The sequence below is a fragment of the Thermobia domestica genome, chromosome 4 (genome assembly GCF_964235325.1).
Source record: "Thermobia domestica chromosome 4, izTheDome1.hap1.1, whole genome shotgun sequence".
Classification (NCBI taxonomy): domain Eukaryota; kingdom Metazoa; phylum Arthropoda; class Insecta; order Zygentoma; family Lepismatidae; genus Thermobia; species Thermobia domestica.
The window spans coordinates 229,915,395-230,059,573 of NC_137457.1; the positions used below are offsets into that span (position 1 = coordinate 229,915,395).

General features: G+C 35.9%; 1 protein-coding gene across 2 annotated transcripts; it reads left to right on the forward strand.

Moving 5' to 3' along the window:
• Positions 1–16,807: 16,807 nt before the first annotated feature.
• Positions 16,808–96,484, forward strand: LOC145683890 (uncharacterized). Of its 2 annotated transcripts, XM_081755534.1 has the most exons (6): positions 16,808–17,023; positions 30,466–30,659; positions 38,902–39,382; positions 70,749–71,619; positions 92,202–92,453; positions 96,149–96,484. In XM_081755534.1, exons 2-4 carry the CDS (start codon positions 30,486–30,488, stop codon positions 71,480–71,482), a joined length of 1,389 nt encoding a protein of 462 aa, XP_081611660.1. In that variant the 5' UTR covers positions 16,808–17,023; positions 30,466–30,485; the 3' UTR covers positions 71,483–71,619; positions 92,202–92,453; positions 96,149–96,484. The 2 variants fall into 2 exon arrangements, with proteins under 2 accessions (XP_081611660.1, XP_081611661.1); XM_081755535.1 differs by lacking the exon at positions 92,202–92,453.
• Positions 96,485–144,179: the final 47,695 nt, after the last annotated feature.

The window sequence follows — 144,179 nt, forward strand, 5'->3', positions numbered from 1 at the left end:
CCAATTTAAGCATTCGCTATCATAGTACATGACCTCAATATGTATCATGATAAATTTGGGTGGTCCACCTTGTTCCCTTTCATGGGTAAAAAAATTGCCAAAATATAAACATAATCAATATGTTGTACCACGTGTTCGGTTTTTGGCCCAATTTATCCCGTTTGATGTGGTCTTATTACCGTATATGGTTATATGGTCATGTATATAGGTTCATTTCCTATCATAAGACATGGTACATTGATGCACCCTTTAAAATTTGGGAGGGGTATCTTGGCTCATCCACTCAGTTTTAGAAATTGTTTAATATAAGCATTTGGTATCTTCGTACAGGTCTTCAATATGTACCACTATAAATTTGGATGGTCCACATCGTTCCCTTTCATGGGTAAAGAACTACCAAAATCAAATTTCGGAGGTTATTGACCCTTTGATAAGTATTTAGCACGTTATATGGTTTATTACCTTTATATGTTCATGTTCCCTTTTAAATTTGGGAATTATCAGATAACATAACTCGATAACGTTTCCTAGGACCATTGTAGATGTTGGTGTTCCTCTTATGGCCAAACATTCAAAATTTAAAGGTTATTGACCTATTTTTTGATACGGCTTTATTATTGAATAACTACAGGATTTATTACTTTTTTCATAAGATACAGGTGTATTTGTGTACCAATCTTATATTTTGGGAGGGGTACATTTCTTATTGTCATATCAATAATTGGTAATTGTTCTTAAAATTGGATAGTATCTCATTCATTGGGTAAATGATTGTCAAATATGAGTATGATCACGTGATCAGTTATTGACCTATGATGGATTAGGAGTCCAGGACATTGGTACATTGAAACTTTGTAGGATAATTTGAGAATTGTCAAATGAAATTGCGTCATTGGTTTTGATTACTCCAGCCTATGGACCAAATATAAACGTAAGCAATACGATGTACCACGTGATTGAGCTTGATGAGGTAGTGTACAGGGATTCATTTCCTTTGTTGTGGTACTTCTTAAGTGTGAGTACACACTTAAACAGTTGGTTCTACTCAGGTAAACAAATGACGGACATTATTGATCTTATTGAACATGTAATGATATGATTAATTCTAAGACTTAGGTATATCGAGAGAAGTATTCTTTAAATTTGGGAATTGTGATAAACAGAACTTTAACATAAGGCACGAAATTTGAAACAATACTTTGAACTGTAGTCACAGCTCATAGTCTAAGATCATTTGTGGTGATTGATTTGACCTTGAGCTTTAGAAATCTGATAGCTAACCTTATTGAATCTTGACTCATAGTCTTAAGGAAATACATGCTACAACACTGGCAAAGTTATTGTTGATGCAATTTGATTGGTTGATCACTATCTGATTTGCTGATCACTATCTTTCGTGTAATCTGATAGTACACGTCAGAACATAATAATGCAACGTCATCAGTTTTGCATCATATATAAGTATCGTTCAAGTTAGTATTCATGATAACGTCATCATGGCTACTTGTCTGCAGTTTCTAAACACACGTGATGTGATGAAATCATTTACCAAGATTACTGATTTACAACAGAAAGTACCTTATAGAATCTTAGCTAGCCAAAAAAAATCCCTAAAAAGTTAGAATTAAGAATCGTAGTGAAGCTTCAAAATTATAAGAATATAATTTTACCAGCGAGATATTTACCCATGGAAGCATCAAAACAAGAAGAACAGCTGCGTTTCTTAAATTCTGGATCTGTATCTTTATGTTACAAAGGATTCTTGGGTCGAAGTCATCAATTTGAATTTAGTACACAGCCGATTTCGTCAGCAATTGTGATGAAATCATGAATTCAAACGTCAGCACATTCCTTTGACGTCAGACGTAGTTGTATGCAGAATGCGATCTATGAATTTGGTTGGTCAGCATGACGTCAGCAACTGTGATGAAATCATGAATTCAAACGTCAACACATTCCTTTCCAATGACGTCAGCAATAACTATGAAATGAGCAAATACAGTGTCAGCCCATGAAAAAATTTGAGCAAGTGTGTTTCAGGAAGAAAGATGTGTACTTCTAACGATAAATAATTCCTCTTCGCAAGCTATAGTAGTAATGGGGTGACTTGGCCTCACTTTTTGGCCCCTGGGTCCCTGCCTTAGGACCCATGGTCCCTGGCCGGGGTCAATGACCTAGGGGTACATAGGACTACCCCCTCTAAATTTTGGCAGGGGTACCATGGCCCACCCCCTAAATTTTGGCAGGGGTACATAGGACCACCCCCCTTAAATTTTGGAAATTGCCAAATCTAAAAATTTGGTATGGTAGGGGTAGGACCATAGTATGTACCTCTATCAGTATTGGGGGTCTATGTCGTTCCCTTTCATGGGTAAAAAATTGCCAAAAAGTCAAATTTCGGGGGTTTTTGACCTAATTTATCCCCTTGGATGAGGTGTTATTACCCTATATAGTTATATGGGCGTATACAGGGGTCCATTCCCTTTCATAAGACATGGGTATATTAATGCACCCCTTGAAAAATTTGGGAGGGGTACCTTGGCCCACCCCTTAAATTTTGGAAATTGCCAAATCTAAAAATTTGGTATGGTAGCCTAGGACCACAGTATGTACCTCTATCAGTATTGGGGTCAATGTCGTTCCCTTTCATGGGTAAAAAATTGCCAAAAATTCACATTTCGGAGGTTTTTGACCTAATTTATCCCCTTGGATGAGGTGTTATTACCCTATATAGTTATATGGGCGTATACAGGGGTCCATTACCTTTCATAAGACATGGGTATTTAATGCACCCCTTGAAAAATTTGGGAGGGGTACCTTGGCCCACCCCTTAAATTTTGGAAATTGCCCAATTTAAACATTTGGTATTATAGTATAGGACCCTAATATGTATTATGATAAATTTGGATGGTCCACCTCGTTCCCTTTTAGGGGTACCAAATTGCCAAAATATAAACGTAAGCAATACGTAGTACCACGTGTTTGGTTTTGACCTAATTTATCCCCTTGGATGAGGTGTTATTACCCTATATGATTATATGGGTGTATACAGGGGTCCATTACCTTTCATAAGACATGGGTATATTAATGCACCCCTTTAAAAATTTGGGAGGGGTACCTTGGCCCACCCCTTCATTTTTAGAAATTGTCCAATTTAAACATTTGGTATTATAGTATAGGACGCTAATATGGATCACTATAAATTTGGGTGGTCCACCTCGTTCCCTTTTAGGGGTACAAAATTGCCAAATTTTAGTACAACCACGTGTTTGGTTTTTAACCTAATTTATCTCCTTGGATGAGGTCCTATTACCTTATATGGTTATATGGTCATGTATAGGTGTTCATTCCCTATCATAAGACATAGGTACATTGGTGCACCCCTTTAAATTTTTAGGAGGGGGTACCCTGGCCCACCCCTTCAATTTCAGAAATTCTCCAATTTAAGCATTTGGTATTATAGTACAGGACCTCATTATGTATCATGATAAATTTGGATGGTCCATCTCCTTCCCTTTCATGGGTACGAAATTGCCAAATTTAGGTACAACCACGTGTTTGGTTTTTGATTTAATTTATTCCCTTGGATGAGGTCCTATTACCTTATATGGTTATATGGTCATGTATAGGGGTCCATTTCCTATCATAAGACATAGGTACATTTTGCCCCCCCCCCCCGGGAGGGGTACAATGGCCCACCCCTTTAATTTTGGAAATTGTTCAATTTAAACATTTGGTATTACAGTATAGGACCCTAATATGGATCACTATAAATTTGGATGGTCCACCTCGTTCCCTTTTTAGGGGTACAAAATTGCCAAAATATAAACGTAAGCAATACGTTGTACCACGTGTTTGGTTTTTGACCTAATTTATCTCCTTGGATGAGGTCCTATTACCTTATATGGTTATATTGTAATGTATAGGTGATCATTTCCTATCATAAGACATAGGTACATTGGTGCATCCCTTTCAATTTTAGGAGAGGTACGTACCTTGGCCCGCCCCTTAAATTTTGGAATTTTTTTGATTTAAGCATTCGGTATTATAGTACAGGACCTTAATATGTATTATGATAAATTTGGATGGTCCACATCGTCCACTTTCATGGGTACGAAATTGCCAAAATATAAACGTAAGCAATACGTTGTACCACGTGTTTGACATTTTGACCCAATTTATCTCTTGGATGAGGTCCTATTACCTTATATGTTTATATGGTTATGTATAGGGGTCTATTCCCTATCATAAGACATAGGTACATTTGTGCACCCCTTTAAAATTTGTTAGGGGTACCTTGGCCCATCCCTTAAATTTTAGAAATTGCTCATTTTATATATTTGGTATTATAGTACTGGACCCTAACATGTATTATGATAAATTTGGGTGGTTTACCTCGTTTCTCTTTCATGGGTACATGTTATATGGGTATGTACAGAGGTTTATTCCTTTATATGTTTATGTTCCCTTTTAAATTTGGGGAATTATCAAATAACAAAATTCGGTAAACCTTTTTCTAGGACCCATTGGTGTTCCTCTTATGGCCAAATATTCAAAATTTAAAGGTTATTGACCGGCTTTATTATTGAATAAGTACAGGATTTATTACTTTTTCATAACACACAGGTGTATTTGTGTACCAATCTTAAATTTTGGGAGGGGTACATTTCTTATTGTCATATCAATAATTGGTAATTGGATAGTATCTCATTCATTGGGTAAATCATTGTGAAATATGAGTATGATCACGTAATCAGTTATTGACCTATGATGGAATTAGGAGTCCAGGACATTGGAACATTGAAACTTTGTAGGATAATTTGATAATTGCGTTATTGGTTTTGGTTATTCCCGCCAAATAAGCAAGACGTTGTACCACGTGATTGTCCTTGATGAGGTAGTGTACAGGGATTCATTTCCTTTGTTGTGGTACTTCTTAAGTTTGAGTACACACACACACTTCTAGAAAACAGTTGGTTCTACTCAGGTAAACAATTGACGGACATTATTGACATTATTGAACATATAATGATATGATTAACTCTAAGACTTAGGTATATCAAGAGAAGTATTCTTTAAATTTGGGAATGGTGATAAACAGAATTTTAACATAAGGTGCGAAATTTGAAACAATACATTGAACTTTAGTCACAGCTCATAGTCTAAGATCATTGGTGGTGATTGATTTGAAATCTGATAGCTAACCTTATTGAATCTTATGACTCATAGACGAAAGGCAATACATGCTACAACACTGGCAAAGTTATTGTTAATGCAATTTGATTGGTTGATCACTATCTTTCGTGCAATCTGATTGGTTGATGATTTTCAAATCTTTGCTGTATTCAGTTTTAAGTTTTGTTTAACATTTAAAAATCTTGGTTTCGTTCAACATTTTGCACTCACTGATAAATATGATCAAAACCGTTTATTTGTTAATCGAATAGTTAAAAACCGGATAAAGATTGACGGTTAACCATGAAACGTAAAATTTTTTTAGTTTGAAATTTTTTTGCTTGAAATTTTTGGTTTGAAAATTTTTTCTTTTTTCAAATTTTTTTTTCAAAATTTTGTTTGAAATTTTTTCGTTTGAAATTTTTTGTTTGAAAATTTTTGTTCGAAAATTTTGTTTAAAATTTTTTGTTTAAAATTTTTCGTTTCCAAATTTTTTGTTTCAAAATTTTGTTTGAAATTTTTTTCGCTTCAAAATTTTGTTTGAATTTTTTTTTTGGGTTTGAAATTTTTTGTTTGAATTTTTTTCGTTTCAAAATTTTTTTTCAAAGATTTTTGTTTGAAATTTTTGTTTCAAAGTTTGAGTTGACATTTTTAAAAGTTTGTGCACTCATTAGTAAAGAACCGGAACTGTTTAGAACAAAAACCTTTGACAACATTGTGGTGCAATTGTACACGTCAGAACATGATAATGCAACGTCATCAGTTTTTCATCATATATAAGTATCGTTCGAGTTAGTATTCATGATAACATCATCATGGCTACTTGTCTGCAGTTTCTAAACACGCGTGATGTGATGAAATCATTTACCAAGATTACTGATTTACAACAGAATGTACCTTATAGAATCTTAGCTAGCCAAATGATCCCTACAAAGTTTGGATTAAGAATCGTAGTGAAGCTTGAAAATGATAAGAATATAATTTTACCAGCAAGATATTTACCCATGAAACCATCAAAACAAGAAGAAATTGCTGTGTTTCTTAAATACTGGATCTGTATCTTTATGTTACAAAGGATTCTTGGGTCGAAGTCATCAACTTGAATTTAGTACACAGCCAGATTCGTCAGCCATTGTGATGAAATCATGAATCAGCACATTTCATTCCAATGACGTCAGCCGTAGTTGTATGAATTTGGTTGGTCGGCATGACGTCAGCAACTGTGATGAAATCATGAATTCAAACGTCAGCACATTCCTTACCAATGACGTCAGCAATAACTATAAACCAGCAAATACAGTGTCATCCCACGAAATCATTTGAGCAAGTGCTTTTCAGGAGGAAAGATGTGTACTTCTAACGATAAAGAGTTCATCTTCGCAAGCTATTATCCAATAAATATATTTCAAACAAAACATGTGATGATTGGTATCAGTGCTAGAACATTTGAACCTGTGATTCGATTGGGCAAAGCAGAACAATTTGGTGTACAACTGACCTGTGAAGAATGGCAAATATTATGTTCACGAATCGACCAAATGAACGATTATTTTCATGATGAGCTAAATGTGACCATAGTCAAATCATTAGGCTCAAATCATGAAGTGGTGATGCGTACAGTCCTCGAAGAGAAGATGGTGCTGTTACGTAAAAAGAGTACATTTCATGTCCCTCGTAACATGGTGTATCTAACGGAAACAGAATGGAACAAATTTATCAACGTATTTCAGTGTGTGAAACATGCAGTGGAAGTGTGCAACAAAACTAGTATATTCCTGAAAAAGTACTATTTTGAAAAATGTGTTATGCATATTGTACAACATGTATCTAGATATTGTGATGGTTGTCAACATCGTTCGTGGGTGCATAACTATATTGATAAACAGTTTATTTGTGATCAAATGGACATTGAGTTTCCACCAATTGATATTGCAATAGACCTTAAAAGACTTCAACTGGAATTAAAATTATATGCTAAAGACAAACTAGTGCAAGAAGTTCAAAATACATTGTATCGACAATATCCAGAACCACTATCTGGTATGGATGTATGTGGAGTGTAATAAAATGATCCATTTCAATGAATTGTGTTTTTTCATTTCAAGTACAACCCCAGGTTCTGACGTGTACTATTGCACCACAATGTTGTCAAAGGTTTTTGTTCTAAACAGTTCCGGTTCTTTACTAATGAGTGCACAAACTTTTAAAAATGTCAACTCAAACTTTGAAACAAAAATTTCAAACAAAAATCTTTGAAACAAAATTTTGAAACGAAAAAAAATTCAAACAAAAAATTTCAAACCCAAAAAAAATTCAAACAAAATTTTGAAGCGAAAAAAATTTCAAACAAAATTTTGAAACAAAAAATTTGGAAACGAAAAATTTTAAACAAAAAATTTTAAACAAAATTTTCGAACAAAAATTTTCAAACAAAAATTTCAAACGAAAAAATCTCAAACAAAATTTTGAAACAAAAAAATTGGAAACGAAAAAATTTTCAAACCAAAAATTTCAAACCCAAAAAAATTTCAAACTAAAAAAATTTTACGTTTCACGGTTAACCGTCAAACTTTATCCGGTTTTTAATTATTCGATTAACAAATAAACGGTTTTGATCATATTTATCAGTGAGTGCAAAATGTTGAACGAAACCAAGATTTTTAAATGTTAAACAAAACTTAAAACTGAATACAGCAAAGATTTGAAAATCATCAACCAATCAGATTGCACGAAAGATAGTGATCAACCAATCAGATTGCAGGAAAGATAGTGATCAACCAATCAAATTGCATTAACAATAACTTTGCCAGTGTTGTAGCATGTATTGCCTTTCGTCTATGAGTCATAAGATTCAATAAGGTTAGCTATCAGATTTCAAATCAATCACCACCAATGATCTTAGACTATGAGCTGTGACTAAAGTTCAATGTATTGTTTCAAATTTCGCACCTTATGTTAAAATTCTGTTTATCACCATTCCCAAATTTAAAGAATACTTCTCTTGATATACCTAAGTCTTAGAGTTAATCATATCATTATATGTTCAATAATGTCAATAATGTCCGTCAATTGTTTACCTGAGTAGAACCAACTGTTTTCTAGAAGTGTGTGTGTGTACTCAAACTTAAGAAGTACCACAACAAAGGAAATGAATCCCTGTACACTACCTCATCAAGGACAATCACGTGGTACAACGTCTTGCTTACGTTTATATTTGGCGGGAATAACCAAAACCAATAACGCAATTCTCAAATTATCCTACAAAGTTTCAATGTTCCAATGTCCTGGACTCCTAATTCCATCATAGGTCAATAACTGATTACGTGATCATACTCATATTTCACAATGATTTACCCAATGAATGAGATACTATCCAATTACCAATTATTGATATGACAATAAGAAATGTACCCCTCCCAAAATTTAAGATTGGTACACAAATACACCTGTGTGTTATGAAAAAGTAATAAATCCTGTACTTATTCAATAATAAAGCCGGTCAATAACCTTTAAATTTTGAATATTTCGCCATAAGAGGAACACCAATGGGTCCTAGAAAAAGGTTTACCGAATTTTGTTATTTGATAATTCCCCAAATTTAAAAGGGAACATAAACATATAAAGGTAATAAACCTCTGTACATACCCATATAACATGTACCCATGAAAGAGAAACGAGGTAAACCACCCAAATTTATCATAATACATGTTAGGGTCCAGTACTATAATACCAAATATATAAAATGAGCAATTTCTAAAATTTAAGGGATGGGCCAAGGTACCCCTAACAAATTTTAAAGGGGTGCACAAATGTACCTATGTCTTATGATAGGGAATAGACCCCTATACATAACCATATAAACATATAAGGTAATAGGACCTCATCCAAGGAGATAAATTAGGTCAAAAACCAAACACGTGGTACAACGTATTGCTTACGTTTATGTTTTGGCAATTTTGTACCCCTAAAAAGGGAACGAGGTGGACCATCCAAACTTATAGTGATCCATATTAGGGTCCTATACTGTAATACCAAATGTTTAAATTGAACAATTTCCAAAATTAAAGGGGTGGGCCATTGTACCCCTCCCGGGGGGGGGGGGGGGCAAAATGTACCTATGTCTTATGATAGGAAATGGACCCCTATACATGACCATATAACCATATAAGGTAATAGGACCTCATCCAAGGGAATAAATTAAATCAAAAACCAAACACGTGGTTGTACCTAAATTTGGCAATTTCGTACCCATGAAAGGGAACGAGATGGACCATCCAAATTTATCATGATACATAATGAGGTCCTGTACTATAATACCAAATGCTTAAATTGGAGAATTTCTGAAATTGAAGGGGTGGGCCAGGGTACCCCCTCCTAAAAATTTAAAGGGGTGCACCAATGTACCTATGTCTTATGATAGGGAATGAACACCTATACATGACCATATAACCATATAAGGTAATAGGACCTCATCCAAGGAGATAAATTAGGTTAAAAACCAAACACGTGGTTGTACTAAAATTTGGCAATTTTGTACCCCTAAAAGGGAACGAGGTGGACCACCCAAATTTATAGTGATCCATATTAGCGTCCTATACTATAATACCAAATGTTTAAATTGGACAATTTCTAAAAATGAAGGGGTGGGCCAAGGTACCCCTCCCAAATTTTTAAAGGGGTGCATTAATATACCCATGTCTTATGAAAGGTAATGGACCCCTGTATACGCCCATATAATCATATAGGGTAATAACACCTCATCCAAGGGGATAAATTAGGTCAAAACCAAACACGTGGTACTACGTATTGCTTACGTTTATATTTTGGCAATTTGGTACCCCTAAAAGGGAACGAGGTGGACCATCCAAATTTATCATAATACATATTAGGGTCCTATACTATAATACCAAATGTTTAAATTGGGCAATTTCCAAAATTTAAGGGGTGGGCCAAGGTACCCCTCCCAAATTTTTCAAGGGGTGCATTAAATACCCATGTCTTATGAAAGGTAATGGACCCCTGTATACGCCCATATAACTATATAGGGTAATAACACCTCATCCAAGGGGATAAATTAGGTCAAAAACCTCCGAAATGTGAATTTTTGGCAATTTTTTACCCATGAAAGGGAACGACATTGACCCCAATACTGATAGAGGTACATACTGTGGTCCTAGGCTACCATACCAAATTTTTAGATTTGGCAATTTCCAAAATTTAAGGGGTGGGCCAAGGTACCCCTCCCAAATTTTTCAAGGGGTGCATTAATATACCCATGTCTTATGAAAGGGAATGGACCCCTGTATACGCCCATATAACTATATAGGGTAATAACACCTCATCCAAGGGGATAAATTAGGTCAAAAACCCCCGAAATTTGACTTTTTGGCAATTTTTTACCCATGAAAGGGAACGACATAGACCCCCAATACTGATAGAGGTACATACTATGGTCCTACCCCTACCATACCAAATTTTTAGATTTGGCAATTTCCAAAATTTAAGGGGGGTGGTCCTATGTACCCCTGCCAAAATTTAGGGGGTGGGCCATGGTACCCCTGCCAAAATTTAGAGGGGGTAGTCCTATGTACCCCTAGGTCATTGACCCCGGCCAGGGACCATGGGTCCTAAGGCAGGGACCCAGGGGCCAAAAAGTGAGGCCAAGTCACCCCATTACTACTGCTATTATCCAATAAATATATTTCAAACAAAACATGTGATGATTGGTATCAGTGCTAGAACATTTGAACCTGTGATTCGATTGGGCAAAGCAGAACAATTTGGTGTACAACTGACCTGTGAAGAATGGAAAATATTATGTTCACGAATCGACCAAATGAATGATTATTTTCATGATGAGCTAAATGTGACCATAGTCAAATCATTAGGCTCAAATCATGAAGTGGTGCTGCGTACAGTCCTCGAAGAAAAGATGGTGCTGTTACGTAAAAAGAGTACATTGCATGTCCCTCGTAACATGGTGTATCTAACGCAAACGGAATGGAACAAATTCATCAGCGTATTCCAGTGTGTGAAACATGCAGTGGAAGTGTGCAACAAAACAAGTATATTCCTGAAAAAGTACTATTTTGAAAAATGTGTCATGCATATTGTATAACATGTATCTAGATGTTGTGATGGTTGTCAACATCGTTCGTGGGTGCATACCTGTGTTGATAAACAGTTTATTTGTGATCAAATGGACATTTGAGTTTTCACCTATTGATATTGCAATAGACCTTAAAAGACTTCAATTGGAATTAAAACTATATGCTAAAGACAAACTAGTGCAAGAAGTTCAAAATACATTGTATCGACAATATCCAGATCCTATATCTGGTATGGATGTATGTGGAGTGTAATAAAATGATCCATTTCAGTGAATTGTGTTTTTTCATTTCAAGTACAACCCCTTGTTCTGACGTGTACTATTGCACCATGATAAACAATGATGCCAGATGTTTTTGTTCTAAACAGTTACGGTTCTTTACTAATGAGTGCAAAAACTTAAAAAAATTTCAAACAAAAAATTTACAAACAAAAAAATTTCAAACAAAAATTTCAAACAAAAAAATTTCAAACCAAAGTTTCAAACAAAAATTTCAAAAACTTTTTAAATGTTAAAAACAAAACTGAATGCATCAAAGATTTGAAACTCATCAACCAATCAGATTACACGAAAGATAGTGATCAGCCAATCAGATTGCACGAAAGATAGTGATCAACCAATCAAATTGCATCAACAATAACTTTGCCATGTTGTAGCATGTATTTCCTTAAGACTATGAGTCAAGATTCAATAAGGTTAGCTATCAGATTTCTAAAGCTCAAGGTCAAATCAATCACCACAAATGATCTTAGACTATGAGCTGTGACTACAGTTCAAAGTATTGTTTCAAATTTCGCGCCTTATGTTAAAGTTCTGTTTATCACAATTCCCAAATTTAAAGAATACTTCTCTCGATATACCTAAGTCTTAGAATTAATCATATCATTACATGTTCAATATGGTCAATAATGTCCGTCATTTGTTTACCTGAGTAGAACCAACTGTTTAAGTGTGTACTCACACTTAAGAAGTACCACAACAAAGGAAATGAATCCCTGTACACTACCTCATCAAGGTCAATCACGTGGTACATCGTATTGCTTACGTTTATATTTGGTCCATAGGCTGGAGTAATCAAAACCAATGACGCAATTTCATTTAAAATTTCTCAAATTATCCTACAAAGTTTCAATGTACCAATGTCCTGGACTCCTAATCCATCATAGGTCAATAACTGATCACGTGATCATACTCATATTTGACAATCATTTACCCAATGAATGAGATACTATCCAATTTTAAGAACAATTACCAATTATTGATATGACAATAAGAAATGTACCCCTCCCAAAATTTAAGATTGGTACACAAATACACCTGTATCTTATGAAAAATTAATAAATCCTGTAGTTATTCAATAATAAAGCCGTATCAAAAAATAGGTCAATAACCTTTAAATTTTGAATGTTTGGCCATAAGAGGAACACCAACATCTACAATGGTCCTAGGAAACGTTTACCGAGTTATGTTATCTGATAATTCCCAAATTTAAAAGGGAACATGAACATATAAAGGTAATAAACCATATAACGTGCTAAATACTTATCAAAGGGTCAATAACCTCCGAAATTTGATTTTGGTAGTTCTTTACCCATGAAAGGGAACGATGTGGACCATCCAAATTTATAGTGGTACATATTGAAGACCTGTACGAAGATACCAAATGCTTATATTAAACAATTTCTAAAACTGAGTGGATGAGCCAAGATACCCCTCCCAAATTTTAAAGGGTGCATCAATGTACCATGTCTTATGATAGGAAATGAACCTATATACATGACCATATAACCATATACGGTAATAAGACCACATCAAACGGGATAAATTGGGCCAAAAACCGAACACGTGGTACAACATATTGATTATGTTTATATTTTGGCAATTTTTTACCCATGAAAGGGTACAAGGTGGACCATCCAAATTTATCATGATACATATTGAGGTCAAGTACTATGATAGCGAATGCTTAAATTGGAAAATTTCCAAAATTTAAGGGATTGGCTATAGTACCCCTCCCAAAAATTTAAAGGGGTGAATCAATGTACCTATGTCTTATGATAGGAAGTAGACCCCTATACATGATCTTATAATCATATAAGGTAATAGGACCTCATCCAAGGGAATAAATTAGGTCAAAAACGAAAAACGTGGTTGTACTAAAATTTGGCAATTTCGTACCCATGAAAGGGAACGAGATGAACCACCAAAATTTATAGTAATACATGTTATGGTCCAGTACTATAATACCAAATAAATAAAATGAGTAATTTCTAAAATTTAAGGGGTGGGCCAAGGTACCCCTCCCAAATTTTTAAAGGGGTGCACAAATGTACCTGTCTTATGATAGGGAATAAACCCCTATACATAACCATATAACCATATAAGGTAATAAGACTACATCAAACGGGATAAATTGGGCCAAAATACAAATCACGTGGTACAACGTATTGCTTACGTTTATATTTTGGCAATTTTGTACCCCTAAAAGGGTACGAGGTGGACCACCCAAATTTATCATGATACATGTTAGGGTTCAGTACTATAATACCCAATGTTTAAATTGGTCGATTTCCAAAATTTAAGGGGTGGGCCAAGGTACCCCTCCCAAATTTTTCAAGGTGTGCACCAATATACCTATGTCTTATGAAAGGAAATAAACCCCTATACATAACCATATAACCATATAAGGTAATAGGACCTCATCCAAGGGGATAACTTAGGTCGAAACCAAACACGTGGTACAACGTATTGCTTACGTTTATATTTTGGCAATTGTGTACCCCTAGAAGGGAACAAGGTGGACCACCCAAATTTATCATGATACATATTAGGGTCCAGTACTATAATACCCAAGGTTTAAATTGGTCAATTTCCAAAATTTAGGTGGTGGGCCAAGGTACCCCTCCCAAATTTTTCAAGGGGTGCATCAATATACCCATATGTTATGAAAGCTAATGGACCCCTGTATACGCCCATATCCATATAGAGTAATAACAGCTTATCAAAGGGAATATATTAGGTCAAAAACCTCCGAAATTTCAATTTTTGGCAATTTCTTACCCATGAAAAGGAACGACATAGACCCCCAATACTGATAGAGATACATACTGTGGTCCTAGGCTACCATACCAAATTTTTAGATTTGGCAATTTCCAAAATTTAAGGGGGTGGTCCTATGTACCCCTGCCAAAATTTAGGGGGTGGGCCATGATACCCCTGCCAAAATTTAGAGGGGGTGGTCCTAAGTACCTCTAGGTCATTGACCTTGGCCAGGGACCATGGGTCCTGAGGCAGGGACCTAGGGGCCAAAAAGTGTCCTCAGGTGGGGCCAATACTACTCAAGTTACTGCGTACAGCAATGTGTCGCAAAAATGTATACAGTCAGTATAACTGTTATGACGATTATCCCAAATGTTGCGTTGTCTTGACGGAAACCTCTAAGTAATATGGATGTAATGCTGTAATACTTTTCGCAGTAATACGCAGAACGCTACGCAACGTTAAATACGGAACCAACAATTAGATCGTGAATCGCAGCCTTACTTCAGTCCCGTCTGAGACAGGCGTAGGTGCCATGCAGGAAAGGCGGAAATTTTGGCACCGGAAATTTTGGCACCAGTAGTTTTGATGCGGTAATTTTGGCATCGGTAATTTTGGCACCAAGAAACGAAGCATACGGTAATTTTGGCACAATTTATAATAGAAGTACAGAAAATGTGAGAAAATACTCTGAATGTAATATATATTTAAATTTACATGTTATTAACTAGAACTGTTCCAGCGCGACGGATCAAACCAGTGACGAACGTACAGTCAGTGACAACATTTCTTTCTCTTCTGTAAAATTTATTTTGCTTATAACTTTGGAATTGATGGACTGATTTGAGTAGTTTTCTGAAATTTACCGAAAACTATATCTGCTTTAAGTTGCTGAATATTGCACTCAAATCTGTCCGTCCATTCGAGAGATATTCGTGGAAGAAATTTTAACATAGGAAAAAAACTTTTGTTACTGACAGTACAGACACCAAATATTATTGGCAGTTTCATTATATATTCAAAGCAAGTTAAAATTCCTCGCTAATGGGTTTGTATTTTACTTTCAAGTGCAAACAGTAAAAGCTAATTGAAATCATGGAAATTGAAGTACAGAGAAAGAAAATTAGAAAATACTCTGGATATAATAGATGTTAATGTACCAATTTACGAGCCAAGAAGACGAAGCGGATCTATGAGCATTTGCAGAAAAGACTTCAAAATTTGTGCTTGGCCTACAATGCTGGAACAAAGAGCATGCAAGAATTTTTGCATGCTGTTTCATTTAATGTTGTGCACAACAAAAGTTAAAGATGTAGAGAAAAGGTGCAATGTTTTAGAATTTGGATTATTGTGAACCATATATGATTGCAAACCATGTGTTATTTAAATTCATTTATTGATTTGTTAATTTTTCTTGCGTAAGTATGTATTTAAGTTTTCTTGGTTAAGAGTTCAATAATTTCCATTTTGACTTGCTTTGAATACCTAATGAAGCTACCAATATTACCTTTTACTGGTGTTTGTACATTCGTCGCTGGTTTCATTATTCGTGCTGATACAGTTCTAGTCATTAATATGTGAACATAAATATCTATTATATCCAGAATATTTTCTATTTTTATTGTCTGTACTTCAATTTCCATGGTTCGAATCAGCTGTTACTGTTTGCACTTGAAAGTAAAATACAAACCCAGTGCAGTGAACATAGTGCAATCTTCAGCAACTCAAAGAAGATACAGTTTTCCATAAATTACAGAAAACTTCTCAAATCAGTCCATCAATTCCAAAGTTATAGGCAAATAAATTTTACAGGAGAAAGAAATTTTGTCGCTGACTGTACATTCGTCACTGGTTTGATTCGTCGCACTGGAGCAGTTCTAGTTAATAACATGCGAATTTAAATATCTATTACATTCAGAGTATTTTCTCACATTTTCTGTACTTCTATTATAAATTGTGCCAAAATTTCCGATTGCTTCGTTTCTTGGTGCCAAAATTACCGTGTCAAAACTACTGGTGCCAAAATTTCCGGTGCCAAAATTACCGCGCTCCTCCATGCAGATATCTGAGAGTAAAAGGTACAATTTGCGTTGTGCTGACATAAACGCTTATAAATGAGGACCCTGTTGGCACAAAATATGACAGAAAATATACGATTTAATCGCTTTAGCACCTTTGCTTCAGGATGTAAAATCAGAATATGATTTCGTTATTTTCTTCTATTGTCGGATCATTCATCATAAAGCTGTATAAAAGTTTACGGTAGAGCTTTTATTGTTTGTTCGTGTGTTTTTATGAAATTAGAATCACCCAAATGCCGATACCTAACGAATATACGTTTCTAGTCCGTAATTGTTTCAGGCAACTTAACTCAAAATATTCGTTTTGTTTTGCGAAAATAGGCATAAAAATTACAATTGATTTGTTGCAAATTTTGCGTTAAGTTGCGCTACGCAAAAAAGGAAAGGTTGGTATGGAATAAGACCCATGTTTTCTTTCACTAATTATATTCTCCTCAGTGCATTTCAAGTTAAAATAATACTGACAATTTTCATTAGGAAAAATTCCAACCCTAGTATAACAAATCGAAGCAGAAGCGGTTTATGTTACGGAATGTGTGATTGTGTATTGGAAAAGAATAGCTTTTCTTCTAGAGCTTTGTTGATACCAGTTAACTAGCACGAAATAAAGTTGATTGAGGTAAGAAAGTTATATGTGTGGAAATGTGTCCTTTTTTAAAAAGCACTACGGAAGAAAGGAAATCCTAAAACAATTTAAGTGTCTGTTTTGGTACAATTCAAAATTATGACAATTTAAATAGACATTTTCTTCAGATTAGCATTAGCCAAGTATAGTCACACTGTCCGTTTATTTCATTGTCAATAATTGTTTAGGAAAAAAATTAATTTTATTTTTTAATTATATAGGACCGAATCCAAGGTGATCTCTCCATTCTTTAAATAAAAGATTATGAAAGCAAAAACCATACAGCATAATGAATATATGCAGGTCAAGTTTAGACATACCACTCGAAATAATGATTGAGAAATAATTCGGCCAATGTTGAGTTTTAGGGGGACAGCTTTTTCTGGAGAAAAGGTTACAATTTCGCTCACTTCTGTTAATATTAGGTTAGGTTAGGGTTAACTACTTGTATCATTTATTTATACTTAGTGCCCTTCCGTGCCTTTCGGAGTTATAAGCTGCCGAAAACATGAAAAATTGAAGTTTAAAAGGTCATAGCTCCAAAACTATGGGACCTATCGTCAAGACATCACTTAGGAACTAATATGTGCACTATCCAAAAATATATGTTTCAGAATCCTAAGCTACTCACGTAGCAAGTGGACTATTCTTTTACGAATCGGAAAATTTTCCCTTTCAAAATTTTTCGGAAAATTTTAATCACTGTACAGGACAGACAATTTTTCGATTCATGGAAAATTGTTCCACTTGTTCCTACATAGTACTGAAAATTATCTAAACCATGACAATTTTCAGATTCTTTAAACGATCTTTCACTTTCTAACATTTCTATATATGAATTCAATCAATTTTATGAATACTGACGAATTGTTACTTGGTCATTGATATTTGTTAAGAACGGAAAAATTTCCGGGAAAATATAGAAGAAAATTCTCCACCTCACATCACGGCTAAACAACGATGTAGGAATAAGTGGAGTATATTTTTACGAATCGGAAAATTTTCCGTTTCAAAATTTCCCGGAAAATTTTGATCACTGTAGAGGACACAATTTTTCGATTCATGAAAAATTGTTCCACTTGTTCCTACATAATACTGAAAATTGTGTCAGCCATGAAAGTTTTCAGATTCTTTAAACGATCTTTAACTTTTTAACATTTCTATATATGAATTCAATCAATTTTATGAATACTGACGAATTGTTACTTAATCACTTATATTTGTTAAAAGCGGAAAAATTTCCGGAAAAATATAGAAAAAAAAATTTTCCATCTCACATCTCAACTAGACAACGATGTAGGAATAAATGGAATATATTTTTATGAATCGGAAAATTTTCCGGAAAATTTTTATCACTGTACAGGACAGACAACTTTTCGATTAATGAAAAATTGTTCCACTAGTTCCTACATCGTACTGAAGATTGTCTAAGCCATGAAAATTTTCAGATTCTTTAAACGATCTTTCACTTTTTAACATTTCTATATATGAATTCAATCAATTTTATGAATACTGACGAATTGTTACTTAATCACTGATATTTGTTAAGAACGGAAAATTTTCCGGAAAAATATAGAAGAAAATTTTCCACCTCACACATCGATTAAACAACGATGTAGGAATAAGTGGAGTATGTTTTTATGAATCGGAAGATTTTCCGGGAAAATTTTCCAGAAAATTTTCCGTTTCAAAATTTTCCGGAAAATTTTCATCACTGGACGAGGCCACTATAAACCCTGTTATCAGAATGTCTACTACAAACATCCACAGAACATCAGAGTTTCTTAGATATGAGAATGATGGTGATGGCCCAGGTGGATGAAGGAAAGGTGTTTTTTTTTTCTTTTCTTCTTTTTTTTTTTTAATACTTCATAAAGTTCTTCATTTTTCTGTAAAACATACTCGAGCCACCAATTTCTTGATAGACAGCGGTGTCATAGCCTGTTATGCCTTCTAATTGTAATTTATTTGGAGATTTTGAAATTTTCTTTTCCCAACCCTGCTGACCATTTGAAAAGTGTTTCACCAGTAATGTTGATGTAGTTTTGAACATGAATGCATGATATTGCTGTGTTTCTTTGATCGAAGCGACATTCCAGGAACATTTCAGATTCAGTATATTCAGGGTTTGCCCATCTGGACCCAGCCCGAAAAAAACCCACTGTTTTTTTTCGGGTTGGACCCATCTTTGTTTTTGAGCTTTTTGTTAGTATATTGTTGGCACAACTAAGATGATTCGATTGAAAGTGATTTTTAACAGATTTTGGACTTTCCTTCGGCGAATTAGATGTTTTCATGTTAAAGTAGCTATACAACAACATTCAACGTTAGACCTATATATGAAATGAAATCTTTGAGTTTTACGTCCCACGGTTATGCCGGTTAGGCTAAAGGAGACGGGGACCTATATATGGGATAATTATAGAACAAATTAATGTATGGATTGTGTTTATAGCCCATTTGAAGTAAAATATGCAATTTCATATTTTAGAAAATACTTTCCGTGAACAGTGTGCCGGGGGACGTTATCTCTTATACGTTTGACGAGTTTAAGGCCATAGGTCCTGTACCAACAGTAAATATCTAAATACATTAGTAAAACTATTAGTATTATTTCATACATTTGATGGTAACACAAGTATTCTTCAGTAAAATTTGGTTTTCCAACAGTAGTTTAGTTCAGACATTAGTTGCTACTCTTCAAATAAGCATTCTGTAGAATCAACACCAGCAATAGCGTAAAAATTCGTGTCAAAATTAAGAAGCTTAATGCTCGGAGTTCCGAAGAGTATGTAACGGTACTATTTTAAGTGCTGAATTTAAACTTCCGTACTAGTGGAAGTGTCGATGTACAGTAAAGAAAGCGGCATTTTCGGGGAAATTCCTGCAATTGAACGCACAAAGCATCGGAAGTGAATACTTCAATAGTAAAACTAGGGGAGGCCGGGATAATAAGAGACAAACGGGCTAATAAGAGACAAGAAAATATTCTTGCACTTGCATTGATTTCTTGAGGAACTAGAAAAAAAATGTGTGATTGTACTAAAAAAAAGTAAAACCTGCTGATATATTAACACATTTTTCCAGTTTCTTTTTCACAATAAATAAATAAATAAATAAATATATATATATATATATATATATATATATATATACAAAAATTTTGTTAAAGTCAGTGTCTCTTACTACCCCTAAGGGGTAATAAGAGACAGGGCTCTCAGTACACATACACATAGAATAGAAAATGAGTAGTGGTTTAAGAAAAAATCTTCAGACAATTCTGAAGAACTTACTTTTTTCAGATCTGAAATATGTACATATATTTCCGATATATCAAGATTTAAAAAATGAAATTCAATTTTTTTTTTCGGAAAATTTATTTGCCTGAGTATTAAATATCAAAAACCATTGAAACAAAGTATAGTTGCATTTTACGGAATGTAGATACATCATGGATGAAACTCACACTACCAAATAAAAAAGAATGCTGACAAGAAATTTTCTGGAGAATGTCGAAAATGAACTTAAAAAGTGCCTAAATTCTCAATGAAGAAAAATCACCGCATTTGAAAAATAGTTTTAGCTAACTTAAATGAATTGAAAAAGCTATTAATTGTAATCATACACGAAGAGAACATTGAAAAATGTTGTAAACCTATTGTTGTCCAAATTTTATGTAAAACGTAGCCTATGTAAAACTATTGGCGTGGGAGGCCCGGGTTCGATTCCCGGCGGGAGCTCATGTGGTTCGGATTCCACGTTAATCAGTAGGTCCACGTCTCATATAGCCTCGCTGCTGAACGGAACGTTAAACTCAAAATCAACTCAACCTATGTAAAACTACATTTTCCAAAAATATGCAAGATGAGTATTAAACCTTTTACGATGTACAGTCGAACGATAATATGAAAAATGTACAAAAGAGTTTGGAAATGTTATGCTAGCCTATGTAAAATCCAAATTAACATTTAAAAACCTCATAAATGTAATTTAAACTTTAGTCGTACATAATTATAGCAGGTAGGCCTTATCAATTATCTTATGCTGGACCACTTAAACAAACATAGGAAAAATGTATAGGCCAAAACGAACTGTTGGCATATAGGCATGAGTTTAACAAATATTAAGAATAGTCCTACATACTCCTAGGCCTACCCAAAGAACAGGAGTCATATTTAATCTTTCTGTTTTGGTTTCAAAAGTCCTTTTTCACTTTGCTAAACACACATTTTTGGAGCTATCCTCTGGAAATGTGGAATGGCCCATTTCCATCCAGTTTGATAGGTCCATAAAACACAAATTTGGATGTCACTGTTTGAATATCATCATAGGCAGGCCAATTGAAACCACTTAGTCCTTTTTTCAAAAATTTAACCTTGCACGGTCCTTCATCTGGGAAAGCAATAACCCTCCCAATATACCAGTCAAGATCGTAGTACACGGTGTAATACATTTCTAAGCAAGATTCTGCTCTGGTTGGATCAATTTCTCCTGGCAAACTTTCACCAGTTGATGATGAAATGAGTTAATCCAAAGCATATTCTCCACTGTCACTATCTATGCACAGACTCTGACTGAATTGCCAGAGTAGGAATTTTCCTATTTACTTCCTATATACAAAAAATATCAATTTATACTCGTCACATACTCTAAATAAACATAAAATTGTACTGAGGTAATAAGAGACAGCTGTCTCTTATTACCTGGTGGACAAACACCGTGCTCGTGGGTTTTCTCGGGGTTCTTCCGTTTCCTCCCACTTTCTTCATTCCACCATTTCAGTCATTTCTCATCATCACCGTCTCCTTTAGCCTAACCGGCATAACCGTGGGACGTAAAACTAAAGATTTCATTTTATTTCTCTTATTACCCCTTCAAAATTTCTAAAAGAATTTCTATAAGAGGCATGCCCTTAATTGACCTGAAATGCAATGTTTCAGCATTTTTCAAAATTTCACATTCAATCTTTATAAACTTAGTCTAAAAGTTACATAGCATTCAATTCCACATTTGTAACTCACTTTTCACAGTAAAATTTTATTTTGAAACAGTCACGAACTTCTATGGTAAGTTCAAAGTGAAGGTATTTTTCATAGCGTGACAACAATATAAAAACTCCTATTAATTCCTAAGTGCAAGTGGGGTAGAAAAGTAAAGGTATTGACGTTGCCATTACTTATTTTTTAAATAATTTTGATTTGATATGTAGGGTATTTTTTGGCCATGTCTCTTATTACCCCGGCCTCCCCTATTTATTTTAAGCTGGAAGATATTTAAGACATTTTGAAACATTTACTTTATAAAATATGAATTATCTCTTTGTTAAGTGTTTTAAATTCATTTTCAGGAAAAAACCGTCTTACTAGTGCTAGGGAAATTCCCGTAATTGAACGCATAAAGTATCGGAAGTAAACTTCAACAATAAAACCATTTATTTTACGCTGGAGAATATTTGCCATATAAGACATTTTGAAACATTTATTTTATAATACATGAATTATAACTTTGTTTAAATTAATATATTTGATATTCATATTTGGCGAACGTTACTAAGGCTCCTAAGATGACTCGATCTACATTTGTTCGTTTGTCTGTCTGTACCACACACACATTACAAGGAAAAACTTTCGGTCTTTTAAGTTTAAATTTTCAGAGTACAAGCACGAGACACATTAAATTAACTGTATTATTTTGGCGCCGATCCAACGTAAAATTTCATAATGGCGGCCATTTTTGAAGTAGCGGATACCCACGCTGCAGGGTGCAATTTTCGGACTGTTAAGTTGAAATTTTAAGGGTAGAAGCAAGGGACATTCTAAATTTGCTGTATAGATTTTCTCGGCGATCCAGTGTAAAATTTCGAAATGCCGGTCATTTTTTCAAAACAGTAGTGAACAGAAAATTTTTGCAAGTTGCGACAATATAAATCACATTTTAACACATTTACCCCAAAGACATTGAAATATTTCGAAAAAAACTCAACTAAAGCCGAAAAAACCCATATGGGCCCAGGTGGGTTGGGTTTTTCAAAAATACCCGGGTTTTTTCAAACCCTGTGTATATTCTTCTTAGGTTAAGTAGGCAAGGTTTACCATGATAAAGTTTTCTACTGCCCACTCAAAAAGTTGCCTTTGGGCTTGAATTTGAGGTCATAGGGTCTTTGCAAACTAGCACGAGCTGCCAGTCTCTTAACTGAACCGCGTACTCCATCACAATGCCCTTTTCCATGTGCTATAGCCGAAAAGTGCTATTCTCCTTTCACTTTAAAATCTGTGTTACGGAAACAGAAGTTCAAGAAGTTTTTCTTTGTATTGCGCGGCAGATCCGTCGGAAAAATAAAAAAATCTTGTTTGGAAGTATTTGAAATTTCGATGTCAGAAATGATATATATATATATATATATATATATATATATATATTTTTTTTTTTTTTTTTTTTTTTTTTGAAAGGAGTAAACAGCACTTAGGTATTGTGCTCTAGGCAGTCAGAAACAGCTATACATAATTAACATGTTCAGCTTTGTTTTCCTGTTTGAAATATATAACAAAAGGATGGAAGTCCTGTGCTTCATCTTGTAGCACTATATTATATTTTTCAGTAAAATCACAGATGACAGCAAATTTTGATTCTTTGAAATTCTTTTATGTAGTTAAGGAAGGCACAAAAGTTGCTTGGCAATGAACTCATGCCTATCCGCTAACGCTGCTTCAGTTCTGTTTGTTTAGGCGTGACGTCTCGAGGTTACTAAGGATTCGACATATTACTTGAAGTAGCATTGAACCTCCATTCGGTTTCCAGCTAGGAGAAATTTTGTTGGCTCATCGGGACCTCTTAATTACAAGGTGAAAATTAGATTCAACTAACACAGATGATTCGACATATATGAAAATGTCACTATGAAATTCACACTATTTGTGACATTTTTGCATTGATTTTTACACAAATTTTTAATATAAAAAGACAATTGGTTTATTAAACCATCTTGGTTCAAACCAGCCAATCCTGCCGTTGTACCAGTGCTACATGTATACTTTTTACAAACCACGTTTATTTACATTAACAGTTTTAATTGTGAAACTTGTATTAATATTATTTTAAAGTTTAAAAGTATCAGCAGTTTACCTTAGCTTTAAGCTAGTTTTTAAAGTATGAGGTAATAAATATTGCCAGCAGATTACAAGTCAGTATGATATGTTTTAGACCCAGTAATATACTTTTCATGTTAAATGTTTGTATTTATTTCCACAAGTTAAAAAAAAGAAAAAAATTTAATTGTATTCTTCAGCTGGGTACAGGATATCAATGAAAACTAGAGGGTCAATCCAAATGAAATCGACCAATGATGGTTGCTGACAAAATTTAATTTTTTAGTTAATTTTTTTACCTAAGATTGTACCACATTTATTGAGTTGAAAACGGGTATTCGTTTATTTTTTTAACCGCGCAGGTTTTGTCGTAGCGGCTATTTTTGTATAGGCGCCTGTGCACATTTTGAACTTTTTAGTGCATTCCGTTTAACGCTGTAACTTTTTAGGTTTTAAAGATAATGAGTTCAAACCAAAACTGTATCAAAGATAATGGAATGGACAATATTGTATGTTCTGTGCACATTGAGACGTGCTTCAGAATGTCGAGAAAAGAAGCTCTGAACATTGAGGTTGAAAACCTAGAAATTGCAATTTTGGAATGTGCATTTTGAAACGAAATAAATGAGACTCACCTTCAATTCTTTGTCTACATAGAGAGTAGGTAATAGACAACGCCCTAAACAAGTTTCAGATCAGAGAACTACATACTTGATTTTTTGGAAATTTTTAAACATTGCGAATTTTCGAAAATCGTGTATTTTCACCATCGGATCATTCCATATGAAATCACCAAATTTGAAGCTGAAATGTGGCTCATATGTTTTAAATTTTCCTCAAAATTTGTACATGTGTTATGATGCTCAAACATAACACACCTATAAAATTTTACAGCTCTACTTCAAAGGGGATTCCTGTAGGAGCCATTCGAAATTTGGGGGTTTTGTGCAAAAACACCTAAGTCCGCCCTCGACTTAAAGTACTGAAACCGCTAGATCTCTGGAGATATTGAAGCTATTTGAAAATGGTTTTCAGTAAAACAATCTTAGAATTTGTAGCATTTAAAACATTGCAGTAATGAACTTTCCAAGTGGGGTTAAGCATATGAATTTCACCATCAAAGAGAAAAAAAGAAGAAAAAGTAATGTCAAAATTTGGAAATTATTTCTGAAAAAGGCCCACCTAACTCCAACCTCAAATTTTCAAAATAAGTAACTCAGATGTTCCTCTTTAACATATAAAAAAATTAGGAGGGTGTTTTTCGGTATGTTCAAGAAAAACAAATTATGACACAATGTAAGTTGAGGGCGGATTTAGGCACTTTTTGCACAAAACTAACAAATTTCCAATGATTGTTTCCAGTTTTCCACGCTGAAAATGTTTATAATTGCCAAGACTGAAGTGATTTAATAAATGAATTGTGCCAGAAATTTGAAACTTCAAGTACCATTGCACAAAACCCCCAAAATTTGAATGGCTCCTACACGAGTCCCCTTTGAGCTAGAGCTGTAAAATTTTATAAGTGTGTTATGTTTGGGTACCACAATATTTGTGCAAAATTTGAAGAAAATCTAAAACATATGAGCCATCTTGATTTGTCGATTTCATATGGAATGGCCCCATCAAATATCTCAGGGAGGACAGAAGTAAAAAATCTCAAATTTGCACAAAATAGACGATAGTTGTGCAGTAACAAGTCGATAAATTGCATTACTGAGACTCGAGTAGTTTCTGAGTTATGAAGTTTTTCTTCACTGGGACTTAATATCATGAAGCGCCATTGGAGCGAATATAAGCTTTGTAGCAAAAGTAAAAAATAACACGACAGTAACGTTAAATGGGTAAAGTATGCATAATTTATATCTTGTACAAAAAAGTTGTATGTTATTTCTTTTCTGCCTACAGCGCTGCTGTTAAGGCATGAGTGAAGTAAATAGTTGACTAATTTGTGTACAGAGTTGGCACTGATAATTGAAAGTACGACCTGTAGGAGTTGTGAACTCTGGGTTTGAGTTTCCGGCGAACCTTAGTGATTGGCACCCACACTTTGTCATTTGTACATAGTTTAAAGGAGGTTCTTGGACCATGGAGATGGAAAAAATGATCAAAAAAATAGTTATTCTCCTGACTGAGTCTTCAATTCTCCCAATCCACCATTTCTGTCATAAATACAGGCTACGGTATCATTAGGTGCAAGTGACAACATGCTATGTTCTGGAAGTACTGAAGTACTGCAATCAGTAAATTCATCTGATTGTGAGTATTCATAACATCTGATTTGTGTTTTCGTCAGAGGTACAAATCTATGATATGATCTGGTATTAATAATTCTTTTACAAGTAGTAAATCTTCAATTTCTTGCTGTTTCACTCCACTTCTCATGGAACATAGATAAATTGTATGCCTGAGATACTATATCAACACAAAACCTGCACATCACAACTTATAACTCAGAAACTGCTCAAGTCTCAGTGATGCAATTTTACTCACTTGTTACTGCACAACTATCGTCTAATTTGAACAAATTTGGAATTTTCATTTCTGTCCTCTCTGAGATATTTGATGGTGAAAATACACGATTTTCGAAAATTCGCAAAGTTTAAAAATTTCCAAATAATCAAGTATACAGTTTTCAGATCTGAAACTTGTTTGGGAGGTTGTTTACTATCTAGTCTCTATGTAAACAAAGAATTGAAGGCGAGTCTTATTTACTTCGTTTCAAAATGTACATTCCAAAATGGCCGTTTCTAGGTTTCCAACCTCAATGTTCAGAGCTTCTTTTTCCGACGTTCTAAAGTACGTCTCAATGTGCACAGGACACAGAATATTGTCCATTCCATTATCTTTGATATGGTTTTGGTTTGAACTCATTATCTTTAAAACCTAAAAAGTTACAGCGTTTAACGGAATTCTCTGAAAAGTGCAAAATACACTCAGGCGCCTATACAAAAGAATGACCGCCACAAACAAACCTGCGCAGCTAAAAAATAAATTAATACTCTTTTTCAACTCCCTGAATTTGGTAAAATCTTAGGCAAAAAGTTAATAAAAAACTAAATTTTGTCAGCAGCCTTTGACCTGGAAATTGATCGATTTCATTTGGATTGCGCCTAGTGTTAGTTTTAATTTTTTTTTTTTTTTTTTTTTTTTTTTTTTTTTTTTTTGACAATGAACCCATTATCATCCCAAATTCATATTTTGCTAGATGCTTTACAACAATACTATATATTCATGGAATTAATTTCAAAATTTTAAAAAATGTGCCTTTTAAAAAATTTTGAAGTAAAATTTTGATTAAAAAAAAAAAAAAAAAAACTCTGTATTAGCCTATATGATGTTGTATACCACATAAAAGGACATGAGAAGTGCTGTAAAATGACACCTCAACCAGCTCTCTAACTCAATTAAAACAGTTGCAATTTCAATTTCAAAATACATTGAACATGCTATTTTGGGTATTTTTTCCAAACTTTTCATAGCCTATCTTCAATACCAGTTGATATATAAAGTTGAAATTTGGTATTTTTCTTATTCTATGTGAATAGTATCCCTGTGCAAAATTTCATGACAATCTGGGATGGTAAGGTAAATTTTGTTTTCAAATTGTGTTGATTTGAACTGGAACGGCTCATAGTACAATAATCTTTGTTGTTAATATAAACTTAATCGTGTATATTATTTGTTTAAAAACTTCAGAGCTATATTTCCTATAACCCCAACTTTTATAGAATTAGGGTGGCGAGCACCAACCGAGAGTAAGTGAAACTAAAGTAGTAAGTTACTAAGAGAGAAGGAAATCGGCGACTTCCAGTCGAGAGTACTGAACTAAAGGAGTAAATTACTACAGGAGTAAATTTTTCGTTTACTACTGTAGTAAATTTATTTACTCCAAAACTGGTGGAGAGCACCATCAAAGAGTACGCTACTACATTAGTAACTTGAGGAGTAAATAAGGCCAAAATTTACTCCTAAGCAGTAGTAGGAGTAAAGTTAGAGAGTAAGATGAATTCTTTGGTCTCTACGTGTTAAATATCGAATTCTATGGATTACCTGGACTACGAAGTATATATGTAGATGGAGAAAGAAGTAGACATCCCAAGAATTTGAGTTTTAGTGGAGAAAAGAGACCTATTTGCAATGTATAGTGACATTGATTTCAAAGAGCGTTTTGGGTTGCTTAAGGAATCTTTTGAGCGGCTGCTTGATATGTTGAAGCCGTTACTGCAGCATAATTCTGCCAGGAACAGTGCTTTGTCTCCTAGGCTGCAACTTCTTTGTAGATTGCGAGTCCTTCGCACTGGTACTTATCAAATCTTAGCAGGGGATCTTATTAACATACATCGTAATACTGCTGGAAGAGCGTTTTACAGTGTGATAGACAGTTCAATTACCTTAAAGCTACTGTGTGTGTGTCCACGCCACAGAACATATATATATATATATATATATATATATATATAGTGGCGGATCCAAGGTGGGAGCTATAAGAGCTATAGCCCCCCTTGACGCTCAGGTTTACACTGGATAAAATGGACTTCAATCCTGCTTTACACTGGATAAAACGGCAAACTATGGTTTAGCCCCTCCCTTGATAATATCCTGGATCCGCCACTACATATATATATATATAAAGGAAAAAAGTGATTTCTATCGATTGGTTGATTCCCGAATGGATTGTGTACCTATACCCATACTTTGTCCTTTTGGAGCACAAGCAGAACTATACAGAAATTGCAAGAATTTCTTTTCTATCAATACACAAATCATTTCTAATGCCAATATGAAGATTTTGAGCGTGGTAAGCCATTGGCTGAGTTCCACGCATGACGCACGCATTTGATACAATAGTAGAATTCCTCCAGAATTAGAAAACGAACAATATAATGGGTTGCTTGTTGGGGATAGTGGATATGCTCTCTCCAAACATTTTATGACTTCTATGTTTCGACCTCAGACAGGAGCCGTAGGGCGCTACAATAAAGCCCATGTTGTTACAAGATGTGTAATAGAACGTACATTCTGTGTTTGGAAGAACCGTTTCCAAATTCTCACTAAAACAATGAGATATAAACAAAACATGTGTGGAAATGTTATTGAGGATACTGCAGTTCTGCACAACTTTGGAACAGAAGTAGGTGTGTTCCATTTTAAGGTTATGGTCTTCCACGATTTCTCTTTATCTTTCAATTAACAACATTTTTGTATTATATTCCCCTCGTATTAAACACATTTTTAACGAACGAAGCTCGTCTGCTTTTTCCAACAACCTGCTGTTCTTCACTACAATCGCATGTAACGCCTTTTTTCATGGGCACTTCTTCTGATAAGCTTCAGCTTCCAATAGGAAACGAAATGCACGTGCCAGCAGTGGGCAGAAATGGCTTACTTCTTTAGTAAAAAGGCGTTACTACTTTAGTTACAACTAAAGAAGTAAATAGAAATTGAGCTCTCCAACAGTTACTAAAAGAGTATATTACTACGGAAGTAATTTACTAAAGTAGTCCAGACTAAAGAAGTAAGAGTTACTACAAGAGTAATTTACACTAGTTTGGTGCTCGCCACCCTTAGTGTTGATAAGTTTAACAGCTATAAGGCTTTGGTGCTACCGCAGTGCGTTAATATTAAAAGGTCGCTCGACATTCGCCACTAGATTGTGTCTTCCACGTAGTAAAGTAAAGGGTAATACGCATTAGAGGGAGTGTAAAATGTTGTATTTTCATTTTTTTACGTATTTGAGGGGTAAGGGGAAAAAACAAGGAATATCCATGTATGTGCTTTTTCGGGTACTTTGTCCTATCTGTTGGTGACTCTTGGTACTATTTGACTGTATATGCCATGCATGCGTAGATGTAGAAATGTTCATGTAAAAAGGGGCAAAAGATTTAACTAACCCTATTCTTTTTACACGGTTTTCAATATTTAAACTCCGTTTTCTCGAAAATGCAGTTTTGTGACATTCCTTTTTTTTTTCCGTACCGTTCATTTACTTTTATTTTTTACGTGCATATGTAGAAGCAGGTTATTTGAACAACGAAATACCGTGTTCTCATTATATTTTTGGAAGAATATGACTGAAAATGAAAGTAGGAACGATTATGTCATTGGTTGTTTACTCTGCGACCTGGAATTACTTCCTTGGTTTCTAATACGTTTCTTTCCTTTTTCTTTTTAATTTTGGTAATTTTCTTTCAAAAATGCAATCAGCCTATCACTGTGCCAGTATTCATAGAACGGATTTGTATGTTTGATTAATTTTAGATCCATGGAAGTTAACCCAAAATGTCATGTGCATAAACTATATTGTTACTATCTTATATTATTTTTTAATGTAACTATTATTTAATGTTGCAGGCTTTAATACATACTAAAAAATGGATCATTGTAGCGAATTTAGTTTCCATTGGACAGGACATCATTCTACGCTCACAGCTGGTTTTGGATCATTGCTGCGTAACGAAAACCTGGTAGATGTTACCTTGTCAGCTGAGGGCAAGTGTCTCAAGGCGCACAGAGTTGTTTTATCGGCTTGCAGCCCATACTTCCAGGTAAACATTTTCATGAAAAGCGTAGGTGACACTGTTATTCTTTTTGTATACTGAGAAGGTATTTAAATTAGCATGCTTAAACAAAAATACGCACTAATTATATGAATACCTAAAATTGCATTAAGACGGGAATCGAGTGGTAAACATGATGTAGGAGGTAAACAGTTCTCTGCAGTTTTGTTTGTACGATTGAAGTATATAACGTTATTTTAGCATCAGGACTATATTGGACATGAAATCACATATTAACATAGAATCTAAAAACAAGTGCTCGCGACAGTAATCAACCTGACTAGTCCTTACTGAAAGCAACAATGTTGTCTAGTAGTGGAGTATACTGAAAAGTTATTCATGTATACCGCAGCCTGGATAACATCTTAATTCTATAATAGAGTTTCTTGACCACGTTCCATATTTTGATATTTCTGAGCATCTGAACTGTATTCTTGTATACGAAAAAAATATATTCTCAATGCATTTACTAATTACACTCAAGAACTAAACTGACGCTTGGTTGGAACTATTTTAGACGCATTTCTGAGTAATTTACTATTAATTATAACTTAGTTGCATTTTGTCATAAATAGGTAGAATCGAATATTTTCTGATAGACAAAGTAATATGTAAATAATTTACCACGAACTGTAAAGCCTCATTCCTCTTAATCTCTCTTGTAATCGCTTGTTCGAACACAAACTACAGTCTCTTGATCTTTTACGTAAAACTCGTAATAATGCCGTCATAAAATTGGAGGCGCTTCTCATGTCTCATTTCACATAGCATTTTGTTTTTTGATGGAAATCAGATTTAAGGAGTTGTCTTGTATGTCTTCGTTTCGACCGACAGTAAATCTGTATTCTTTTCGAAGAAGAGTAGGAGAGCTCTGTCGTGGCAATCATGGATGTCTGTGATTATTAGTGTTACAGGGTGTCCACCCACCGGGAAAAACCGGGAAACCGGGAAATAGCCGGGAATTTCATGAACCGGGAATAAGCCATGAATTTCTCCAAAGAACCGGGAAACGCGACGATAATAGCCGAAGAAGGCCGAAAGTTAAAAACGCAAGGCGTAGCTCAATTGTTTTCTATCGATAAGTCACTGGGCGCTTCTGAATTCATGATTCGTTGGGTCGGTTCCAGCGTCATCCTGTCGATATCCACCGTTTGGGGCGTCCGAATTCAGCATCAATGGTGAATCGCAAGTAAACGTGGCAACGGTGAAACAGGCGCTCGCTTCAATCGTACGTTGTGGTTCGCTTATCGACCATGTTTTGTATTTTTTAAAAAAGAATAGAGTAGTGATGCGTCAAAGGGGGTTGTTTGAAACCTGAAAGAGCGCTGTGTTGTAGTCAGCAATCATGTGTGCGGTCTTTTATTTTAGCCTTGGTCTTTTAAGAAAAAAAAAATATGAATAATTATTTAACAATAATTCAACTTTAAGTAGTACGAATTGTTTCTTTGATATATTCTTTATTGTCATTTTTGTTTAAAATGAATAGCAATGTAAAGATGAATGCGAATAGTAAATGCCGGGAATGAGATTGTCTATTTGGCAGGTATGATTACTTTTTAATAATAGGTCTGGTTCTACAATCTCCTGACATCTTTAACCACCAGATAAGTTAGCAAGATGTTGCTGCAGTAGTTATTATTTTACGTAAAATAACACATTAGTACTGTGGTAAGTGGTATCATTCCATTATCTTATCTGACGATTAAGAGACTTCAGGAAATTGTAGGGCTTGCCCTAGGGGAATATTTATTGATATACAACTTTATTGAGTAATTTAAAACTTTCATCAAGATGTTGCGGCAGTTGTGGTTACTTATCATCCCGTTCTTATCTGATATTTAAGCGGCATCAGGAGGTTGTAGGACTGGTCCTCTTAAAACATTTATTAATGGCGTACAAGTTTATTGAGTATCTTTAAAGCTGGTTTTAAAAATACTTCAAATGTACGGATGTGAGCAAATATGTAAAACGAAAGCAGTTTTCAGGCGCGGAATGCCAAAATAAAGGAGGGCATTAATTTTCTGGATTAGGCAAAAGTTACTTCTGCATCACGAAGTGACTAAAAAAGACAAAATAGTCAGTAAGAAAGTCATTAGTCCATTTCTTTTTTAAATCACGTGTGGTAAAATCCGGTCCCGGCAATAATCCACTTTAATGTAAGCGAAATATTGAAGTTTCTTGCACAAATTCTTGCGGGCCAATCTATACAAACTGTGATAGTAAGTACAAACATAAATAACGAAACAAATCTAACCTAACCAGACCTGACCTAACCCAACCTAACCAAAACTGACCTTATCTAACCAAAATTAGGCGTTAAAAAAAAAACTTTTTAAAGTAAGAAATTCTGGCCCCTATCAGGCCGACAACTGCCGAGATATTATTATGCTTTCTTATTATTTTTTATTGCCTAATACAGTGAAAAAATCAGCTGGAGGACTTTCATTTGCGTTGTGAATGGATTAACTCATGTTGTGTTTAAGAAGTCGTCCAAAACTAATAGTCATCAAAGTACATCCACTGATCATTGTCATAAAAACTCGTCCAACACTAATAGTAAGCAAAGTTCATCCACTGATCATTGCCAAGCGTCAACTTCTGCTTCTTCGACTGAGAATGACACATCTTTTTCTTGTCAGTCGGACAGTATTCATTCTACTTCTGAACCGACTATTAAACGTTACCTATTAGCAGATTCAGTTACTAAAGCTGAGGTGCTTTGATGTTTACAAATTGTGATGAACCATATGTCTCTCCGAGAAGCTGAGCGTTGTGCATCAACATTTAAATTGATGTTTTCTGACAGTGATATTGCAGAAAAAATGCAATAGCATCGAACTAAAGTGGGGTACACAGTAGTGTTTGGATTAGCACCCTATTTCGAGCGAGAACTTCAGAGGCTATTAAAAGACTGTGATCTGTGTGATCTGTTTCGACGAATCATTGAATAAAGTTTCTCAGAGGCAACAAAATGGATTTACATGTACGATTTTGGGATTCAAATAAATCTCTTGTTACAACAAGATGTTTACATCTGTTTTTCTCGGATACTCAACAGCGTCAGATGTGTTAAAAGGTATCTTCGGATGTTTCAAAGAAACTCATTCAGGTGAAACTTATTCAGGATGGGCCAAGTGTCAATTTTAAACTATTGTCAGATTTGCAACTTGAACTGCAACATACGCCGGAAAGTCCAGTGTTGTTAAGCATTGGTAGTTGCGTCTTCATGTAGTTAATGGGGTGTTCAAAACCGACATGCAGAAGACAGATTGGGACTTAGGGGGCTTTTTACGTGCTTTGTCTTATTTATTCAAAGACTCGCCAGCACGAAGGTCGGACTACACTTATTACACTGAATCTGATATTTTCCCAAAGAAGTTTTGTGCTGTTAGATGGGTAGAAAACAGTGACTTGCATCTCGAGCCTTATTAATGTTGCCTCATTAATATATACAGGGTGTTTCAGATAAAACGTCCAGTGCTTATAAATCCGAAATAGCTGAGAATAAAAATGAAATGAAATGAAATCTTTGAGTTTTACGTCCCACAGTTATGCCGGTTAGGCTAAAGGAAACGGTGATGATGAGTAATGAATGAAACGATGGAATGAAGAAAGTGGGAGGAAACGGGAGAACCCCGAGAAAACCCACGCACACGGTGTATGTCCACCACAAAGTTCACTTGGCGGGGGCTGGGATCGAACCCGGGACCCCTAGCACCAGAGGTGAACGCTCTACCACTGAGCCACCGCGGCCCCCTGAGAATAAAAAGATGAAACAAAAACTGAGATAGGAAAATGTCATAGGCCGCATCGTATGGTGTTGTTATGGTGACCCCCAGGGCCCTCCTTCAAGGGGGCCCAGGGTCCAACTTCAAATTTTCAAATAGGAACATGTATTGAATCATACCTCATTCAATAGTACTTGAAAAACGAAACAACTTTTGTAGGAAACAATTTTCGATCTGGGCCACCGTTTTCAAAATGGCAACAAAAAGTGTCCTGTATCAGATAAAACGTCCAGTGCTTATAGGTCTAAATCAGAAACGGCTGAGAGTAGAGAGATGAAACAAAAACTGAGATAGAAACGATGATAAAGCATATCAAGTGGTGGTGTTGTGGTGACCCTCAGGAAACTCGGTGAAGGGGGCCCAGGTGTCAACTTCAAACTGATACAGAACTTTTTGCGGCCATTTTGAAAACGGTGCCTCAAATCGAAAATTGTTTCCTACAAAAGTTGTTTCGTATTTCAAGGACTATTGAATGAGGTATGATTCAATACATGTTCCCATTTGAAAATTTGAAGTTGGCCCCTGGGCCCCCTTGAAGGAGGGTCCTGGGGGTCACCACAACAACACCATGTGATGCGCCCTATGACATTTTCCTATCTCAGTTTTTGTTTCATCTTTTTATTCTCAGCCATTTCGGATTTATAAGCACTGGACGTTTTGTCTGATATAGGACCCACTTTTTGCGGCCATTTAAAAACGGTGGCCCAAATCGAAAATTGTTTCCTACAAAAGTTGTTTCGTTTTTCAAGTACTATTGAATGAGGTATGATTCAATACATGTTCCTATTTGAAAATTTGAAGTTGGACCCTGGGCCCCCTTGAAGGACGGCCCTGGGGGTCACCACAACAACACCATGTGATGCGGCCTATGACATTTTCCTATCTCAGTTTTTGTTTCATCTTTTTATTCTCAGTCGTTTTGGATTTATAAGCACTGGACGTTTTATCTGAAACACCCTGTGTATATATATTTTGCGTGTGTCAAGAAGGGCAAGACAACACCTAACTCGACAACGTTCTCATTTGTAGAGAAAAAATTCGCACGACAAAATGCTAGCACCAAATTTAGCATTTTTCTCAACTATTGCTTCAATGCTGGAACCATTTCTGACCGAATTTCAAACAGACCAACCCATGAGACCCTTTTTGCATGAAGAGCACACTTCTTTCGTACAAAGATTAATGGAAAAAATAGTGAAGGGTGATGTTCTTAATAAAGCAGGTGCATCTGTTCAAAAAATAGATATATATATATATATGAGATCCAAACAATCTTCTTCCTGCTAAAGATGTGGACATAGGCTTTGCAACTAGGGATGCCATGTGTGGAATCAAGGAAATAACGGATCTAGACAAGCTAACACTGCGACGAACGTGCAGAGAAGCTATCGCAGCGATGATTAGTAAAATAATGGATAGGTCACCATTGAAATACAAACTTACTCGAGCTATTTCGTGTCTCGATCCTGTGCTTATTGGTCACAACCTGACACTAGCGGAAAAGCGTTTGACATTATCTTTGGGGGAGATGGTAGCTAAACAATGGCTTACGGAAGCAAAGCAGATAAAATTATGGGACAATATTGGAAGGCATTTTCGTCACCTGAATCGATTCATCAGTGCAAACGTTTAAAAGAGAGGAGAAGCGTCTGGATACATTTTATGTTGAACTTCTTAGCGTATTCAGTGAGGACAGTGTACAAGAACTCAATGATTTTATACAATGTATTTTGATACTGTCACACGGAAATGCATCAGTAGAGAGAAGATTTTCTGTAAATTCTGAATGCATTTTTGAGAATCAAACAGGAGAGCCTTATTGTCATGAGACAAGTGTATGATGGTGTGAATGCGTTAGGTGGATTGGAGTCAATTAAAATCAACAAAGATATGATACATGCGGCCAGAAATGCACATGCTCGGTATACTGAACATTTGAAGAAAAAGGCGAAGGATTTGAGTGAAAAGAAAAAGATGGAAAGAGAGAGAAAACGTGTGACGCGAGAAAGACTGGAATTGGAAGCTAAAAAGGTAAAGGTAATTGCTGAGGCAAAAAAAGAAGCTGCTCTTCTGGAAAAAAAAATCAATGCACTTATCGGGAAGTAATGAAAACAGGTAAGAAAATATAATTTCTTTCGATAGTATAATTTTATGTTGTTCGGGTGGGAACTAAATAATAATTCTTCCACCTCTTTCGCAAAATATTCGTCTTTTAGTGCCCGTTATAACCGGGAATTTATCTAGTAGAGCCGGGAAAACCGGGAATTAACCGGGAATTTCAAAACGCTTTGAGAGTGGACATCCTGTGTTACTAATTTGTAAATTTCTGGAATAGCCCAAACTAAGTTTTTATCATTCATTATTTTCATTAGTTCGTGACAAGATCTGCTTTCAAAAATAGAATAGTGAGATAAATAGAAGATAATTAATGTGTTCTATAAAAAAATGCTTTGAGGCTATCAGGAAAGGTATTTTGGTATTCTTGAAAGTTAGTATTGTCGTATTGTTAATTTAGTAACATAATCCAGAATCTCATTGAAGAGAATTTTGTAAGTTGTTTCAATTAAATGATGTTCTGGCTGCATGCTCAGAAGAAACTCATTATTAAAATCATACCGACTAGATTTATGTAAGATATTTTTGACATAGTTCAGTTTAGAACAGTACGTTACTTATGCTCTTAGTTCACAAAATGTTAAAAAGGACATCAGTTTTATATACTAGCAAGAGGAGAAATATACTAGCAAGAACCTCTAGAAGAAAAATAGTTTGAAGTTTTCTGAGAAATTCAAGAAATCCTTCAGCCTATATCAAAATGTTAGATCCTATTCAGTGCTATGATCTTGACCAACGATATGTTCAAAGAAGACAAGAAGAGTGTTTCTTTTTCCTCAAACGGCATTTGACAAGCCTTGAACTAAAATTCCATCGTGTGGGTGCGATTTTGGAAAATTTTCTCTGAAGGAAAGGCCGCAAAAGTTAAGTACTTTCGGTAGATTTAGGAAAAATTCGGTAATCCAGAAAATCATTAGAAGAAGATTCGGCACTCTTTGATGCATGAAGCAGATTTCTGTAGTGACTTTAGCAGAACAAATAATGCTTCAGGAAAAGTTCCTGTGGCTGTTGCTGAAGATCATCTAGCAGTCGTGACACTCAAATTTCTGGACAGTAAGTTTTCCTTGTAACCTAAAATCGTTTATTATTGTCATGAGGTGTCTATACAATGTTTCAGTAGATCGAACTGAACTAAAGCCGCACGCACGATAGCGATTAAACTAGCAGGAAGGGCAAAGAAAATATTGATTCCCCGGAAAATGTATAGTTTCACGGTTTAATATCTCATTAAATAGGAAAACTCGTATCCCACTGAAACTATATTTGATAATTGTGAAAATTTTTGTTTGTAAATATATTTTTTAAATCTCAGCTATCCAAATGAGCTTTGTAAGATAATTTTCGAGTTGGGAGAAAAATGAGGTGGAATTTTCGGTTTGTAATTGGGAGGTTCGAACTTCAGATCCCGCGGGTGATTATCCCGGTCGTTCTTTTTTGACTACTTTCCTTCAAACTTGCCATACTAATACCAGAACGGTGCCTCTCAATACGTAGGCTGTACTCGTCTGCCTTCGATATTCCTTTCAAGTTTGGAGACCGCGGTGGCTCAGTGGTAGAGCCTTCATCTCTGGTGCTTGGAGTCCGGGGATCGATCCCAGCCCCTGCCAAGTGAATTTTGTGGTGGACAATGTGTGCGTGGGTTTTCTCCCGTTTCCTCCCATTTTCTTCATTCTATTATTTCATTCATTACTCATCACCATCTCCTTTAGCCTCACCGGCATAACCGTGGGACGTAAAACTCAAAGATTTCATTTCATTTTTCCTTGCAAGTTTCTATTATTAAAATTTCTAACTAACATAACAGTTCCGTCATGATTAAATATTGGCTTTTATACGAAAAACATGTCTTAACGTTTTGGGCGCATGCCTTTTATTACTCTATACTTCCCTTTTTTGACCAAGTAACCAACGCATGTGCTTTCTAGTGAGGTTAGTAGATAAAATCCCAAATAGTCTCGGAATTTCCTCTAAGCTGTACGTTCCGTCCGTCCCATATAAAGTTTCGATGTTGAAATGGGACTATAACCAGCAAGCCAATCAATTAATCATGTGTATTTGTCTCACAAACTTTTTGATTTATAGTAATATGTGAAGAAAAAAATATTACTCGCCAATTGTCTGTTAGGATTTTCCCAGTCTTTATGTAGAAAATGATTATTTGCAGACTAACACATTACTAGTGCGTCCATATCTGTGTAAAGTGAAGAAAAATTTGCTAATTGGTTATGTAAGATGTTGCTATATGTAAGTGTACTGTTGATGTTATAACTGGAATATAAAAAATAAACACATATCACTTCAATATTAACAAGAAACTTAATTTGCAGGAGTTACTTTGTGATCATTGGAACAAATATCCCATTATTATCCTGAAAGATGTACCTTTTAAAGATTTAGAGGTATTGGTGGACTACATGTATTTGGGCGAAGTAAGAGTACCGGAAAGTCAGTTGGTTTCTGTTTTGGAGACGGCATCAATGTTAAAGGTGCTTGGATTTACTGAAGATAGTATCACAGCTGAAGCAAAAAGTGTGGCCATCAGAAGCGAAAGAAGTTATACAAAAGCTATTGGTAGTAAGAAACAAAAGGCTAAAGCAAAATCCCCAGCTATGTCTGAGAGACTGTTGGTAAGTCCATCACAAAGAAATACAAATACAAATCACATTGAAGCTGTTATTAAAACAGAAGAAGATATCGATGAAAATTACAAGAAGTCAAAGTATGGCAAGAAAAATAGAAGTATTCTTACAGAAACTGATTTTGAAGAGTTAGGAACAGTAACATCAGATAGTTCTCAGGATTCACAAGGTAAGACGATTTGCTTATCGTTATTTCTTTTTCTAACTCTTGGTATTTGTCTTCGCGTTAATTTCACTTTTATGCAGAAAACACAAGTGATAATATGATATTGTATATTTTCTTTTTATTTTATTTACTAGCTGAACCTGCGCTCTCTACGCAGCGCGTCATTCACATATGAGCATGAATCTCCTTTTTGTTCCTCACATCTGTACATGTCCCTTTACAGACACAAGTGAAAGACATCTTGATAAAAATTGGCAAGACATACCATAAAGGGAAGATTTTTCTGTTACTTTTTCAATATCTCGCACCGTTTGCAAGATTTGAGCCTACTTCCGGTTGGAGTTTTTAATTCATGTATGATCAGTGTTTTCTTTCTTCTTGCATGCAGTATATAATAAGCAAATACATTACATATACAATTAATTATAATGTCAGTGATATATGATGTTCATTGGGCAAAACACTCCAAACAATGAAGATTCAACTTAGAGTGGAGAAATAGTTATCCTTCGTTTTTCATTATCATTTGGCCATGAAACAACGCCTGAGAGGTTTGCAAACCCCCTATACAATTATGTGGTGTCGGAAGGTATAATGCGTAGGATATGATGCTTTATTTTTTTCTAATTTCAACACCTCCAGTGTAGCCGTAAAAATGTAATAAAGAAATAATGGCCATGTTTTGTAGATATTCAATTAGAACTGGACAATCTACATAAAATTAGCAATCGATCAGTGAAAACATCATCTTTCTAGAGCCTGTAGTTTCCGAGATCTCGTTGTCGAAAGGATTGGCTACAAACATATAAACGCCCACAAACGTATAGTTTAAAAGAACTCCAAAGATGGCAGCACAATTCATTTGCATTGATTTTGAAAAAGGCTTATTAAAATACAAAGGCTTTGAACAATAATTAAAATAAATAAACTTTATATGAAAAAGGTCTACTCAAATAATTTATTTAAAGTACACATAGTTTAAAATATTTGTTTCTGTTAAACGTGAAATCACAAATAATCGTAAATCAAAGGTTTGAAATCATAGGTTATACGTTTGAGCTCAGGCACTTTTGTTGCTATTGTAGTATCTTAATAGATAGATAGCTAAAGTTATTTCTTAACTAGCCTTCGGCTAACTGGAAATTTCGCCCTCGACCCCCACATTTACTCGGCTTACGACCTCGCACTCTCATATTCCTAATGTATTTCTAACCTTAAGGGATTTCAGATGTAGATAGATCTTATTATAACAATTGCAGTCCCCATCCTTTCTTCTTCCAGCCTTTTTTATTCGATTCTAAAAGAAAAATCAAGAAACACTGAAATACTTCTTCAATTAGCATGTCTTTACTTTTAAGGGATTTCGAGATATGGTAATGTTATTTTGACAATTACAACCACACCCTTTTTCTTTTTTCCCTACCTTTTTTCTTCTCTTGTAGGAGAATATATATATATATATATAGGGTGTTAACGAACTATATCGACAAACTTTAAGAGGTGATTCCTCACATCGAAATAAAAGGAAAAGTTCATATGGACCTATTAGTCCAGGAAATCTAGAGCAATTTTACCCTCAACCTGGGCAAAATTGCAACACAAACTTTTTAAACAATTTTCGATTCAGGAATTACTACTGAATAACATATTCAAAATTCGACAAAATCGGACCACGGGAACACCCCCAAAAACGGTTTTCAAAATGGCGGACCATGGTTTTTCGAAAAAATCGTAGTCCTTTACGTTAGCAGCTCTAGTAGCCTCCTTAATTGACACAGAGACATGAATGATACCTCGTTGGAACGCTCATAGACCACAAATTCCAACGAAGTCACTTTTGTACCCATCATGCCCAACCTGTAGAAGAAGAAGAAAAAGAAAGTCGATTTTTGTTTTCTTAATTGATATTTCTTGGACCCTGGCAACACTGTACATCGTCATACGCTGGCAGAAAAATTCCCACGCCTAGACCAGACATTGGTAACAATAATATAAAAAAATGAAGGTCGTAAGTTCAACAGTAAGGGAGATAAAAAATTCGGAACCGCGGACCAAGGTTCCTATACTTTTACCTTTATTGGGCTCTGGCAACCCTGATAATCGTTGGGTACGGGGGGCACAAACGATACGTCGTTGGAAAGGGTGTTCCATAAGTTTTTCTACATGTTATAGTCTTGCATGAACCTAGACACTGAAGAACCATGGCTGATTCCCTTAGACGTTTGTGTATCATCTGCAGAAACCTAGATCCTGACGATAACCTCATCACATTTCAAGAAAAGGGAGCTGAAGGAGTGAACAATGCCAGTAAGGCTCGCGGTAGTAACATTCTAGCCGCTGCAGGTATGGTGGTTCATGTCTCTTGTCGCAAACATTACATTGATAAAAAAGATATTGCGATTGTCTTAAAAAGAAAAACGTCATCGCCGATTCAAAAACGAGTTACTCGCTCGTCGGATGGGTCCTTCAACAGCAACAGTGACTGCCTGTTTTACGGAACGCCTGTCTTATTTGATGACCGTCACGTGTAGAAATCAGAAAATGTGCGAGTGAAAACACAAACATTGCCACACAGCATTTTAAAGTGTTACAATGAACGAAACGATACCTGGTCACAAACTGTCCGAGGTCGAATTGAGTACTTCTCATCTGATCTTCATGCAGCAGATTGTGTCTATCACAGATCATGTAGTATCAACTTTCGAACAGGTAAAGCAATTCCTCAACAGTACTGCACCGATAATCAGTCAGCGTCAAAAAAATTCCGGGGTGGCCGACCTACAAATGATGAGAGAATCCGAGCATTTCAGCGCATCTGTAGTTATTTGGAAGAGCACGATGATGAGCAACTAACTGTGGGAGAACTTGTTACAAAAATGGGCACATTTCTTGAAGGGACTGATCACATTGCATATGACAGACGGCACATGAAGCGTCAACTAATGGAGTACTTCGGTGAAAAAATTAAAATTTCTAGTGACAGTGGAAAAAACGACTTCATTACACTTCGAGAAACTGCCAATCACATTCTACGGGCATATCGTGATTTACCACGAGAGTATGATGAAGAAAAGGAAAAATAGAATAATAGAAACCGTAGCTCGACTGATCAAAAGCGACATAAAATCCAAACTACAAACTGGAAGTGAAACATATCCTTCACCGCAGCGACTTGACCATTCAGGAATCCCTTCAGTACATTCCACCTAGCCTTAAACTATTCTGTGCCACACTTTTTGCCGGAAAGAACAATGAAACCAAAATAGCATCGATTGGCCAGTGTTTGATGCAAGCAGCCAGACCAAGAGCTATATTAACTCCTCTGCAGTTAGATGTTGCTTTGAGCTGCACCACCACTATCGATCGAAACACCTGATTGACACGCTGCATCACCTGGGATTTTGCTCTTCATACGCGGAAGTGCAGTGGTTTGAACGCTTGCTGCAAGTACAATTGGTACTCATGTGATCGAAATGTCAGCAGACCACACTCTCCTCTTTGCAGTAGATAATGTAGACCATAATCTCCAAACGCTGAGTGGTTTAGGCACATTCCATGGTATGGGAATGTTGGCGGCCATTACTCCATCCACTATTACCAGTCTAACCATTCTTCGGAAGCCCGTCTCTGATGCTGAGGTTAAGTCCCTTGAAAGTGTTCCCATTCATGCATACACTGAAGCCAAAGCTATTCTTGAAAAGGTCAACTGAACTGGTAACAGCACCATCACCGAACGAAAGCTCCCAGGATATTTTGTGGAAACTTTCCTGGCACTTTCCGTCACGCAGATCCATCTCTTCATCATCCAGGGAAATCCACTGTTCTCTGCTTACCGATTATTGACCTCCATCCATCTGATATGTTATGCATCTATTCCACTTTAGTGTACCTGAATAATCTTGCAAGAAAATATAAAGTCACACCAATCATCACCTTAGAGCAACCACTGTTTTGGAAAGCTTCACGTATCCTGCATGACAGAGCACATAACACCAGGATTAAGGACACGGTTCTCCTGTTGGGCTTATTTCATATTCTGATGAACCTTCTAGGAGCAATTGGTTCCCTGATGGATAGTTCAGGCTTACGTGAAATCTTGCATGAGGTGTATGGAGAAAATGCGGTTGTACATATGTTAAGTGGCAAGTCCGTAGCAAGAGCCTTCCGTGCGCGCATGATGGTTGACCTCGCATTAAGTGCATTGCTTATGGAGAATGTTTTTCTGGAGACCGATAACGGAACACACAGAATTATCAACGATGCTTACTATCTCTACCAAAGTCTGATGTCGGGTGAGATTACTGTAACTGGAGCTAGTTCTTCACCTCTTCTTCAAGAAGCCCGAGAAAAAAATAGAAGAACGAAAGTCAAACCTTATTAACACATCAAAAACAAGTCAGTATATCAGGGCATGTTGACTACAGCAAGGAAACTTGTGACAGTAGACCGAACAGGAAGCTGCGAGGATCACCTTGATGCTATAGCAGAGTGCATTCCCATATTCGCTGCAGCAGGACACTTCAATTATTTGAAGTCGACGTGCTTGTACCTGCAAACAATGTTAACGCTGCCATCGGTTAATCCAACAGTTCACGCAAGCTTTCAAAATAGGTTCGGAGTTACTAGAAGAAGCAACGATTATTGGGCTGGGTTGTCCTCTTATCTAGTCATAGAGCAGGTTCTGATGAGATCGCCAAAATCCACTGGGGGTCTAACCCATGGGAGTGGAATGTCGGAGATGCAACGATCTTTGTGGGCGCTCTCAATGCCAGCATGCTCCGAGTACAATCTGGCGATGCAAACTCTTACTCACACAGCATATGTCACTAGCGAACAACATAAAGAAACCAAAACGTCAAGAATGTCACGTGATATCAGTGACACACGTCGCATTCTTGCACGACTGCAGCCTATCTCACCATTTGACGGAGACAAATCGTTGAGAAACATTGCCACTGGCGCCACAGCGGATTCCTCGGTCAACATCCATAATTTATTTTCAGTTGGGGCAGAGCTTGCGAAGAAACTATCTGGCAAAGACCTGTTCACTGTGAAGTGGAAACGTGCTGATAAAGTCAAAAGTCTAGCATCCCCGAGTAGTGTTAATATCAGCAGCGATATCTCTGTCGATTCGAATCTTTTGTTTCAAAGACTGTTAGTTGTCGCTAATGTAGGCAGCACATCTTTAGAGGAGACCTTAGCGCATGTGCCTACCCGTAAGCTTTATTTGAGTCACCCAGCATGATGCGTAAGGCAGACAAAGCCCCACTGACCCATGCGATACTAGAGTTCAGCAAGCAGCAGACCGCACAGTTTGAGGAAACGGAGCCAGACAATATTCTGTATGTCTTAGACGGAGGATCTCTGTTACATAGACTACCATAGTGTAAAGGCAGTTCGTACGACAATATCGCTACATCATTTGCTGAGTACACGGTTCGTAAATATGGCACATCTACCATCGTGTTTGATGGGTATGGAATTTGCTCACCATTGTTCATTGCAACTGTGCTACCAGGTGTGCAAGAACGTATTGTACTTGCAGCAAGCATGGCCTTCCATGTGCTATTGCTTGTGGTGTGTGCCAAGAAACTGAATGTTTTAACTGTTTAAATGAATATGGTGAGGACAGTGTTAGCGTAGGCGATGACGATGTAGATGTGTAATTTGCCTCCCAAAGTCTTTTGTCTTCCTATTCTTTTGCTTTAGAATATTTTTGCTTTTTATATAGGTGTTATGTTTCTATAAAACGAATTGTCTTGTACACTGTATTATGGTATGGCCTTCTATTTGCTATTGCTTGTGGTGTGTGCCAAGAAACTGAATGTTTTAACTGTTTAAATGAATATGGTGAGGACAGTGTTAGCGTAGGCAATGACGATGTAGATGTGTAATTTGCCTCCCAAAGTCGTTTTATATATAGTCGTTTTATATCAAAGCGACCTTTGATTTAAAGAAAGAAACAATATTTTTTTCATACGTAGAACGATTATCAGGGTTGCCAGAGCCCAACAAAGGTAAAAGTGTAGATTTTCCCGATTTTTCAAGGTTTCTTCTTCTTCTTTTTCTACAGGTTGGGCACAAGGGGCACAAACGATACGTCTTTGGCAAGGTGGTTAAATAAGATTTCCAATGCGGTATGCTTCATGTCTCTGTGACAATTAGGGAGGATGCTAGATCTAAGAAACAGAAGTTAGACCACAGCAAAAAATATTCAGAGTGACCCTCCTTGGTCCGCGGTTCCGAATTTTTATCTCCCTTTCTTTTGAACCTACGTCCTTCATTTTTTTATATTATTGTTACCAATGTCTGGTCTAGGCGTGGGATTTTTTCTGCCGGCGTATGAGGACGTACAGTGTTGCCAGGGTCCAAGAAATATCAATTAAGAAAACAAAAATCGACTTTCTTTTTCTTTTTCTTCTACGGGTTTGGCATGATGGGTACAAAAGTGACTTCGTTGAAATTTGTGGTCTATGAGCGTTCCAACGAGATATCATTCATGTCTCTGTGTCAATTAAGAGGGCTCCTAGAGCCGCTAACGTAAAGGTCTACGATTTTTTCGAAAAACCATGGTCCGCCATTTTGAAAACCGTTTTTGGGGGTGTTGCCGTGGTCCGATTTTGTCGGATTTTGGATATTTTCATCAGGTGAGGTACCTAAACAAAATACAGGCGTAAAACTAAAGGTTGCAATCTTGCCCAGGTCAAACCGTATTTTGACTCAACTATATAGCGAAAATTGCATAGTTTCAGAGGCTGTACAAATCGCGAAAATGCCAAATTTCAAAAGGGCCTATTTCAAATTCGAGAGACTGTGGATGGTGGTTCTTATCAGCGTAATGGAAGCCAGGCATACACAATCGAAAAGTGCATATTTCATCAATTGACAATAGGTGTAAAGGTTATTCCCTACAGGGTGTAATTCTCAGATATGTTTTCAATAGAGTTTTCAGATATACCCTGATTTTAAGAAGGGTCCAAAGTAGGCAGGAGGTAAATTTTGACAAAAATGGACATCCAATGCTTCGAAGGAAAGGCGGAAGTGTTAGGAACCGACAGCTCCTGTTTCTTTTAGAGATGGCCTCATTTTCCGGAAAAACGGAAAATATTTTTTCCGGAAACTGGAAAATTGAAAACGGAAAATTTTCGGAAAAACGGAAGACGGAAAAATTTTCCGGAAAAGCGGAAGACGGAAAATTTTCCGGAAAAGCGGAAGACGAAAAATTTTCCGGAAAAACGGAAGATGAAACATTTTCTGGAAAATGAAAATGCTCACTTGGAATAGTGACATTGGTCGTCTTACATTAAGAAAAATAACGAAAAATGCTACGCGAAAACAAGTAAATGAGGCAATACTCTTCACCATCTAGTGCTATAGAAACGCAACTCAAACTTTACAGTGGATACGAGAGGAAAGGTCGAGTAAATCAGCGACGAAACATTCCTTCCTGCTAAATCTAGTTGTACACTTGCTTAATCATGTACTTTTTTGTTTACGTGAGGGCTTGCGGATCATTCGTTTGCACCAGGAAATTACGATCATGCGTGTGTTTCTGGGAATCCCCGATTATACGTGTACATGAGGGCAGAACCCTGGCAGTAAAGAGAGCTGGCAGTGTGTTATTAGTACAACTGGTATGTTTATATTCCAACCATTTCTTCATTGCTTATCATGACCACGGTGTTCTGTCAAGGTCACAGATCCTGGGGGGCCGGGGGCAGCCCCCTCAAAGTTCATGTGGACCCGCATTGTATTTATAAATATACAATATTTTGCACAATTTGAATTCAGTTTGTCTTAAAATCTTTATATATACCTTCTGCATCAATGGATCCTCAAAGTTATAGAGAAATCGGCGCCCTAGATTCTATAGAATCCATACGCAGTAGTCTTGTATTATTTCATGGACGGGAGTACACTACGTATTCCAACTGAGCTCAGGCGTTAGAACATCGGATTAACATTCAGAAGACCGATGTTCGATTCGAGCGCCCTACCGTCCCGACTGTTTTTGTTTTTTTCTGTAAGTTTATTACTCAGTTGCATCCAACCTGTGCCATAGACTTTTTAACCCTAAGATAAATTCAATTCTACTGATGTAATTCAATTTTATACTTTACCCTAGTGTTACCATCTTGCAACTACAAGCGTCACGAATTCCAAATACCGGTACTATTGACTATAAATACCATAGTATGTAGCACTACTTGAAACTAGCGCCAGCTATTCATATAATGATCTATTCCATATAATTCTCTTCGTAACTTTTTCCACTAATTTCTCTTAAACTGAAGGACGATTCCACCTATTCATCGATACATCAATTTAGTTCTCAATGCTGACTTATTATCTATGTTTCTGTATGCATTTCAAAGTTTTACTTATTATTAGAGCAACCCAAAAGCATAAAAAGCATAATAGCTATTTACACATATGATTGGTACCTTGAACATGGTTGTGGCTGTCTAAGGGTCCAGAAGAAACTAATTTTAAAAGCATAATAAAGCATAATTTTAGAAAATAAAGCATAAAGCATGATTTAAAAGATATAGCACTATTCTTTAAAAAAATTTCTAACTACAAGTTTAACATACTGTATTAAAAACCAATATTTACAATGCAAAATCATTGAGAACATAACAATGCAACAATGAAAAGCTTATTTTTATTTCTGTAAACTTTTTGGTCTAATCTTTTGACGTGGAGAAAAGAAAAAAGGACAAGAAGAAGAAAACTTCCGCCAACAATGAATAGTACACAAGAACTCCACACTATATTGTTATGTGTACCTCTTGAAGTTGAGCACTTTCTGTACTTTTTGGTGGCATCTTTTACTTTCCCTTTCTGTATATATGCACCTCTAAGGCGCACACAAGTGATTAAAAAAACTGACTCGAGTAAAACATCTCTTTACAGTCCGTTAGGTAGAAAGTTCATTAAATATGAAAGAAACTGTATATTCATGCTTTGTTACTAAATTGTGAACTCCTAATGCAATCAAAGTGTTATTATTATTATTATTATTATTATTATTATTATTATTATTATTATTATTATTATTATTATTATTTCAGAAACGTAGATGATAATCTAGGTGCTGCTACCTCTATATCTCAGGTTATCGCTTCACCTGGCGCACGCTCAAATGCATCTAAAGTAACAGTAAGATCAAAAAAAAAAAAAAAAAAAAAAAAAAAAAAGTTTTACAAATAAGGGAACATAGTAGTACGTAAGAAACAGAAAAGAATTCTGTCTTATCTCAGAGACCCTAAACCTTGTTCTTCCGCAAGAGCAGAGGTGCTTGATAGTAAAATAAGTAAATGGTACCAAAGGATCTTCTTCCTTTGCCTTTCGTTGAAGCAATTCGGTTTGTTGAATTTATGAATGAAATAGAACCAAGTTACCAGTCACCATCCAGGCAAACTGTGACTCGCCGTATTGAGACCTAGTTTCCTAAGAAGTGTGGCTGCGGAATCGATTGCTTTGAGAACAGATAGCTGGACTTCGCATGCTACGGAAAGTTATATTACAATCACAGCCCACTATATGCTTCCATCTAAGTTCAATAAGTTCAGTCCTTCAAATAATTGAAATAGAAGTGAGGCACACAAAGGTAAATCTAACTCAGCACTTAGCATATGTTGCAGAGTTGTGGAACATTTCAGATAAAATACATGCAATTGTCTATGACAATGCTAATAATATCACAAGTGCGGTACGAGAACTTCCGTATGCAAGCATATGTTGTTTTGCTCAGACCCTACAACTCTCTATAAATAAAGGTCTTGCAATAGAAAAAATCGAGAAAATGCTAAGTGTTGCTAGTCGGATTGTTTCCCACTTTAAACATAGTACGTTGGCAACGTCAGAACTGGAAAAACAGTAAAGGCTATTAGGATTGGCAGTACATTTCCTTATACAGCAAGTTAAAACTCGGTGGAACAGCATACATGGAATGCTTGAGAGATTGATAGAACAAAAAAGAGCTCTTAACAATGAATTATCAGATAGAAATGTAACAAAGGCGTCAGATTGCAAGAAGTTTAACCCTTTAAGGATTTCCACTTTCTGATGTAAATTTTAGACTTTCACTCAAACAGCTACTGCTTCCTTACTATTTATCGTAGGATCATGGTTCATACCTCGTTTTTCTAACGATAGAGCATACTTACCAACAGTACCACGTGTCCGTATCATAAAGCTTAACCGGAAAAATCAGGAGAAAACGGAATTTTTCTGATAAAATCACCCCTTCGTAACACTTGTGCCCATCGGGCTCGGCCCCTGTTTCACGTAGGGATCTAAAAACAACATTGATAAATACCCAAAGGTACACACAATCCTTATGCAAAGTTTCAATCTGATATCTTGAAAATTAAAGGCGTGAAAAAGTTTTGAAATTTGCCTTAAGAAAAAAGTCACGTCCCTTCGTACCACTTGGCGCCGCCAAGTTGACCATCCGGTTCCAAAACGCATCTGCGGTGTTCTTTGTTCCATTCTTGACTTGAAAAATATATATAAAAAAAACCGGCTTAAATACATGTTATAGAACCTAAATAAGCGGTCAAAGACGGTAGTACGCCATGGTAGATAAATATACCAGAAATCTTAAAAAGGTTAAACTTCCTACAGACTAGAGATGACCACATTTTCAGGGAAAACGGAAAACGGAATATAATTCTTCCGGAAACTGGAAAATTAGAAAGAAAAGACGGAAAATCTTCCGGGAAAATGGAAGACGAAAAATTTTCCGAAAAATCGGAAGACGGAAAATTTTCCGGAAAAACAAAAACTGAAAATTTTCCGGAAAATCGGAAACGGAAAATCAGAAGACGGAAAATTTTCCGGAAAATCGAAAGACGGAAAATTTTCCGGAAATGGCCATCCCTAGTTTCTTTATGTTCGCAATAACGTGTGATGATATGTATTTCGTCACGGTATATTTCACGTTTTCTTTACTGATAAGCGTTCAAGAAAACATTGCAGCATACGTTTACTGAGTACGAGAAACCGTTCTGCTGACGATCCTTAACACTTCCGACATCGTGCAAAAGGATTCCGTGTTCATTGCTATCAAGGCTTCTCGTTTGCCTATTTTGGACCAATCATAAAGTCAGAGCACATCTCAAAATTCGGCTGATGGCATGTCTGGGAATTTCATCCTGCAGGATATAATCCGTACACCCATTGAACATTAATGAAATATGCATTTTTGGATTGTGTATGCGTGACTTTACGCTAAGGACCACCATCCACGGCCTCTTGAAATTTGGCATTTTAACGATTTTGGACAGCCCTGGTTCTGAAACTATGCACTTTCCGCCATTGGACCATATGAACTTTTTCCCTTTTGATGGGAGGAATCACCTCTTAAAGTTTGTTGGTATAGTTCATTAACTATATATATATATATATATATATATATATATATAGGTGCGAATCTAACGAGAGGGCTATAGGGGTCATATCCCTCTCCCCTTTATGCTCACACATACACTGGATAAAATGTGCTTTAATCCTATTTTCTTTACACTGGATAAGGCGGCAAACTATGGTTTAGCCCCTCCCTTGATCATATCATGATATCCTGGATCCGCGCCTGTGTATATATACACATACATACATTACATACATACATACATACATACATACATACATACATACATACATACATACATACATACATACATACATACATACATACATACATACATACATACATACATACATACATACATACATACATACATACATACATACATACATACATACATACATACATACATACATACATACATACATACATACATACATACATACATACATACATACATACATACATACATACATACATACATACATACATACATACATACATACATACATACATACATACATACATACATACATACATACATACATACATACATACATACATACATACATACATACATACATACATACATACATACATACATACATACATACATACATACATACATACATACATACATACATACATACATACATACATACATACATACATACATACATACATACATACATACATACATACATACATACATACATACATACATACATACATACATACATACATACATACATACATACATACATACATACATACATACATACATACATACATACATACATACATACATACATACATACATACATACATACATACATACATACATACATACATACATACATACATACATACATACATACATACATACATACATACATACATACATACATACATACATACATACATACATACATACATACATACATACATACATACATACATACATACATACATACATACATACATACATACATACATACATACATACATACATACATACATACATACATACATACATACATACATACATACATACATACATACATACATACATACATACATACATACATACATACATACATACATACATACATACATACATACATACATACATACATACATACATACATACATACATACATACATACATACATACATACATACATACATACATACATACATACATACATACATACATACATACATACATACATACATACATACATACATACATACATACATACATACATACATACATACATACATACATACATACATACATACATACATACATACATACATACATACATACATACATACATACATACATACATACATACATACATACATACATACATACATACATACATACATACATACATACATACATACATACATACATACATACATACATACATACATACATACATACATACATACATACATACATACATACATACATACATACATACATACATACATACATACATACATACATACATACATACATACATACATACATACATACATACATACATACATACATACATACATACATACATACATACATACATACATACATACATACATACATACATACATACATACATACATACATACATACATACATACATACATACATACATACATACATACATACATACATACATACATACATACATACATACATACATACATACATACATACATACATACATACATACATACATACATACATACATACATACATACATACATACATACATACATACATACATACATACATACATACATACATACATACATACATACATACATACATACATACATACATACATACATACATACATACATACATACATACATACATACATACATACATACATACATACATACATACATACATACATACATACATACATACATACATACATACATACATACATACATACATACATACATACATACATACATACATACATACATACATACATACATACATACATACATACATACATACATACATACATACATACATACATACATACATACATACATACATACATACATACATACATACATACATACATACATACATACATACATACATACATACATACATACATACATACATACATACATACATACATACATACATACATACATACATACATACATACATACATACATACATACATACATACATACATACATACATACATACATACATACATACATACATACATACATACATACATACATACATACATACATACATACATACATACATACATACATCAATCAATCAATCAATCAATCAATCAATCAATCAATCAATCATAAGGTTCATATATATATATATATATATATGTATGTGTGTGTATATATATACAGCAAGTATCAAAAAATGAAAGACGTGTCTAATTATTTTAAATGAGAAGTCCATGTAACACGTTTCATGTCTCTAACATTCAGAGCTTCGAGATATGGACATTTAAAGATAATTGTTACTCCTCTCCCTTTCCGGAAAATCTTCTTTAGTGGAACAAATTCCATACCCTGTCCAAGTTTCTAGCTTAAGCAGTTTGGCGTGGGCGGTGATCCATCACTCAGTCAGGACTTCTTTTATATATAGAAATTAATTACACTCAAAACAATTAATCTTTGTTTTTCTTAATCGTTCAAACCACAGCCCTTTACATTTTCCATTTTTTGTTACTATAAATTTATTAAATCCAAGTTTGAAAATACAAAGTGTGAATATTATAGTTTAATGTTATGTTGTGAGTGTATATCTGAAATTGATGATATAATTCTTTAACCCTTTACAATCTTCATGTTGATTGAAATCAATATATCAGATATAGTGTAGATACATAGACTTGTTCAAACCCGATATTTTGCATTGTTTTAACTGGTGTATTTTTTGCCCAAGCGAATGTCACGAATGAATAAAAGAGAATGAAGCAAAGGTGTATTTAAACAATTCTCAAGCTTTATAATCTTACCTGGATATCCTGTGCAGTGTTTCTTCGTACCCATCAAATCTTCGATTACTCTTAGCAGTCTTCTTCTTCGATCTGTTCAGGCTTAAAAAAAGTTTATAAGTAGCTTAAACAGCAAGCCAAGATTAGATAAAGGGGATCTTCATCTCATAATACATGAGATATGCTCCTAATTGCAAATTAAAAGCAAATGTAGAGAAAGAAAAGTGTACTGAGAAGAATGAAGATTCTCTTTATTTCCTTTTACTTTGTTTTGTTCATTATATTATTATTATTTATCATGTCGCTTACTTCAGTTTTTGGTTCCTAAATAAGCCTTACAATTGCAAGCTCTGGCTCTCTCTCAGAGCCTAGTTCCCTAAGAATAGAAATAGGAGTAAAAGAAATGGAAACACTAAGAAAATAAAAAGGAAAGAAGTCACCGAGGAGGAACCGTGGATACACACCTTGTCCTTCCTGTATTGCTGCAGATTACTCGTCAAGTGACGGTGTAGGTCACTCTGAAATGATAAGATCAGACTGTGCTCTTTTGTTTGGCTGTGAAAGTTTTCACCTCACGTTGATTATTTGGCGTATTTATTATGCCAGTATTCCGATATATATATATATATCGGGTGTTGCAAAATAAGTATTACAACTCTTGGGAGGTAACTCCTGCCTCTGAGACAAGAAAAAAAATCTCTTAAAATTTCGGCTATCGGACATAGTTTCGGATCTACAAGGTGCCGAACGCGTGGGAAAATGACTTTCGGACGCCAATAGTTCGGAAACTATCCGATGTAAAAAGTCCGGGTAAAAAAATTCACTGAAAAAGTCGTACCTGCTGTATTGAATTTTGCATGTTCCACAATCCTACCATGCATGCGCAAGGTATTCCCCAAAGGAACATAGGGAGTCCCGGATAATCTGCCAAATGAAAATTGATCTAAATAGATATGAATGGATATGGTTTCTACCAGGTAACAATAATTCGTTTGTATTAAGTCGATATCTAGAACTAATACAAAATGGCGGACACCTTCATGCCCGTTGTGTGTGGTTGCATAATCGCCAGGTACGGATGCGGCCAACAGTGACGTTCTGAGTATTAAGTGTAGCGAATTTGTACTCAAATGCTCTAGAAAGACATCTGGAGCACAACACATGAAGCAGGGTGATTCGCATTTGTGAAAACACGTAACGAAAAATGCCCAGAAAAAATGCACACATACTAAGTAAACGTGAGTTCAAAGCGTCGGAAATGTAAGGAATAGCATCAAGAACATGAAAGTCATTGCCAATTCACCAATAATATTCCCTCAATCCGATGCAATATGATCTGCACTGTTGCATACCAATAAGGATGCAACAAATGAGGCCAAGTTAAAATTGTGCAAGGGGACTTACAAAGAAACTGGGTAAACTAAAGGAATGTCACTAGTGGGATCGCATGATCGATATTGAAATGTGGCCAATGTGTGTGTTGATATCAACATGTAGCTAATAGACAAATTTCAGCATATTCCTTTTCATTTTGTGTGCATGTGTTTTCTCTATTCATTTGAACGCTCAGTTTCTTATTACTAATACTGAACTGTAATTTTGACCCACAGAACTGTACTATTTTGTAACAATTAATTTCTTTCCATAGCAGGTTGCTTCTTACAGTCTTATAATATATGTTTTCAAGTGCACAATCAGTGTAAATGATTTCACCTGGCGCACACGTACTTCTTTACTTCCATTCTCCATATCCGTTCTAATCCTGAAAGACTTAATCAACACCTGTTGACAAAGGCGATGATTTAAAATGGAAGGGAATACATTAGGGTTTTGAAGTTCACATAAGTTGTTTGTTACATAAGTAGCAATTTCATCCAAAATATCACACTCATATTCAGCTGTCAACATAGTTAAATAGGGCTCTGAAAATAAGCAAAGAGTTTATTTTTTTCAATGATACCAACTTTAACCTCCCATAAATCATGTAAATAAAATGTAAACAACTCTACATTACTGGTGCATATAGTTCACTACCCTGTAAGGCACTGCACACGAACACAGGCAGTTGTTGTTTTATCTAGGAAATCTGTGACACGTTAAAAAATGAGCTTTATAAACGGTGATGTAAAAAAGTGCTGAATTCGACAGTTTATATATCCGAATATAAAATGCTCATGCCGCTTTCGACATATTACTGCATTAACCGATGCATATATTTATTGCAGAAAAAGTTTGACAAATGTAACATAATAAGTAACCGAGTTCTTGGCCATTGCAAACTTACAAAAAGCAGCGTGTTCAGCAAGTCACGATGCGGATTACCTCACTTCTAAGTCAATTTCTCAGGAACTGGTAACGACAGGAATATAAAACATTACAGGCTTTCTTATGAGTAATGTAGGTACTTGTGTGCCAAATTCCATCAAAATCCCAGGTGGTCACCTGGGGACTGTTGGACCATTTATAATGGAACAACCAGTGTTTGTATCCCTAAGATGTTTTTTGACGTTTTTAAATCCGTTTAGTCGCACCCACATGGCCCTGCTTTAAGTTCATTTTTTTTTTTTTTTTCATGGATCCCAGATTTTTCATTCAGATTCGTGTAATGCCTGATAAATTGTGTAATATTTTTCTCCCGAGTTTTAAGAGGTTTTAATGCTACTCATAATCCGTACTGTAAAAATACCTTATTCAATGCAGTCGTCAATTTGTCCTACCGCAACTGTCCTACCAAGGCATAAACTGCACGTGTATGGTGTTTTTGTGACACGTTGCTACCTTCATTTAAGGCATTTTGAAAGTCTTGATATTTTATTAAATGAACCAACTCACCTTATTTTTTTCTAATTTCTTTATGTACTTCTGCAAGTGCCTTATTGAAATTTGACTTTTCTTTCGTTTCCTTCTGTATTTCCTACCTTTCTTAATTTTTGTTCTTCACTTTTCAATTTGAATTTAAAAAGCTTCGCATTTTTTAATTGTTTAGGAAATCTAATGGAGAGAGCATGGCTTGGTGATGAGGGGAAATACATTTGACCAACCATACAAATTAAATAAAACAAAGATGTACAAGTTTGAATGCTTTAACTTTCTTTACTTTATTTGGAAAGGGGGGGGGGGGCTCACTTTTAATCATGCATAAGCAAATTAATCGATTGGAGTCATTAATTTTACATCTCAAATAAATAATGTGTAAGACACGGAAAAATTGAAAGATACTTCTTGAAGACCTGGAGAAGTTAGAGATCTAATCTAATCGGTATGTGTTAAAGTGAAAATGAAAATTAATCAAACCTATTCATCATGTATTATATTACGAAACTTCTGAAATTAGATTTTGGCTTAAGCATTGTTAACTGAATTACATAATGTAGTACAAACTATATGGAATGTCATGTAAACAAAATGAAACTTGTTGAGTAATTACAATGCTCTCGTAAATATAGTACCACTGATAAACCAAAATCTATCGCTTTACAATTCACACAGGAGCCAGTCAAATAATTTTTGGTAATGTGTTCCGGTACATAAAATCCTGTCATTCTCATTTCTAGCTTTCTAGACCGAAATTCGCTCTTTCAAGTAGCTCTTTAATGATAGTTTCGATCCACATCAACAATAGTGTCCCTATCGAGTCAAGCCCAGAACCACATACACCAAAGGCAAGTACGCTGACCATTCGGTTATGTGTTGGTATTATGCTGGGCTGTCACAATCTTGGAAACTCAGAAAACTTAATTTTTAATAAAGAGAAAACTAGAGGAAAAGAAGTTGAATAGAAAAATTTATGCAGATCAAAGAATTTCACAATCAAAAAGTAAGCTTCTATAATTTAGACGCAGATGGTGCAGCAATCAGCAATTAAAATAATATCAATTTACTGATAATCCTAGTCACAAAAACCTAGGTGGTCTTCAACAGTCAAATGCTCCAAAAATGTTCCTAGTTTTTATATGTCTGCGAACAGGAAAATTCGTTCTATCTCACAGTGTAGCATGCACGAGATATAAAAGTTGAATTGTCATCTGCATTACCACTATATGTTCATAAAGAAAAGAAGTATCGTAATGATAGTTTTGTGGTGTAGTAATTAAAGTTTAGTATCCCTATTGAAATGTACTTTTTTTTATATAATTCCGAATCGTGTCTACAATATATATAATTAAAGAAAAATACTTCCTCCGATTTATCGTCAATAAAGAACGCATATACCAAATGTAAGAAAATTATAGACTGTTACGCTTATAATAGTAATTTAGAATATGTAGAATGACACTCTACAGAGCAATTCTTAACCGAGAATGATTCAGGCGAGCGGATACTATTTGCGGAGAGGGCTTTAAAACAGTGTTCTGTTTAGTGGTTTTGTGTCAGCGACAAGGCAAACAGAATTATCGTTTTTGGTGATCTACAGATAGAATTGTCTTTGTAAGAAGATCGTCGCGACAAAACTAAAATTCCGCCCTAGGAATTTTACCTCTTGGGTCATCTGAAAAAGCAGTATATTATTGAAAGAAAATCATCTCTAGCAATGGGTTAAGCAATCATGTGACTGTAAACTTTTCAGTGTTATTACATATCCTTGCTAATGGACAGAAAGGCCTTGTATTATGCGTTGCACATGGTGGGCAACATTGAGCACATCGTGTAGGATGTATGTCACATACGAATTTCAGCAGCAATAACCTCACAACAAATACCGGTAAGTAAAAAATAACTGAATATTCGTACTCCTGAGTAAACCTTATTAAAAGGAATATGCTGCATCCGTTTCTCATGACTGTCATGATACATATTAGCTCAGTCTGCTCAGTCTGTTGTGACCCTACCGCTGTCTCACATATCATCGTCCTCCGTCATCCCATGCCCCCGCCAAGTGAACTTTGTGGTGGACAAACACCGTGTGGGTGGGTTTTCTCGGGGTTCCGTTTCCTCCCACTTTCTGCATTCCACCATTTCACTCATCTCTCATCATCACCGTCTCCTTTAGCCTAACCGACATAATCGTGCGACGTAAAACATAGATTTCATTTCATTTTTTGTTTATGTAATGGTTATCTTCACTGGCTTCTGCTTAGTAATTCGTTTTTCATTCCCACTTCATGATTCATTTCTTTCAACTACATATCTATCGAAATATACTATATCCTACTTCAACCTTCCAATACCCCAGGACAGTAGTAACATTTTCCACAATTCCTATAATTGCGATTCTTCTAACCTAATTTCCATCCTTAAGTGCAGCCACTGTCCAGCTTCCTATGTTTGCAAAACTCGTAACTCCTTTTTCGAGCTCTGTCAATGAGCACCGATACTCGTGTAACGCCCAAATTCGTCATAGTGTTCCAGAACGCACAACAGTACATTCGACCACGCGTGTTGCGTAAGTATCCTCAAATTCTTTTCCTCAGAACCTTCAATGACCATAATAAAGAAAAGGTAATATGTTTGTATTACTATTCTATTCATGGGTAGCCCTATAGTTGTAACTATCTGTAATTTCCTATCGTACTACACTTAGCCCGTTTCTCATAAACCTAGTTTCTATCTGTCATCTATTTATTTTTAATAGCGGTTTAGTAAATTTTTTTCTATATTACATCGCATTATTCCATATTTTATTCGTAAATTCTTCGTCGTTGTCAATTATATATATATATATATATATATATATATATATATATATATAGGGGTAGACAAAAAAATCTAAAAACACTTCATACAGGACACGTAAGTTTGGCCCTCCACTGTACAACACGTGTGGTGACGGTTGCCGATCCTTTTTTTGTTTTCAATGTGTCATCTGGACCTTCCTCTTCCGTCAGCAGTAACTAGTTCACCTGTGAGTGTCGTGTTGTGAAAGTGGTGCGGTAAAGTGGGCGACCTGACAGACTTCCAAAGAGGCATGATCGTTGGTGCCCGTCTGGTTGGAGCTTCAGTGGCAACAGTGGCAAATTTGTGGGGGTATCGAAAGGCACTGTGTCCAATGTCACGAGGGCATCACAATTCATGGGCAAACGACGTCTGCAAAGCACAACAGTGGTCGAAAGACAATCCTGTCAGATAGGGACCGGAGGCTATTAAACGGATTGTAGCAGCTAAAAAGAAGATCAATGAAATGAAAATTACGTCTGAACTCAATTCCGGCCTACAGAACCCGGTTTCATCGAAAACAGTGCGACGGGAAATTCATAAAATGAAAATTCATGGCAGGGCCGCTATTGCCAAACCCCTGGTCACAGCAGTAAATACGAAGAGGCGTATCCAGTGGTGCAAGGACCACAAGGCGTGGACTCATGAGCAGTAGAAACACGTAATGTGGTCCGATGAATCGACCTTCACTTTGTTTCCAACAACCGGTCGTGTTTACGTATGGAGAACACAGTAGCAGGCCTATGTTACAGACTGTCTGCTCTCAACTGTAAAGCATGGGGGTGGTTCTGTTACAGTATGGGCAGTGATATCGTGGTTTTCCGCAGATCCCGTCATAGCTCTGCATGGAATGATTAATGCTAAGCGTATGAGGCCATTTTGGGGGACCAGGTTCTACCCATGGCCCAAATATTGTTCCCGAATGGTGATGGCAATGATTTGGCACCCTGTCACGCTGCAAAAACGGTGAAATCATGGTTTGAGGAGTATGACCAGGAGCTATCACACCTCCCCTGGGTCCCACAATAACCAGATCTGAACATCATTGAGCCATTGTGGTCTGAGTTAGAAAGGCGTGTTCGGTGTCATTACCCTCCACCAGCATCCCTTAAAAAACTGAAGCATGTTTTGGAGGAACAATGGTACAAAATTCCACACACCACGATTCAGGAGCTGTATAGTCCAATGCACGTCGGATCCAAGCTGTTCTGGACGCAAAAGGAGGCCCCACACCATACTAGGTATGATTTCCACACTTTTGCAAACGTTTTAGATTTTTTGTCCAACCCCTTTGTATATATATTCACTTTTTGATATAATTATACTTGGGGTACATATATAATCTTTCACTCTCGCTCCAGTACTCTTTATTAATAATCTGGCTCATTACTTTTATATCTCTTTACCGGAAACACTCCCTATTTTAAATTTTGCAGCACTGTCATGTGATGGGTCAGAGAGTTTCAATTGTAGGGTGCTCACTTCTGATACGAGGAGTCCGTGGTGCGGTCCTAGGCTGTTGTTAAGTTTGGGGTTGACTATCACATGGTTTCCACGGTGGGTCGTATGTGGTCCGTTTGCTACATTTAAATCTAAATCCACATGCAATATACTCTTGGTTTGAAGAGAGATGTTAAAGTTCAAATCAAATCAGAATAGGTTCTTCCCACTAGCCTAGTGGATAGCGCGCAGGCCTTTGGTACAGGGATCACGGGTTCGATTCCCCGTGGGGGTAAGCCATGAAAAATTTGAACACATTCCGATGGTTCAGATTCCACCTTAAGCTGCAGGTCCATCTATCATACGGCCTAGGTAAACAAATATCAGTAAACAAACAATACATCAGAGTACCACATGGTGTGTCCTAAGACCAAGCTTGCCTGGATTCCTCACTGCTTTCTTTCAGTTCTCTCTCCTCCCTATATGATTTAAGTAATTGGCAAAACTGCTGATAATATAGTGGTGCCAATTTGCAGCTAATTTATTTTCCATGCCCTCTTCAGATTCCTTTGTTCCTCAACCACATGCTTAGTAAAACTTACTGCTTGGTCCATCTTTTGTATTTTTGTCTTTTCTTTCTTTCTCACTAACTTCTTTCGTGATCTGCGTCCATTTTGAATTAACTTTAATGTGCTGTTTTGTGTTTGTTTGTTATTCATTTATTTGTTTATTTATACATACCTGTATATACGTAGATTTTTTTTTTTTTTACTTTTATACAGTAGCAACATCACTGCATTACACGTTTGCACTTTCCATTTCCGTCTGTATTTTTCCTCTTTATCATTTTTATTTCATTGTTTTGTCTATATATCAAATAGTCTAAAAATTAATGAACCTTTTGCGCACGCTATAGCGTTAATGACCCAAATCTCAAGAATATATTAATCACAGTGGGTCGGGTCTAACGTCATCTGACAGCTGAAGCTAGTAGATGAGCAAAACGTGGTGCAATTTTAATCAAACGTAAGGTATTGTGACGTGAAGATAAATTAACTTTCCACAAAACTGCGCTTCACTTTATAAATCTTGTTTCGATAACTGGATAAATGCTGCTCAGATCCATGAAGAAATTTTTGCATAGTATGGGCAAGATAGTTATCAAGAGGAACAACCGAAAGATAGTTCAATAGCTTTTGTTCTGGACATTTCGATGTTCAAGATACTCTTCGAAGTAAGTGACCAACCAGAGCAAAAGTGATGATACTTTGACAAAAGTCGAGCAAGACCGGCATGTAAGCAAACATGACATTGCCAAGGGCCTAAACGTCTATCACCAAACAGTGTTACACCTCTTGGGAAAAACTGTCTACGAAAAGAAGCTTGACGTGTGGATGTCACATATAATCTGACTCAAAAACATTTACACGATCGAATTTCTATCTGCAAATCTCTATTAAAATGTAACAAACTCAAGCCGTTTCTGAATCACAAGTAATGAAAAGTGGATATTGTGCGGAAGAGATCGTGGTCGAAGCGAGGAGACACTCCACAGTCTGTGACAAGCTCACATTGACACCCAGAAAGATTATGTTGTGCGTTTGTTGGGATTGGAAGGGCATCGTGTATCAAGAGCTCCTGTTCCGAGCAGAACGATAGATTCGGATCTGTACTGTCGACAGTTAGTGCAAATGCATCTACCAATTTAAAAGAAATGGTGTCAACAGAAGGAGTGATTTATATACTACGCTTGCAACACCAGACCTCCTACATCTTTAATAATCCGTTAGATATTGAGAGAAATTGCCTGGGAGGTTTCAATATATCCACCGTATAGCGTTTATCTGATACCGTCAGACTAGCATTTGTTTCGCTTTCTGCGAAACTCCTTGAATGGGGTTAGGTTAGTTTCAAAATAGATTTTGAAAACCATAGAAGTTCTACAGCGACAGGATTATGATGTTGCCGGTAAAATAGCAGGTCATCAAACAAAATAGTGCATTTTTTTTCTCCACAATTAAATGTATTCTCAGTTTTGACTTCCAAAGGCTCAACACTTTTTAGACAGCCTGATAAATTGTAGAGTTTTTAGACTGGCAGTACTAAGAAAAGTGTTTCTTCTGACACTTGGTACATGAATTACATAATGCCATATGTTGGTAAATGTTAAGTGAAATTGGTGTCTGGGAGTCTCTGTGGCTCAGTAGTAGAAAGCTCACTTCTGATATGTGTGGGGTCCAAGTTTCGAACCCAGTTCGCATCAAGCGAGCTTCGTGATAGACAAACAGCATGTGTGTGGGATTTTCAGGATTCTTCTGTTTTCTTTGACTGTAATCATTGCACCGTTTCATTTAGCATCATTATTTTCTTCCTTAACCCTAGTGTGTAATCGTAGAACGTTAAATCAAAAAGAAATCTGTTTCTGTTTCAGAGCAATATTGAATGACTTACAGCTTTTAAATTATTACATTGTTTTGTACCCTCATTATGAATTTAAAAGCACTACAAGGAGTATATAGTAAATTTTGTGTAAAATTTGGTAAAAACCATCAGAAATCCTGAAAGTTGTCTATAGCAATGGTACCTTTTTTAGTGCTGTTTTTTGGCATCGTCAATTTCGTGATGATCGGGAAAATGTGGTGGATAATCCCAGAGAGGATAGTCTATAGTCAAACTTGTATAGTCACTGAGCATGATTACTATGAAATTTGGTATGTAATGAAGATACGGTACAAAAGATTGTGTTTCATAATCTGAAGGAAAGGAAGATTTGTGCACAATTTATGTTTCATACACTCACTGCCGAACAAAGGGAAAACGATTTGCATAGATTGGATAGAAATGGCTGTCAAGGGACGCAGACGTAATGAGAGGTAACGAATTGTTTTATGCGTGTGATCATCGACGAAACGACACTTTTCAGCATAAATCGCGTTAAAAAAAAAAGTATCGTGTGAAAACAATGTTCAGTGTCTCTTCGACTGGAGAGGCTGCTACAAAACTTATTTATTTATGAAGGTCAAACTGTGAGCGCATCTATTCGGAGTGTTTGCTAAAGAGAAGTGACGAGTGACACAAAACTTGTTGAATCCTATGCTATGCACCGTGACAACGCACCAAATCATAATGCATTGTCCCAACAGTTTTTTACACAGAAATAAGTCATTACTGCGCTTAGCTACTCACTCACTGGCCGACTACTCCAAATTGAAGTTCCACGTGAGGAAGCAACATGTAAGTTAGCCTATTTCCCTTTACTTCTGATACACCCGGTATATTATAGACAGGAAGACAGATTTGCTGTTCTAAAACTTACTATAGATGTTGAATAATATTCATGTCTGTGGGATTGACCGGGGTCAAAGAAGGTATTGAAATTCATCCTGGTATCTCTTAATCTACGGCTGGACACGTTAACTCACGTTCTATGTATTGTCACATTGAAAACTATTAACCTAAAACTGTTTGAGTCAATGCAGAAACGTAAAATCTGCTTCCATCAACACAAAATTAATTGGTTTTAATATGCTTTATCATATTGAGTAGGTAAACTTTCTAACATCTGCTTTCAAAAATGTAAAGGAAAGAATATAATAATTAAATTGCAATGGTGTATATTCTCCATGTGTTGTTTTGATATTACTTTGGTCTGTTTTTGGATATTACGCTCTCAAATAGAGTAGATGAGGTACAGTGAGACGAAACGAGACAAATAATTGATTTGTATTTACGTCTTACATTAGCAACAAAGGTATATAAGACCAGAATTACGTTCAAAGTAGGATCTGACCACTGTAATGTGTTCGATCCAGGATCTGATGAACCAAGAGTACGCACCTTGGACACTAGACTAACACGGGATGTACACGGTTCTTAACATGGAATTTGGGGTCAACCTATATATGTTCAGAAAGTACGCGTCATGTCATGGAGGATTCCGCTTGCAAAAAGTTCCGTCGGCCTATTAGTACGTCGAGAAAATTGGTTGATCTTGCCAATCTTAGGATGCCAAAGTCAAGCCTGTGTATCGTCCTTAGCAGCCTGTTACTAATCCAAAAGGATTCGGTATCCGCGCCACATCGAAACCTCCGAAGGTTTTAGGTGTCATTCTACGTGGAAACATATCTGGCGTGATAACCAAGACATATTTTAAAGACTGGCTGGAAGCTTTGGTGGCAGAGATTGAACTGGATGTGCTCCTCATGAAAGATAGTGAGTGCACGACTCATGTCGTATCCAGAGCTCTATGAAGTTTATGAGGGAATTGATATTGAAGTTTATGAGAGAAGGGATGGCAGTAAAATTTCAGCCCTTCCATTTTTTCCACAAGTATATCCGGGACCATGAATTGAGTGAGAGGCTCGACATTGACCAATCGTTTCTTCGCCGCGCACATGATTGGCTTGGTACGCAGTCAGTTCCAGTCACGAATCTTCAGAAACATGATCGCAAACGCATTCGGAAAGAGTGGTTATATTGACTTACCGGATGAATTCACTTTCCAGACAGTTGAAGACTTATTCTTCAGTTTTAGCAAAACCAGTGAGAATATGACGTGTCACAAATCACGTGACGAGCATTGTATGCAGGAAACATTCATTACGTGCATCTTGTGTCTTCAGGCCCACTGCCTGTATCACTTCCTTTGCAACAATGGTCAACATAGAGCAAACCCTGGAGCCTCATTACCATGACGTTGATTGAATGGCTTGTGACGCGTGAGTTAGGTGGCCCTCACACTATGCACCTAGGCCACGCCCTGACAAACACCATCCAGCCAGGCATTTTTTCTCTCATGATCCGAGCTTCTAGTGCCGAGAGGGCTTAATCCTCTTTAAGGGTAACCAACCAAGTCGGGACGGGTGGACTGGGTTAGGCCCGATGGAACTTTTGGAAGCGGATTCTTCCATCACATGATGCGTACTTTCTGAACATACATAGGTTGGCCCCAGATTCCATGTTCAGAACTGTGTACATCCCGTGTAAGAAGAAAACTAAAAAATAATAGTCCAGGAGAATTTGTAACTGTAACCTTGTGTTGATTAGCATTGTGGTTTTACATCCCCTTTTTATTAGTATGTTCAAGTTTCAATACCGAATTCAAGACTTTCTGCGTCAGCATGCCTCTTTAAAATGTAACGTTAATTCTGATACGGTATTCAGAAGATGGTAGAAAAAAAACTGTTAGAGCATCCAAGATCTAGGGAGGATGTTAAGGGAGAAACCCTACAAAATATATCTCGAGTTTACACTGTGCAGAATTACATTTTAAGTCAGTCTCTTTGTTTCTTTCTTTTTTCTTTTCTTTTTTCATTTTTTAATAATAAATAGGATACATCCTTCTGGAATTTATTTTCTGAGTTCGGCCTTCATAGCTTCAGGTAAAATGCTTAACTTACAACTCATGCGAAGACAGTATTTATTCATATGTTATAAAATATAATATGTAGGCTATCGAGAAATGCAGTTGCGTTTTATCCTATATAAGCTTCAGTAAACACGCTCATAGTTTCAAGATATGCCACTGTTCAATGATCCACATTAATACGCAACTGTGCTTCACATGTGAGGCCGGGGTTCGAAAAACGTTGAAAGATTTATAGATTAATAATAATAATAATAATAATAATAATAATAATAATAATAATAATAATAATAATAATAATAATAATAATAATAATGTTTCAAACGAGTAGTTATTGTTGCATACTAGTTGTTTTTATTTGTGAGTGTAAATATTTAATTTCCATTCCATACTCCCTACTCCTCTCAAAATACAGTTCCTTATCTAAGTCTTTAAAATGCAGACATGTGTCAGTGAAAATTAGACGTTTAATATAAGTTTTTTAAACGATCTATAGAAATTTGGAAGAGCTAAAGTGACTACCTTTGAGTTTATTGGTAGGATTGCTCTTCAAGCGGTTCACATTACAGTAATGAATGCTGATTCATATATTTAATGATGCAATCTGGTTTAAGGTCATCATTCTAAAAATACAATGAAATTACTCCTTCAGTTTCTAGGTTGAAGAATCTGTATATACAGTAAATTGTTTATTCATACTGGATGTCTGTCAGTTTCTTCAAATTCCCTCATACAGATGGTTTCCTAGGCGACATAAACCCCGAAATTGGAGTTAAAGTATATGGAACCAAATAAAAAATAGTAATAAGACTAATTTTTTCGGTTACGGTAACTTTTCCATGCGTCAAATTTATTTTGGTATCAGCTCTTCTAGGACCGGGTCCATTCTAATGCCATAAAACTTCCGTTTCCTACCAGGTGTATAAGCTTAAATCCACTGTTTTGTAGTCAGAAAAACACATGTTTTGTTCATAGAAAGCAAAAAGAAATTTATTCATAGTAATTGCCCTTGCTAGCTACACATTTTGCCCACCTATCGAGCAATTTGTGGATAGCACTCCAAAAGAGTCCTTCTCTTTCGAGGCAAACCATTCATCAAGCCATTTGCGGTCATCTGCATACGAATCGAAGTGCTGCTGTGCGAGAGCGTAGCCCGTCGACGCAAACAGCTGGTAGTCGGAAGGGGCTAGATCTGGTGAATAAGCAGGATGGGATAGCATCTTCCAGTGGTGCGGTGGGCATTGACAGTTTCACCATGTTTCAACAGCACAGTGTAGACGATACCCTGCTGATCCTACCAAACACGCAGCAGCGTCTTTGTCCGAAGCGATTTGGTCTCAAGGAAAATGTTGAGGGTTGGCCGGGATCAGTGCACGATTTCTTGAGTTAGAATTCCGAAATATATGTACTTTTCATCGCCCGTCACAATCCAATACAGAAACTTTTTTTGTCTGGCGAGCAAGATAGCTCGTGTGTTTTGGCGTTTCACCAGCTGCCAAGCTGTCAATTTGTGGCACCCATTTTCCGATCTTTTAAATCTCCCATGGCACGTAGATGCATGGAAATGGCTGCTTGAGTAACACCCAATTGCTTGGCAAGCGTTTCTTGCGATTGGATATCGTCCTCATTCAAAAGAGCCTGCAATTGATGGTCCTCAAACTTACGGGGCCGATTTTCACGCTTCTTGTCGCTCAGGTTGCTAAAATTGCCGTCTTTGAACCGACGAAACCTATCTCTGCACGTTGTTTCCGATACAACACTGTCACCATAGGTCTCCACAAGCATTCGGTGCGATTCGGCAGCCGATTTCTTCAAATGGAAGTAGAAAAGCAGAGCTTCCCGCAAATGCTCTTTGTCGGGCACAAAACTAGACATGCTTACCAATGGAACATTGTGTGTTGTTGTTTGCACTTGCTGACGATGTGCACTGATTCTTGTTGCCAGATGTCCCACTCATACAAACAACAGGTATGTCGTGCCCATGCTAGCTTCATACGCTCTCGAATGCCATCTATGAGCAAACAACGGATTTAAGCTTATACACTTGATATATTGTACTTTAGATTCCTGAACTAACAAATATAATCAAAATATGTATAATTCATTCCTTCTCTAGTCTCGTAGTACATCTCTCATATATTTTGCAAGTACAGTCGAACCTATTTTAATACTCGCTGAAAAGCTTTCAGTATTAAAAGGTATCTATGGAGAACAATTGTCGTCAAATCTTGACGTTTTAAATACATCCCGCTACATTTCCCAAACGCTCTTCCATGTTAGGCGTCGGGTAGAGGAAATCTGCCGAGATACTAACTAACTAACTCTATGGCCTATAGAACCCGAAGGTTCAATGCCGCATTCACAAAAGCTCTCCACTGACTTCTATCCTTAGCCAACTGGATCCAGCTTGTACTTTGTATTCCTATTTCTGCGAGATCCATCTTAATATTGTCTTCCCATCTGCGCCTAGGTCTTCCTAATGGTCGTTTTACGATTGGTCTTCCAGTTAAGACTTTGAGAGCGTTCCTATTTTCTTGCATCGTGGCTACATAACCCGGGAATGGGGAATTATGTAGTTCCTCGTTATGAGGTTTCTGCCATTCCCCATTCCCATTCCTCTTGGGTCCGAATATTCGTCTCAGGGTCTTGTTCTCATATACTTTCAGTCTATGTTCTACCGAGATACTATTAAGTTTATAGCTTCTTTCCGAACCCCTTTATCTACCAGCTCTCTAATCATGTTTTAAAAAATTTCACCTTTATCACATGAAACTGAAAGTGGATTTCTTTTATGATTTTGTTTTCACTTAGTAAATGAAATGAAATCTTATCTTTAACGTTCCATGATTTTGCACTTAAGGAAAGTGAAACCTATGATAAATGAAGGAACCTGATAAAAGTGTGGGAAGACACGGGAAAACTCATGAACTAATGTTGTCCACTACAAACTTGAATGGCCTGGTATCGAACCAAGAACCCTTCACATCAAGGGTAAGCGTACTGCTGCTGAGCCACCGTTTCCCCCTACCTTTAATAAAAGTTTACATTTATAACATTTTAAACAGTCAATCATTTTACTCATCGGCGTATTTTATGTTGTTTATAAACTCCAATTTTAGTTCCGATCCAGTGTGAACCAAAATAATCCTAAATCAAAGTCGTATCTTCCTGATCAACATATTTTAAATCTCGAAATCTTTTTAATATTTTCTCTCTTTACTTAATTGTCTTTTAAGTCGATTTATTTCAGCTGCAAATTCTCTTTCGAAGGAGTCAATCCATTCTTCTTCTTCTAGATTATTAATCTTCAATAAGTCCTTTGGTTCCAGCACGATTTTCAAATTTTCCGCTAAAGCGTAATTTTAAATCGCAGGCATGTTCGAAGACCTCCTACCTGCTAGATTTTCCGGTCTTTCATTCTTATTATTTTATTACTAAAATGAGTTACACAAACAACAGTTCGCTTGTGTTAGACGCCAAGTCATCCTTGGATATATATATATATATGTAAGTTTATATCTTACTCTTCGTTTTGGTATTTAGTCATACTGACAGTCATAAAGAATGTCATTACGAACAAAATTAGTGAACCCGTTGCTGGCCAATGTAAACAGATCTCACTTTGTATATATAACTTGACAAGTTTTACTAATTTATAATTTGAAAACTTGAGCTTGTTAAAATGTGACTGATGATGCACATAATATGTAATGCAGATTTGATAACACTAGTAATTTCAGTTGCCCTATGAAACATGTTCACATAGGAGATGGAAATGTAATGGTAAAGAATAAACGAGATAGCACATTCTTTACCGCACGGTGAAAAGTAATTTAGAAAACGTTTATCAGTTGTTATTACGAATTAAATATGAAAAAGAAAACAAAGAATCCCAACTAGCGTTTGTTACGATAATTTTTCGATCTAACTAGATAGTTCACGATATTATCTTCATTTTGCATATGATTATATATATATGTACCTAGGTATATATTCAACCTATTAAACTTTTAATATCAAGAGAACATCAAAATCTGCATTTTCGCAAACACGCTACACGATAACGTACTAATCGAACAAACTTCAAGTGTACATATTGTAAGTGCGTTGTCATTAGATTTTGGACACATCCTTAGTTAAAAAGTGAAAATTTTTGGACGTGGTTAACTTGAAGATTCCTTTCACAAATGTCTGTTATTGGTGAGGTATCCACAAATGTCTGAACGGTATCCAAGTTATATTAAGCTGATTTTGAACACTTCCTGGGAATCGTATGGTATTCTCTTCAGTGATTTTATTTTGTTTACAGTGTACTTTATATGTTAATTGCCTTGCTGCCATATTAGCTTTACACATATATGTAAAGAATTCACTAGGCTTTTCTTGGCTTGCTTTGCTTACATATTTTATTCGTTTCTGTTCTTTTGTGAATCGCACATTTAACTGTAGACTTCAGTATTACTAATTATGTGTAAACTAATTGTGAGATAAGAGTACTTTGTCTCCTTCCTCATTTATGTTTGCTTTGCTTAGCACGATCGTCAGCTGAACCCGCACCTGGACCAAGTTGGTTAGATTCTACTTCGTCTCCAAAGTACAAAGCTGGCAGTGTAGCATCAAATGCCTCGTCAAGCGACAAAAACGAAACGAAGAAAGTCATGCACAAAACCCCAGTAGTAGTACTTCAAAATATAGGCCAAGGAAAGAAAGCAGACAAGAGGAAGTCCGCGAAATTATCAACAGTGGGAATTGAAGGGAGTTCCAAAAGTGTGGATTTGAAAGAAAAAAGTCCCAAAAATGGATATGAGGAGGACAGAAAGAGATGCAAGAAGTCAAAATCAAAGCCCGTATTCGAAGGCTCAATGGATCTGGACACTATGGATATGCTCACTGATAGTGACAGTGAATTTTCATTCTTGAATTTTGAGAAGGAAATAGAGGAAAAGAAAGAAGAGATAGAACCGTTGGATTTCAGTGGAGAATTGAAAGTTGGCATGTGGGTGTTAGTGAGTTACTCTACAACAAAGAAGACACAAAAGCATTATGTAGGACAGATAATCAGAATTGGGGACAATGGAGAACCTACAGTAAAGTTTGTGCGGAATGCAGTGAGATTTGGTCAAACAAAACCTTATTTTGTGTGGTGTGAACCTGAAGATATTGCTGAAGTGGATGTAAATGCAATCGTTAAGTTGTTACCTGAACCGGACCTTGGGAGACGGGAAGAGCTCATATTTCCCGTATCCTTTGTTAATTACAGCATATAAAATAACACTTTAGTAATTATGTACATATGTAAATAGAAATACAAACTGTGTTCATAGATTTACAAGTGATGACTCAAAGAATGAATAAGGACTACTTTTTAAAACGGAAACGGAAACGCTGCCGTCTTGAATTGCAGGTATGTGAAGTCATTTCTCTCTCTCTCTCTCCTTCTCTCTTTTTTTCTTTCTTCTTAAAAGTATATCGATTTAACTTTAATTGATAACTCTAGAACTTCATTTCGAGTATTTCCAAAGATGATTCTAGTCCTACGGACTGCAATTTGTATTTAGAATTTTCGGGAAGATATTGAGTAGTTAAGTGAATTTGAGTTCACCTTGATCCCCTTTTTATTATTTGAAGCTTTTATTGCATCAATCAAAAACATATTACCTACCAGTAGGGGTAGAATCTTCAAAAGGAAAGTGAGTTGTTTGATATATTATTTTCTCCTTTCCGAAAGACCCTGTGTCGCTTATTTTTTCTCCTTACCTTTTTCTCCAGAAACGTTGAGCCATACCTAATAATTGGTACTAGTAATTAACACTCATGCATAAAATGCAATGCAAATATACATAGATCAGTTTTATTTAAAAATCTTACAATAAGCTTTGGTTAAAACCGTGTCTTTTTACTAACTTAGCAAAATTCATTGTAAATTCCTTGTAAAATTCAACACGTAGCTGGAAAATGTAGTTGTAGCACCAATAACAGTCTTAATCTGCTGTCCGTCATTACATTATTTGTAAATGAAATCGTCTTGCATGAAAGTAGGTGAATTGCTGGGTTGTGTATGCATGAATAACCTTGTAATAAAACATGTACATTACTTGATTGAAAATAGTTGCTTGCACTTTCTTCAAATGAATAGTGAATTGCTTCCATATACATGTTCAGTAAGTGCGTACTTCTTCATATACTGTCTCTTAAATTAAGAAATAATGATATTTGTCCAATGGAATCATAAAAGTCGCGAAAAGCTGGAGTTAACCCTTATCCGGGCAACCGGGGCCTCCCAGACCCAGTAGCTTCATATTTTTCTTCGAATTTCTTAATAACCATAAATATTTCGATGCCATAAAATTCTGAATTCTTATATCTTTAGTCGAAGTTAAAGTTATGAACATATCGAGTTGGTAAGGCTAATAGAGTTGGTCAGGCCCCAGTTGCAGTCTACGTTACAAAAATAGCTTGCCCGGATAAGGGTTAAATTAGTCCCATCCTTTCTAAAGGTAATGGCACGTTATGATAGATATTGCGCTTTTAGATCTCTACAGAGCTCCTTCGTGGCTAAGCGGGTAGCGTACGCGCCTTTGGCGTGGGAGACCCGGGTTCGATTCCCGGCGGGACCTCATGTGGTTCGGATTCCACGTTAATCAGTAGGTCCACGTCTCATATAGCCTCGCTGCTGAACGGGACGTTAAATTCAAAATCAACTCAATTAGATCTCTACGATCATGGCATAGCAAAAGCGCATAATATCTCCGTTCTTAGCAACTTGCAGATCAAGTGAGCCATTTTCAGATAGCTTTCAGCATCTTTCCTCCTCTACGTGAAAGAAAACTATACTCAAACTACCCGATTTGTTCGGGTCTTCAAATTTTGGCCGAAGTTTGAAGTTAACGATAAAAGAACAAATTTGGAGGTATGGACCTTTGCTGATTATTAAATTACAGTAGTTAATTATTTTGTTCGTGAATTTTCACATACATAGCATGCATTGTATAGATTATTTGATTTTCTGTTAGATTATTTTTTCTTTTTCATTGTGTTCTGTTTATGTATTGCAGATATTGAATATTCGTAATAGAGTTGCCACCTGTCCCAAATTAAGCGAAACATCCTGAATATTAAAGAAAATTTTCCCCGTCCCGAATTACGGTTCAGAGAGACTTATTATCTGGCGGGACGCCAAATTACTCAGAACCTAATAAAACATGCGAAAGAAATCTTTAGTGGCATTTGTAAATTGCGACCCATGATATGTACCTATGGCTATCTAGATCTGTATTGTTCTGTCGCTAAAGTATTTCTTGTTTGCGGCAGTAAAATTGTCGCAAATGATGTTATTCTTGACTGGTACGCTAAAGTTTTCTTTTCATGTGTTTAAATTTTGATTGCAGTTTTCATTCATGAATACATGTAGAACTGTTTCTTTCTTATTATTCTTAATAAGTTGTCCCATTTATAAATTTGAATATGAGAAACCAGCAGCAGTCTGTGTATGTTCGATAAGTGCATCCCGCTTTAGACTTACCGAAAGGTGGCATCCTAATTCGTAAGGGGTTTTAATTTGAACTAATTATTTTATTACTGTAACAAGCAGAATGCATGTTCTTAGAATCAAACAAAGTAAGGTTTATGAAAAATATTTTAAAAAGAGAGGTTTTTTTTTTTTTCTGGTTTCGAAATACATGTTGATGCAAGTTCGTTTCACTGAAGTTACTTAAACGTTCAAACAATCGCTTCTAAATACCTACACAACATTTTTAAAAAAATCACTTTTAAATGTCTTTTTCCACATTCAAAGCTTAACCAATTCGACTTCTTGGATTAGATATTTATATTCTGTACGTCAGAATGTACACTATACAGATTCCATGATTGTATGCTGACCTTTTCAAAAGAAATCAGTAATAACAATAATACATTACCTTTTTAACCAACTACGTACCCGTCCGACAGGAATTACTCAGGACTCTATCTTAGCTACAGTTTAGTATAGACAAGCACGTAGCCAGGGGGGGTCCGGGGGGGTCTGGATTCCCCCTTCGAAGCCAGAAATGAAAAAATTAAGGAACGATAAAACAAAAAGAAACGAGAAAAAGAAGAATCAGTGTTAAAAATTAAAAGCTACAGCAAGCTTTTAGTTATTCTTTCTTATGAGGAGATTTGTATTATTTGCAGTACATGGTGGCGAATGAGCGGGAGATCCTGAAAAAGTCAGGGAGTTTGAAATTTCTAGTAAAGTTACGGAATTCTTAGAATATCTGCTTAGTCAGGGGAATTTCAAGCTTTCGAAAGCATAGTGCCGTTCTGTAATAGTGTGGACATTTTTAATCATAATTTTTCGTCATCGCTTCTCTGCAGTATCGAACATGTTATTTCAGGAACAGTTTTCTACTGCTCCTTTAACCTGTCATTTGGAATAGACAGTAGTTGACGGAATAATAAAAACAAAAAGTTTTGTGGAAAGAAAGTTTTGTTAACATTTAATTCAACAGAGAAAGGAACGCAGATATTGTAAAATATTTTACAAAACGTTATTGGATATGTACTTTTTATAATAGTTGAGGTCATAATAAAAGGAAAACTATTATATTTGAATGAATAGAGGAAGAAACGTAAATCATTTACGGTAAATATTGTAAAATCTTTTTCAATACTTTTTTTTTTTATTCTTTTACTCGAGATTCCTTCATAGTTTGTTGTCATAAAATACTTACTAACATGTCCTCATTTTATTGCCCTAACGAACAGTGCATTCGTTAGGAGATATACAGATGGTGATCAGAAAAATGGAAACACCTGTAGTTGGCAACACGTCAGATGTATGGGTTGGCAGTGGTGTCGTGGCGCCCGCAGCGCCGGACCGCTGGTGGTGGTGTGTTAGGTCGGTCTCCATACTACGTCAGGCGCAGTGGAACAGCAGTGTCCAATGGCTGCAGCAGACGGAGGTAGTGTAAAATGGGAGACCTCTCAGATTTTCAAAGAGGGCAAATTGTTGGTGCGCGGTTATGTGGAGTGAGTGTGACGGCAGTGGCTACTGTGTTAGGTGTGTCGCGTGGGACAGTGTCGAAGGTGATGACGGCCTACACAACACACGGGAAAACCACATCGGGGAAGCGGAACAGTGGGCGGAAGAAAATCATGAGTGACAGGTCACGCCGGGTATTAAAGCGCATTGTTACGCAGAACCATCGTGCCACTGCGGAGCAAGTGACGGAGGAACTCAATCAGCACCTCCCCCACCCTATTTCGACAATCACAGTCCGCCGCGAATTACATGACATGAACTTACGGGGTCGTGTTGCACGGACCAAACCGCTCATCAGGGACGGTATGTGTGGAGAACGCCCAAAGAAGCTTATGATCTGCAGTGTCTCCGCCCAACTGTGAAACATGGCGGCGACTCGGTGATGCTGTGGGCCGCGATATCATGGTTTTCATTGGGCCCTGTGGTCACACTTAGCGGACGAATCACTGCCAACGATTACGTCGCAATTTTAGGAGACCACTTGCATCCTATGGTCCGGATGTTGTTCCCGGACAATGACGCTATCTTCCAGAATGATAATGCACCCATTTACACAGCTGGCGTTGTTGCAGCGTGGTTTGAGAAACATCGGGATGAAGTTGAACACCTCCCCTGGCCCGCCCAATCCCCAGATCTCAACATAACTGAACATCTGTGGTCCGTCTTGGAAACACGACTCCGGCGACGATTTCCACCTCCATCCTCTCTCACAGAACTGGCCGATGCCCTGCACGAGGAATAGTGTAAAATTCCACTTGGTACCATTCACGACCTCTATGCCTCCATCCCACGTCGCATCAAGGCTGTTCTGAAGGCGAAAGGTGGCCCGACACCATATTAATCTGGTAAGTTGCAATTTCGTTCAGGTGTTTCCATTTTTCTGATCACCATCTGTAAATTGTCAGTAAAGCCAGTAAAGTAGTTTAGATTGATTGAGATCCTGGGCCTTCAGTATTTCGTGTCTCGCTCTCAGCCCCCCTCCCCCCATTTCGAAATCATAGGTAAACGAACCAACATATGTTCCAGTAAAATAGTTTAGAATGATCGAGCCTCTGATGCGATGACCACAGTATTTCATCTCACGGAACCCCCCCCCCCTTCCCTTTCCGAAATTCTGACTACGTGCCTAAGTATAGAGAACTATCGTACAACATACCAACTTGATGGAGCAAAGAAACTTTTACCCTCGCTTTCGATCCTCGTAAATGTTGAATTTCAGAAAATTCGTCTTACTCGTAATCTGGATTCTGAGAAGAACTTTTGTACGAAATTTCAGTACCTACGCCAAATTGTTTTGCAAAGGATTTAAGGAGAGCATATTATCGTGTGCTACAAAATTCAAACTGAAATAACTTAGTATCTTAAAAAGTTTTATGCTTGGGGACGAAGCGTAGCTTATCAGAAATTTGTAACATCTTGTATTAAGACAACTTAAGTGTATTTAATGAGTTTCTTAGGATAAGTAATGAAATAATAGAAATCAATTTCTTTGGATATTTTCGACATCGCACCACAAGCTATCAGTACTCAAAATTACAAAAGTCTACTATATTGTAATGGCACAGAAAATTAACCATTATGACTATCCAACATCGCAAATAAATGTAGTACTCACTGGCTAATTCATCTTTGATGATCTTCTATCGTCGTCTTTTCATTATCAGATCTTAATTCAAACTCCCCAAGTTAACCCCCCGTATCAACCAGCACCATTCTCTTCAGGGATTCTGACGCTTCCTGGTTGTAGCGTAGAGCTTTACTCAGGTCTCCTTATGAAATACCGTACTCTTTTATTCCCTTTAGGAAAACTTCCTATAACTGTGGTTGATGGCTGCGTCATCTCTTTTTATTTCCTTAAACGAATAACTGGATTATCGTTTCCCTATTATACAGTAGCCAAGTTAAATTTCCAAAATACATGTTTGAATTTTGGATACTTTACAATGTGTACAAATTTTCGAGTTCCTATGCCTGAGGGAAGTCTGATAAACAATTAAAATACCTCTCCTCAGTAGGGGATGCATTTTCCAAAAACATCTTACACTTTGCGTAGGGTACAAGATGAAGATTTCTACACAATTTCACACTTTTACTTGTAATAATTTCAAGATAGATGAACGATAAAAAATATTTACTTGCCCGCGTTAACGGCGAAAAATGTTAACTTCTCCCTTTAGTGTCACAATTTCGCAAAACTCCGTATTGAATGAAAACAGTTGCATAAAATTTCAGTTTTTACCTAACTATTTAAGAGAACTGATGAACGGCGTAATATTTTTCAAACCCTTCTTTTACCCCTCAAATACCCTTTAACGGTCGCATGTTGAAGTTCTGTCTTATACTTGCCGTAGATACATGGAGAACATTCCTATAAAATTCCAAATTTCTGCGCATAGCAGCTTTGGAGATCTGGTCAGTGTCCAAAAAAAGAAAGAAAGAAAAAAAAAAGGTTAAGTCTTCCTTTCTTCCTATTAATGGTCGCATTTCTTAATCTCTCTCTTACCCTTAGCTTACGGCTCAAGAAGATTACTTATCCAAAATTTCAAGGTCTGGTTCTATTACTAACACTTCCAGAGATCCGGTGGACGAAAAAAAAAAAAAAAAAAAAAAGCCCTCTCCCCATCATATGGTCCACATTTTGTTTAACTCGTACTCTCAGGTTAGAATACATGCAGAAGATTTACAGAAACAGAAGCTTTAAAATTCAGATTATTTCGTTATTTTTAACAGATAAATTGTTAATTATGAAAGGCAAATTCAGTGCAGCACCTCGCTGTGAATTCGTAAGTTGTGTCTTCATCTTGCATTAGCCTCTGTATTTAACACGATATCTTCATTATAAGGATAAGTAAGAAAGAAGGGGAAAGATGGTCAGATTTTTAAGATTGATACCTTTAGTATGACATGCCAAAGTAAAGGAGAAATTTGTATTAGAGATTCTTACTAAGCTATCTTTCTCTTTTCGCACTTTGGTGGATTTTGGAGGCTATGAGGTACTGTTATATGAATCCGGAGCTTTTCTGCGTTTCACAATTGATTTTGTAAGTTTTTTCTAGGTCAGTAGTCTTTGGCGCGATAGACTTCTATATTGTTTGTGATTTTAATCTGCTAATTTACTGTCAATGCTTAATAACTTATCATTTAAACCGTGAATATTTGCTGATTTTAATGCTGAATAATTGTGGATCTCGGTGTAATAGTGGTCTAACCAACAATGTTTTGAAATTAAAAACACAGGCTTAAAGTTTTTCATTCACTGTAATTCTGAGAATTACTTTATACAGGTTATATTTGCAAGTAATACAGCGAAACTCCCAAAACGTATTCTGCACTATGGTTTTATACTGAAAGTAATTTTCCTGGCTGTAATAAATTGTCAGATACCCAAATTAACAACTTAACATTACTGGTAACAAATGACTTTTTAATCAACTTCAAAAAACAGAAATAGTATGTTTCTGACAGAAGAGGAAACCATTTACAAATCATTTAATAATTAATAAAATTTTAAACAGGTTATAGCTTGGTTATATGATAAAATCTTCAGTGTTAACTCTTGTATGTGGTCTCTCGAGCATTTCTCTATTGAGAGATGCTTTAATTTCGCTGCTGACATGCGCTTACTCACCATTAGTTCTCATAATGTACAATCTCATCTTCCGCTTCTGCAGTAACGGATATTCCTTCGTGTTTAAGACCATTTAGAAAGATGAATGCTGATGGAACAAACTTACGAAGACTTTCGAGATCTTTGAACTTTGTGCCTGAATTACCTTTTGCGTAAAATATTTTTCCCGACGTTGAACATGCATTAAAGGGAAGAACTGTGTAAATAAATTCGAACCTCTTATTAGTTTACTAATATCTACATTTTCAAATAACAAAGTCATTAAGTATCTATTGAAGCTTTCCTGGCGACGTATTGTGAACAGGTCTCCTCGGGCTAGCAGCCAGGTAAATACTGTTATATCTTGGGACGATGTCAGCCCTCGAAACGTCCTAAGATATAACAGTATTTACCTGGCTGCTAGCCCGAGAAGACCTGTTCTCAACAAAGTCATTGTGCGACCAAAAAATCCTTGAACCCTATCTCTGGTTACGGATAACGTAAGCGTTACAAAATCCATTTTCAAAAAATGGAGAAAAATCTAGGAAAGCATTTTGTTTCATTTCGAGATACTGTAAATCAAATCAATCTCATGTCAGGTTCGAAAATTGCCAGAACATATCTTCTTCAGGAGTACAATTAATCTCCCACTGCTAATATTATGCAAAGACAATATATTGCAGTTCTTCATATTTGATGTCAGAACCTGATAAACTAGTGTACACAGTTATATTAAAGAGCTCCTTCGTGGCTAAGCGATTACATTTTCGACACTGATGACAAATTATGACATTATCTCTGAGTAAAAGTCAAATATACTCTCGACGAAACCAAATTCAACTTTCAATAAAATTGTTTTTAAATTTTCTCAAAATTAGACCTATCAAATTAACTTCAACAAACCTAAATTCAGGTCCCATCAATTAAGTTCTGACAGATTTCATCTTTCAATAACGTTTATGCCAAATCCCGGCAAATTGCATTTTCCAGCTCTCAAGTAAGATTTTGAAAATTTCTCTGGACAAAACTGAATTCAAATTTCAACAAGATTATTTTTCAAGTTGACAAACTTAAACGATTTTTACCGTACCGTACTTTTACCGTACTTTTTTTTAAATCACTATTGACAAAATCAAATTGAATCTGACAGAATTAGGTTTTCAACTTCTGACAATTTAAAATTCGAATCTTGACAAATTTCATTTTAAACTTTCAATATAAACTGATTATTTTTATTTAACGTTCCACGCTTATGCCCTTTAGGCTGAAGGAGATGGATGATTGATAAAAGTGAAAGATTGCGAAATTAAAATTTTTTGTCTTTCCCCGTAGGGAATCGAACTCGAGACCACGTGTCACATGCGCTAATTAGTAAACCAGCGCGGAGATCTCAACAAACACTTAATTCAACTTTCTGACAAAATTGTTTTCAACTTTTGACAAATTTGGAGTCCTGACTAGAACTAAATTTCGTCATGAGAAAATTACGAAACAGTTCTCAAACAATTTTTAGAAATTCCTTTCGACAAAGCCGAACACTCGATAAAATTATTTCAATTTTAAGCAAACTCAAATGTAAGTTCCGACATTAATAATAATAATAATAATAATAATAATAATAATAATAATAATAATAATAATAATAATAATAATAATAATGAAGTGAACATTCTACCAAGAAATGTCTGCATGACTTTAAGCGTATTACAAACTTTAATATATGAAGGTTTCCTACACCTATTTAGACAATATCATTACAGAATTCAAATTTGATTACACGAAATTTAAACATTGATTAAGGAAAGTAACATAACTACTATACGTACATGGTGATATTGTTGACAGTTTCAATAATAAATAGTTTAAAAAGCGTTACATATTCGATTCAAATCTGATTTTGAATTAATATTAGAATAAATAAAAGTTAAAAAACAAGATTGTGTAGAACCAGTTAACTTCATAACTGAGAATAGCGAGTAACTCCATCTTCCACATCTTAGCATGAGAAATATCAGGGAGTTGACAAAATTTAGTTTACAAACTCTTCAGTCGAAAGTGTTCATAAATTCCGGTTCATTTCAAATAAAAAACTTCTTCCATTTTTGAAGAGGGAAATGAACTTAAAATGCTGACCGCATTACCTCGCTGTATTGCTAAACTAATGCGCTGAAATAAAAATTGTGCGCTTCAGACTGTAGTGCATATTTCAAGCAATTACCAAGCTGAAGTACCTTGGAAGACATGGATCCTCAGGGAGTAGTGCGTAAAAAGTAGATAAGTTTCGGTATTCCCAGGTAATTCTTAACTAGATAAAAGACGATATGCGCTGGTAAAGTCTTCAGACGCTGAGTTATTATTTTTAATCTATTTAAATGCTCATCAAAATTTTTCTCATATCCATCCTCAAGAAGAGGTGATCCCAAGAGAGGTAATTCATTTTTTAAGTACCGCCCGTATCCCAGCTAACAATTCTTGAAACTGGGATTCGACATCTTTGGATTCCCATATGTGAAAAAAAAGTTCACATTTAGACGGGTTTACTTCAAGACCAAGTTTTTTTTTGATTCTTCTATTAGAGTCTTTATGTCTTCGTAAACTGACTCTGGAGAACCACCTAAGCTACCGTCATCCAAGTAGAAGATATTTAGTTCAGACGATAAAGTACAAACTATTGGGTGGATGGCCAAACTAAAAAGCATTGGACCAGCTGGATCACCTTGTTGACAACCAACTTGTGATGGAATCGTTCGTTCACCAAAAAATAGGATTGACGGTTGAGCATAACTTTGCCAAAAGAATGAAAATAATTGAGGCAGTACTTCTTTAAGTAGCATAAAATCTCTTTCTACAGAACTGACAGCATTTTTAAAATCGATCTTGAGAAAGACGTTATTGGAATTCTTATGTGCTTGTATGTAACTGCGGGTGGCATGTATAATACCTTCGTTACCTTTTTTAGTCGCAAATCCAAGTTGGTGAGGTTGCAAATAAGAGGTGTATTGAGCATATACAGAGGAAACTGCTGCCTTAGATGCTAAACGTCTAAATGTACATCCAACAGCTATGGTCTGAATCCTCCATCCTTCTTTCAAAGCACACATAAATTTGCACCAAAAAAAATATTTACATATTTCAAGATTGACATTTCCGCTCAGTATGAGGTTTATTAACTTTGTGATCTGTTCCAGCAGATATGATGCCGCATCACCTGCTGATTTGGAAATTAGATCTTTCAAATGTTGAGGTGACAAACCATCAATCCCTGATGCAGAACCACTAGGGAAACTATAAATAGCTTTTGACACCATTCCATTATCTACTGCGATTTTAGGGTCAATGTCGTTTGAAGGATCGGGTAAATTAAGATCCGTGGAAGGAGCTGGGTGTTTGTTTTTGAGATCGAGAAATGTTTCCTCGTTTATTTGAACCAAAATATCATCGGAGCTTAACAACCTTAGGGCCCCTCTGGTATCAAAGTCGGCAATTTTTGCTTCTATTCTTTTTGCTAAGTTTGGAGTGCTTTTTTTTTTTTTTTTTTTTTTTTTCTAGACGACTGAATAATCTGTTGACACAGTTTTATCTAAATTGTGTTTAATAATCTGTGTAATGGATTTCACGCTGCAATCCTTAGGGGTTTTTAGATGAACAAACGAAAAAGTTAATAAATTTTTCCACGGGAGGAAATCACTTTTATTTACACATGCCTCTATTATAGATACTAATCTCTTTGCGAATGCATTTCGAGCCCCTCTTGGAATTCTCTTTATTAACCATATGGTTGACTTTAATTTTGCAAGTTCCTTAGCAAAATCTTGCGTAGTAGCTTCAGATTCTGTTATCACATGTTTTCTCGCCTTGTGCATATATATTCAAACCCTTTCTGGTGGGAAACATTTTCATTTTTATTGAGGGCAAGAAATTTCATCACTTCCCATTGCAATGGAGATAACTGTTAATGAATGTACTTGACTAATATTGTTTACCATTTATAAGGATTTTTGAAATATTTCCGTTGCACTGGATTTCATTGTTAGACGATTTCGGGATTATAACGTACAATAAGCCTATTTCTTTCATGTTGCTATATTAAGGTAATCACAAACCCAATTTTAAAAAATACACGCTGTACACCTGGAAGGAAGCCTGGGATAATGTAACCTTCAATGCTCTATGTGAAAATACGTATCATCTACCAACAAAACACTGTGATTTTATTGAATAATCATCATGCTCAAAATATTAAATTTCTTTACGAAAAAAGAAAACAATCATGCAAAGGCACTGTATTTAATTCCAATCCTGTTGATATTATTTTCAAAGGCCGGAGACCGTGCCAACCTTACGAGAGAAGAAAGACAGGGTTTCAGAAGAGCAAAAGCACAGTAATCCATTGGATTGGCATCGGTACTCTTCACTGGGATGTCCGTGATGGAAATAATACGCACGCCTGTCCTAGCTTCTATTCGTCTATAGAATGCCAGCGATTATTTGGCTCTGACTGGAGGCTTTGTTCTAATGATTCCATCCGATTGGTGTCCGCTACATATATTATGGGAACTTCATTGTTGGAACTTCATTGCTTCATTGTTGAATTTGTCTGTCAAAACAAATACGGATATCCGCGCTAATAATGCATAGCGTTGTTTGTTAAAGTTTATCTTCCCTTTTCAGTTATATGAGTTGCAAACCACATTTCAAAGTGAAATCGGAACCACCGTAACAAATAAAAATTTCAGTGCTCTCGCACTGAGAATCGAACCCAGAATCATGTCCAGCAAAGGCGGGCGTGTTAGCCAACAGACCAGCGAGGAAAACATGCAATATCGATTTTCACATTGTTGGAAACGCGACATATCTGTAATTTTTCCTCCTAAGAAAATCCAGCCACGACCATAAAACGCGTGGGGATAATTTTCGGTACACTAGTGAACGAAATTTCTCGAACCTTCTCATAATTGGTCACATATCCACATCTCGTCTACGATAACTACAAACTTGCACCGATATCCCTCCAGTTGATCCTTGTTGAGTTACCCGCAGTAGTTTTTATCTTTTCACAACGTTCATCTTTACCGCATGAACGTTCACTTTATGGACCATCTCAGATGTAATTTTGTGTGAATCACAGTAGTTGATTGGTTGAAACACATGGGACCGGGTAGTTATGGCATGGTGTATCGGTGGATTCTCTGACATTGTCAGAGTCTTCAATTCGGCGTAGCACCGGTAATGTCAGATTTACTGCAATGCGATTTGAATGTTGCTTAATTGATAATACACAGTCCGGGAACGGTCTGGCGGAATAGGCGGAATATCGTTAAACTTAGCATTCATAGGAAGCTTCCAATAGCAAATATATGTTCGTGGTACAGTTTAAGTATGCTGGAACAACTGAAGTGTAGTTCAGACAATGCTGCAATGTTGCCTTCCGAGAAACGATTCACTTTCTGTGCTATTAGGCTTTGCTCGTCATGACTACTTTGCTAGCAGACGCATCACACATGACTGTTCCGGTGGTGCACTTTCATGCTTCTGCGTTGCGCCGTATCGTGCTATTTGAACTTCGTCGATATGGAAGCCCATCAACGTCTTTATTCGCTGATTCGTGATAATATACATTCACATTAATTTATAAAGATAAAATAAAATAAAGATTGGCTTAGCTTTTTTTCTTTATTGCATTTTGGATTCAAATGTACAACAGTTTTAGTAATTACTGCCACCTCATCGATAGAAATCGGTTCACTCACATGTAACTTTTCCTACTTACCACCATGTTATCTTGCACTTTTGTGTTCTCACACCTTAATGAAGATGAGGGTAAAAAACTTAATAACGTAGATTCTTTGCTGTTGAAACTTTTTCTTAGGCAATTTGTGATTGCTGTAAGATAAAGATTGTTCTACGTTGTGTAACTGTTTTTTTAAATAAGTTATTGTTTCATTATTTTTATTTTTATTTTTTTAAACAGCGGTCAGATTTTCAAAAGAATCTCCATTATCTTGCTTTTAGGTGTCACCATTATTTAGTTGCGTATTTACAATAATACGGGGTGGGGTAAAATGGTGAGAAGTGAGAAGAGTTGCATGTGATTGACTCAGCTTCTGCCAATGAAGCTAAAAGTGATTGCTGAAATTGTTGTACCTTTAATTTCAATTTTATATAAGGTAAATCATTGCTTGCTCGTTGGTTTTCCATTCGATTCAGCTAATTTTCCTTATGTTTCTCCAGTTCTCAATCATAGCTGTATAGTTAGCGTCGACTCCTGGTGGAAGTTCATGTTATTCGGTTCCAACGTTAGGATAGTCTCTACTCATTAGTATGTGTTTCAGAATCGTCATAATACAACATGTACCTTTTAGTACAAGAGGAACTGGGGAAATATTACATTGAACTACTAAGGATTTTCCACGTCAGTTTTACATTTAATGATGTAAATATATTGGAATATATACAGGGTCTTCGAGAAAGAATGGGTTCCGTAGGGCTGTTCTGCAGGAGTGGCGGCACTTGTGTGATTGAATGATATACTATTTTGTTCGTCAACTCATTTTGTCGCCGTGCTATGAGCGACTTGCAAGGAGAGCAGGTAGCATCGCGGTGTGGTGGTTATGTAAAGGAGTAAAAGCGCAAGCCAAAACATGCACAGAGGTTTGAATGATGAGGTTGGAATGTTCAAGGAATCGGCGTATTCAGGGTTGCCACAGACCTGGAAAGTCTTGGAAACAAGGTCAAAAGGAATGAAAGTCATGGAAAATTGTATGAAGATGTATGTTTTAAATTATTTTGGTGTTTTAATACTTTTTCACAGACTAAGTGGGTATCTTAGTAATGGCAGTAGTACATAGTTTTTGTTTGTATGACAATAATAATAATAAGTCGTCTTGAAATTACAACATACGAAGAACCCAGTGATAACAAAATATGACTTACTGTTTTGCTGAAGGTTAATGTTGTAATGCATATAAGGGTTAGGAGCGTTCACGACGAAGAGATAAAACTCTGACGAAGAGATCGCTATGATATGAACGTTATTGCTATAATTAATATATTTTAAATTTAATTTTAGCTTTAACAGTTCTTAAAAAAAGATTTATCTTTTTAATTATTTTGGTATTTTTTCACAGAATATCTTCTTTTAGAATGCTTTACTTAATGTTTTATTTGTTGAATTTTTCAGTAACATCACAATGGGACAAAAAAAAAAAAAAAAAAAAAAAAAAAAAACTACATTCAGCAACTAGTGTCTGGAACCATCATTATATCCTGCATTTGTTGGATGGCTGAAGAAATCAGAGGACATACATCATGCCTATTGCAGCCTGTGCAAAAAGGACGTGTTCTTATCTAAAATGGGAATAGCAGCAATCACATCCCATGCAAGGGGATCGGGTCACCAAAAGATGCTTCTTCTCAAGTCATCACAGCCGATCATAGGAACTTTTTTCAAATCCAAGACTGACTGCAACAGTGGTGAAAACCGTGCTGAACAAAGTGCAGTTCAGGGTCCTTCGATATCTACCAGTGACACAAACCCGCACAACGTTCTATCAAGTGTTGAGCATGCTGATATAACTTCTGCGGAAATCCGATGGGCTTTGAAAGTAGTGGAAGGTAAATTGTCTCGTAACTCCTGTGAAAAGATTAGTAACGATTTCAGGTCCATGTTTCATGATAGTGCAATTGCCAGCAAATTTCAGCTGGGTAGAACAAAGTGTTCATATGTTATAAATCATGGCCTAGCTCCATACTTTAATACTGAACTGAAAGACAGATTGAAGTGCTGTAAGGCCTTTGTGATTCGTTTTGACGAAGCCTTGAATAATGTCCAAAAGACTCAGTTAGACCTGTGTATTAGGTCTTTCGACACTAACAGGAACCTTTTTATACACAGTACTTAAACAGCATATTTTTGAATGGAACCACAGCAAGTGACATTCTGGGAGCCTGTACCCATGGCATAGCAGATCTACCAAGAAGAAGTGTGTTGCAAGTATCCATGGACGGACCTAATGCGAACTTGAGTTTCTTGAAGAAACTGAAAGAGGACATGTTTGCAGAAGATCCACATGGAAAGCAGCTATTTGATATTGGCGTTTGTGGGTTACATGTCGTTCATGGGTGTATTGGTATTGGAATTCGAGGACTTGGTTGGGAGGTGAACTTATTTCTTACTATATTTTTAATAACTCACCAGCAAGACGTGGGGAATATACAGCAGTTACAGGTAGTTCAATGTTCCCTATGAAGTATTGCGCAACAAGATGGGTGGAAAATGAAAAATGCACTGAAAGGGCATTGCAAATTCTTGAGGATGTAAGAAAGTACATTTATAAAACAAAACCATTAAATTCTAAGCCATACAAAAGGGTTACTCAGCACATGCGAGACCCCTTTCTGAAATGTAAATCGAGTTTCTTTAATAACATCTCATGTGATTGCCAAGGCTTTTTGAGAAGATTCCAGACTTCGGATCCACTGTCTCCATATTTGTATGGAGAGTTTTTGCATCTGTTGAGGCTCCTCATGGCTCGAATTGTCAAATCAAGAGTAATGGAAGAAGCTACTACTGTCAAGCAGCTGATGCTTTGAGTGCAGGACATTTTTCATGAAAATGGTGGATAAGTTGAAAGAGAGATGCCCCCTTCAATATCCAGAAGGGAGACGAATGTCTTGTTTTGATCCAGCAATTATAATGAACGAGCCTGAGGTAGGGAAATCTAGAGCAAATGTTCTCCTTAAGAGACTCTTCAGTTTAAACAGAATAAATGGAAGTGTTGCAGAGAAGGCAGAGCATCAATATTTTCAACTATGTTTTGAGGCAAACGAGTCTTTGAAGAACATATTCGAAGAACATGCTAAAAAAACACAGCGATTAGATGATTTCTATGTACGTATTCTTCAGGATAAAAAGTATGCTGAACTGTGGCAAGTTGTAAAGTTAGTGTTGATTGTTTCGCATCGTAATGCATCTGTGGAGTCTAGATTTTTAATCAACAAAGACTTCATGGTTGAGAATCAGAGTGAGTTCAGCATCATAGCACAGAGAACTGTTTATGAGGCCATTCAGTTTCACGGTGGCAGAGAACATGTAACCATTACAAGTAAAATGTTGGGATCTATTCGAGCAGCGAGACAGAAGTATGAAGGTCTTTTGGAAGAGGCACGAAAGCAGAAGACAGAGGAGAAGAAAGAGAAAAATGACAAAATTAGGATTGCAAAGGAACTACAGAAACTGCAAGAAGGGAGAAAGGTCATTAGGATGAAAGCCCAGATAGAAGAGGAAGCAGTTGCAGAGAAAATCCGACGGTTGGAGAACGAAGGGTAAAAGTGAACCACTGTTATTCATAACAGATCATTTAGACTCCATAGTGAGCATTCAAGACAAGAATTTTTCTTGCTCTCACACAAAACTTATTGTATCCAGGAAAGTGAATTATTATTATTTTTAAAACGCATGTTAAACAGATACTTAACGAATCATTTAGGCTTCATAGTGAGCATTCAAGACAAGAATTTTTCTTGCTCTCACACAAAACTTACTGTATCCAGAAAAGTGAATCATTGTTATTCTCAAAACGAATGTTAAAACACATACTTAACGAATCATTTAGAGTGCATATTGATCGTTTTCTTTCTCTCACACAAAACATATTATATCCAAATGTTATATGCATGTAAATATATTTTGTAAAGTGTACTAAAGAAAGGAAATAAATAAGGTACCGGTATGCGTTGGGCGGCTATGGGGATGGTGGAGGCCGTAAAAAAAAAAAAAAAAAAAAAAAAAAAATGTATTTTAATTTTTCATCTAGCGGTCATGGAAAATAAGTACAAAACAGCTCGGAAGTCATGGAAAATGATTTTAAAAATTTTGTAGCAACCCTGGTATTGCTTATTCGTTATCATTAGTGAACTAAGTAGCAACTTAGCGTGATGCTACATGGCGTTTAGTATAGGGAAGTGTGTTCGTGAACTAGAACAATTAGAACAATGACAATCGTGTAGGAAAAATCGCGTGTGTGTTACGAATAGCGGAACACAAGTAATTACAGTCCAAAGACAGTTTAGACGCTGGTGTCAGAAACCACCACCACATGCAAACAACATACGAGTTGCTGCAAACAATTCGAGGAAACTAGTGTGGCGAAACAACATTCCACCGACAGACTGTAGGTCAAAGGAAACTATAAAAAGAATGAGACTGTAGTCCACAGAAGTAAATTGCACGCCACAGTACCCAGTTAATTCTTCTGCTCACGTCAATTTATTATGTGATACGCAAGAGGTTACTGTTGCGTAGGTACAAAAACTAGCTCTGGATGGAAGTGAAACTAGAAACAAACCGCTAAGACGTGCGTTTGCTGTAAACATGCTTCAGAAAATTGTTGCTGATGATCAGTTTTTATCTCATATTCTTTTCACTGATGAAGCTATCTTCTATATCAACTGGTGTGTTAATAGGTAGAACTGACGCATGTGAGGATCTGAACAACAATATGTCATACACGAACACATTAGAGACTCACCCAAGATCTGACTCACCATCTAGTGTGATCTGACGAAGAATAAAATCATTGGCCCTTTTTATTCATCGAGCAAACCATAGCCGTAAATTTGTACCTGGACATATTGGAATTGTTTGTTTTTCTTCCCACAAATCGAGACCTTGTAAACACTACCTTTAAAATTATTTTCCAGCACGATGGAGCATCCTCTCACTTTTGCTGATGATATTTCACGAGCCGTGGTTTTTCGTTTTGAAGATCAATGGATCGGTCACCAAGTACCCATTCCTTGCCCTCAAGAAGCCCCAATCTCACACCATTGATTTGTGTGTGGGGGGGGAGGGGGGAAGAGAGAGTTTAATCAAGACAGTATATACTGTGTTAAAATCGATATAATCTGAACCACCTGAAAGCAAGGATCAACGAGGCATTTGACAATGTTATGACAGACATGCTCGACAGAATCTGGTGTGAAAACCAAACGTGTGTCATGCTGCAAATGGTGCAAACATAGATATATATACTGGCATGCAAACGCATTAGTATATTTATTCTCATAGTAGGGAATTCAGGTAGCATTGCATTTATTTTTGCACTGAATAAATTATTCGAGTTGCCAAACAGAACGGTGTATTATTCAACTACCTAGATGTCATTACTTCTGTATAGCCGCATCATGAAATTCCACCATTCTTTCTCAAAGGTCCTGGAAAATGAGTACTGACCACTTCAAAATTGCATAAATACTAGGTAATATTCATTGAAAAGTTTCGTGTTGACAATAAGAACTCCTCTTGTGGACATACGAGAAGCGAGGATCCCCCTCTTTCTCTCTCTCTCTCTCCCTCTTCTCCATATACAAAAATTGCTTTATAACAATATTTTTTTACGTTCAGAGTAATTATTTTTTTTATGTTCATAGTAATTATTATGTTTGCTCAATTAAATTGATGTTATATTTTGTGCGTACTTCAGATTTCTTTTAATTGCATGGGATTTTGGATAAGTCCAGAATACATAACTCGTCAATGAATATAATGCAAATAATATCATAGGCGTGATCTCGCATATGGTTGAATGGTAAACATTTTGCCTTTGCTGAGAGGGACACAGGCCGTGTTGTTTACGGAACTCGAGTGATTGGGATTTACACTCTATACTATTCTCGATGTTGAAAAAGGACAAGTAAACATATATACAAGATCGTAAACATATTGCTAAACAAGTGAACGTTGAAGAATGCTAAGAATCCTCATTGCGTTAAGCAGGGCTGGCTGGTTTAAACCAGTAGGGTTTTTCAAAAACCAACTGGTTTAAACCAAAAAACGAAAAATGTTTGTACAAGTGTAAGTGTTCGTAAAATCTTGATGAACACATATTTGTGGGTTATCACGTTTCACTCCCGTATATTATTCGTATTATATTCAGACCCAAATTCCCCAATGGTTATTAAAGAGATTATACTACAAAAGCAACTTTTTTATTTTATGAATATTTCTTTCATGATTTGTTTATAGTTTATTATTATTATTATTATTATTATTATTATTATTATTATTATTATTATTATTATTATTATTATTATTATTATTGCAATCAAAGAAAAATTCTACATATTGTTTCGTTTTAATAATGTTTACTATTGATAAAATACATCGAAATGCCGTACTTTTTCTTGGAGGGGAGTCATACGAAACCCACGAAACGCATTTATTGAAATCAGAAGTATGTATAAATGGGTTAGAGCCAAAGTAGACTCAAATAATTCGTATCTTTATTAACTTTTCTTAGTGATATGCAAATGAAGTCGTTGTATTTCTTTAACTTGGACTAATAAAAGTCGTAGTGAACTAACTTGGACCAAATTAGTTCTTCTGTACTCTGCAGTATTTTGAAATTGTCTATATGTAATTCTGTATAATGGTTTCACTTGTGCAACTGTTTATCTTTTTGTCCTTCTGAAATTACTCTTTGACAATTATATTAACAATTGTGTAAAGATCAGTACAACATATTTTTATCAGGAGTCCTTCGTGAATGGTCAGCAGACATATCGCATTTGTGGCCAATTAGCCCCGGTTTCGAGTTTAAATGGAGGACACTTTCTCTCGAATGTAAGCCGAGAAGCGGTTTGGATTCCATTTTAAGCTTATGTGATTTTTTCCAGCATAACCCGGTTGTTGCATAACACCAAGGCGAAACAACTTATTTCTCTCCATATGTGATATAAATACATAGAGCAAATTATTTAAACCAAAAAAACCTGATTTAAACCAAAGAAACCCGGTTTAAACCAAAAAACCGGTTGTTTTTTTTGAATAAAAACCATGTTTTTGCAAACCCTGGTGTTAAGATCATGGGCCTTAAAATAGTAGATAACTTGTAGTTAACAGTCATTCGTATTCATTCTCTTTTTATCTCGCTGTGAAAAGAACTGTAATTCAAATAAGATATTTTTGATATATTTCTTAGAATTTTGCTCAAGTGATAAGCACTTCATAACTTTGCGAAGTTCCTAGAAGAAGTTTTCTGGAAAAAGTATTTTGTTATTTCCTACAGACACGCAAACACCAACATTTGAAACTATTTCATTAGTAATAAACCTAGTATATCTTAAATCTTGTGTTGTTCACGGTGAGAGGTGGAGCTGAAGTCACTAAAATTTGCATTGAGTTAAAAGGGTTAATATTATATTATATTTTTAGTGGTCTAGTGATTGATTTCAGACTTTTTTAAAAACATTTTTTGTGTGTACTAAATGTGATACGTAAAGTGCTATACTATATATATATATATATATATATATATATATATATATATATATATATATATATGCATTCTTCTTGCAGACAAGTGACAACCGTTATTGTGTCTGCGTTTGGACTTAAGAACTCTGATAGTATTTAATTACAGTAAGGGATGTTATGAAGCATGAAACAAAAGAAGAACTAAGAACTGTTTTATGCTCAATATGATAAGTTACTTAGCATATATGAAGTGTTTGCAACGACAAAGGCTACGATAGTAAACTACCTCTCCATGTATTACTAAATGATCTCATTTCACAGTTGAAGAAAGTTGAGAGTCCACGACTTTGAAAGGTATGTTCCTTTGTATTATGTTTGTAAAATTAGGTATGATTAAAGTACTTGTTATACGTAGTGTAAAGACTTTTCATCCGTAACATATGTTAACTATTCTGTTACTTCTCTCCGACTGAAAAATAGATGAAAGAATGTATTGCAATGTTAGCATGGTTGCAGTAGACAATACTATCAACAACAATTTGCACCTGGCTTAACGCAAAGTCGTGAACTATACTTGACATAGAAGGGAGCTTAAAGAATAATTCAGAGCTGTATAGAATCTTGTTTGTTGCTAATATTTTAAAATAACGTATTTACATTTGAAAGGAGACTTGGTCATAGATCGTATAATTTACAAAGCAAACATCAAATTCATGTTTCATTGCGCTGTATGATGTTCCATATTTCCCAAGCATGAAATTTGTCTGAATTATGCATCTTAAATTCTGTAATCTTTTTTCTTCCATTTTAATGCTTTACATATTATGCATACGGAAAGTAATTTGTCTCATTTTCTACCTTGATTATGTACATAATATGAAAAGAAGTTGGAATAGTGTGTATCTTCAATAGCATGCTAAAGTAGATTCCTAAGTCAGTGTAATAAATATATTACATATCTATATTGCCGATTTCTCTTAGTGGGGTCTTTCTCTTACGTATATATTAAGGATATTATCTTCATGGAATATACTTACACACTTACGCAATCCTCACAATCTATTTCTAGTTTATTTATGAGTATCTTGTGTCCATTAGCTCCATTAAAGTTCAACATCCTCTCCCTTTTTCTCTAAAGCTGAGGATAAGAATTTATTATTATTATCTTAACTTTTTACAATTATTATTATTTTCACTTTTTATAAGTATATACAAGGTGAGTCAAAATTTTTGGATACCCTTTTATTTTGAAACCTAAAAGGAAGATGTGAAAACTGTTAGTGGGAGATTATAATAGAGGGGGATGCAACTTATAGGGTACATAGCGACTAGGCCACCGTCTTAAATGCAAGTTCGAAATTTCAAATAGGATAGGAGCATATTGCATACCAAGTAACACCAGTGTGACCTCAAGAATCCAAAAGTTTAATGCTTTCTGTCAAGCCGTGTATAATTTGCACGTTATGAACATTAACATTTTGAAAAGACTCATTGTTACCGACAGAATCGCTTATTGTCTATATGATCTAAGATGCCTCTGAAAGAGTAATACAAGATAGAAATGGTCCTAATGCGGAGAACACAGTTCTAGAGACCTTGTAGATGACTACAACAGACGGTACCCAGACAGACATCCAGTTTTGTACAGCACCTTCGTGTACGTGATTGCCACATTGCAATAAACAGCACTGTGTATGAGGAGGCACGTACCGGGCGACCAAAAACTATCAGCAATGAAAAGACGGCCACAGTGGTTCTAACATCGGTTGTGAAGAGCCCCAAACAATGCTAGAGAAGAATAATGCACCCATGCAGAGTTAAAGTAAAATATATTTATTATATACAAATGTATCAGTTTATTAGTTGTTTATTCGCATAATGATCCGCTATAAGCTAATAAAGATGGTGAGTAAAAAAAAGTAATAATTGTGAGGTAATTGAAAGGTATAAAATAGAGAAAAGTAAAAAACATGTCAAGCACATAACACAAATATACATAAATGACTAATATTAAATTATGCTCCTATAATGCATTAACGGTGTTAACTACCTGCGCCACATTTGTTTTTGACCGATTAACTTGAATGAAGAATTATTTCCTATTATCTGTACAATGAACAGGAATTTCAGTGAAGTGAATTAAGTCTAGTTAAATATCCGTTACTTTTTCAAAATTAATTTACATTATATATATAAATTTAATACTACTTTATATTTACTGAAGGGAACACCGTAGTCTAGTGGTTAGAGCGTTGGTCTCATATTCGTGTGGTCCCGGGTTCGATTTCCGGCCGGTGCTTCCCAATTTTCGGCGTTCATCCAGCGTCGTAAGGCAAACTGGGGAGTCACGTGAAAACAAGACATGAGGCCACTAGGTCTATAAAGCTCCTGATGCACCTGTTAGGGACAGAGCGTTGCAGCGCCCTGATCATATACTCGCCGCTAGGCTGGACGTAGTTCAGCGGGTCGCTAGCAGATGGCGCTAGAGAGGCTTACTCGCAAATGGTCTGTTACGCCAAATGGTTTGATTTTTTTCATAATTATTGAATATATATACAGTATGGCGCTAAATTCGTTGTACAAAAGCAGAGGAGTGATTCCTGAGAGTAAAACAAACAAAAAAAAAGTTCCTATAAACATAGGGCGAAAACCCCATCGTTTACGTTATAGGCTGCCGAAATCATGAAAAAATTAATTTTAAAGGTTCATAGCTCCAAAACTAGGGCACCTACCTTGATCGGGTCAAGACTTCACTTAGGAACTAGTATGTGCTCTATCCAAAAATACATGTTTTAGAATCCTGAGGTGCTTTTACAACAATTTTTATAGAGGGGGTTTGACTACGGGCCTATGATATAAAGTACTCTCCAACTACCTCCATAAAAATTGTTGCGTGAGTACCTTAGGATTCTAAAACGTGTATTTTTGGATAGAGCACATACTAGTTCCTAAGTAAAGTCTTGACCGACTACAGTAAGTCCCATAATTTTTGGAGCTAGGACCTTTAGAATTCATTTTTTCATGTTTTCGGCAGCCAGGAATCACTCCTCTGCTTTTGTACTACGAATTTAGCGCCATACGAACTAAGGGACATATAAATACTTGAAGAAGAACCTCAAATCATTTAAATTCCGGCTCATTTCAAGAAAACACAAAAATAATATTCCCATATAAGCAGGGCGGTATTTAACATTTTTGCTGTCCCAGGACATTAAAAAATGCCGCCCCCTCATCGCAGGCGTCAGTCCTAAGGAGCCAGAGAGCTCGTATTCCCGAAAGTTTGTTTGAGTTCCCAGGATCTGAATATCTTACGACACACACACATGAACGCCCCTTTTCCTCAAAGGTGTACGAAATGGGCACCGCTGTTCCTCAATATCAATAAGTACTTGTGTAAAAAATTGGAGAGACTGAGGTAAGTAACCAAAGTTTAAGTGGAAAGGTAAAAAATTAAGTATACAGTTCCTTGGCTACAATTCTCCAAGAGATAACTATTAATCCTGGTTGACTTTCCGTAAGCTAATAACTAATGAACTACAATAATCAAATCCTCACTCAAGAATAACAATGCAAGTTTGTAACAATGATGATATATTAATAAATTTCTTGAACTTGCGGCTGGGTTGATGAGCGTTTAAACTAGGTAATTCGGGAAGTTAATAATGATAAAAGAATGTGGTGTCAGCAATGGAATAATAATAATAATAATAATAATAATAATAATAATAATAATAATAATAATAATGAATATAAATTCATAAGCAAAATGTTAAACATCTTTCTAGGCAGACAGATTCTTGTTATTCGGAAATTTACGTAGAAGTGTAAAAGTCCTGTATCATTTCACAAGTGCGTGTATAATAAGTTCCTAAAATTTCCATAATAGGAGTCTTCAAAAAATCGACAAATTTGCCGCCCCGACCTATGAGGCTCTGCATATAAATCAAAGGACTAAGAAACAAATGTAGATCAGATATTCAATGCCGTTAAAATTATTTTCTATAATTACTTATTCTGGTTCAAATAATAGTTATTTTAATTTTTTGTAGGTGATACAAAAGCGTCACATAATATACCTGAAATAAACTGAAGCAGAGGAGTTGTTAAATAGTGAGACCAAGACCTGCAATGAATAACGAAGGTGAACGTTCAAAGTAATAGAAAAAGTGTGGTGTTCAAAATGATTTCCATTGTACTCATATTGAAAGCTAAAGACACATACTGTACACATTCCAAGTTCGCTTGTCTTTTCTGTTTAACGTAGATATGTAATTTGTAAAGCTAATATTGACTTTGGTCGTTTACTGTATACTGTAATTGTATTGATTATTTTTATTTACTTCAAATCTCGTAATCTTTATTTGAAATATATCTATAAAACCTTATTCTCGTGTTTATTTCATGCAGACCATTTAATACGAAGTCCGTTCATACCTGAAAGTTCACACAGTCAGCAACAGAAGTTCTTTCTGTTAAATGAAAATAAATTTTACTTTTTTCTTTCTTTAATATTAAATTTTGGCAACAGTCTGTAAATACTTGAAAGTACTTTCGCTCAGGCAGTCTGTTAAGTACTGTTTGAAGTAATGAATTAATTTCGTTCTCAAGGGGGCGCGGTGGCTCAGTGGTAGAGCGTTCACCTCCGGTGCTTGGGGTCCCTGGTTCGATCCCAGCTCGCGCCATGTGGACTTTGTGGTGGACAAACACCGTGCTCGTGGATTTTCTCGGGGTTCTCCCGTTTCCTCCCACTTTCTTCATTTCACTATCACCGTCTCCTTCAGTCTAACCGGCATAACCGTGGGACGTAAAACTTAAAGATTTCAATTTCGTTCTCAATGGATTTTGGTTAAAAGATTCCTTAGAATTACTTAAAATAATAGCATCTGGTTCCCCCCCTTATATATATATATATAATACTTGCGGTTTATTTCAAAATTTGGGTAAACGGTTTTGTAGCATTAATTTGTAGGTGCTTCCAAAATTATTTATGACCATGACCATCGCTAGATTTGGGAGTTAGGACAGTAATGTTTAGTCAGCAAGGATATACATCTATTAAAACTTCAAAAATCTATGATGTTCAAACAGGAGTTAGTAATAACCTATGGTAAGTTTTAAGGCGTGACATGTTTACCTAAAATAAAATTCAGAAAACCAGCAAAATGTACAATTTGCGAACGCGTTTGAAAGTTTTGCCACTGCATGGTCATTTATTTATTTGCGAATGTACTTTAAAGAAAAAGTAACAGTTCTTATGTAAGATATTAGGTTAGTGCAAATGAGATGTCCGACCCAGGTGGTTCATTTCCAAAAGCCAAAAATGAAAACCGCAATACTCGTTAATGAAAGTCAGTCACCATCTGCAACCACTCAGCCAACTTTTGGATAACATGACAAAAGAAGTCTGGAGTCTACGATGACGAGAAGTGCTCAAGGTGTCAAAAAGCGATGGTCAGTAGAAGAGAGCTACGGATGGTGAGAAGGACTTTCACACTACAACTTCGGGGTAGCCTGCACCGTTCTTGCACTTTATGTGAGCGAATATTGTCGTCCAACATGAAGACACCCTACCTGTTGACCACTGCTGGATACTTACAGCTTCAGCATTTTATGGAGTTCAGCGTTCTAACGATCTGCATTGATAGTTTCATCTCGCCTAAGGAAGACATGATGGATCACTTTCGCCATAAACCACTACACCAGCAATACCTTTGTGGATGAAGGTGACACTTCCTGGATGTTGATCACGATCCGATCATTGTCCTAATTGTTTACGAATGTCATAACAGATCCATTTTTCATCTGAAAAGACAATCCGATGCAGGAAACTTCCCGGTTATCTTTTACAGAAACTGAACATCTCCAGACGGCTATCTTTTGACCGGTGTCAACTTACGTGGCACCTATGAGTCCTATTTTTATTTGAACTGTTTATTAATACTCAGTAAGATTATGTACAACAATAATAATTATTATTAAAAAGACAGTACATTTGTAATTTCAGTTCCTTATGAAGCTTTAAACCTTAGAACATTCTACAGCAAATTTAAAAGTTGCAGTAAACTACCTTTCACATTTACGTATTAAAATGTCATCCACGAAACGTATGACAGAACATCGGTTGCAAAGCTTTCAATGTGTATTTTTAACTAAATGATTTTGCTTTCAAGATACTGTGCACTGAACTACAATATTATTTAGTACGTCCAATATCACAGATTTCCGATATTAATAATTACAAGTAATAATATCCACTTTTTCATTTACTGGTATCAATAATAACTTACTATCATTGTTAGTACTATTGTCACTACTCCCCAAAACAAAATAAAAGAAAATATCTCAACTTTGGGTACCACGAAATAAAAGTTACTACATTGAAGGAAATTATTTGATTTTATTTTTAGTTTAGCGTCCCTTTCAGCAGCGAGGCTATATGAAACGTGGGCCTACAGCTTAACGTGGGTTCCGAACTACATAAGTTCCCGCCGGGAATTGAACCCCACGCCAAAGGCGCATACGCTAACCGCTTAGCCACGAGAAAGCTCTGAAGGATATTACAATATTTTGTACAGTACAGATTTTTAAACTGAGCAGCGAGAATTTGGTGAGCTACATCAAAAATCTTAAATTTACTAGTAAAATTGAAATGTCAGCTATATACATGCCAACGTAAGTTAACGTAAGTGTATATATATATATATATACAAGGTGTTAATGAACTATACCGACAAACTTTAAAAGACGATTCCTCACGTCAAAATAAGACATAAAGTTCATATGGACCTATGGCGAAAATTGCATAGTTTCAGAGCTAGGTCTGTACAAAATCTCGAAAAACCCGAATTTTAAGAGGCCCTATTTCGAATTCGAGAGACTGGATGGTGATTCTTATCAGCATAAAGAAAGTCACGCATACGCAATTCAAAAATGCATATTTCGTTAATGTTCAATGGGTGTACAGAGTATTCCATACAAGGTGAATTTTCCAGACATGCCATCAACCGAATTTTGAGATATGCAGGGCTTCCAGGTGTCCTATTTTCCTATTTTTTCCTATATTTTGGAAATTTGTGTATATATGTCCTATATTTTAATCTTGTCCTATATTTCCTATATTTTTCAGTAATTGAATTATTAAAAATACGAGCCAAGGGCAGTTCCAGTGATGATTTAAATTGCTACATATTAATTTAGCATTTTTTCTGAGAGACTAGTCACTAATCCTCACTACTATTTTTTATTTGATTTTTTCTATCCTCCCATTTCCACTTTTTTTCTTTGTTTCGTATATGCTTATTCTTCCCCAATGAAGCTTAGCTGAGGAACCTTGCCATGCTCCAGTTTCTTATAACGCAAGCTGTGTTAGCATTTTCTTTCAGCAGTGTGTATTTTGACTAAGCATTGAGGTGTGTTGGTATTCATCAACTTCAATGTCTTCCAGTATTGCTGTACATAATATGCAGGGTTCTCACGCGTTCTGGAAAACTTGGAAATAAAAGTGTGTCGTGGAAACGCTCTGGAAAACAGAAAATGGTGAAAATCCTGGTTGCTCTTGAATTCTCTCTCTGTGGCCAGCAATGACAGAATATTTCTTTAATTTTCTTCACAAGCAAAATCAAATTTCATTACAGTCAGAACGCTACAAGAGAATGTCAGAACTTGAGATTCTCCTGTTATATTTGCATACGTACATTTTCTTATTAGTGTAGGCACTTTGATAAATTCCGTATGATTATGCAAAAACAGGAACTACTTATCCACATTTTGCATGATGAATTAGATGAGCCACTTCAAAGAATAATGACAAGATTTCTAGTATTTGATCTGTACAATGAAAAAACTGGATCTGATCTTCTGAATGAAAAAGTGAAAGAAGAAAATATCTACTGCCAAATAACAAAATTGATGTCGGTGAAAGCGCATGGTTAGCATTGAAAGAAGTCGATAAAGTGCAACAACGGTTACATTAAATGCAAAAAATTTCTTCATAACAACAATGAATTACCTTCAACAAAGGCTGCCGCTAAACAACCGGATTTTGAAACATACCCAGATTTTGCATCCTGCTGTTAGACATACAAAGGAAGAACAAGATATGATATTGTCATCTTTGAAACGATTAGCGTCTTGCGTTCCTTAGATGTTGACCAGTCATTAAATTGACAAAGCTGTAGACGAGTAGCGAATTTACATGAGTGAACAGAGTATACACTATGACTTTTCTGTTGATTGCAGTGTTGACGTGTATTGGAACAAAGTAATGCTGTTGGAAAATAATACAAGGAAACCAAAGTAACCAGCAATTACTAAACTTGTGAAAGCAGTATTAACACTTTCACACGGGCAGTTGTCTGTTGAACGTAGTTTCTCGATCAATAAGAACATGATGCCATCGGAGAGAAGAATTGAATGAAGAAACCATCAGTTGGCTACGAATGATTAAAGCCGCAGTGGGTGAAAATGTAAATGTAGTAATATCAGTAAAGAAATGTTAATGTATTACAAAGAAGCACATAAGAAGTGTCGTGAAGATATGGAGAGAGAAAAAAAATACGGAATAGAAAGTGAGCATAAGATCACAGCAGAAGAGACAAAAGTGAATATCAAAGAAGGAATAGAGGAAAACATGTGTGTTAAAGTTCGTGAAGCTGAAAAATTAGTTTCAGAGGAAAACATTCGGCTTCAGAAAACAATAACGCATCGGTTCATGGATGGCGTGTCAGCTGCACAAGCCCTGATTGAGGCTGGAAATAAAAGATTTGAAAATGCCATAACAAAGGTGTCGCAAACTTAACATGTGTATAGTTTTTACAGTTCATTATTGCACCTTTAAAATGTAAAAGTAAAAATGTGTAAGTATAATAATGGTGGATCCAGAGAAAGGCATGGGCAACTCGGACCTCAAGAATTTTTCTTTTAATCAGTTAATCAAGTCATTTATTTCAATCAGTTTCTTTCTTCTTTTTTTCCAAACTAATACAGCAGGTCTACTAACAGTAAGTTTAAAACGTAAAAGGGTATATATACTTTTATTCTGTATTAATCTAAATCTTGTTACCAGTTGCCCATTTGGGTGAAAGGTGGCCTTTTCTTACAAGTCATTTATATAGTTTTTTTTTTTTCTGTGCTTCAGAGCACAATATTCGGTTATATAAACCAAACTGTCCTATTTTATAAATCAAACTGTCCTATATTTTTTCAATGTCCTGCTGGGAGGCCTGGATATGGTCTGACTATGACTGGTGTAAAGTAGGCAAACTATAAGCCTTGATAGCAGTGAACACTGAGTCCTTTAGCGCGATGTCGGAAGTGTTAAGTATCATCAGCAGCACGGTTTCTCGTACTCGGGAAAACGTATGGTGCGATGTTTTCTTTCACGCTTATAAGCGTACCGTGACGAAATACATATCATCGCACGCTATTGAAAAAAAAAAAAAAAAAAAAAAAAAAAACGGAGCTGCCGGTTCCTAACACTTCCGATTTCTCTCCGAAGCATTGGATGTCCATTGTTGTCAAGGTTTCCCTCCTGCCTACTTTGGACCCTTCTTGAAATCAGAATATATATGAAAACTCTATTGAAAGCATATCTTAGAATTATACCCTGTAGAGAATACTCTTTACACTACACCTATTGACAATTGATGAAATATGCACTTTTGGATTATGTATGCCTACATCCTTTACGCTGATAAGGACCACCATCCACAATCTCTCGAATTCGAAATAGGGCCTCTTGAAATTTGGCTTTTTTGCGATTTTGAACAGCCCTAGCTCTGAAACTATGCACTTTTCGCCATAGGTCCATATGAACTTTTTCTTTTAGTTTGATGTGAGTAATCACCTCTTACAGTTTGTCGGTATAGTTCATTAACAATATAATATGAGTCTAGGAAATATTACAGAAAATCCACTAACAGATATGATTAGGAATTTAACTTGTTCGTTAAGCTATTAAAACAGCGCACTAGGAAGGATTAAAAATTTTCATAAAACAATGCCACTTTCTTTCACTGTATATTTAGACAATTAATCATAAAACCCTGACCTTGTAAAATCCTCAGTTGACTATAACTGAAACTGGAACTTCAAAGCGGGAAAAACGAGAATAGTAACTGTTCTAATGAAGAACGTGGCCAACATTAGCTGTGAAACATGCGGTAACAGACCAATAAGTTATCGGCAAATAGTATTCAGATTTGTGACAGTTGGTTCCAATATTACCCAACTTTACGTAAAGCTGATAATTTAAATCTGCTAAAAATAGTTATATCATACGTTGCCTCCACTGAACAACACACAATATTTATTGGCTAATGTCTAGCAGAAGGGGTCCAGCAATTGTTTCTTTAAAAAAAAATGTTAGTTTCGATAATTTCTGCTCACATTTGGTTAGGTTAGGTGAGTTAGATAGGTCTAACCGCGCATCCACTCGTTTTGTCACTTGAGTTATTTGTTCAATCTGGGCATCATTCTGTTCTGTTACTTGCTGAATCATGTGTTCAACAATGTGGGAATCATTTTATTCTAATTTTTGTGTCATCGAATTAAATCGTTGTCCTAGGTGTCGAATCATATCAGTCATACTAAGACATTGAATCCGTTGAAGACGTGTTCTTTGATTCTTGCTCTATCACCAGAATTATTACCACTATCTTGAACATTCATTTTGATAGGTAAATACACCTTTTTATTTCGCAGTATCATATACTAGGTTTTGGATTACAAAGGTGAGACTGGTGTACTAAAACTTCCAACGAGTCTCGGAATTTCCCTAGCGTTTCGCACTATAAAATATGTAACATTTATATACTAACTTCAACTGTTCTGGGCAGTTCGTTACATATTTGCTCTAAGTTCGTCAAAATAGGATTATTGAACTGCTTAAAACGTAATTTACTCCATGAATGTTCAATGATAACTCTCAGAATAAAATAGATTTAAACTTATGTGTTTTTGAATACTTTTCAATATTTAGCTTATATTTTCACATTTCTTCTTTATAAATTGAATCTACATCCATCCATAATGGCGTCTTTACGTATTATATCTTCGTAGAAAAATCTGTCTGGCCTCAAAACTTAACAACGTAAATGTACAGGTCTGGCCATAGAAGAAAATATCTTCGGTATCGGGCCATTGTCCCTAACAGCATTTACGTATTTATACAAATTATCGTTACAACTGTATGTGTTAAAGTGCTTTAGAGTAGTAATTACAATACTTGGTCTCACTTTGGACTTTGACCCCTGTGACATCACAGGTCAATGCCCTTGGCCCTGGGTCAATGACTGAGGGGTACATAGGGCCACCCCCGTTAAATTTTGAAAATTGTCAAATTAAAAATTTGGTATGATAGCCTAGGACCAGGGTATGTACCTCTATAAGTATTGGTATCTATCTCGTTCCCTTTTATGGGTAAAAAAATGCCAAAAATTCAAATTTCGGAGGTTTTTGACCTAATTTATACCCTTTCATGAGGTCTTATTACCTTATATGGTTATATGGGCGTGGATTGGAGTCAATTCTCTTTCATTAGACATGGGTATATTGGTGCACCCTTTTAAACTTTTGGGATGGGTACCTTGGCCCATCCCTTACATTTTGGAAATTGCCAAATTAAAACATTTGGTATAATAGTATAGGACCCTAATATATGTCACTATAAATTTGGGTGGTCCATTTCGTTCCTTTTCATGGGTAAAAAATTAACAAAATATAAACGTACCACATGTTCGGGTTTTGATCTCATTTATTCCCTTTAATAAGGTCTTAATACCTTATATGGTTATATGAGCATACAGGGGTGCATATAGGGTCCATTCCTTATCATAAGACTTAAGGCATCCAAATGAGAAAGGGCTGTTAGGTGGCGAATTGCTGCGCAGGGTAGAAAGACATTACAAGCAATGGAGCTCTTCACATGCGCGGCGGTCGGCAAAAACAGCCGCCTCTCCCTGCTAGAAAGCGGCGCGGCAGATTACCGCGTATAGCCAAGCGAGACACTACAAGCAATGGAGCTTTTTACATATAGGCAGCGATCTGTTGCTTGGATATTGGGAGAGAGAGCAAGTGTTGCCAGGAGAGAGTTGAGTTGATTTTTAGTTTAGCGTTCCTTTCAACAGCGAGGGTATATGAGACGTGGACTACTGATTAACGTGGAATTCGAACCACATGAGCTCTCGCCGGGAATCGAACCCGGTCTCCCACGCCAAAGGCACGTACGCTAACTGCTTAGCCACGAGGGAGCTCTTGCCAGGAAAGAATGGAGAGTGGCGGCGATAATATGGATTTGTGTTTTACGTACATATATATATATATATATATATGTGTGTGTATGTGTGGAGTGTGTTTGTATATGTGGTTATATTCTAGCCTAGGACACGTGGAGTAATTTTAACCAAACTTGTTACATACAATTGTATGGGAAAGGATGTCATGTAGAAATAGACAAAAACTATCGATACCGAAGTGTCGAATCCGTAGGTCGTTAAGCTGGTTAAAAAGAGTCCAAATCAATATATATAGCTATATAATATTAGAAGATTGGGATAAATATCCTGGCAGCACTTGACAAATGAGCTTGTAATTATATAAATTTGTAGTGCCTCAAAACTGAAATTTACACTATCAAATATTTCACCAATATTACATATTTTACAGTCTTTTACCATATATTTATGTACTATTTTGCTATATACTTTTATTATATAAAAATTCGTAATCCGCACTTTAGTAATAATACCTTAATGTACTTTCGCAAAGCAAGAGAGAATTCATGATGTGATATTTGAAAAATATTCCGTACTTTATATCAGGGCCGGCTTTAAGCCGATTGGACCGATTGCTACCAATCGGGCCCCGCGCTAGTAACGTCTAATCTACTCTCCAGCAGTGTTGCCACACTTGGTACAATTGTACCAAATTCAGACCTTTTTGTCATTCATCGGCCCGTTGGTTTGGTACCACGCTGGCATTTTCAGCCCCTTTTGTAAAAAAGTTAGTACAATTCTTCCCAATTCAACACCATTTAACAAATACTCGTCACACTTTCAAAAGTGTCAGTAAGACTTTTCCTACATCTCACGTTACTCATCTGTCTGTTCGACTCTTAAAATATGCTGTTGAACATTCATTCTGTGACGGTGTACCGCATAACGACACGAACTTTGTGAGGAAAATTCGTTATTCAAACTATACCGAGGAAAAAATGACGCTAGTTAGGCGCATCAGCGCCGCGCATGAAGGAGACGAGAAAGAAGCAGTGTGGTAGAAATTTTAGCTTGAAATCTTAAGAAAAGAAGAAAAAGCACACACACACACGTTGAATCAAATGTTAAATAGTCTAAAGAACACCAGCGTTATACTGAGTAGAATAGAGCGTAGATCTCACCAACTCAGTCCGCAAATCTCACCAAAATGGGCCTAAAATCCGCCATTTTGTACCAAAATTCACCCACAGACTGCAAATCTCACCAAAATTGCTGCAAATTCCCCTCATTTTTCACAAGAATTAGTGTACAGACCGCAAATCTCACCAAAATGGATGCAAATTTGCTTCATTCTCACAAGAATTGATCAACAGTACGAATTTCTCACCAAAATGGATGCAAATTTCCTCTGATATGTTTTATCATATATTTTAATACAATTTATGTTGATTTATACAATTTATGCTGATTACTTACCGTTTTTTCCCCAAACCTTTAAGAAACTTGTTTCTTCCTTTCTTATTTCTCCCTCAAGTGGTGAAGAATAGCTGAAGGAACTTCAGAAGATGACCACAGAGGTCTTTTTTTGTTAATCTTGAACACAGTTGGTCTTGGTATTCAAGAAACTAATTCTAAAGAAAGAAGACACATATAATGAAAGAATGGGATGTCGTAAGGTGAGGTAACCATAAGGGGAAGGCGGAAAACAAAGGATAAAAAAGTAGCCTTGGTGCTAAATGTAACCAAAACGGGGAGAGGTAAAGACAATAGATAGAGAGTATTCGAAATTGAGAAGCTTTTTTGTAACTGTCACATAATTTCATCATTCTGTCATTAAAAGAAAGAAGATACTGTCACTTGAAAGTGACATATAGGTGTATGAGAATAGTCTAACAGCAGGAAGTCAGAAAGACATGTCAAATAACTTAGAAACAGCGGAAATGTCGATATTACATTATTGTTAAAAGACATTGAATGTTAGCTAAGAGTCAAAAGAGGGAGAGAACCCTTTGAGGTCAAGTAAAGAAAGGAACATAGACACCTGCTTGTATGTGTGTGTGTGTTCGAGGTTGTTGGAGGGGCGAAGTGTGCTCTCCTTTGGAGTAAAGGAAATTCTTTTAATTTGGGCTGAGACTTGTGCCTTATGAAGACTGAAAATATGTGGGAAAAAAAAGAAATAGAACTCATTATTCTGAAGGACAGAGATTTTAAGAAAACAGTTGGTTAAATGTTACATGTCACTTTGTAAAAGTTATTGCATTGCCACATACTGTTGGAGCAGACATAGGATTGCAGGGGGAAGTGTAATGTTGTTTTGTGAGCAAAGGACCACTTTTTTAATTGGCGTGCGACTTGTTACGCATTTTGTTAAGGACCTTGCCACATAGAGGGGGAGAAAGAGTGACCCTTCTTACCTGAGTTTCAAAGGGGAAAAAGACTGAATGAAATCTTTACGTAAGGCAGCTTTCCCTTTTTGCTTTTGGAAGAAGTCTTCAAACAAGATTTTTAAAAGTATTTTTTTGCATAAATGATTTTATCCTTTTAAAAACTAGATTATTAAATTAATTAATTATGAATATTAATGAGATGGTAATGAATATTAATGAGGTGGTAAAGAAAGGGTTAGAAAGAATGATTTTTTGTGCTTTTGTATATTTTAGAGGTATAATGGGATATATGTAATATAGAGTAGTACATATTGTACATAAATGTATCAGAAATTGGGGAGGAAATGGGCGCAACTCTAAGAAACGTATTTTATGTATTGATATGGTATTTTCAGTAACTGATATGGGATTTTAGCATAGAATATCATCTTTTGGATATTGTATGGGTCTAATGGTGTACGAAACTTAGACGAACGACAAATTACATGTATATATGAATATATGATTAGTTTGTAAGTGGGTACATGTATGTATGTATATTGGTTTTGATATTGGGACAGGAATATATGTATCATATTGTAGACATATTATCTTTCGTTTCCATGTAAGTGTTTTAAGCATGTGTTGTTGGGTTGCGTAGCTTTAAGGGCTATACTAGAATGGATGCAAACACCTGAAGTGTTTCTATTGTATTAATATTGGTTTGTATTGTAGGATTATATATTGGGACTTTTTATACATGTAGCCTTATTTTAACGTAATGTAGAGCTGTATATCTTGTTTTGGTGATATGCTGGGTGAATGAAAACGCCTGAAGTGTTTGTATTGTAGGCTTATATATTGTGACTCCTTATGTATATGTGTTTTAGATTACCTTGAATACGATGTTATGAAATATATATTGGGATTTTTTACGTACGTAGATGGTTGTTAGACATGTTCTAGTGGTATTTTAAGCACAAAGGATATTAATGTGGTTTAACCCATTTTCTTATAGGTATCTTTTAATCAGAGTATTCTAATGAAAATAATGGTACCTTTACTTACTTCTAAGATGCTTCTTCACCTTGTAGAAGACATTATAACGTCAACATGGGTTCCAACGTGGGATGATTTATTGTAGGAACATAAAATATGATAAATACGTATAAATAGCCTTATATGAAGCATGCGTATTCTTCCTTTATCTTATATAGAATACAGATACATCGTAATATATCAATATTTCTTTGGATATAGTCATTGCAATAAAACATATTATTGTAAATTGTAACGCTTTATTGTATTTATATAGTCTACAATATTCTAGTGACAATATTAGCATATTTATATACATATATAGATATATTTAAATAAGATATTTACTATACTTAGAATATTCTTAATAACTTATTCCCATATTTACATTATATATACGTAGAAGTACCAACAAATAGGTCTTGTGAAAACTTATGGACATATTTGATGATATTATGACCATGTTAGGACATCATGGCACCTTTAGACATTCTACTATTTACATATTTACTTCTATATATACAGAATACCAATCATTTAACACACTTAATACTTTGATAACCATATGGCAATGTTCTATAGTCAGTAATACTGTTATGATTTAATCGTCGTCTTTTATTTTGAACTTTTTGATGTGTTTTAGTTTCAGACTTGGATACGATGACAAACCCAGGCTTACGAACAATTCTTCCTGGATTGTGTAACTGTTTTTTCTCAGCTTTATCCCGAACTAGTTGATAAAAATGATCAAAGTTAATTTCTTGTTGTGTACGATGATTTAAAGTTATTCCTCTAATTTTAAATACATAATCTACTTTACCTGTTTGAACTTCTTTCATTCTATAGGCATAATTTTTTGGCCCTAAGCCTATAAATGCATCAATTTCCCAGCCATCAGGAACTTCATTAGTTAACTGACCCAAATAGGAACCCAAAGAAAGTGGAGGCTTTTCATTACGTCGTTGTACAAACATAATACTGTCTGTGTCACAATAGAATACACGATCAGGATCTATAGCTGTTAGTAACTCATAAAGTTTTAGACGCGCCCACGAGGTGATGAAGGCTGCAAGGACAACATTGGAAAATTTCCATGGTTTGTTTTTGTTCTCAATGTTTTTATATGATACAATGAGATGTTGCTCTCCAATAGGCAATACAGTTTGTACCTCATATTGTGGTGCCCATAGATAACTTAAACATTTTTCTGGAGTATCTACAATTACAGATTGAGATAAATCTGTTCGCTGTCCCCATTTGCCATATAAGGAATTGAGAAATATTTTGGAAACATATCTTAGACCAGGATTTGATTCAATGTTATTTTCCGTTAACTGAATGCATTCATGAACATAATAGTCTGCAATATATTTCTCTTGATCTTGTTTAGTTTTACACCAGTTAGGAAATCCTGAAGACTCCTGTTTCATTTTTAAGAAGGAATTGACATAATCTTTAAACAGATTATTTTCTGATCCGGATAATTTGAATTCCCAAATTTCGATAATTTGTAGAATTTTGTATCCGAGATCTAAAGCCACATGAAGTTCAGGAGTACAGTATGTACCAGTAAGGACACGCTCAGTATCATTATGCATGCAATTGTTGGCACTTTGTTCCATACACGTACGGCATAACCCAAACAAAAGGCGTTCATTACATGTATATGGTAAAATTGGAAAATATAAGTCTTTGGGAGGTAAGATACTACATTTGACTAATCCATGAATACTTTGCACTTGTGGAAAGTCAGGCCCCTTGTATATCATAGGTTTACCTATAGGCAATGGCTTACGTGCCATTACCCAGGGGTAAAGACTAGTAACATCATAATATGCCACAAACTCTTCGCTGGTACATTCGAACAAGGCATTAAAACATTCTGTACGTCCACCATGAAAACTATCTTTAGGTACCAGATGATCAACAAGATCATGACACTGTGTTTGAATAAACTGTTGTAATTTTTTATCATTTTTTACCATGTGGTCCCATTCACATTCCCACATTTCAATGACATTAAGATTTAATTTTTTAAGAAATGCTATTTTTGTGGTGGTGTTTTCATACCGATCTTGTAGTGATGTACCTTGCTTAGAGGCAGAATCTAGGGGCACGTGTCGTAGTGTAGGATAACAGTTTAAACACCCGTGACAGTAACATCCATGAAATTCGTAAACTGTATTTGTTTTACTTTGAAATCCATCAACCTTATACCTCCCAAATTGTTTTTCCAAGCCATTCCCAGAATGGAGAATTTCACTACCAGTAGTACGTTCTAAGTATCGTAGCCAATACATTGCCTTTAGACTTTGACGATCACGATGGTCAAACCCATAAGGTGGAATAATTGGAATAATTTCTTTGGGTAAATATAAGGTACGATACGTTAGTATTGCCAAACTAGCAATAGTTGGTGCAGCGATAAAACATTGGATACCATTTGTTTTGTCTTCAATTAAGTTTGAAAATTTAATGACAGCCTCTGCTAAAATTTTAACATCATTCCGACAATATTCAATCATTTCCTTTTGGAGATTATACTCCTCATTACTTGCAGCACGTTGTTCGTGCCATATGATAAGTTGGTTTCGATCTTCAGTGCTCCTTGAATCAGGATCAAAATATTTTAGCTCAGGAATTTTACCTATATAATTTTGGTTTTCTAACGTATTAAACAAGTACGGAAAATCTCCCTTTCGTAAATTTGCAGAAAGACCTAACGTTTTAGGTAATTTTGATAATTTAACTCCCATATACAAATATGTGTCACGGAAGTAAATCTTTTGTCCTAAACGCATTTCAATAATTTTTTGCCCTGACATTATTACTTTAAGTGTAAAATGATGGTTTATTATTAAAGCTTTAGCACAGAATTGCATATCATAATTACTGCCATTATGGGAAAGTACAATGATTTTTTAAACATAGGTCGAGTTATTAATACATTATTAACAAATCTGTCAATGTTGTTGAAATCAAATGAACGGAATCCATTTTTATCTCCGCATACAAAGCATGTATCATCAAGTTTCATGTCCTTACACTTGTAACAGGCATGAATACAATTTATGAAATTTACGTGATGTTCTTGTTCTCCCTGTTCATTTTTAGGAAGCAACATTGTTTCTACATCAAAGATAATGTATAAAAAGGTATCTACATGTTGCATTATAGCCGTTTGAACAAAACAAATATGGTTATCACTTACATATGTATAACATGTTTTACAGTAACGTTCACCACATTCATGTTCAGACTTGCGTGAACGCATGTCAATCATATCACCACATTGGACACAAATTTTCTTTGTTTCGCATAAACTTTTTCCGCAAACATTTATCGTTTTATGATTGTCAAAACATTCATCCTTAGAAAACAGTCTATGACAATCAATGCACTCGAGTTTAATATTATTATCATTATTACAAACATTGTGATACTTTTCACACATTGGACATTTGAAGTTACACTTATGATTTTCGGTATGATGATAACCTTCCAAACAATACTGACAATAATTTTTCTTGTTTAATAGCGTTGTAATACTAGTAATTAATTCAGTGTCCCTCAGTATACAAAATTAAAATTTTCTTTGATGCATGTATTCCAGGATAAATTATATTGTAGTTTCGAGTTAAACGATTTTTTTTCGTAAACAACAATTTGATAATGAGGTGCTAGCTTATTTTGAAACTTTTTTACATCATTAATAGTACATCCATCATGGATTTCAATGTCAACTTTAGCACTGACACATAAATCCTTTGCTTGTTTCATCAATCGTTCAGGATGATTTTTCAATTGATATACAAAGTTATAACGATGATCAGCCCTACCCATTCCAAGAATAATACTTTTAGGAAGACAATACACATCCTTTTGTACAGGAATAGTACATTGATGCATGTGTTACAAGATCAACAATATGAATTTTGAAATTTAATTTATCACCTAATAAATAATTTTCATTACTATTTAAAACATTTTCAATATTAAGAAATAAAATGTCGGAAGTTAAATTTGACTTTTGACGCCACGAAATGTATATTGGTTTATTAATCGTGGAAGCAGAACTTTCTATTGTTATACCAACATACATATCATCATCGGCATCATTTAACACATGATCCTTTACAAATTCAAATAATAACTGAATATATTTTTCAGGGTCATCTATTCCACCAGTTTGCATACGTTCAATTGTAACTTCCTTTCCTGTAAGTCCAAAATAAGTATATTGTTTGGTTGTACTATTAACAATACGAAAATATTCATTTGTTTTACCACTCCCATACATGGTAGGTTGTGATACAGTATTAGTATTAGGACTTGGAAAGTTTATAAAATTTTCCATGAACACGGTAAAGTCATCTGTAGTTAAACTATCAGCTTTTCCTTCAGACACAAGTTGCATAAACTTCTCACGAGCTAAATTCTTTATATTATCTTGACGAAAGAAGCCTACATGATATAAATCAATAATATCTTTTGCAGACTTACAGTTTTTCACAACATGAGGATCACAACCAAAATGCATAAACAACGCCTGCAATAGCTTGGAATAAGCTTCATTGCTTACTCTTGCACCCGTAGCATGACATTGTTATCACTTCCCATGTAAATAAAACTTCGTTTGGATTTTCATATCCACGTGCTTCTTGTGCTGACAACATGGTACAGATGACAGACTTCTTCAATTGTATTATTGACACACTAAATATGTAATGGCAATTTGAATTATTGTTTCTTATACAGTAAATATTTTACACAATGATGTACTATAAATAAATTAATAGTGTTATTTACTGTACACAGAACTTTGATAATTGTTTTCACAGTTTTTTTAATGACAAGGTTTTGTAAGTAGACTTTTATGATATGATTCACAATGTGTTGAGCAAAGATACACTTTTTTAAGAATTTTTACACTTACCAGTAAGTATAATAATAAAACTTTCCCGAACTTGTTTCAGTTCACAACAGATTTAGTTGTAAGTTTACCGACACTACACTTGAAAGCTTGTCGGGAATTGCACTAACACTTTCCGTTAACCACAATCATAAAACTTTCCGTAACTTTTTCAGTTTAGTATTGATGCACTACCACTTGCCACTCACTAATTATATTTTTTAGTTCACCGAAGATATACTTGTAAGTTTATCGATTAATCCTTCAGTACTTTCCGATAATTGTAATTTACAAATTGCCGTAATGAAATTGTTTGAGTAATTACAGCACGCAGAGTACAAACAGGAAGTGTGTTTACTTTTTCATTGATTGTTTATTATCAACACTAATAAATGGAAATTCCAAGAACTCCACACGAAGATTTCCGAAGTTTCCCGAAGTTTTCCGAACATTGCCGAACCTAACCGAAGATGAACATGAGAGTTTATCCACAATTCCTGTACATGTTGGTTAATGTACCACACGAATAGTTCCGAAAATTTTCGAACTTAACCGAACATAAGCATAAGAATGAATCAATTCCTGTACACGTTTAGTAAATGTAATTTCCAAAAGACTTGTAACTTTAAAGATCACCAAAGATATACTTCAAAGTTTATTATTAGATCTAACTTTGTAACAAAATTGATATTTTAAAATAAATGATTTAACAACAGAAAGTATACCGATGATTGGTTTTACTTTAACACTAGTAATTCTATAGTGCGCGGCGCGGCTTGCTGCGCTGGATTTATACTTTTAAAATTTAATCTCGTACCCAAAGGCATTTAGTTTTGTAATCTCGTACCCAAACGCACTTAGTTTTGTAATCTCGTACTCAAAAGCAATTACTTTCTAGTCTCCTACGCAGGTGCTTTAACATAATTTAAATTAGTAACAGTAATATTACGAAATGTATTATAATTTACTCGAACAATTTGTAATTATAGTATTAAAGTTTGTAACACTTCAAACAATTATAGCTGCTTGTTTTTTGTATGCTCTTCCATTGTGTTATCGGTCTAAAAAATTGCTTTCTTAGTAATGCTAAGAATTTGTTTTGTTTGCTTTGCTGCAGGTGTTTAAACCGGTTTAAACTAGTTTTATTGTTTTTCTTTGTAAAAGACACATTTGTTGTGCAAACTCGAAAGAGAAACGGTTTTCAAAATATTAAAAGTTGTGTGAACCTACAAATAATTTCAATAGAAACTCAATGTAACATAGTTGCAATTATTTTTATTCGATTGCTTCATTAGAAGCTCAGCTTATTTTTTGTTAACATTGTTCAATGTCAACATATTAAAATTCTTCTGAAGTTATAAATAATTTTTAACAGAACACTCATAGAGTGTGATCATATTTAAATTGATGTGCAAAATCGTAAGAGCAGCAGGAAAATAAAAATACAAACATAAAACATATACGAAACATTATGTAGTAGAATAGACCGTAGATCTCACCAACATTGTCCGGAAATCTCACCAAATTTGGTGCAAAGTCATGTTATTAAAATAATGACGGTCTATTCTACTACATAATGTTTCGTATATGTTTTATGTTTTGTATTTTTATTTTCCTTTGTGTATTTTGGATTGCAACATTGTTTTAATCTTATTTTGTATTTTCGTTTTCAGTTTTGCATTTTTTTAAAATTTGTTTCCTCCTTGTTATTTTCATTTTGCATTTGGATTGCAACATTGTGTACTTTAAAATTTTTGTTTCTGCAATTGTAGTTTTCAGTTTGCATTTTTATTTCTTCACTTGTAATTTTTATTTTGTTTCGGAATTTGTAATGTAACATTGTGTTTTAAAGTTGTACTTTTAATTTTCTTTTGCAATTTGGATTGCAACATTGTGTTTTAAGTTTTGTTTCTGCAAAGGATGTGTATTGTCTTCCTAAAAGTATTATTCTTGGAATGGGTAGGGCTGATCATCGTTATAACTTTGTATATCAATTGAAAAATCATCCTAAACGATTGATGAAACAAGCAAAGGATTTATGTGTCAGTGCTAAAGTTGACATCGAAATCCATGATGGATGTACTATTAATGATGTAAAAAAGTTTCAAAATAAGCTAGCACCTCATTATCAAATTGTTGTTTACGAAAAAAATCGTTTAACTCGAAACTACAATATAATTTATCCTGGAATACATGCATCAAAGAAAATTTTAATTTTGTATACTGAGGAACACTATGAATTAATTACTAGTATTACAACGCTATTAAACAAGAAAAATTATTGTCAGTATTGTTTGGAAGGTTATCATCATACCGAAAATCATAAGTGTAACTTCAAATGTCCAATGTGTGAAAAGTATCACAATGTTTGTAATAATGATAATAATATTAAACTCGAGTGCATTGATTGTCATAGACTGTTTTCTAAGGATGAATGTTTTGACAATCATAAAACGATAAATGTTTGCGGAAAAAGTTTATGCGAAACAAAGAAAATTTGTGTCCAATGTGGTGATATGATTGACATGCGTTCACGCAAGTCTGAACATGAATGTGGTGAACGTTACTGTAAAACATGTTATACATATGTAAGTGATAACCATATTTGTTTTGTTCAAATGGCTATAATGCAACATGTAGATACCTTTTTATACATTATCTTTGATGTAGAAACAATGTTGCTTCCTAAAAATGAACAGGGAGAACAAGAACATCACGTAAATTTCATAAATTGTATTCATGCCTGTTACAAGTGTAAAGACATGAAACTTGATGATACATGCTTTGTATGCGGAGATAAAAATGGATTCCGTTCATTTGATTTCAACAACATTGACAGATTTGTTAATAATGTATTAATAACTCGACCTATGTTTAAAAAATCATTGTACTTTCCCATAATGGCAGTAATTATGATATGCAATTCTGTGCTAAAGCTTTAATAATAAACCATCATTTTACACTTAAAGTAATAATGTCAGGGCAAAAAATTATTGAAATGCGTTTAGGACAAAAGATTTACTTCCGTGACACATATTTGTATATGGGAGTTAAATTATCAAAATTACCTAAAACGTTAGGTCTTTCTGCAAATTTACGAAAGGGAGATTTTCCGTACTTGTTTAATACGTTAGAAAACCAAAATTATATAGGTAAAATTCCTGAGCTAAAATATTTTGATCCTGATTCAAGGAGCACTGAAGATCGAAACCAACTTATCATATGGCACGAACAACGTGCTGCAAGTAATGAGGAGTATAATCTCCAAAAGGAAATGATTGAATATTGTCGGAATGATGTTAAAATTTTAGCAGAGGCTGTCATTAAATTTTCAAACTTAATTGAAGACAAAACAAATGGTATCCAATGTTTTATCGCTGCACCAACTATTGCTAGTTTGGCAATACTAACGTATCGTACCTTATATTTACCCAAAGAAATTATTCCAATTATTCCACCTTATGGGTTTGACCATCGTGATCGTCAAAGTCTAAAGGCAATGTATTGGCTACGATACTTAGAACGTACTACTGGTAGTGAAATTCTCCATTCTGGGAATGGCTTGGAAAAACAATTTGGGAGGTATAAGGTTGATGGATTTCAAAGTAAAACAAATACAGTTTACGAATTTCATGGATGTTACTGTCACGGGTGTTTAAACTGTTATCCTACACTACGACACGTGCCCCTAGATTCTGCCTCTAAGCAAGGTACATCACTACAAGATCGGTATGAAAACACCACCACAAAAATAGCATTTCTTAAAAAATTAAATCTTAATGTCATTGAAATGTGGGAATGTGAATGGGACCACACGGTAAAAAATGATAAAAAATTACAACAGTTTATTCAAACACAGTGTCATGATCTTGTTGATCATCTGGTACCTAAAGATAGTTTTCATGGTGGACGTACAGAATGTTTTAATGCCTTGTTCGAATGTACCAGCGAAGAGTTTGTGGCATATTATGATGTTACTAGTCTTTACCCCTGGGTAATGGCACGTAAGCCATTGCCTATAGGTAAACCTATGATATACAAGGGGCCTGACTTTCCACAAGTGCAAAGTATTCATGGATTAGTCAAATGTAGTATCTTACCTCCCAAAGACTTATATTTTCCAATTTTACCATATACATGTAATGAACGCCTTTTGTTTGGGTTATGCCGTACGTGTATGGAACAAAGTGCCAACAATTGCATGCATAATGATACTGAGCGTGTCCTTACTGGTACATACTGTACTCCTGAACTTCATGTGGCTTTAGATCTCGGATACAAAATTCTACAAATTATCGAAATTTGGGAATTCAAATTATCCGGATCAGAAAATAATCTGTTTAAAGATTATGTCAATTCCTTCTTAAAAATGAAACAGGAGTCTTCAGGATTTCCTAACTGGTGTAAAACTAAACAAGATCAAGAGAAATATATTGCAGACTATTATGTTCATGAATGCATTCAGTTAACGGAAAATAACATTGAATCAAATCCTGGTCTAAGATATGTTTCCAAAATATTTCTCAATTCCTTATATGGCAAATGGGGACAGCGAACAGATTTATCTCAATCTGTAATTGTAGATACTCCAGAAAAATGTTTAAGTTATCTATGGGCACCACAATATGAGGTACAAACTGTATTGCCTATTGGAGAGCAACATCTCATTGTATCATATAAAAACATTGAGAACAAAAACAAACCATGGAAATTTTCCAATGTTGTCCTTGCAGCCTTCATCACCTCGTGGGCGCGTCTAAAACTTTGAGTTACTAACAGCTATAGATCCTGATCGTGTATTGTATTGTGACACAGACAGTATTATGTTTGTACAACGACGTAATGAAAAGCCTCCACTTTCTTTGGGTTCCTATTTGGGTCAGTTAACTAATGAAGTTCCTGATGGCTGGGAAATTGATGCATTTATAGGCTTAGGGCCAAAAAATTATGCCTATAGAATGAAAGAAGTTCAAACAGGTAAAGTAGATTATGTATTTAAAATTAGAGGAATAACTTTAAATCATCGTACACGACAAGAAATTAACTTTGATCATTTTTATCAACTAGTTCGGGATAAAGCTGAGAAAAAACAGTTACACAATCCAGGAAGAATTGTTCGTAAGCCTGGGTTTGTCATCGTATCCAAGTCTGAAACTAAAACACATCAAAAAGTTCAAAATAAAAGACGACGATTAAATCATAACAGTATTACTGACTATAGAACATTGCCATATGGTTATCAAAGTATTAAGTGTGTTAAATGATTGGTATTCTGTATATATAGAAGTAAATATGTAAATAGTAGAATGTCTAAAGGTGCCATGATGTCCTAACATGGTCATAATATCATCAAATATGTCCATAAGTTTTCACAAGACCTATTTGTTGGTACTTCTACGTATATATAATGTAAATATGGGAATAAGTTATTAAGAATATTCTAAGTATAGTAAATATCTTATTTAAATATATCTATATATGTATATAAATATGCTAATATTGTCACTAGAATATTGTAGACTATATAAATACAATAAAGCGTTACAATTTACAATATGTTTTATTGCAATGACTATATCCAAACAAATATTGATATATTACGAAGTATCTGTATTCTATATAAGATAAAGGAAGAATACGCATGCTTCATATAAGGCTATTTATACGTATTTATCATATTTTATGTTCCTACAATAAATCATCCCACGTTGGAACTCATGTTGACGTTATGTCGTCTTCTACAAGGTGAAGAAGCATCTTAGAAGTAAGTAAAGGTACCATTATTTTCATTAGAATACTCTGATTAAAAGATACCTATAAGAAAATGGGTTATACCACATTAATATTCTTTGTGCTTAAAATACCACTAGAACATGTCTAACAACCATCTACGTACGTAAAAATCCCAATATATATTTCATAACATCGTATTCAAGGTAATCTAAAACACATATACATAAGGAGTCACAATATATAAGCCTACAATACAAACACTTCAGGCGTTTTCATTCACCCAGCATATCACCAAAACAAGATATACAGCTCTACATTACGTTAAAATAAGGCTACATGTATAAAAAGTCCCAATATATAACCCTACAATACAAACCAATATTAATACAATAGAAACACTTCAGGTGTTTGCATCCATTCTAGTATAGCCCTTAAAGCTACGCAACCCAACAACACATGCTTAAAACACTTACATGGAAACGAAAGATAATATGTCTACAATATGATACATATATTCCTGTCCCAATATCAAAACCAATATACATACATACATGTACCCACTTACAAACTAATCATATATTCATATATACATGTAATTTGTCGTTCGTCTAAGTTTCGTACACCATTAGACCCATACAGTATCCAAAAGATGATATTCTATCCTAAAATCCCATATCAGTTACTGAAAATACCATATCAATACATAAAATACGTTTCTTAGAGTTGCGCCCATTTCCTCCCCAATTTCTAATACATTTATGTACAATATGTACTACTCTATATTACATATATCCCATTATACCTCTAAAATATACAAAAGCACAAAAAATCATTCTTTCTAACCCTTTCTTTACCACCTCATTAATATTCATTACCATCTCATTAATATTCATAATTAATTAATTTAATAATCTAGTTTTTAAAAGGATAAAATCATTTATGCAAAAAATACCTTTAAAAAATCTTGTTTGAAGACTTCTTCCAAAAGCAAAAAGGGAAAGCTGCCTTACGTAAAGATTTCATTCAGTCTTTTTCCCCTTTGAAACTCAGGTAAGAAGGGTCACTCTTTCTCCCCCTCTATGTGGCAAGGTCCTTAACAAAATGCGTAACAAGTCGCACGCCAATTAAAAAAGTGGTCCTTTGCTCACAAAACAACATTACACTTCCCCCTGCAATCCTATGTCTGCTCCAACAGTATGTGGCAATGCAATATCTTTTACAAAGTGACATGTAACATTTAACCAACTGTTTTCTTAAAATCTCTGTCCTTCAGAATAATGAGTTCTATTTCTTTTTTTCCCACATATTTTCAGTCTTCATAAGGCACAAGTCTCAGCACTTGAGGAACCAAACAATGTGAAAACTTCAGCTTTAAAGTGTGAAAATAATAGCAAGAGTATAACCATTAACAAATAACCTAAAATGCTTTAATACAGGTAAGAAACCAAATAATTATGGAACATTTTAAAATTTGAAGTGTGAAAATAATTCTAGAAATTTACTAGTTACAAGTAGAATAACACGCTTTAAAACAGGAGAGAAACCAAATAATGTGAAACAGATTGATATTATAGTGTAAAAATTATAGCAGAAATGGAACCACTAACAAAAAGGCTTACATGCTATGATTTAAACCATTGATAATATTTAAACCATAAATATCAATTTTTGATTACATTGTTTCTTTAAAAAATAAATTAGTAATAATATTTAGTATTGATTACATACATATACACATAAAATGATTTTGTTAGAAAAATGTTTAGTCAAGTTCACGTATTATTTCGTTGTTAAGTAGTTTGTGTCTTGTATTGTGTGCTTTGTATCCTCTCCATCTGTATCAGACGCGTTTCTTTGTCCTTGTCATGTCTATGTCGAACTTAAAAATATGGTTATAAAAACAAATAAATAAAAGAAAATATCCAATTATGGTTTTATCTTTAAGAACCGCCTGAAGGAGGATCTGAGCCAAAATGTAAAAAAGATATGTCCGCTCCTGTATTGATGGCGATGTGTTGAATCGGAAATGAAACGGTTTAGCAGAAGTGTGACAAATACCTAATTTTGTATGTCATTATTTCAAAAGTGTACATTATCCAAAAATGCATTTTAAAACATCTCTGTGTTTGAACTTTGCTATGTGTGTGTCAAGGCCCCCTTTTGTGCCTGGATACCTAGTAGCGATTTCTTAAAAAATGCACTGGATAACGGTAAACATTTGTGTAGCCAAAAGTGACAGATATAGATAAGGTGGGGATAAAATTCATATTTTACGGACCGATTACTCAAATTGGCAATAGTCCCTTCATTGTGGATAATGTTATGTATGCACGACTCCACAAGTGCATTACCACCTGCAATTCTCCTTTTCCTGCAATAACAGGCAACCCAAAAAGCTCGGTGGTTGGGTTGGTTACGAATTCGAAAGGCGTTGGACCAAACCTCAATTTTGTAACAAATATGTCAGTGTGGCAAACTACAAATAAGAAAATAAAACAAATTGTTAAGAATGACAATTTTATTATCATGGGACAGAGTTGAATGACATCAAAAGTAACAAAATGATCTTACTTAAGCAGTTCAAACAAGATAAATGGCAAGAAACACATATCAGAGGAAAGCATTTCTCTCCGCCCCCCAACAAAAAAATAATAAGAAAAAAGAAAAAGTTACATAATGTAAAGGTTTAATATAAAAGCCCAGCCCAAAATTTTTAAAGTTGACACCGGAAAGGCAGCAACAATTGAACCGAAGTGCGTCTGAATGAATTGTGCACAGATATTGCAGACGTAAAATGAGGATACGGATTTCATATTTTCCTGAAAAAAAAAAGGTTGGGTGAGGCACGGACCCCTCCAAACCTTTGATCACGAAATATGAAAAGTGCTAGTAACACTATGTCAAATGTGTGTAAAGGACATGAAGAATTGCAACGAAACTTTACGTATGAATAATACGCAAAAAACAGGAATACGGATTTTTATTTTCTGCGGAAAAACGGTTTCAGGGGAAGCAATAGAACCCACCCCAAACTTTTGAAAGTTGACACCCGAAAGATAAGAAGTAAACTGAAGTGAATGAAATTTTGCAGATATTGTAGACATAAAATGTGGGTATACAGGTTTCGTATTTACCTAGAAAACGGTTGGTTACGAATTCGAAAGGCGTTGGACCAAACCTCAATTTTGTAACAAATATATCAGTGTGGCAAACTACAAATAATAGAATAAAACAAATTGTTAAGAATGACAATTTTATTATCGTGGAACAGAGTTGAATGACATCAAAAGTAACAAAATGATCTTACTTAAGCAGTTCAAACAAGATGAATGGCAAGAAACACATATCAGAGGGAAGCATTTCTTCCCCTCCCCCAACAAAAAAGAAAAAGTTACATAATGTAAAGGTTCAATATAAAAGCCCAACCCAAAATTTTTAAAGTTGACGCACGAAAGGCAAGAAGTGAAGCGAAGTGAATGAAATTGCGAAAAGATGTAGACGTAAAAGGATGATACGTGTTTCGTATTTTCCTGAAAAGAAAAGGTTGGGTGGTTCACGTACCGGTACCCCACCAAACCTTTGATCGCGAAATATGAAAAGTGCTGGTAACACTATGTCAAATGTGTGTAAAGGACATGAAGAATTGCAACGAAATTTTACGTATGGACAATACGCAAAAAACAGGAATACGGGTTTTTATTTTCTGCGGAAAAATGGTTTCAGGGGACAAAAGAACCCACTCCAAACTTTTGAAAGTTGACACCCAAAAGATAAGAAGTGAACCGAAGCGAATGAAATTTTGCACAGATATTGTAGACATAAAATGTGGGTATACGGGTTTCGTATTTACCTAGAAAGACGGTTAGGTGGCGCACGGACCCCTCCAAACATTTGATCACGAAATATCAGAAGTGCTAGTAAGAGTATGTCATTTGTGTGTAAATGACACGAAGAATTGCAACAAAACTTTGTGTATGGAAATACGCAAAAATAAACGTATACGTTTTTTTATTATTTTCTACAGAAAAAGGGTTTTAGGGGGCAAAAACTCCCACCGAAAAATTTAGAGTTAACTCCTGAAAGGCAAAAAGAAGTGAACCGAAGTGAATGAAATTGTGCATAGATATTGTAGACATAAAATAAGAGAATAAGGGTTTCGTATTTTCCTGGGAAAAAGGGTTGGGTGGGGCACGGACTCCTCCAAACCTTTGATCACGAAATATGAAAAGTCCTAGTAACACTATGTCAAATGTGTGTAAAGGACATGAAGAATTGCAACGAAACTTTACGTAAGAGAATACGCAAAAACAAAGGCATACGTTTTTTTTAATTTTCTGCGGAAAAACGGTTTCAGGGGGCAAAACAACCCACCCCAAACTTTTGGAAGTTGACACCCAAAAGACAAGAAGTGCACCGAAGTGAATGGAATTTTGCACAGATATTGTAGACACGAAATGAGGGTATACGGGGTTCGTATTTTCCTGGAAAAGACGGTTAGGTGGGAAACGGACCCCTCCAAACCTTTGATCAGGAAATATCAAAAGTGATAGTAACAGTATGTCAGATGTGTGTAAAGGACAGGAAGAATTGCAACGAAACTGTGTATGGACACTACGCAAAAAATAAATGAATACGGCTTTTTATATTGTGGAAAAACGATTTTAGGGGCAAAAGCTCCCACCCAAAATTTTGAAATTTGACGCCCGAAGGGCACGAAGAAGTGAACCAAAGTTTATGAAATTGTGAACAGATATTGCAGACGTAAAATGAGGATACGGGTTTCGTATTTTCCTGGGAAAACGGTTGGGTGGGGCACGGACCCCTCCAAACATTTGATCACGAGAACATTGTAGGAGTTAAAGGTGCCTCCTGAAAGAATATAAGATACTTTATATACTGTTTGTGCTTACTGTTGATCTGCTAAATTTGAAGAAATCGGATGGATACACTTGTGAAACACGAAAGGTCTTATTTTACATATCTAATATCTACGAACAATTTCATTCGCTTCTGTCGACTTCTTCCGACACCAGACGCCTCGGTCCACCCAAAAGTTTTTTTCTTTTCAGGAAAATAGAAAACACGTATTCCTTCATCTTTCCTCTATAATATTTGTGCACAATTTCATTCACTTCGGCCCCCTTGTGTTTGCCTTTTGGATGTCAATTTTTAAAATTTTCGGTGGTGGCCTTTGCCAGTTAAGCTTTTTTCCGCAGAAAATAAAACTACATTCGTTTTTTTCTGCAAATTGTCACTACACAAATTTTCGTTGCAATTCTTCATGTTCTTTAGGCACTTCTGGCATACTGTTATTAGCACTTTTGATATTTCATGATCAAAGGTTTGGAGGGGTCCGTGACCCACTAAACCGTTTTTTCCAGGAAAATACGAAACCCGTATTCCCTCATTTTACGTCTACAATATCTGCACAATTTCATTCACTTTGTTCCACTTGTTATTGCCTTTCGGGCGTCAAATTTCAAAATTTTGGGTGGAGATTTTGCCCCGTAAAACTTTTTCCGCAGAAAATAACAAACCCGTATTCGTTTATCTTTTGCTTATTGTCCCTGCAAAAAGTTGTTCCAATTCTTCATGTCGTTTAGGCACTTCTGACATACTGTTATTAGCAATTTTGATATTACGTGATCAAAGATTAGGAGGGGTCCGTGACCCACCTAACCGTTTTTTTTTTTCAGAAAAATACGAAACCCGTATTTCTTCATTTTACGTTTTCAATATCTGTGCACAATTTCGTTCACTTCGGCCCACTTGTTTTTGCCTTTCGGGCGTCAACTTTCAAAATTTTAGGTGGGGTTTTTTGCCCACTAAAACAACTTTACCGCCGAAAGTAAAAATACACGTATTAGTTTATTTTATGTGTAGTATCTGCCTACCAAATTTTATCAAAATCGGAGTGTTACACTTGGGAAGGGTTACTTGTCAGTCTTTGTAGAATTATTTTCCCTGTTTCTCCATCAATAAGAAATTGACAAGTAAAGGGTCCAAATGGATGAATCGAGTTGAGGGTGAGATGTAGTGCGACTGATAGAGGATGTGGAAATATGTATATGTGCAAAGTTATAAGGGCTGAACGTCATAAGAAACGAAGGAGGGTCAAAATTGATGGGAGAAGGGCTATGCTATGTTATTGAAATACTTCAAATAAACTCCTGAATCGTGAAAATAGTGAAAAATATACAATGCAAACGGTGGTAGTTTCACATATTCACAAAAGAAGAATGGGTAGAGTCACGAACCTCCAGCGCCATCTTGAAATCCGCCATTTTGAAATCTGTGATAATTTTGGAAATGGATAGGTAGTGATGTGATATATCAGTTAGGGCCAGCATGTTCTCAAAAGTCAATTATGACTTTAGTCATTGTTATCTGTACTTATTTGTTAGATTTAGGATAATCTTCATAGTTATTTGCGAAAATCTAGGAGACTGATATTCGTATGTTGGAAGTCTGGACTATCACGAAAACACATGTAAGTTGAACATATCCAAAACCAAGAAAACTAACCTCGAAATTTGATATCCAAGTTGTATATTATTATATTTCACTATTGAATATCAAATTTCACCCTTAGTTTTCTTGGTTTCTAGATATGAGAGTTATTTCTTGTCCATAATACGACTAATAATGCCATAATGACTAATAATGCGGTAGCTCAGTGGTAGAGCGTTCACCTCTGATGCTTGGGGTCCTGGGTTCGATCCCAGCTCCCGCCAAGTGAAGTTTGTGGTGAACAAACACCGTGTGCGTGGGTTTTCTTGGGGTTCTCCCGTTTTCTCCCACTTTTTTATTCCACCATTTCATTCATTACTAATTATCACCGTCTCCTTTAGCCTAACCGGCATAAGCGTGGGACGTAAAACTCAAAAGATTTTGTAATTGCTTAGGAACTGGGGGACGCCGTACACAGTTTTTGGAGGTGGGGACGGGGTCCCCCGCGTTCCCACGCATTTTTACCCCTGCTGCTAAGTATTAATTGCTGTGAGGACTAACGAAAAATATTATGTGGTAATAATAATAATAATAATAATAATAATAATAATAATAATAAAGGATCTGAATGATAAATTTATTTTTTCAACTTTCTATTACAATTCCTGTGGGCTTCCGTGAATCTGGATATATTGTTTTTATAAGGAATAAAGAGATTTCAAGCATCAATATGATTTGTATAAAAGAAAAAAAGCCTTATCAGTTGTTTTACAAAGAACTAAGCAACTGGCCTTGTGTCTGTTTTTTTAAAACAATGTTACGACGCAATGAAGCCACGCCTGCAGGCCGCTTGGTTTTCTTCCCTGAGGGCAGGTTCAGTACTAAAATTAAGACTTTCATTCTGTCAATTTATGTGTAGCTATCAGTCAAGCACACAGGTTCTTTGCAACGCTGAATTTTACAAGAAAGGTTTTGTTCATCGGATAGGAAGCGAAGTCCATCGTACGTTATAATCCCTTCCCCTCTTTTGCACACTGTGAAATTTAACTTGTATACTGTAGTGAGTTACAGAAAAGAGAATGCTATTTTTTAAAAAAATGACGTTATCAAATAAGATTGACTATTATCACAATATTCATTTAACAGTCGTCGTACTTAGTTGTCTGCACTGAAATTCCCATAATGTGCTTTCTTCTTTACTAATATGAGCTCCGAGCTTCTTCGTGGCTAAGTGGCTAGCGTACGTGTCTTTGGCGTGAGAGACCCGGGTTCGATTCCGGTGAGAGCTCATGGTTCGGATTTCACGATTAATCAGTAGGTCCCGTCTCATAGCCTCGCTGCTGAAAGGGACGTCAAAATGAACTCAACTCATATTGAGCACCATAGGAGATATAACTCCGAGGGGAATGTTGTCCCTGGAAAACCTCCCAAAATCATCAAGGATACGAAATATGTCTGCAATGCAACATATCAGTCATTTCCAACTCTATGCGCTGTGACCTAGTTTGCTTTTCATGTTTTCAGTAAACTAGACAGACAAAAGGAAGAATAGAGGCTTTGTTCCAGAAAATTGTGTTCGAGGGTAGGGGGTCACACATTTCCGTATCCACGGGGAGTCTAGAGGGCCGGGCTCACCCTAAATGTTTACATGAGAATGAAATGTGAGCATTAAAGTAGTCAGCCATTATAATTTTTTTAAGGATGATACCAGATTCTACTCCAGGTGTAAACTCAACTTTCAGACCTGTGTCATTTGCAGGTCTCGTTTCATACAGATTCGTTGAAAAACCTAAACATGTGCTATGACTAGTATGCGAAGTTTTTTTTTAGCTAAAGAGGGATAAATTTCTTGCTTTAGACTGCCCTGTAATCAAGTTTTTCTGGAGGCGAGATAGTAGGGTTGGAAACGGCCTATCAGATTCAAGCTCCGAGCCCACATTGAATAGACCTTCCTTTATACCCTTGGTGTTGTATAAGGCCGAAAAACAAAAATGTGCTGATAGCTCCAATAATAGATATTATAGGAAAGAGATTTAAAAATAGAGAAAGGACAGTACCTGAGCTTTATTTGTATTACTAGCATATATTACCCGCTTGGCTGGGTTGAAATGAAAATTTAAATGCACAACTCCGTATTTCATGTCTTTAGTACCCGTGAAATATGCTGTTTTCGTTTTTAATGTCATCGATTTAAATAGCATCGGAAAGATCATTGATCATTTCGGCGACCCCAAAAATCATGGATTCGACACCAATATTGGTCATTTTCGGTCATTTATGTATATTTCCCTCTACCCCATGTTGCGGGCCATGGCACCGAAAGTTTCACTCTTCATCTCAGCGACTCCCCAAAAATGTGGATTCAGCACTAATTATAATTATCGGTCATTTTCGATCATTTTTAAATATCTCTTCCTCCATCTCCCCCATGTTGTGGGGTTGAATTTGAAATTAAACGGGATCGAAATTTCCACTGTTCATCTAAGCGACCCAGAAAACTATAAATTCGACACTGATAATGGCCATTATCGATCATTTTATATATCCCTATCTCCCCTTCCCGCAAGTGGCGGAGCTGATTTTGCATTTAAACCTGATCGAAAATGTTACAGTTCATTAGAATGATCTTGAAAACTATGGACTAGACACTAATATTGATCATTTTTCGATTATTATTATATATAGCTCCCCCTCCCCCGTGCTGCGGCACACGGCATCAGAATTGTCACTGTTAATCTCAGCTACTCCTAAAACTATTGATTCGACACTAATATTAGTCAGTTTCGATCATTTTTAAATGTTTATCCCCCTACCCTCCTCCTCCCCAACAATTAGGGGTGAAACAGCATCAGAAGTGTCACTGTTTGTCTCATCGGGCCCGAAAACTATGGATTCAACACTAATAAACTAATTTTATGGCCTATGGAACCCGGAAGTTCAACGGCGCGTTTACAAAAGCTCTCCACTGACTTCTATCCTTAGCTAACTGCATCCACTTTCTACTTTGTATTCCAATCTCTGCGAGATCCATTTAATATTGCCCTCCCATCTGCGCCTAGGTCTTCCTAATGGTCATTTTCCGATTTGTCTTCCATTCAAGACTTTGAAAGCGTTTCTACTTTCTTCCATTCTAGCTACATGACCTGCCTACCTAAGCCTCCTAGACTTGACGACCCTAACAATATTGGGTAAACCGTATAAATTATGTAGTTCCTCGTTATGAAGTTTCCGCCATTCTCCATTCCCGTTCCTCTTGGGTCCGAATATTCGTCTCAGGATTTTGTTCTCAAATACTTTCAGTCTATGTTCTTCCGTCAGTGTAAGCGACTATGTTTCGCATCCATATAGAACAACAGGCATGATTATCAATTTATATATTTTAAGCTTCAAATTCCTCGACAGAATTCGCAAAAAGAAGAGATTTTGAACAGAATAGTAACACGAATTCCCTGCTTTTAGTCGACATTTAATTTCTTCGTGGATATGAGTTTTCTCTGTTAATATTGATCCTAGATATTTGAAACTATCCACTTTATCAAAAGTATTATTTAATATTTTAACGCATCTATAATTTGCTGTATACGGTCCCGACGCACTTCCATGTATTTAGTTTTCTCTGCATTTACTTCTAAACCCATGTCCCTGCAAGCGTTTAATAAGATCTCTGCATTTCTTTCTATTGTTCTCCTATCATCCCCTATTAAATTTACATCATCAGCATATGCCATAACCTGGTGAATACCGTTCAGCTCTAGGCCCTGGTGATTCAACAATAATATCGGTAATTTTTGATCATTTTTAAATTTCTCTCCCTCTCCCCCTCCCGTACGTTCCTTCGTCAAAGTGAATAGCCTAAAGTAATCCCTGCCCCTAAACTAATGTATGTTGAAATTTTGATTTAGATCGGTCGGGTGGTTCAAGAGTGATGAAGTCACAAATGCAGTCATTTTTATTTTATTTTTTTTTTACTTATATTTCGCCTCCCCTTCCCCTACGTTAGCTCGTCAAAGTGAAACGATAAAAAAAACACCCAAGGCCCGACCCTCATATATGTTGAAAATTAGATCGAAATTGGCTTTGTGGTTCAAAAGTTATTAGGTTTTATTTATGCGTCCCCCTCCCCTCCCCTCTAGGATGTACCATTAAAGTGAAATTACAAAAATGTTTCGAGATCCAAACCTCATATATCTTGAAAATTTGATTGCGATCGGTTCAAGAGTTACTGCTACAAAAAAGTCACTTTCAATCTTATATAAATTGATTTTTATATATTTCCCCTCCTTTTCCGCCCCCACGTTGCTCCGTCAAATTTAAATTATAAAGACGATCCCAGGCCTGAGCATCATCTATGTTGAAAATGTGATCAAGATCGGTTTAGTGGTTCAGGAGTTAAGTTTTATTTATTTTTACACCCGCTCCACCTCAGTTCTATCATCAAAGTGAGTAGCCTAAAACTAGCCCAGCCGTGAAACTCATCCATGTTACAAATTTGATCAAGATCGGTCGGGCGGTTCGGGAGATTTAGAATCACAAACATAGTGATTTTCAATTTTATATATACAGATTAGTAGTGTCGAATCTAGATATTTTCCTACGGGGGCAACGTAAACTTTTACACTTTCCACCAGCTCCCCTCCCCTTTCCAACAGAACGGCGGATGCATCGCTTTTACCACTAACAATCCTCTACATTGAGACTTTTCCCAAATAGGCAGTACTGGCTTCGATAGAAGAAAAAAAAGAGTTTGAAGGGCCGGATCTGGGCAGTGAAGAGTCATCTTATTTTAGCTACACCAGTGTTGGGCAAATTTCAATTGAATTAATAATTAACAATTAATCTGTAAATTTAATTGTTAATTGCAATTAACAATTGAAGAAAGTAATTGTTAATTGCAGTTGGCCATTAATAAAGGAGGCAGCAGAAAGTAATTGCAACTGAATTCAGTGATTCAATTGCAATAGAAATTAATTGGCAATTAATTCAATTGCAATTGATTTCCACAGCAATTATTTTCAATTGATTTATTAAATGAAATTGATTTTCACTGATTAGTTTTCAACACTATAGTTCAGAGAGGGGGTGGGGCAATGAAAACTTTAGCCACGACCAACGGACCCACCACACACCACTATCACCCACTGTGACCCACAGACCCACCGATTCCCATTGTCATCAACTCTGAACCGTGATTCATGCCCTCTTCTCTACTGACTAAAGAGTTTAAACTTGTAATAAAACAAGGCTATGAAATTATCACTCATTAGAGTTTGAATTTCTACGATCAATCGCTCAAGCACCGCTCTATTACAATAACGGTGGATCTGACTTTTCTAATATAAATAAAATAGAGTTTGGTTGAGTGTCTGTCTGTCTATCTGTGTGCGGCCTGTGGACCAGACGAGTGGACCGAAAGTTTTCAAAATTTGGTCACGGGTAGCTTGGTCTAGACCTCAGATCAAGACGAAGAGTTTTTTTTTTTAATTTCGAACTAGGGGGTCTCAGGTGGACGTTTACCGGGATCGGCCTGGGGACCAGACAAATTGGCCGAGAGTTACCAAAATTTGGTCACGGATAACTTGATCCAGGTCCCAGACGAAGGCGAAGCGTTTTTGACTAAATTCGAACCACGGGGTCTCAGGGGGACTTTACCGGGCCACGTAAAAGTAGGGATGGTACCGAGACGGGCTTTTATATACCGAGACGGATTTTATATAACCGAGACGAGACCGAGACAGGCCTCTATAAATCGAGACGAGACCGGGACGAGACTTAGGTGCCCTATCCAAAAATACATATTTGAGAATCCAGCGGTACTCACGCAACAATTTTCAAAAAGGGAATTTGGCTAAAGGCATACAATTTGAAGTATTCACCAACTACCTTTGTAAAAACTGTTGCAGAAGTACCGCAGGATATTGATACATGGATATTTGGATAGGGCACATACTAGTTCTTAGGTGAAGTCTTGACCCGACTATGTTAGATCCCATAGTATTGGAGCTATAGACCATTAAAGTTCATTTTTTTATGTTTTCGGCAGCCTGTAACTCCGAAAGGAAGCATTTGTGCACCCAGGGTGGTTTATACTTTTTGTCTTATCTTGGTGTCAGGAATTACCTCCCAAACGTTGTCGGTGTTGTTTTGAAACACCCCATATATATATATACAGGGTGTTTCAGATAAAACGTCCAGTGCTTATAAATCCGAAACGGCTGAGAATAAAAAGATGAAACAAAAACTGAGATAGGAAAATGTCATATGGCGCATCACATGGTGTTGTTGTGGTGACCCCCAGGGCCCTCCTTCAAGGGGGCCCAGGGGCCAACTTCAAATTTTCAAATAGGAACATGTATTGATTCATACCTCATTCAATAGTACTTGAAAAACGAAACAACTTTTGTAGAAAACAATTTTCGATTTGGGCCACCGTTCTTTAAATGGCCGCAAAAAGTGGGTCCTATATCAGGTAAAACGTCCAGTGATTATAAATCCGAAATGGCTTAGAATAAAAAGATAAAACAAAAACTGAGATAGGAAAATGTCATAGGGCGCATGACATGGTGTTGTCGTGGTGACCCACAGGGCCCTCCTTCAAGGGGGCCCAGGGGCCAACTTCAAATTTTCAAATGGGAACATGTGTTGAGTCATACCTCATTCAATAGTCCTTGAAATACGAAACAACTTTTGAGGAAACAATTTTCGATTTGGGGCACCGTTTTCAAAATGGCCGCAAAAAGTCCTGTATCAGTTTGAAGTTGGCACCTAGGCGCTCTTCACTGAGTTTCCTGAGGGTCACCACAACAACACCACTTGATATGCTTTATCATCGTTTCTATCTCAGTTTTTGTTTCACCTCTCTATTATCAGCCGTTTCTGATTTAGGCCTATAAGCATTGGACGTTTTATCTGATACAGAACCCACTTTTTGCGGTCATTTTGAAAACGGTGGCCCAAATCGAAAATGGTTTCCTACAAAAGTTGTTTCGTTTTTCAAGTACTATTGAATGAAGTATGACTCAATACGTGTTCCCATTTGAAAATTTGAAGTTGGCCCCTGGGCCCCCTTGAAGGAGGGCCCTGGGAGTCACCACAACAACACCATGTGATGCGCCATATGACATTTTCCTATCTCAGTTTTTGTTTTATCTTTTTATTCTCAGCCGTTTCGGATTTATAAGCACTGGACGTTTTATCTGAAACACCCTATATATATATATGAGAGTCGCTACGAAAGTTTTGAGATACGCATTGTTGTGGCACAGTGTTTGAATTCCAACAATTGCATTCGGTAATGGTATCCAGAGCGAAGAAGCGAAGCAAGTTTCAACCCGCCTCGCTTATCGGCGTGACCATATCACCTTCACTTGTTTGTTGATGTGAGCAGTATTCGGCTGTCTAGAATGGAGCTCGAAAGGGAACATTTTCGGGTAATGATCCTTTACGATTTCAAAAGTGGTTTTAACGAAACACAAAGCCTTAACCGTTTGCAGGGGGAGCATTTGGGGACCTTGCTCCTTCCCGTGGTACAATTTTTCGGTGGTTTGGTGAATTCAGAAGAGGCCGGACATCGCTTAAAGATGAAGAGGGAGCTGGACGTCCGGCAACAGCTGTGTCAAATGAAAACATTGCCGCTGTGGAACAAATGATTCGAGAAAATCCTCGAACAACTTTCAAGGACATTGAATCTACAGTGAACATTGGATCGCCAGCAGTAACCAAAATTCTTCATGATCATCTTCGGTTCAGGAAGGTTTCATCTCGTTGGGTGCCTCACACTTTGACTGAGCAGCAGAAGCGCATGCGTGTGGAATGGTGTGAAGAAATGCTTGCAAGAATTCATGGAGGCAATTCTCGACGCGTCTCTGACATTGTTACTGGTGATGAGACTTGAATCTATGAATTTGACCATGAAAATAAGCGCCAGTCTACAGTTTGGATCTTTCCAGCCGAAAATCCACCCACGAAAGTGAAGCGACCGCGAAGTGTGGGGAAGAAGATGGTCGCAACTTTCTTCTCAAAATCTGGCCATGTTGCAACTGTTCCACTTGAAGAACAAAGGACTGTTACTGCTCAGTGGTACACCATTGTTTGCCTAACAAAAGTGTTCCAGGAACTTCGGGAATGGTGTCCAAGAACTGGATTGCGTGGGATCCTGCTTCATCATGACAACGCGTCCGCACACACGGGTAACATCACAATTCAGTTTTTAGAATCTACGGAGGTCAAACTTGACTCATCCGCCGTATAGCCCTGACCTGGCCCCGTGTGATTTCTGTTCCCAGGATCAAAGATAGCATGAGTAGGAAGATATTTTGCAGCCCTGAAGAAGCTGTAGTGGCTTACGAGAATGAACTTTCAACACTTGAAGAAAAATACTGGTAACACTGCTTCCTAAAGTGGTTTTCGAGGATGCAAAAGTGTGTACATTGTAATGGTGAATACTTTGAGAAAATGTAAGTGTTAAATTGATTTTAAGTATGTAAGTTATTTCACATCTCAAAACTTTCGTAGTGACCCTCGTATATATACAAGGGGGGCTATAGGGACTATAGACCCTCTTGACGCTCAGGTATACGCTGGATAAAATGGGCTTCAATCCTGCTTTACACTGGGTAAAGCGGCAAACTAAGGTTAAGCTCCTCCCTTGATCATATCCTGGATCCGCCACTATATATATATATATATATATATATATATATATATATATATAGATAGATAGATAGATAGATAGATAGATAGATAGATAGATAGATAGATAATATAAATAAAATAGAGTTTGTGTGTTTGTCTGTCCGTCTGTCTGTGTGAGGTCTGGTGACCAGACGAGTGGACCGAGAGTTGTCAAATTTTGGTCACGGATACCTTGATCCAGGCCCCAGACCAAGACGAAGCTTTTTTTTTCTTTTACTCAAACCAGAGAGTCTCAGCGGGGGGTCACTTCCAAATTCACCCCATTCGCCTACGGGTGGCGGTTACCGAGACATGTAAAAATATTAAAAACTGGCAGATATTAGTGTCATATCCATATTTTCGTGGTCACTGAGATCAATGGTGACGCTTCCAGTACAGATGACTTCAAATTCAGCTACCATTGTATATGAACCGGGTGTCACCGCGGGGGATACCGAGTCATGTAAAAAAAAAATCCAAAATGACAGATATTTGTGTCAAATCTATAGTTTTCGCGGTCACTGAAACCAATAGTGTCACTTCCATTAGCGATAACTTTCAAATTCAGCTACCATTGTATGCGACTCGTGGGGCGCTTTCGGTGTGGTTACCGGTAAGTAGTAGAAAATGACCTATATTACTGTCGAATTCATAGTTTTCTCGCTCGCTGAGTTCAATTGTGACACTTCCATTAGCGATGACATTCAAACTCAGCTACCATTGTAGCTATGCAACCCGGAGGGCCCCTAACAGCACAATTACATAGCAGGCATATGCCTATCATGTTTCCTCAAGAACATGGGAATGTGTCCAGTATGTGCCTTATGTACCTCTAAGAGAGAAATCCCATGGATGGCAAATGATAGTCACAGTCCATGTCCGTCCCTAGTCACATGCCTGACATGTACCTGGGGAACGTGCCTATGTTCTAGTTCTAGGTATGTTCCCCATGCCGTAAGCGTCAATAAACCACAAAATTACTCCCCCATAATATGTTAAATCGCCTATATGCCAAATGTGTTTACATTAAGGAGAGTCTAAAAACACTTTAAACAGGTAAAAAAAATAAAGTACCCCAGGGTGGACGGAAACCACCAACCTTTGGATTACTAACCGCGTGCTTTTCCGACTTGGCGACGGAAGTGATGAATTGGACGTCGCTTGTAGAGGAATAAATTGTTGAGGTCTTTTCAACTTGGCTAATCAGTGTTCCTTTAACCGTGTATATTCGACGATAACCGTTTGGGATCAGATAAAATCTGCTCGCCATGTAATTTTATAACAAAATGACGAGTATCTATTTACTTTATTTCATGGTTCTTACATATTCACTTTCAAATGATCGGCGACAGTTGCCATCTAATAAAGTTGAAGCGTTTCTTGCTTCTAGTACACAATCGCTTAGAAAAAGAAGTAACAAATGCATCAAATGGGGAGATGAATTTAGAACATCTAAATGGCGCATGCCTAGCACATCTTGTGCTGTTACGGTATCTGAAACAGTTAGGGATGGTACCGAGACCGAGACTAGTCTCGGTATCGTCTCGATAATTCGAGGCGAGACCGAGACGGACTTTTATATGCCGAGACGAGACCGAGACCGAGACAGACTTTTACATACCGAGACGAGACCGAGACAGACCTCTATAAATCGAGACGAGACCGAGACCGACAGCTATTTTGCCTTTACTGAAAATTTGTTTCGTTGCTGTGTGAGGTAATATGGGAACGGTTGACTGATGTACAGTGGCGTATCTAGGGGGTAGGTGTCGAGTAGTGTTGCCACGAGACGAGACGAGACGAGACTTTAGGCTGTCTCGTCTCGTCTCGTGCAAAGCATGTCTCGTCTCGGAAGAATGTGCTCGTCCCGTCTCGTGTCTCGTCTCGAGAGGTTCTGTCCCGTCTCGTCTCGTCTCGTTTGTCTCGTTTTGTCTCGTCTTGTCTCGTAAAAATATAACAGCATACCATGGGAACGAAAGTAAAATGTAGCAGACTGCACCATGCTAATCAAGATACAACTAAGTTACAAGTATTACCCAGAACACACAAGACAAGAAATGTCACGGTAGCTATACCGTGAAGCCTTCACCTCTGGTGTATGTGGTAGTCGGTTCGATCTCGGTTAGTGCCATGTGAGCTTTGTGGTGGACAAACGTCGAATGTGTATGGGGGCCGCGGTAGGTCAGTGGTAGAGCGTTCACCTCTGGTGCTTGGGGTCTCGGGTTCGATCCCAGCCCCCGCCAAGTGAACTTTGTGGTGGACAAACAGCGTGTGCGTGGGTTTTCTTAGGGTTCTCTTGTTTCCTCTCACTTTCTTCATTCCACCATTTCATTCATTACTCATCATCACCGTCTTTTTTAGCCTAACCGGCATAACCGTGGGACGTAAAACTCAAAGATTTCATTTCATTTCATTTCATTTTTCTTATGTGTGTGTTTTCTCGAAGTTGTCTAGTATCCTACCAATTTCTTCATTCCACTAATTTTCCCATCAACATCGATTCGGGGTGGGCCAAAGTTGCCTAAAGGTCTTAAAAATAAATTCAAAATAAGCTCACTAGGCAAGGAAAAATAGTTTACAAGATAATATATCTCTGCTGTTAGTTGTCTGAGGCTTCTCGACCCTGGCTTCTTCTTCTTCTTCTTCTTTTTTTTTTACATTCTGAAACATTGTAATTTGTTTCACCAGTTTCAATATACGAATATACAGTAAATTGCTCATAGGTACGTCGAAGATGAAGACACTAATGTCAAATAATGTTTACATGACAAGCAAAATTCGATGTAAAGGTGTCACCATCCCCGACACTATCGTATACTACACTGGTATACAAAATTTTGCTTATTATTATTTCTTGATGAATTTTTATGTATTTTGAACCCCTGAACACGAATCTGGCACTTATTTTTATGTAGTGTCAATATTTTCAATGATATAAGAGTAGTAGTGGTCCCCGTATATTGCGCCGAGTCAGCAAAAATTTTTGTGACGTCATAGGTCAAAGGTCAATGACCTTGGCCCGGGGTCAATGACCTAGGGGTACCTAGGACCACCCCCTCTAAATTTTGGCAGGGGTACCTTGGCCCACCCCCTAAATTTTGGCAGGGGTACATAGGACCACCCCCCTTAAATTTTGGAAATTGCCAAATCTAAAAATTTGGTGTGGTAGCCTAGGACCATAGTATGTACCTCTATCAGTATTGGGGGTCTATGTCGTTCCCTTTCATGGGTAAAAAATTGCCAAAAATTCAAATTTCGGAGGTTTTTGACCTAATTTATCCCCTTGGATGAGGTGTTTTTACCCTATATGGTTATATGGGCGTATACAGGGGTCAATTTCCTATCATAAGACATGGGTATATTAATGCACCCTTTGAAAAATTTGGGAGGGGTACCTTGGCCCACCCCTTAAATTTTGGAAATTGCCCAATTTAAACATTGGGTATTATAGTACAGGACCCTAATATGTATCATGATAAATTTGGGTGGTCCACCTCGTCCCCTTTTAGGGGTACAAAATTGCCAAAAATATAAACGTAAGCAATACGTTATACCACGTGTTTGGTTTTCGGCCTAATTTATCTCCTTGGATGAGGTCCTATTACCTTATATAGTTATATGGGCGTATACAGGGGTCCATTCCCTTTCATAAGACATAGGTATATTAATGCACCCCTTGAAAAATTTGGGAGGGGTACCTTGGCCCACCCTTAAATTTTGGAAATTGCCCAATTTAAACATTGGGTATTATAGTACAGGACCCTAATATGTATCATGATAAATTTGGATGGTCCACCTCGTTCCCTTTTAGGGGTACAAAATTGCCAAATATAAACGTAAGCAATACGATGTACCACGTGTTTGGTTTTTGGTCGATTTTATCCCCTTTGATGAGGTGTTATTATCCTATATAGTTATATGGTCATGTATAGGGGTCCATTACCTTTCATAAGATATGGGTATATTTGTGCACCCCTTTAAAAATTTGGGAGGGGTACTTTGGCCCACCCCTTAAAATTTGGAAATTGCTCATTTTATATATTTGGTATTATAGTACTGGACCCTAACATGTATTATAATAAATTTGGGTGGTCCACCTCGTTCCCTTCTAGGGTACAAAATTGCCAAAATATAAACGTAAGCAATACGTTGTACCACGTGTTTGTTCTTTTGGCCCATTTTATTTCTTTGGATGAGGTCCTATAACCTTATATGGTTATATGGTTATGTATAGGGGTCTATTTCCTATCATAAGACATAGGTACATTTGTGCACCCCTTTAAAATTTGGGAGGGGTACCTTGGTCCACCCCTTAAATTTTAGAAATTGCCTAGTTTACACATTTGGTATAATAGTATAGGACCCTAATATATATTACTATAATTTTTTTGGTCCACCTCGTTCCCTTTCATGGGTACAAAATTGTCAAATTTTTAGTACAACCACATGTTTCGTTTTTGACCTAATTTATTCCCTTGGATGAGGTCCTATTACTTTATATGGTTATATCGTCATATATAGGGGTCAATTTCCTATCATAAGACATAGGTACATTTGTGCACCCCCGGGAGGGGTACCTTGGCCCACCCCTTTAATTTTGGAAATTGCTCAATTTAAACATTTGGTATTATAGTATAGGACCCTAACATGTATTATGATAAATTTGGTTGGTTCACCTCGTTCCCTTTCATGGGTAAAAAATTGCCAAAAATTCAAATTTCGGAGGTTTTTGACCTAATTTATCCCCTTTGATGAGGTGTTATTACCCTATATGGTTATATGGGCGTATACAGGGGTCAATTTCCTATCATAAGACATGGGTATATTAATGCACCCTTTGAAAAATTTGGGAGGGGTACCTTGGCCCACCCCTTAAATTTTGGAAATTGCCCAATTTAAACATTGGGTATTATAGTACAGGACCCTAATATGTATCATGATAAATTTGGGTGGTCCACCTCGTCCCCTTTTAGGGGTACAAAATTGCCAAAAATATAAACGTAAGCAATACGTTATACCACGTGTTTGGTTTTCGGCCTAATTTATCTCCTTGGATGAGGTCCTATTACCTTATATAGTTATATGGGCGTATACAGGGGTCCATTCCCTTTCATAAGACATAGGTATATTAATGCACCCCTTGAAAAATTTGGGAGGGGTACCTTGGCCCACCCTTAAATTTTGGAAATTGCCCAATTTAAACATTGGGTATTATAGTACAGGACCCTAATATGTATCATGATAAATTTGGATGGTCCACCTCGTTCCCTTTTAGGGGTACAAAATTGCCAAATATAAACGTAAGCAATACGATGTACCACGTGTTTGGTTTTTGGTCGATTTTATCCCCTTTGATGAGGTGTTATTATCCTATATAGTTATATGGTCATGTATAGGGGTCCATTACCTTTCATAAGATATGGGTATATTTGTGCACCCCTTTAAAAATTTGGGAGGGGTACTTTGGCCCACCCCTTAAAATTTGGAAATTGCTCATTTTATATATTTGGTATTATAGTACTGGACCCTAACATGTATTATAATAAATTTGGGTGGTCCACCTCGTTCCCTTCTAGGGTACAAAATTGCCAAAATATAAACGTAAGCAATACGTTGTACCACGTGTTTGTTCTTTTGGCCCATTTTATTTCTTTGGATGAGGTCCTATTACCTTATATGGTTATATGGTTATGTATAGGGGTCTATTTCCTATCATAAGACATAGGTACATTTGTGCACCCCTTTAAAATTTGGGAGGGGTACCTTGGTCCACCCCTTAAATTTTAGAAATTGCCTATTTTACACATTTGGTATAATAGTATAGGACCCTAATATATATTACTATAATTTTTTTGGTCCACCTCGTTCCCTTTCATGGGTACAAAATTGCCAAATTTTTAGTACAACCACATGTTTCGTTTTTGACCTAATTTATTCCCTTGGATGAGGTCCTATTACTTTATATGGTTATATCGTCATATATAGGGGTCAATTTCCTATCATAAGACATAGGTACATTTGTGCACCCCCGGGAGGGGTACCTTGGCCCACCCCTTTAATTTTGGAAATTGCTCAATTTAAACATTTGGTATTATAGTATAGGACCCTAACATGTATTATGATAAATTTGGTTGGTTCACCTCGTTCCCTTTCATGGGTAAAAAATTGCCAAAAATTCAAATTTCGGAGGTTTTTGACCTAATTTATCCCCTTTGATGAGGTGTTATTACCCTATATAGTTATATGGGCGTATACAGGGGTCCATTACCTTTCATAAGATATGGGTATATTTGTGCACTCATTTAAAAATTTGGGAGGGGTACTTTGGCCCACCCCTTAAATTTTGGAAATTGCCCAATTTAAACGTTGGGTATTATAGTACAAGACCCTAATATGTATTATGATAAATTTGGGTGGTCCACCTCGTTCCCTTTTAGGGGTACAAAATTGACAAAATATAAACGTAAGCATTACGTTGTACCACATGTTTGGTTTTTGACCTAATTTATTCCTTTGGATGAGGTCCTATTACCTTATATGGTAATGTATAGGTGTTCATTCTCTATCATAAGACATAGGTACATTGATGCACCCCGGGAGGGGATTCGGTATCATAGTACATGACTCAACATGTATCATGATAAATTTGGGTGGTCCACATCGTTCTCTTTTAGGGTACAAACTTGCTAAAATATAAACATAAGCAATATGTTGTACCATGTGTTTGGTTTTTGGCCCAATTTCTCCCCTTTGATGAGGTTTTATTACCTTATATGGTTATATGGTCATGTATATAGGTTCATTTCCTATCATAAGATATGGGTACATTGATGCATCCTTTAAACAATTGGAGGGGTATCTTGGCTCATCCACTCGGTTTTAGAAATTGTTTAATATAAGCATTTGGTATCATAGTACAGGTCTCCAATATGTACCACTATAAATTTGGATGGTCCACATCGTTCCCTTTTCATAGGTAAAGAACTACCAAAAATCAAATTTCGGAGGTTATTGACCCCTATTTAGCATGTTATATGGATATGTACAGAGGTTTATTACCTTTATATGTTTATGTTTCCTTTTAAATTTGGGAATTATCAAATAACAAAATTCGGTAAACGTTTTCTAGGACCCATTGGTATTCCTCTTATGGCCAAATATTCAAAATTTAAAGGTTATTGACCGGCTTTATTATTGAATAAGTACAGGATTTATTACTTTTTTCATAAGACACAGGTGTATTTGTGTACCAATCTTAAATTTTGGAAGGGATACATTTCTTATTGTCATATCAATAATTGGTAATTGTTCTTAAAATTGGATAGTATCTCATTCATTGGGTAAATCATTATGATCACGTGATCGGTTATTGACCTATGATGGGATTAGGAGTCCAGGACATTGGTACATTGAAACTTTGTAGGATAATTTGATAATGCGTCATTGGTTTTGATTATTCCCGCCAAATATAAACGTAAGCAAGACGTTGTACCACGTGATTGTCCTTGATGAGGTAGTGTACAGGGATACATAGCTAACCTTATTGATTCTTATGACTCATAGTCTTAAGGGAATACATGCTACAACACTGACAGTTATTGTTGATGCAATTTGATTGGTTGATCACTATCTGTCGTGCAATCTGATTGGCTGATCACTATCTTTCGTGCAATCTGATTGGTTGATGATTTTCAAATCTTTGCTGTATTCAGTTTTAAGTTTTGTTTAACATTTAAAAATCTTGGTTTCGTTCAACATTTTGCACTCACTGATAAATATGATCAAAACCGTTTATTTGTTAATCGAATAGTTAAAAACCGGATAAAGTTTGACGGTTAACCGTGAAACGTAAAATTTTTTATTTTGAAATTTTTTTGCTTGAAACTTTTTGTTTGGAAATTTTTTCGTTTCCAAATTTTTTGTTTCAAAATTTTGTTTGAGATTTTTTCGTTTGAAATTTTTGTTTGAAATTTTTTTTGTTTGAAATTTTTTGTTTGAAAATTTTTGTTTGAAAATTTTGTTTAAAATTTTTTGTTTGAAATTTTTCGTTTCCAAATTTTTTGTTTCAAAATTTTGTTTGAAATTTTTTTTCGCTTCAAAATTTTGTTTGAATTTTTTTCGTTTGAAATTTTTTGTTTGAATTTTTTTCGTTTCAAAATTTTGTTTCAAAGATTTTTGTTCTAAATTTTTGTTTCAAAGTTTGGTTTGACATTTTTTAAAAGTTTGTGCACTTATTAGTAAAGAACCGGAACTGTTTAGAACAAAAACCTTTGACAACATTGTGGTGCAATAGTACACGTCAGAACCTGGGGTTGTACTTGAAATGAAAAAACACAATTCATTGAAATGGATCATTTTATTACACTCCACATACATCCATACCAGATAGTGGTTCTGGATATTGTCGATACAATGTATTTTGAACTTCTTGCACTAGTTTGTCTTTAGCATATAATTTTAATTCCAATTGAAGTCTTTTAAGGTCTATTGCAATATCAATTGGTGGAAACTCAATGTCCATTTGATCACAAATAAACTGTTTATCAATACAGGTATGCACTAGCCGGAACTGTTTAGAGCAAAAACCTTTGACAACATTGTGGTGCAATAGTACACGTCAGAACACGATAATGCAACGTCATCAGTTTTGCATCATCGTTCGAGTTAGTATTCATAATAACATCATCATGGCTACTTGTCTGCAGTTTCTAAACACACGTGATGTGATGAAATCATTTACCAAGATTACTGATTTACAACAGAATGTACCTTATAGAATCTTAGCTAGCCAAATGATCCCTACAAAGTTTGGATTAAGAATCGTAGTGAAGCTTGAAAATGATAAGAATATAATTTTACCAGCAAGATATTTTCCCATGGAAGCATCAAAACAACAAGAACTGCTGCGTTTCTTAAATACTGGATCTGTATCTTTATGTTACAAAGGATTCTTGGGTCGAAGTCATCAACTTGAATTTAGTACACAGCCAGATTCGTCAGCCATTGTGATGAAATCATGAATCAGCACATTTCTTTCCAATGACGTCAGCTGTAGTTGTATGAATTTGGTTGGTCAGCATGACGTCAGGAACTGTGATGAAATCATGAATTCAAACGTCAGCACATGACGTCTGCAATAACTATAAACCAGCAAATACAGTGTCATCCCACGAAATCATTTGAGCAAGTGCTTTTCAGGAGGAAAGATGTGTACTTCTAACGATAAAGAGTTCATCTTCGCAAGCTATTATCCAATAAACAAAACATGTGATGATTGGTATCAGTGCTAGAACATTTGAACCAGTAATTCGATTGGGCAAAGCAGAACAATTTGGTGTACAACTGACCTGTGAAGAATGGCACGAATCGACCAAATGAACGATTATTTTCATGATGAGCTAAATGTGACCATAGTCAAATCATTAGGCTCAAATCATGAAGTGGTGCTGCGTACAGTCCTCGAAGAGAAGATGATGCTGTTACGTAAAAAGAGTACATTTCATGTCCCTCGCAATATGGTGTATCTAACACAAACGGAATGGAACAAATTTATAAACGTATTTCAGTGTGTAAAACATGCAGTGGAAGTGTGCAACAAAACAAGTATATTCCTGAAAAAGTACTATTTTGAAAAATGTGTTATGCATATTGTACAACATGTATCTAGATATTGTGATGGTTGTCAACATCGTTCGTGGGTGCCTACCTGTATTGATAAACAGTTTATTTGTGATCAAATGGACATTGAGTTTCCACCAATTGATATTGCAATAGACCTTAAAAGACTTCAATTGGAATTAAAATTATATGCTAAAGACAAACTAGTGCAAGAAGTTCAAAATACATTGTATCGACAATATCCAGAACCACTATCTGGTATGGATGTATGTGGAGTGTAATAAAATGATCCATTTCAATGAATTGTGTTTTTTCATTTCAAGTACAACCCCAGGTTCTGACGTGTACTATTGCACCACAATGTTGTCAAAGGTTTTTGTTCTAAACAGTTCCGGTTCTTTACTAATAAGTGCACAAACTTTTAAAAAATGTCAAACCAAACTTTGAAACAAAAATTTAGAACAAAAATCTTTGAAACAAAATTTTGAAACGAAAAAAATTCAAACAAAAAATTTCAAACGAAAAAAATTCAAACAAAATTTTGAAGCGAAAAAAAATTTCAAACAAAATTTTGAAACAAAAAATTTGGAAACGAAAAATTTCAAACAAAAAATTTTAAACAAAATTTTCAAACAAAAATTTTCAAACAAAAAATTTCAAACAAAAAAAAATTTCAAACAAAAATTTCAAACGAAAAAATCTCAAACAAAATTTTGAAACAAAAAAATTTGGAAACGAAAAAATTTTCAAACAAAAAGTTTCAAGCAAAAAAATTTCAAAATAAAAAAATTTTACGTTTCACGGTTAACCGTCAAACTTTATCCGGTTTTTAACTATTCGATTAACAAATAAACGGTTTTGATCATATTTATCAGTGAGTGCAGAATGTTGAACGAAACCAAGATTTTTAAATGTTAAACAAAACTTAAAACTGAATACAGCAAAGATTTGAAAATCATCAACCAATCAGATTGCACGAAAGATAGTGATCAGCCAATCAGATTGCACGACAGATAGTGATCAACCAATCAAATTGCATCAACAATAACTGTCAGTGTTGTAGCATGTATTCCCTTAAGAC

Bases quoted from the DNA above. Each gene is read 5' to 3' on its own strand.
- LOC145683890 (XM_081755534.1), top strand. From the start codon at position 30,486: ATGGATCATTGTAGCGAATTTAGTTTCCATTGGACAGGACATCATTCT. The intron at 30,660-38,901 runs GTAAACATTTTC...CTTAATTTGCAG, and splicing joins CTTGCAGCCCATACTTCCAG to GAGTTACTTTGTGATCATTG. The intron at 39,383-70,748 runs GTAAGACGATTT...TGCTTTGCTTAG, and splicing joins TAGTTCTCAGGATTCACAAG to CACGATCGTCAGCTGAACCC.